The sequence below is a fragment of the Lacerta agilis genome, chromosome 17, assembly GCF_009819535.1.
Source record: "Lacerta agilis isolate rLacAgi1 chromosome 17, rLacAgi1.pri, whole genome shotgun sequence".
NCBI classification, from domain to species: Eukaryota; Metazoa; Chordata; class Lepidosauria; order Squamata; family Lacertidae; genus Lacerta; species Lacerta agilis.
Window position 1 is genome coordinate 4315107 of NC_046328.1, and position 142029 is coordinate 4457135.

General features: G+C 45.5%; 4 protein-coding genes across 8 annotated transcripts in view; 2 read left to right on the forward strand and 2 right to left on the reverse strand.

Moving 5' to 3' along the window:
* The first annotated feature begins 214 nt into the window (after window positions 1–214).
* TMEM120B (transmembrane protein 120B) lies at window positions 215–33510 on the forward strand. Of its 2 annotated transcripts, XM_033174127.1 has the most exons (12): window positions 216–350; window positions 15286–15404; window positions 16747–16863; window positions 18332–18391; window positions 21214–21309; window positions 23892–23981; window positions 25952–26017; window positions 26997–27058; window positions 28516–28608; window positions 29273–29337; window positions 31259–31327; window positions 33030–33510. In XM_033174127.1, exons 1-12 carry the CDS (start codon window positions 282–284, stop codon window positions 33135–33137), a joined length of 1014 nt encoding a protein of 337 aa, XP_033030018.1. In that variant the 5' UTR covers window positions 216–281; the 3' UTR covers window positions 33138–33510. The 2 variants fall into 2 exon arrangements, with proteins under 2 accessions (XP_033030019.1, XP_033030018.1); XM_033174128.1 differs by lacking the exon at window positions 31259–31327 and having other exon boundaries at window positions 215–350.
* A 4690-nt stretch (window positions 33511–38200) lies between these two features.
* On the reverse strand, window positions 38201–67048 carry RHOF (ras homolog family member F, filopodia associated). 3 transcript variants are annotated; one of them, XM_033174186.1, is made up of 7 exons: window positions 66322–67048; window positions 65725–65771; window positions 63965–64071; window positions 42997–43084; window positions 39943–40052; window positions 38740–38874; window positions 38201–38458 (listed from the first exon to the last, which is right to left on the reverse strand). In XM_033174186.1, exons 3-7 carry the CDS (start codon window positions 64052–64054, stop codon window positions 38294–38296), a joined length of 588 nt encoding a protein of 195 aa, XP_033030077.1. In that variant the 5' UTR covers window positions 64055–64071; window positions 65725–65771; window positions 66322–67048; the 3' UTR covers window positions 38201–38293. The 3 variants fall into 3 exon arrangements, with proteins under 3 accessions (XP_033030077.1, XP_033030076.1, XP_033030075.1); XM_033174185.1 differs by lacking the exons at window positions 63965–64071; window positions 65725–65771; window positions 66322–67048 and adding an exon at window positions 47135–47333; XM_033174184.1 differs by lacking the exons at window positions 63965–64071; window positions 65725–65771; window positions 66322–67048 and adding an exon at window positions 45112–45339.
* A 387-nt stretch (window positions 67049–67435) lies between these two features.
* SETD1B (SET domain containing 1B, histone lysine methyltransferase) lies at window positions 67436–113686 on the forward strand. 2 transcript variants are annotated; one of them, XM_033174188.1, is made up of 18 exons: window positions 67438–67993; window positions 68264–68418; window positions 68830–68928; window positions 69301–69571; window positions 74021–74133; window positions 77391–78566; window positions 91808–92575; window positions 93604–93777; window positions 94534–94621; window positions 96276–96493; window positions 98794–98911; window positions 99985–100467; window positions 103094–104656; window positions 107847–108013; window positions 109020–109158; window positions 110523–110641; window positions 111702–111839; window positions 113081–113686. In XM_033174188.1, exons 1-18 carry the CDS (start codon window positions 67921–67923, stop codon window positions 113252–113254), a joined length of 6036 nt encoding a protein of 2011 aa, XP_033030079.1. In that variant the 5' UTR covers window positions 67438–67920; the 3' UTR covers window positions 113255–113686. The 2 variants fall into 2 exon arrangements, with proteins under 2 accessions (XP_033030078.1, XP_033030079.1); XM_033174187.1 differs by lacking the exons at window positions 110523–110641; window positions 111702–111839; window positions 113081–113686 and having other exon boundaries at window positions 67436–67993; window positions 99982–100467; window positions 109020–109288.
* Window positions 113687–120680: 6994 nt separating this feature from the next.
* The window catches only part of HPD (4-hydroxyphenylpyruvate dioxygenase), a 22291-nt gene continuing 942 nt past the window's right edge, over window positions 120681–142029 (reverse strand). Inside the window, exons 3-14 of the mRNA XM_033174983.1 lie at window positions 140759–140821; window positions 137987–138091; window positions 136061–136103; window positions 133779–133861; window positions 133588–133677; window positions 131816–131919; window positions 130896–130973; window positions 128366–128528; window positions 125981–126052; window positions 125764–125886; window positions 121973–122089; window positions 120681–121016 (exon numbers count right to left, since the gene is read on the reverse strand). Coding sequence (XP_033030874.1) covers window positions 120906–121016; window positions 121973–122089; window positions 125764–125886; window positions 125981–126052; window positions 128366–128528; window positions 130896–130973; window positions 131816–131919; window positions 133588–133677; window positions 133779–133861; window positions 136061–136103; window positions 137987–138091; window positions 140759–140821 — 1152 coding nt within the window. The 3' untranslated portion in view covers window positions 120681–120905. The remainder of the gene's footprint in view (window positions 121017–121972; window positions 122090–125763; window positions 125887–125980; window positions 126053–128365; window positions 128529–130895; window positions 130974–131815; window positions 131920–133587; window positions 133678–133778; window positions 133862–136060; window positions 136104–137986; window positions 138092–140758; window positions 140822–142029) is intronic.

Below are 142029 nucleotides of genomic sequence, written 5' to 3' on the forward strand. Positions count from 1 at the left end.
GCCAGGTCGGGTCTCCGCCCGAGGCGCCTTCGCCGCCGTAGCTGCAGGCTTTCCTGCGGATGCCGCCTGCGAGGCGCCGCGCCGCCGAAGCTCCCCGGGAGAAAGCGCGCGGGGGCTGAAGCCGGAGGCAGCGGAGGGCGGATTCCGGCCCCGGTGACGTCAGGCGCGCACGTGGGACCGGGACCCGCGGGCGGGGGGGGGCGGATCTCGCTCGGCTTCGTCGCTCTCCCGGGCAGCAGCAGCGGCGGCAGCGGGAGGAGTGCGCGCTCGGCCCTGGCGCCATGGCGCAGCCGCTGCAAAAGTGCCGGGCGGAATGGCAAGCCCTGGAGGAGGAATTCCAGCAGCTCCAGGTAAGGCAGGCAGGCACTGGCTCCGCTGCCGGGACGGGAGAGCTTTTGCTCCGGGCGAAGCCGCCACGGGGGCTGCCTCTGTTTCGGGGGGGGGGGTGGCGGCTCTTGGCGGATGCTGCTGTTCCTCCTGCTGCTCTCCTTACGGCGATCAACGGCGCTGCTGCGTAATCCGAACGGGGAGGGGGCGGAATCCCCGGGAAAGCCTCGCCGAGGAGCTTGGAGCCCCTCCTCCAGTGCGGTGGGAGAAGGGGCGCCGTCTCCGCCCCTGCGTAACTGGGCGCCATCAGGGCCGGGCGAGGGCTTCCCGGAGGGCCGCGCCCCGCCGCCGTCCCCCGGTGCAACGCAAAGACTAGCGAATGCTGGACGGCGGAAGGGAGCCGGATTCGGCGAAATGACCCCCCAGGCGCGCATGCTGTGCTGACATTAAAATAGGCTCCTTCTGCGTTGTCTGGTTGCAGAGTTCTTTTGAAAAGAAACCGCTCCGTCGTCGGATTTTCTTGCTGCTCGAGGGATGCGCTTCTTCCGCCTGCTAGGGGTTCCGGGATTCCCCATGGGAAGGGCGCCCTTTGCAATGCCGGCCCCCCTATCGGCGCTGCCTGCAGCTGACAGTCCCGGGGGTTCTCGGGCCGGGGCCAGATCGGCGGGGAGGGCGCGCTGGTGGCTGCGGCCGGGGGAAGCGAGCGGTGCTGTTGTTTGTTTCGGGTTGCGCGCTTAAGCAAAGCAAACTGGCGGGGGCGGAGGAGCAATAGGTTACGGGGCCAGCCGCCGCGCGCTGCGGTCGGAAAGGGGCCTTCGCGCCCCAGAATCCTTTGCAATGTCGTAGCTTTGCGGGGAATCCTAGGGTGGTCGCCCCAGCACCTTCGGGGACCTTGCAAAGGAATGGGAGGGAGGGGGGGTGACTCAGCCTGCCCACCTCCCCACCTCTCCTGATGCATCTCAGGGCTCCTTTACTAAACTGCAATCCTTCCTTTCTGGCGGCACCTCCTTGCTCTTCTGCGGTGCTTGTTTTGTTTTGTTTTGTTTTGTTTTTTTACCTCCGGGAGCTGCAAGAGAAAGAGTGTGGCATTTTTGCCCGGGGGAGAGGAGGAAGCTTTTCCATTGCCACTCCCTCCCCCCCCCCGGAGATTTTATGCATCATTGATACAGCCACCACTTCCAAGTCTGGGGAAGAAGTAATTTCCCCCCCTTGGAAAATGGCCCATAGTGATAGACCATCTTCCCTGCTTGCAGAAGGCCCCGATTTCAGCCCATGGCATACCCTGGTATTGTTGGGAATGTCCTCTGCCCGAGCCCCTGGAGAGCTGCTGCCAGTCAGTGTTGGTGCGACTGAAGGCAACTTCAGATGTACTTGGGTTCTTGTTGCCATTTAGGGGCAGGCAAACTGGAGCAGGTTCAGAGGAGAGCAGGAAAGATGGTCATTGACCTGGAAAGCAGCTGCTGTGAGGGCAGGTAGAAGCAGCCAAAGGTGTTCAGCCCAGAGAAGAGATGACTGAAGGGCAGAGGAGGGGCCATCAGATCCACAGAGAAGAAGGCAAAGTCTCGTTCTCTGTTGCCCCAGAGAACAGGATTGGCTCTAATAGGCAGGAGTTACAACAGGAGGGTAGATTTTGGTTGAACATTGTGAGAAACATATTGAGAGTGAGAGCAGTTCATCAAGGACATGGGTAGGCAAACTAAGGCCCGGGGGCTGGATCTGGCCTAATCGCCTTCTAAATCCTTTTATTTAAAATGCATCTCTGGGTTATTTGTGGGGCATAGGAATTCATTCATTCCCCCCCTCAAAATATAGTCCGGCCCCCCACAAGGTCTGAGGGACAGTGGGCCGGCCCCCTGCTGAAAAAGTTTGCTGACCCCTGATCAAGGAAGCTTGTTCCTTTGGGGGAGGGGCTCCATGGGGCTGAAGGGTCTTCAAGCAGAGGCTGGCCAGGCCCCAGTTGGAGACACTTCAGCTCCAGATTGCCTGCATTGGGCAGGAGGTGGACTTAGAGGGGTCACAGCGGTTATGCTCTTGAGCAGCAACAGAGACAGATTTAAACAGCCATTACTCATGGCGACTGGAACTGTCAGTGGTATGTGATGCTTCACCATCTAATTTTATTCTACACAATTGCTTTAAAGTTGCAGGTTCAATTTTACATTATTATTTTTAAATTTTACATTATTTTTTAAAATTGCTTTAACTTCTTTTAAATGTTTGCATGTCACTCTCTCTTTAAATGAACATTTTCTCTTTTTTTCTTTGCAAATCGCTTAGAGGACTTAAATCAAGTATGGTATATAGTATTTGTTGGGTAGATAAATAAAGTACCAAGAAGGGGCTGCCCCAAGGTTTTTGCAGTCTAAAATTCAAGTGCAGGGAGCAGAGGCCGAAGAGTAAATGGGGGAAAGATTCTTTATTTCAGAGGTCTGTATTTATGCTTAGTTTCAAGAAGGGACAGAGGCTCTTTCCCCGCGTCCACCTATCTCTCCAAGGAGGTGGAGATGGGGCAGATCCATCCTAAGGACAAGGAACTGGCTTGTATCTGAGGGAGAAAGAAGACCCACCCCATAGCCTTCTCCCGTGTCCTTTCTGCAAGGCTTCCTTTAGGTCATTGGACTTCAACTCCCATGCTTTGGTCGGTGAGAGAGGGAGGTGCTTGGCAATAAGGGCAGGAGGAGAGGCTGGTTTGCTACGAGGCTGCAGTTGCCAGTGCCAACAGCAGATTATGCACCTGCTCTCCTATGTGGGTGGTGGTGAAACAGCCCACAATTGCTCTCCCTCTTTTCTTTCTCTGCAGTCTGAGTCTATCTCATAGCATAGAAAAGATTCATTTGGTCTACATATGTCTTAACCTAAAGCTTTTCTATTAATATAGAAAGCCCTTTCAGGGCCCATGACTGGGTTGCTTCCTGATCTCTGGGGCGTCTCGCCAATCCCATCAGTGTACACCAAAGGGGCTTTAAAAATTTAGAAATAATAATAATAATAATAATAATAATAATAATAATAAATTTTTATTTATACCCCGCCCTTCCCAGCCAAAAACCGGGCTCAGGGCGGCTAACACTAATTAAAATCACAGCAAAACATAAAAACAATCAATTTAAAGTACAGATTAAAATACAAATTTAAAAATTCAAAATTAAAACTGCAGTCTCATTTTCAAATAGCCCACCAATAAAAGAATGAAGCATAACTTCATTTAACTTGGGTTAAACCAGGATCTGAAATAGTGGTCAAACGACTCCCAGCGGGTATATTCCAGGGCCGTGTAACTATCTGGCGACAGAAGCCACAAAATAGCAAGGGCCAAAACTGTTCCCCAAGGCAGCTTCCAACGAAAGAATAAAAGCAGTGAACCCTGCACTGCACATTGCACAAGGACATGCAGGAAAACGAAAGACAGTAAAACCCAGCTGGTGGCTTGATTCAGCAGGTGCTGAGAAACTGCCTTGAAAGCCACATAAAACCTGAACCTGAAACATCTGGGAGAAGGAAAAGACCTGGCATCGACAGCGAAGCCGAGTGGGTGCCAGGCAGGTCCCCTGGGAAGGGAGCAGGTGCCACCGCTGAAAAGGCTTATTGCAATTGCCTGCTTTGCTCCACTTGGCAGGGATGCCCTAAGAGTGGGGGGAGCGCCTGCCTTACAACAGCTCTGTCTCGCTCAACATTCCTCTTTACCAGGTTTGGAGAATATTGTTGTTGTTGTTCAGTCGTGTCCGACTCTTCGTGACCCCATGGACCAGAGCACGCCAGGCACGCCAATCTTTCACGGCCTCTCGCAGTTTGGCCAAACTCATGCTAGTCACTTCGAGAACACTGTCCAACCATCTCATCCTCTGTCGTCCCCTTCTCCTTGTGCCCTCCATCTTTCCCAACATCAGGGTCTTTTCTAGGGAGTCTTCTCTTCTCAAGAGGTGGCCAAAGTACTGGAGCCTCAGCTTCAGGAGAATATTACTTATTGCAATAGCCCCAACAAGCCCCAAACTCACATTCCTTCTTGGGCAGCCTTGGGCCAGAGGCAAGCGTGAGTGGAACAACGAATGTAAATGTTAGCTTTATATATACAACCTCTGCTACCTTGTAGGATGCCTTTGGGGGACGCCAAGGCTAAGGACTAAACCCTACACAAATCTGGAGTGGATGGATGGCGCTTTGTATGCCTCCTTCCAGCAACTTCTGCATCCCAAGTGCTGCCAAACGTATTGCTCTGCTTTTCTTTGGACCGCATCAGGGAGGCTGAGGAAGGGGCCTTGTTGTCTGAACAGCCCCCTGCCCAGGCTTGTGCCCCGGAGAAGTCACTTTGCAGCAGTTCGGCTTCATCCCTGGAGGTGCACTTCATTGCCTCTCGAGACAGACGAGATGACAACAACAACAACAACATCATAGATTTATCAGAGATTCCAGTCAGGCAAGAGCATTTGAGGAGGCTGGGAAGAAGGGCTGTACCTTGCAGAGAGTCCCACAGGCAAGGGAGAGGAACCTGGAGGACCTGACGGATGTGTTGAAGGTGGCCCAGTTGGCACCGGGTGAGGTGACCCAGTAACAGATTTCCTTACTTATTAACATTTGCAAGATAACCATTTGCAGAATGTTGGAAGTGTAGGCCAAGACCCCCGAGAATGGAGCTGTTGGTGGAACCTGTTTGACAAAGCTAACAGCCTATCAGATACCTGGGAAGTTTGGGAAACCTGTGTTGGTTGGCACACCAATCACTGCTATGACATCTCTGTCCAGATTTTGAATACTTTGGTTTGATGAAAGCCAATTGTGGTCCTTCAGTTGCTGGACTATCAGTTTCCCTTTTTCCTGAGACTTCCGGCGGCGACGCAATGGCGGAGCGGTCGTGGGTTGCCTCGGCTGCGAGGCGACCCAGCCCGTCCCGGGGGTTGGAGCCCCGCTACCGCTAAGCGGGGCTCCGATAGGGTGCGGGAAGAGCGTCCCGCACCCTGGGCTCCCCGGCTATGCCCACTATGGCTCCGTCCCCTTCCCTCGCTCCCCCTGTAAAGGGGGAGTGGGGGTGAAGGGAAAACGGAGCCGGGCTTCAGGGGACAAGCCCCAACCGGGACGCGAAGCGGCGGTTGCCCCCGCGATGTGCGTTAACGTTCTACCTGTCAAAGTTGGAGTTTAAGAATCCCGGTGTCGTGAGTATTGGATTGGACCTGTTTTTGTGCCTTGTTGACGACCTGGGGGACATTTGGAAAGGGAGCCTCCCTTTTTCCCTTCGGGAGATAGAAAATAACCAGCTTAAGAGACTGCTGTTACAGCGATGGCAACAAAGTATTTAAAATTTGATAAGTGAGACCTATGGTTTTCCCCTTTGGGGACTAAACTGGTGGACAGTATCTCTTTTTAAAATTTTTGGTTCTTGCACCCTGGATTCGGGGAAAATGGCCGTGAAAGACTTTGACTGAATGGAAAGTTACTGGCAAGATGGAGAAGTCTGAGAACCGAAACTGTAATTTGACACCTATGCCCGCTTCTGCCATGCTCGGCTTTGTTTTTGACTTGGTTATGAACTGTGAAATGACCCATGAAGAAAGGACTATTTTATTGAGACTGGAACTGCTCAACCGAAAATTGGAGATATTGAACTGTCATATGTCAAAAAAGTTATATCCCACAGAGGAGACTGTACAGGAAATGGCTGCATTGGAGGAGAGCCTTGGCACAGAACTGAAGGGACTGATTGAACAACAGGATGAAAAGGTATGGCTACTCCGGAGTAATGGATCGTCCCTTGGGGGTGGCAGACCCAGGACGGAGAAAATTGTTATAACTAACTCCCGAGGTGAGAGCTTGGGAGCGAAGGTGAGAACTTTATGTTTATATCTACAAATAAAAGAAGAATGTGATGATGAACCGGAGAGGCTGGGGGAAAAGGTGCGCACCCTGATGTTCTATGCAAGGACTACTTTGGACTTAGTCTGGATCTGTGGTTATGTAAAGAAAAAGGATACTTCAAGGAGCAGCTCTGGAGCAAGACGACCAAAGAAAATGGACAGAAGGGGGATAGGGTGAATGATATTAAGGTATAAAGGAAAAGAATGCATTATGGTAACCTGAAACCGGTGTGTCAAGATTTTAAGTTTTTAGAGAAAGAAAAGAGGTATTCTAAATTTTTGTTACTAACAGCAGTTATAGTGAATGAAGATATTTGTTATGATCTACTTTGAAAATAAGGGGATAAGAACCAGAATCTTGTATGGAATTAATATTAAGTTATAACATGATCTGATCTATGTTAAGTTAAGAATGGGAAAATATTGTTTATTATGAAACAAGATTTGTTAAAAAGAAGCTTTTGATTTTAATTTTTAGATATATGGATTTTTTAAGATCAAGATGGTATAAGATGTTATTAAAGTAATATTTGGGATTGGAACCGAAGGTGAAAAGGCAGGGGAAGTCTGTACCAAGATTCGACCAAGAAATTTTTTTTTTTACAGCATAAGAAGAAGAATTATTGGTATTTGTGTATCTGTTTATTTCTAGTTGGGGGTGGGTTAATGTGGGTGTTATATTTGTATGTTGTTTGTTGTAAAACCAATAAATTCTTATAAAAAAAAAAATATCAGTTTCCCTTTTTCCTGACCTGCAGTTTCAAACCAGCATCAGCGTTACTCCAGATTCGCAAGGCTGTCATAGGGGCTGCAGGGCAGGGGTAGCCAAGGTGGTGCCCTCCGTATGCTTTTGATCTATCATCTCCCACCAGCGCACAGTCAATAGACAGGGCCCAGGGGTGATGGAGTTCCAGCAACCTCCAGAAGGCTACAAGCCCCCATTCTTGGCTTGTGTGGTTTAAAGCACATAATCATAAGGACTAGGAACACAAGAAGAGCTTGCTGGGTCAGGCCAGTGACTCATTCCTTGCCTCACAGTGGCCAACCAAAGGCCTGTGGGAAACCAGCAAGGAGGACCAGAGTGGAACAGCAGCTCTGTCCCTGCTTGTGATCCAGCAGTTGGTGCTGAGAGGCTGTACTGCCTGTGATGGTGTAGCTGGAACATAGCCATTGCGGCAGGTACCTGTTGATAGGCCTACGGTACCTCTATAAATCGGTCTAGTCTGCTTTTAAAGCCCATCCCTGCCTCTTGTGGGAGCGAATTCCATCATTTAACTAAGCACCCACATTACAAGGTACTTTCTTTCGTCTCTCCCTGCATCTTGGATATCCCAGATAAGAACTGGCCGGATTCTATGGCTTTACATCCTTCTGCAAAATCGCAGCACATGCACTCGTGTGTTGGTGCGTTGCCCATTATGGTTCCAAGCAGGGTGGATTTGATTTAAATCAAACTGATTTAAATCACGATTTAAATCACTAGTCAGTCAGGCTCAGGGTGGATTTAAATAGAAAAAAAAAATCTGATTTTTTAAAATTTAAATCGGATTTTTTAAAATTTAAATGCACCCTGAGCCTTACTGACTACTGATTTAAATCGTGAGTTAAATCAGTTTGATTTAAATCAAATCCACCCTGGTTCCAAGCAGGGCACATGATGTATCCCATGACTCTTAGCTGCACCGGAGCTGTTTTGCCTCTGTCTGCGTCGGAACATGCTTGTTTTTCAAAACAGCTTCGAAACCCAGGAGAGCAGAGCCACACAGTTGGGCACCATAAACATTAGCGTGCTCCTGGCAAAGCTGCTCAGCTGTGTTGCCCTTTGCCTTTGCCAGTTATTTCTCTTGTGGGTGGACCTCGGCCGCGTGCCCCACCTCTATCTGACAGGGAACTCGTTCCCTCTGCCTTCCCTGCCAAGGTTTTGTGCTTGTGAAGTGAAACCCACTCAGGTGATTTTGTGTGTGAGTCACAGGGCGCCCCTCATTGCGAGTGTGTGTGTGTGTTGTTGCTGAGCTCTGCGCCCCTCACCCTGCAGTCAGCAGAAGTAACATAAATTGTTGAAAAAGCAAAGCAAATGCATGCCATTGTGTTTTATGCAAGTTGTAACATCCTTGTGATAGTGGGCTTGAGTTATGCTGACGCAGGATTCTTACTTGCACCTTGTAAGTAGAATGTATTTATAACCCTGCCCTTGAAACAGAACTTAACCAGGGTAGCTTATATAGCAGACTAAAGGGGAGAGATACAGTCAGAAGGTGTATGAGGCTGCTGCCTTGCTGAAGCTAATCAGGTCTGGATCTGGTCAGTTCCTGGATGGGGGACCGTCTGAGAAGCACATGGATCCACTGGGTTCCGTGCAGGAAGAAAGGATTGAAAAGTAGGAAAGTAAACAAATAAAAGTACTACATATACAAAGCAGCAGATCAAAATATCAGGATAAAACATGATTGGACTGAAATTTGCAATCAAGACTCTGAGAAAATGAAAAGGGCTTTGCTGCTAGGTGTCTAAAGAATATCAGTGTAAGCCTCCCTGGAGGGCAGTGTTTCATAAACAGGGGGGCCACCACTGAGCAGGACGTGTTTCCAGTTGCCTCCCAACTCACTTTGAGTGACCTTGGTGGCTATGTTGAAACCAACAAAGGCTTGGTTTCTTTTCTGGCTTCTCTTGCTCTGTGCCTCTGTCGTTGGCGAGCATCTAAATTGCGGGTGGACAAGGAAACCATGGCAAAGCACGGCGGTTGGGTTCTGCCGCAATGCCAAACCATAGTTAAGGCAAGCTGTGGTTTGTAAGCCATCAGCCAACCATGGTTTCACGCAATGGTTTGTTGGCAGAAATCAAGCCATGGCTAGTTCGCTGGCCTGGGTGTACCTGTTTGAACAAACCATATTGAGGCTAAACAAACCATGGCTTTGCATTTGGTGTGGACAGGCTCCTGCAGAGACAGGTGGCCCTACTCTTGCCAAGGGTTTTAAAGATAGCTGCTTTGGACTTAACTTGTGTAAACAGTCCCTTGCCTGGTGGACAATAGGAGAACAAGCTTTGTTCTTTAGGGCTGGTGAACAGAGCCCCATGATTTCCCCTCTTTCCTCTTGAAGGAGCCCAGGGTGATTATGTACGGTGTGTCAGGTGGTGGGTGTGGGCAGATGGCACCTATGAGTGCCTAGTAGGTGTGACAGAAACTGATTGGAACTCTTTTGACGCTCACTGATGTGGGCGTCAAAAATGCCTAATTACAGTACTTTCAGATACAAACGTGACAACCTTTGTCCCCCACGTCTCCCTTCTTTCCTGGCTCTTGAATCCATTTTATCTACCTCCTTGCCTTCCTGTCTATCTGATTGAAAACGGGATTTTCAGTCATTTCCCAGAGTTCCAAAACCATTAACAACATGGATTTAATTTAGTTAAAGATCCTAACCCAGGAAGATTCTTCCTGTTAGCCCTGTAGTACCGAAAAGAATGAGACACACTATTTTTGAAAACGTCGTGTTTTTGTTTTGATTTCAATGTTTCCTTTCATTTCTGTTTTTTAAAAAGAATATTTATGGACTCTTTCAGTGAAAAAATATGCATATGGCTACATATAGTTCTATTTTTATTGCTATAGATAGTGAAGTATTTTAAATTACTAATATGGGGAGGGATGGTACTTCTGGCCTGCTAATGTCCTGGCTTCCAAATAATGTATATTATTATTATTATTATTATTATTATTATTATCATCATTATCATTAAAGCAGCACTTAGAAGAGAAATTTGAGCTGCTGTATAGAGTCTTTCTCTGGGTATTTAAGAACATATGTTGGAGGTCACAAACCCTTTTCAACCAATTGGCCCATCTCAAATTTTGAGAAAGTGCTGTGGGCGCCAGTCACAACATGGCTTCCATGGGAGGGCGTGACATAAAACAGATATCCCATTTGGGAAATTTTCTAGAATTTCAATTCTAGGGAAGACTTTCCCTATTTTTGTTTGTATTTTATTATCACAGCTTTTAGCAAACCTATGTAACAACAAATAAACATAAACTGCAAACCAAGACAAAACCAGCTGATAGTTCCTTCCTTCTGTCACGAGAATCGCAATAGATCGCCTGGTATCTGCATAGACCTGTGAAAGACAGACAATGATAATTTGAGTCCTTAATCCAGTAGATCTCTCCACAAGTTTCTATGCGTTTGAGCTGGCTGTTTCATTTGGTCTTTGTGGCACATTAGGGAAATAAATGGTAGCCATACTGCATAAAAATACATGTTTGATTTGCCTCTGGCTGTGACAAATTAACTTTTAAGCCAGGGCAACAGACCAGAATTGTGCATATTAAGAGTCCAGCAATAGTCCTATAGCACGGGGCCAGTATTCGGCAGTTTCTATCCAAGGTATTTCCGCATCACAGGGCTGAAAACTAGTACAATGAGACAGAATTCTAGGAGGGAGTTGACCCCGGGCAGACAGGAGTATAACCAGAGCTTGGCAACCTAAAGCCCATGGGCCGGAAGCGGCTGATATGGGTCGCTTAACCAGCCCATGAGCCACCACCGAGCCGCCTGCTTGGCGAGTCCCTGCGCGCTGCGCTAAAGCAGCGCAGCACGGCGCGGGGACTCTCTTCTGCAGCTTCGGAAATGCTTCTGCGCATGCCCAGATGCCGGAAATCGCTTCTCTGCGGGAGTGATCTGGCCCATGCCCGGTAAACCTTGCTAACTCTCCTGAGTATCACTCTCAACGCAATACATGCCACAAATGCTGGCCTTCTCTTGTCACTCACTCAGCTTTACTCGGGAGCAGGGCTGGCACCGGCAGCTGCAAACACCCTCAGTGGGTGCCAGGCAATGAGTCCCCCCCCCCCACAGCGTGTGCTCAGCTGTGCGCACGACCCACCATTTTGAAATGTCCCTCCGTGTGCCAGAGCCCGACTTAGCACTGCTGGAATTTTAAGATGGTGGGCAGGGCCCCCCGTAATATTGGCAAGGCCCCCCAAAGCCCTGGTCCTGGCAGTGCCTTCTCCTGTGCCTCCAAATCTGCTGCGTAAGCAAGGGCTCCCGTCTTTGCCATGCAGAGTTACAGCGTCTGCAGGAGATTCCACGTTGCCTTGCAGCTAAACCCTTGGAATGAGCCTGCCCTTTGGAAGATGACGCCTTCCCTCAGCGGTCGGCCCGAGTCATTTATCCACCTCAGTGAGAACAGTCGCTCTCTCGAGTGCTTGACCTTTCAATAACACGTAAATAAAACTTTGCAGTCAAACCTTCGTTTTGTTTCGTTTCGAGGGGTGCCGGTGTGGATTTGATCTGTTAACTGATCCACTTTGCGTGGTGAAGGAGTCTTGGTTGAGCAGCTAAACTGGATCTGTGTGCAGCTTACTTGAAATGGTCTCTCCCTCCCCCCCTTTTTTAATCAGCAAGTTGGTTTTATTGCAATTGCAAGCATCAAAAGTGCTGTCTGCAAAAGTAAAAGGAGAAATGCTTTTAGTTAATGTTTAATAAGCCTTTTATTAAGTAACTGACTTGCGCCTTCTAAATATAATTTCCTGTTCTGTTCAACTGAATGGGTGCTGGGCAAGGGGGTGGCATGCTGTTCTTTATTAGGCCCGTCTGGTTGTTTTCAGTGGAATTCTGCGCAGAGGTAGGGCCCGTTTTGAGCAAATGAGAGTCAGGCTCATCCTTGGCCCATCTAGCCCAGTGTTGCGTGCACTGACTGGCAGCAGTGGCACTCTAACAGGATATTCCCAACCCCACCAGGAGTTTCTGGCGATTGAACCTGAGACCTTCTGCATGCACCCCTGACCACCTTTCCCCAGGGAGTCATAAGAGGGAGACCTGCAGAGTTTCCGATTGTCTTTCATGGGGAAGGGTCGGAGTTCATTCGGAAGGCTCCACGTTCAGTTCTCTGCTTCTCCAGGTAGGGCTCCCCAGTGGGAAATTCTGGGGAGCTGCTGCCAGTCTGTGTAGGCGGCACTGAGCTAGATGAGCAAATGATCTGACTCTGTATAACAAGGCGGCTTTCTACATTCCTCTCCATCTAGCTCAGTGTTTCCCAAGCTTGGGACTCCAGCTGTTTTTGGACTCCAGTGGTGCCCCGCTAGACGAAAATAATTCATACGAATTATTTTCGTCTAGCGGTTTTTTCGTCTAGCGAAGCGGCAATGACAGCCGCGCTCCGCTAAACGGAAAAAAAAGACGAAAATTTTTCGTCTTGCGAAGCAGCCCCATTGACTTTTTCGTCTTGCGGGGCAGCTTCCGCTAGACGAATGCCGTTCGTCTAGCGAGTTTTTCGTCTAGCGAGGCATTCATCTAGCGGGGCACCACTGTACAAGCGAAGAAAGCAGATGGAGTCCTGCAAACTGAGCCTGTCAGGCTCCATCACAGGGCACCCCAATCTTGGGGAGTCGGAGGGCTTGCTTAGCTGGGGGGGGGGGCAGGAGCCTTCCCAACCCCCAGCTGAGCAGCGGGCCGGGGCCAACTGACCCGACACCTCGCAGGCTGGGGCCAATGCAACTTGTTTCAACATCGCGGTATATCGCCAAAACACAATGTTGGACTGGTGATACACCTCAATGTTGAAAGCCTAACATCGTCCAGCCCTATTCACGGCCGAGTGGGGATTCAAATCCTGGTCTCCCACGTCCTGGTCCAGCCCTCTAACTGCCACACTGCCTCCTTGCATGAGGTGTATTGAGGATGCTGGTGTAACGGGATGGCACAATTCCTTTTACTTGCACACCCCCTTCTGAAAGATCTAAGGTACCTTTAAAGCAGAGGTGGGGAGCCCTCTGGATATTGCTGGACTCCAGCTCCCAGTAGGATCACCGTGGCTGAGGCTGATGGGAGTTGGGAATCCAAGAACATCTGGGCAGCCACATGTTCGCCACCCCTGCTTCATGTGGAGAAGCTTTTTCAATGAGCATTGAATAGGGGGCTTAAAAAAAGTCTCCTAAAGTTATTGGACTTGCTATTCATTTAGCTATTTATTTATTCATTTATTCAGTGGACGTGGCCTTTCTTGGAGCAAAGTTGTCCTGGAGGGGCTGTTTCACCAGCTGCTCCAAAGGAACAGATGGTGGGTGCCGTGTGGGATTAGGGCTAAGTTGGAATGGGGTCAGAGGTGCTGGCCCAGCAAAGGGGGAAAGCAGCTTAGAGTGGATCCACGGGGGCTTTCTGGGGATTTTTGAGGGACGGGCGGGTGAGGAGGACATTTGTGTCCTATTTGGCGTTTTGGGAAAGCGTGGCCGTCTTCCATAATCCAAATTCATCTACAGTAGCCGCTCAAAATCCACTTTGATGGAGGAACGGGCTCAAGGCTTGCACTGGCCTTGTGTTGGCCATTGCCATCTAACTACAGCTGCAGCTACAAACAATTACGAAGGTCAGCGTCTGTGGGGGTAGTTGGCGCATGAACGTAGCTGATTATGCTGAATTATTTTTAATTAAATTTGTAGGGCATCCTCCATCCGAAGATCACAGGGCAGTTCACAACGTCCCCCAATATCGGAAAGGCTTTCTTTCAGTCCCACTCAGGTCTTCAGATCGATGGGAGGGGACCCTTTTGGTTGCTCCACCTCTCTCTGAATCGGGGGCAGGCAGGATAGGGCCTTTTCCGTGGCGGCCCCTAAGCTGTGGCTCTCCCCACAGAGCTGCACCTCACATTTTCATTATAGAGCTTTTAGTGAGGGCTGGACACACCTCTTTACTGTGGCTTTTGTCACCTGGCTTTTCCAGTACCCACCTTCTGTGATTGCAAAACTGCTTTTGACATTGCATTTTAACTGGGACCTGTGTAGGCTGGGTAATTAATAATAATTATAGCTGTCAAGTTTTGTGAGTGATACGTGGCCTGCCCAGTGTCATCCAGACGCTGCCCTCCATCACAGAGATGACATGGGCCCACGCTTTCCAATGGAGCAGCGGTCTGGGCAGCAGCTGTCAGGTGAGGCAGCCCAGATCCAGCTCCTCCATTAGGCGAGTTCTGCCTCATCCTATGAGCTCCTCTGGGGAGCTTTCCAGCTGCACAAAAATAGAGACAGAGTTCCTCTTCATGCAAGGCTTTCCCCAGGTTGGCTGACCTGGATGACATTTCGACCTTCTTATTTTCCCAGGTGCTTTAAATGTGAAATTTTAATCTTCAACTTTGTGCTTCTGCCCTGCCACGGCTGCTGCTTTTTAATCTGCTGCTTTTGGATTTGATTGTGCTGCTGCATTGTTTGTAAGTTGTCCTGGGACAACTTTTTGGGTACAGGAGAGGGAGAAGGCAGGATGTAAACACTTTAAATGAAATCTACAGTGCCCCTCCCCTCCGCCATTAAGCTGCTTTAGGGTTCTTTGCGGCTGGCCCTGTTTCTAAATTTATTGCTTTTTTAAAAAGTGGGATGCACTGCTTTGTCTTTGTCCCTACTGCTTTAACACTTTGATTCATAATCATAGCCCTTCTTATGGATGCTTGGTCCTAAAAGGCAGGTTAATGTTAAATAAATAAGATGCATTAAGTGATGTGACCCACCGAAGTACGCATGTGGTCAGCTCTGTAGTTAGCTCTGTGTTGTGTTGCATGCCTGGGAGGGTCATCATTCAGAGGTAAAGCACTGCTTTGTAAGCAGAAAGTCACAGGTTCAGTGTCCTCCTCGATTGAAACCTTGGAGACAGTAATATCAGTGTGGAGACGATACACTCAGTGGTCTGTCTTAGTGCATGGCACCTTCCAGTGTGGTGTAGTGGTTGAGAGCAGTAGACTCGTAATCTGGGGAACCGGGTTCGCGTCTCCGCTCCTCCACATGCAGCTGCTGGGTGACCTTGGGCTAGTCACCCTTCTCTGAAGTCTCTCAGCCCCACTCACCTCACAGAGTGTTTGTTGTGGGGGAGGAAGGGAAAGGAGAATGTCAGCCGCTTTGAGACTCCTTCGGGTAGTGATAAAGCAGGATATCAAATCCAAACTCTTCCTCTTCTTCTTCTTCCGAGGCCTTTCCAGGTGATTTAATGTGGAACTTTCCCCTTCCTGTGGAAGAGACCACATAACCTGCACTTTCAGGTGCACGTGGGTGTTGTGTTTGCGTATTGTCCCATGTTTTAATTTCCTGCCACTCGATGACACTTAACGCATCCTTTTTGCTTATCTGTTGTAGGAAACTCACAAAGTCTACAAACAGAAGCTAGAGGAACTGAACAACCTGCAGGCTGCCTGCAGCAGCTCCATACAGAAGCAGAAGCGGGGACTGAAAGACTTGCAGAATAGCTTCCAAAGGTAATGGCAAAACACAGCAATTGGTCACCCGTACGATTCTCTGCTTGAACTGGGAGCTGCCTGACCTCCCTGCTCTCCCCTCTAACCAAAGTGGGATGAGATTGCTGGAAGGCGTAAGATGTCACCAAACTGCAGTCGCTCATAGCCGAGCGACAGAGCAGCTGCTTGGCATGTAGAAGGTTCCAGTTGGAAAGTTCAGGTAGCAAGTGATGGGAAATATCACTTTGCCTCAGACCAGGGTGGTGAGTTGACTTTGCCAGGTGGACGCAAGAATCCACCCGTCCCTCGGCCAGTGTTACTGTGATGTCAGGCAACTGACCGGTGGGCTGTTGTTGCTGTTTTACTTTATTAGCTCCCCTTATTCCCCCCCCCCCAATGGTTGCCAGGTTGCAACCATTTTTAGTACAACATGAAAAACAGTTCAAAATCAATTACAGGTAGGTAGCCGTGTTGGTCTGCCGTAGTCAAAACAAAATAAAAAATAAAAAAATCCTTCCAGTGGCTCCTTAGAGACCAGCTAAGTTTGTTCTTGGTATGAGCTTTCGTGGGCATGCACACTTCCTCTCATACCAAGAACAAACTTTTTTATTTTTTTATTTTGTTTTAAAATCAATTACAATCTCAACAGTAGGATGGGGCCCTAAAATTTTTCATCCCAGATGTCCAGTGCCACTGGTGTAATGTTTAGAGCACACTTTTTCAATGTTGCATCCTGAGATGTTGTCAAACTACAACACCCATCATCTCTCTAGCTAGCAGGGCCTGGTGCTCAGGGACGATGGGAGCTGTAGTCCCACAACACTCAGGGACCCAAGGTTGAGAAAGGCTGGGTTAGAGTGCTGGACTAGGGCCTGGGAGACACGAGTTCCAGTTCCCGCTCGGACACGAAGCCCCCAGGGTAACCTTGGGCCAGTCACCAACCCTCAACCTAACCTACCTCACAGGTTTGTTGTGGGGCTCGATTGAGGTGGGGGGGGAGCTGTGTACGCTGCCTTGAGCTCCTTGGAGGAAAGGTGGAATATAAATGCATTTAAAAAATGAATGACCAGGGTAAAGGGGAGCATTTTCAGCATCCTACGAAACCCGCATAGTGAGGGTTCCTGGGGCTGCTGGGGGGTATCGCTCCACAACGTAGGGGCTGCCACAGAGGATGCCATCCGGTGTGTGCCTCCCCCCGAGGGCAGTCGGGCTACCGGGAGGCCCCCTCTGCTGCTCTTCACACCCAAGAGGGGAAGGGGGGGGCAGTCTTTCAGCTATTTGGCTCCTGGGCCATCTCTTTTCAACTATCTGCATTTGTGTTCCTCTCCTCTGTCCCTGCCTCCCGCTCCCTGCAACTTTGCAGATGCAAGCGTGACTGCAGCCTGGAAGAAGCGGAGCTCATACAACAAATCGGTAGCCAGATCAAAGAGCGGCAAAATGTTTTCTTCGACATGGAAGCCTATTTGCCAAAGAAGAACGGGTAGGTGCTTCTGTGAAACCGACATGCCCTCTTGCGCGAAGCCTGGTCCCTTAAGGACACGAAGAGACATGCTTTTCTTGATGGAAGCATGTGACTCTTGTTGTTGGAATCCGCTCTGCGCACTCTCAGGGGCCGACCTGCTGGCCTTTTGGCACAGAGTGAAACATTTGCCTGGGAATGCCTGGCTCAGAAGCTGAATGCAGGCCGCTGGTCACACTCACGCGCATAGTTTCCAGCGTTAATCTTGGTGAGGTGACACCCCTGGAGAACAATCTAGGGAATCTATTATTAGCAGAGCCCAGGGAGGAGGAGAAAGGTCCAGTCACAGAGAGGAGGGGGAGTCTTTTCTTCCCCCCACCCTGAGCAGTTCTTGACGAGAAATTTAAATCTGGGCGAGGACTGCAGAGATTGGTTTGTTTTAGTTATTAAATTTATATACTGCCTTTTGCCAAAAGGACCACAGGGCCACTCACAGCATACAAAACAAATGTCACTGCGTAACATGATATCTGTGCAACACGAATTGCAATCCGGCCACATCTGAATGGCTACAGGTTAGCCACCTCTAAGAAAGATAAAACAAAATTCAACAGCAATGAAATCATAAGGCCAGCACATCAGCCCCAGCAGAAGCAGCAGTATAACAGACTTAATTGAGGTCAAGAGCTAAGGTAAAGGTAAAGGGACCCCTGACCATCAGGTCCAGTCGTGTCCGACTCTGGGGTTGCGGCGCTCATCTCGCTCTATAGGCTGAGGGAACCGGTGTACAGCTTCTGGGTCATGTGGCCAGCATGACTAAGCCGCTTCTGGCGAACCAGAGCAGTGCATGGAAACGCCGTTTACCTTCCCACCAGAGCAGTACCTATTTATCTACTTGCACTTTGACATGCTTTCGAACTGCTAGGTGGGCAGGAGCAGGGACCGAGCAACGGGAGCTCACCCCGTGGCAGGGATTCGAACCATCGACCTTCTGATCAGGAAGCCCTAGACTCTGTGGTTTAACCCACAGCGCCACCTGGGTCCCTGAGGTCAAGAGCTACTTACCTGTTAATTTGCACAAAGGACCCCCAGAAGTGACAGAATTTTGAATCAGGATTGCAATGCTAAGTGTGTTAGGCTAACCGATGGACAGTGACGTTTATAAACGTCTACTTGGAAGTAAGCCGCATTGAGTTCAGTGGGGCTTACATCCAGGTAAGCGTATAGTATTGCTGCTGAGCTTGTGCTGACTACAATTTGAGACGGTCGCACAAAGAGGGATTTGTGACCTCTGCACATTGTGGCAAAAGCAGAGGGAGCTGTCATCTGAACATCTGGCAATAAGATTCCGGTGGAGTCTCTTTCGGTCAGCTCATGCCTTGCTACAAATGCAGCTGAAATGGGTGATCTGGGGCAGAAACGACAACCAACAAATGGAAAAAGAGTTACCCCTGTGAAGGCCTGATGTGTTGTGCCCCTTTCCTTGCAGATTGTACTTAAATCTCGTGCTGGGGAATGTGAATGTCACCCTTCTAAGCAATCAGGCCAAGTAAGTTGTTTCTCTTCTACGACTTTCTGAGCTGCTTTGCGTGACACGGTGAGCCAAATTATGGGCTCCTCCAGACTGGGTTTTTGTTTAGTTTTGCCAGTTTATTCTGCCACATGTTACACCACACCACACAGTGATTCTGCAGTCTTTCCCCAGGGCTCCTGCATTATTGCTGTCTTGCTGGGGTGGGGTGGGGTGGGGTGGGGGCTCTTGTGCTATAGTGCAACAACACCAAAAATCCTCAGAACATTTGTGGTGTAAAAAGTTACAGGATTTCAACAGGAAACGACAGGACATGCGCTGAGTGGAAATGAAGCAGTAAATCTGCCTCAAAGCTTTTGCAGGTGCAAAGAGTATTGAACGCATAACTGGCCCAATGCCATCAGGAGCATCGCAAGTGCATAACAGAAGGGATGTTGCCCTATGGCTCAGCAAGACCCTGTAAATGTGTTTGGGCTCCCAGATAGGAGCTCACAACTGCTTTGCTCCTCCTGGTCAGGAGCTCGGGCCTGCAGGCCTGAAAACACCAATCATCCATTCGGGGCAAGCAAGAATGGGAGGTTAGGCTTTGGGGAATGGGAGAAAAGGTCATTACCATTGCTAAAGGGATGCAGGAAATATTATAACAAAGCTGAATTACATGAGAAGAAGATTTGTACCAGTAATAACCCGAGACATCCATGTTTTCAAGTTACCTAATAAAGTTAAATGTGCTTAAACGTTCGTTGACTCTGGCAGTGTATCAGTACCTTAGGAGGTGTGACTAAGAGGAGAGAACAAAGCTTTCCTGTGGAAGAGGAAACTGTTTGCTTATTCTCCTGTCATACAGAGGGCTGGACAGTGAAGCCAAGTGTGCCACTTATTTGCCTAAAGGGAAGGCAAACGGCAGTAGTTGGGAAACCTGGGAGGGAGATCCCATAGGTGGCAAGAGGTTTTCAAACGTAGAGCCCTGAGGTACCCCAGAGACAACTCCCATATGAACACTGAAGGATTCATCCTAGTTGTCAGTGAAACCTAGGGAGAGTCACTGTTGGGGAAGTATTGGGGTGGGGGGAATAGGATCCCTCACATTTATTTTTATTTTATATATATTTCCTGTATCTGATGTTGTGTGGTGTTGCTTGTGGAAAATTTCAAGTTGCAGCTTCTAAGGAAGAACCAGGAGCATGCTCTCGATTCTTCCTTTGCAGCCAAAATTCAGCACACACTGAATCTAGCCCCTGCCTAGTGACAGAAAATGGTGCCCCCCTCCACAGATTCAAGCCCTGGTTTGGTTTGTTTAAGCCCTAGTTTGGCGAAGCCACAAGTTGTCCCATAGTTGATCAAACAAACCATGGTTTGTTTCTCCAAACTTTGGTTTCCCCTCAGCTGCTGTTGCCTCTTGCCTTTGTAAATTGGTGAGAATCTGGTGTCAGGTAGGCAAATAAACGCAACCATGGTTAAGAAGGGGAGATGAGTTCTCATGCAGTGTTCAGCCCTATTTAAAGCAAACCAAGATTTGTAAGCCAACAACAAACTATAGCACTAAAATTAGGGTAGAGTTTGAATATAATGTTAAGCCGTGCTTTAAGAAAACATCACTTCATAATCCACGGTTTAGCATTATGTGTGAAGCAGATCAATGGCCTTGGCCCAGTGTTATGTATTGGGTTTAACACATGTTATGATTCTAACCAATCGTAGAAGCGTAGGTGGACAAAAGTTCTAATGGCAAGCACTGTCAACTGTCCACTGCCAACTGGCACTTCTTGTTGTTGGGGCTTTCAGAGTGTGTTCTTAGTTGGCTGAGGCGTGTGGTGTCTTGTCATATAGCCTGTTTCAGCTCATCGAAAGTGCAGGCCTCCTATGTCCCTGGGTGCCACCAGACCTTCCAGTAGAGTGATGGCGGAACTTCCCAGCACCGTCAATAGCACATCCACCTTGTCTGCCTCCCTAGTGAAGCCTTGTAATCGGACGTAGCTCCTTATTCAGCGGAGCCACTGTGGCCATTCTGCAGGATGGCTCATATCGAAGTCCGGTGGCGGCCGACTATGACTGGTGGCCATCCTCAGACCTGAAGTAGTCGCTTGTGCGATTATGGGTGGTTGCGAAGACGCGGCAGGCGCGGTCTCGTTTCCGGGGATTCTTGCTGAGTCCAGCGTGGCGGTGCTGTTGCGAGGCGGCAGGCGGCTGTGCTAAGTTGCAGTCTCAGGCCTCTGGTAGCCAGCGGGAGCTCATGTATCCCTTCCTCGTCGCCAGTATTAAATATTCAGGAAAAGTCAGAAGCCCAATGCAACTTTGTTTATTCAACAGCTCACTTCCATATTAAAACAAGAACACACTCTGAAAGCCCCAGCAAGAAGTGACAGTTGGCAGTTGACAGTTGACAGAGCTTGCCATTAGAACTTTCGTCCACCTACGCTTCTACAATTGGTTAGAATCATAACATGTGTTAAACCCAATACATAACACCCAGTATACATGAAGGAGCGTCTTCACCCCCTTTGTTCAACCCAGACACTGAGGTCCAGCTCTGAGGGCCTTCTGGCGTTTTCCTCACTGTGAGAAGTGAAGTCACAGGGAACCGGGCAGAGGGCCTTCTCGACAGTGGCACCCGCCCGGTGGAATGCCTTCAGGTGTCCAGGAGATAGTAACTATACAACTTTTAGAAGACGTCTGAAGGCAGTCCTGTATTAGGAATTTTTTAATGTTTGATGTTTTATTATGTTTTTATATGTGTTGGAAGCCACCCAGAATGGCTGGGGCAAGCAGGCCAGATAGTTGAGGTATAAATAATAAAATTATTACAATTATTATTCCCTGATTTAATCCTTTTGTTCCAGGTTTGCCTACAAAGACGAGTATGAAAAATTCAAACTGTACTTGACAATAATCTTACTGCTTGGAGCAGTAGCTTGCCGATTCGTTCTTCATTACCGGTAAGACTTCATCTTGGTTTGCTGAGCAACTTTATCCATTTTTACCATGGAGTGGATTTGAAGTGGCTCCGCTTGCAAGCAAATCTGGACTCCACTTAATGTGAAGAAAAAGCATCATTTGTTGACTGCTGCTTCTGCAAGTTAATCCAGTCTTGGTGCAGATTTGCTCCCTGTCTACATACACAAAAGTTCTCTGTCGCTGGAGAGACGTTTTCCCTATAATACATTGCAAATGTTCTAGGTGCACACTGGGTTCGTATGTGACACTGGTGGGGCTTCTGAGATCTAGGAGCTGCCCACTCCTCGTAAGGGGAATGGCCATAGCTCCGTGGTAGAGCCTGTGGAAGGTCACAGGTTCAATCCCCGACAGCCTCTCCAGTTAAAAGGATCAGTGTTTGCCTGGGAGCTTAGAGAACTGTTTCCCAGCAAGAGTAGATACATACCAGTGAAACGTTGCGCTGAGACCTGCAACAGAATGTCGCAGTGTGGAGTACTTCTGTGGAGAGCTTGTAAGGCTACAGTTCTGCACCCTTTTAACCTGAGTATAAGCCCCATTAAACTCGCTGGGACTTAAGTTCTGAGCAGACATGCCTAGAATTGCCCAGTCAGCCTGCTGTGTCCTCCAGGACTCTCCCTTTCCCATCCTGTCTGGTTTCCCACTGTTTCCCGCTCCCCTTGTTGTTCAGCATGTTGCAGCTGCTGACCATGCTTGGCTCTCGTTGGGTTGTCTTCGTGGTTTCTACCTTAGAATTGTTTTTCCTCTTCTTCTAAAGCGTTTCTGTAGCTGTTCTTACCTTGGGGTTCCCCTGAGTCTACAGATAACTCCCTCTTGTGCACAGGAGGTGCTGTTTTGATGTCACTCTCAGGGGGAATGAGTGGGCTGAGATAGTTCTTTAAACTTAGCTGCCAAGTGGAGAAATGGATGTGTTCTCAAGCATCTTCCTCCTTTAACTACAAGATTGGTGGTGTCAAAATGCCTTTTCCTGAAAAGCTGCTTTGCCCACCCGTTCTACCAGAAATCCTGGCAAAAATGTTGAGGGTCCCCATATTCCCAGAAAGCAATTTGAAATTCACTGCCCCACAGTGAGGTTGTCAAAAGTTCGTAGTTGCCTGTCTCGCCGTACACACTTGGCCATTGTTGTGATGCTTTCCGCACCGCCACCAGTATGGCTTTTCCAGTTGATTGGATTTATCGAGATCTAATGGAATCCTTTCGCTGAATTAGTCCTGAGGCGCCTCTGCAAATTGGATCATGTGCATCTCCTCTGGCACAAAGGCCTTTCCCTCGGATGGAATTAGCGCTGCGTTTGCAAACTTGTCTGCCTGCGTGGGAGCTTTGTGTCAGTGAGTGTGCCTCACACTCCCGGGAAGACCCTTAACACAGCGACTGTGGGATAATTTTAGAGAGCAGGTTTGGTTCAGCCATATTGGAAAACAGCACTGTGACGTTTATTTGCTTGGGTATTGTTCACAGTGGGGATTCCCTTCGTTTGTGAAATTGGGCCCTTTCTGCTCTGCAATTTTAAAGCAGCACCCTGCACTTTAAACAGGCATGGCTTCGTCTGGGAATCCTGGGAGTTGCAGTTTGTTTAGGATGTTGAGTTGTTAGGAGACCCCATTCCCCTTACAGAGCTCCAGTTCTGAGTGGTTTAACAGGCCAGCTCTCTTCCTGGGGAACACTGGGAATTGTAGCTCTGTGAGGAGAACAGGGGTCTCATAACAACTCTCAGCACCATTAGCAAACTATGGTTCCCAGGATTCTTGGACGGAAACCATAATTGCTTAAAGTGGTATGATACTGCTTTAAATATATAGTGCAGGAGCCATGACAAAACCAGTTTCTCTATATAAAGCTTTTCAGATTAACCACAATGCCTTAGTCTGGGCTTCTTGTAGACTGAAAATTGGAGTTGACGAGAGTTCGTGTGCACCTTTCCTGGTATCTCTCCACATAAGCTTAGAAAGCAGATGATTATTTACAAGATCAGAAACTCAGTATTAGTTACCTGTAAGGTTCTCAGTTAGTTGCTCATGAGTAAGAAGCCAGGACTCTGCTGTTTCCTTTAAAGATTTTATTGTGCAAACTATGTACAGTGCAGAGCTAAAAAGTTCATGTCTGTATCAAGCGGTGTCAGAATCCCAGAATGGCCCCTTCCGGTTCTGACCCCAACAAAAGAGTTTCGGTATACGCAAACCCCACCTTCCATCCCCTCTTTTCACCCCACGATGTATTTGGTGCGACGGAAATTGCGTTCCCCCTGTATCGCCCTCGGGACTGGGGGAGTGCTGGGTCTCTCTTGCATCCCCAGAGCCTCTACTCCCTTTCCCCTGCGAACTCTCCCCCTCCTCACTGGATGTCTCGCCGCTCCTTTCGCTACCAGAGGAGGAGCTGCTGGCAAGGCGGGACTGGGGCTCTCTGTAGCATCCGGAGAGCCCTTCCACCACTTTGTGCTGCATTGGGGACAGTTCCCTGACATTACCTAAAATGACTCTTTACTTTTGCCTTAGGCAAGGAGTTTGGAACTGTGTGGACTTGATAAATGAAGTTGGAAACACTTGCCGTTTTTTTATTATTTTTGCAGGGTGACGGATGAAGTCTTCAACTTCCTCTTAGTTTGGTATTACTGCACACTGACGATAAGGGAGAGCATCCTCATCAGCAATGGCTCAAGGTAGGCCGTGGGGATATATCCATCAATTGCCTGGGCAGACCGCGACGACAGCTTCACTCAGGGGTATATCGCAGGTGAAACTGCCGCCTCCTGAGTCCCTCTGCTACAAGCGCCCAGCGTGCCGAAGGAAAAAAAAGCTTCAGCCATTGCTGGAGGCAGAGGGGCTCAGGAACAGCGGCAGCTTCGCCAGCGATATACCGCTGGGTGAAACCACCATCTCTGCCTGCCGCTCATACCGGCAGAGGGAGAAACAGGTGCTGATATGGCTTGTTCCTCCCTCTGCTTCTTTAAACTGCCCAGTTGAGTACGCCACTGCCCTTGCCTCAGCCAAGCAGTTTTATGGAGCCCCCACCTGCTCACATAATAATAATAATAATAATAATAATAATAATAATAATAATAATAATAATAATATTTGTACCCCGCCCATCTGGCTGGGTTTCCCCAGCCACTCTTGGCGGCTCCCAAATGAATGTTAAAACAATACAGCGTTAGATATTAAAAACGTCCCTAAACAGGGCTGCCTTCAGATGTCTCTTAAAAATAGGATAGCTGCTTATTTCCTTGACATCTGATGGAAGGGCGTTCCACAGGGTGGGCGCCACTACCGAAAAGGCCCTCTGTCTGGTTCCCTGTAACCTCACCTCTCGCAATGAGGGAACCACCAGAAGGCCCTCGGCGCTGGATCTCAGTGTCCGGGCTGAACGATGGGGGTGGAGACGCTCCTTCAGGTATACGGGACCGAGGCCGTTTAGGGCTTTAAAGGTCAGCACCAACACTTTGAATTGTGCTCGGAAACGTACTGGGAGCCAATGTAGATCTCTCAGGACTGGTGTTATGTGGTCCCGGCGGCAACTCCCAGTCACCAGTCTAGCTGCCGCATTCTGGATTAGTTGTAGTTTCCGGGTCACCTTCAAAGGTAGCCCCACGTAGAGCGCATTGCAATGCAGTAATCCAAGCGGGAGATAACCAGAGTGTGCACCACTCTGGCGAGACAGTCCGCGGGCAGGTAGGGTCTCAGCCTGCGTACCAGATGGAGCTGGTAGACATCCGCCCTGGACACATGTGCCAGCGGAGGGGTGGTGTCTCTGTGAAACTGCTCCGATGAGGGGTGCACGGTTGCCGCTCCCCTCAGCCGAGCAGTTAACAGAGCCCCATTTATCAGTACAAAATGGTAGGGTAGACAGCCTGAATCGATAGCTTAATTACATTTGTGCTCTCTTAATTATGTCCACTGGTTACAAACTTCCTATGTTTGTTTTCCGAGATAAGGTACATCAGAAAAAGGAAAGAACAGAGAGGAGGAGTTAACTGCATATAGACTCCAAACTGTGCTACAAACTGTGTAATTAATGAAACCATACCAAACAGCATGAACAATGTCAGAGAACAGATATTTTGTGTATGTTATGCATTAGATTTAGGTGTCCACAAAATGTCTTGCATTACCCCTGACTTTGACCCTCCTCAGGCGTTCCAACTTCGTGCTAAAACTTAACATGCCAGGGGAGGGGACTGGGATCAAGCTCCCTGGCTGGGCTATGCAAACCCCTCTGGCTTCTGTTTCAATTTTCCTCCGCCAGTTGGAGGGCGAGTGTCTGACACAGGGAGACTTCTGTGCCCAAAGGGGCTTCCTGCGTGATTTAGAACCTTGCTTTTCCAGGGTTCTGCACTCTGCAGGGAACTTCAGTGGCTGCAGGAGAGTCTCCAGTTCCTGGAAGGCGGTCAGAATGGGGACGGGGGTGTGGCGCTAGCTCTCATTCCTACATTTCCCCATTGTGAGTGAAGTTGATGCTAAGCTAGTACACCTCAAGAGGGCTTATAGGTTCATACGCAACACATTTGTTTGCTAGCCTGTGTCCCAAACGGGCATCCGTGGGAAGCTGTGATCTGGCAGCCATTCCCTTCTGGCTTTGCCTTGGTTTAATGTGTGAAAGTGCACACATTAAAGGTGTTCCTTTTCTTCTCAGGATTAAGGGCTGGTGGGTATCTCATCATTACGTTTCTACGTTTCTATCTGGTGTGATGCTAACGTGGTAAGTTTCTCCATTTCTCCATAACCTAAATGTTTGAAATCAGCAGAGTGCTAGAGTTTGAATATAGTTAGATACACAATATATAATAGAGTTGTAGGATAAATGAGTCCCCGTATTAAAAACGTGCATGTAGACTTCAGAGGTTGCAAGGAGGGATCATGTTTGATCCTCCCTGTCAGATCCTTATGGTGGTTACTCACGAGTAACGAGGCAGACTTCCTACCTGTCTTTTATCAGGTTTTATTGTGCAAACCATTTACAGTGCAGAGCAACAAAGTTCATGTCCATCTCAGTCACTCGCAGAATCCGGGAGTGGCCCCTTCCGGCTACGTCCCCAACATAAGAATTTCGGAACCCCGAGTCTCCTCCTCCCCTCCTTGCGTTTCACCCCTCTGTACAATTGGGGCACCGGAAATGTCATACCTCCCTCCTGGTCAGCCAGACGAGATGAGGCGCCGGGGTTCTCCGCAGCATCTCCAAACCCTTTCCCCACCAGGCTGCCCATTTCCCTCTCCTCCCCACTAGAGGCGTACTGATGTCCAGGTGGCGTCGGGGCTCTCTGTATTGTGACAGAGCCTCAGCCCCCGTCCCACTGCCCAATGGCAGTTCCCTGACGCTCCCATTTGAAGTAACTCTCTGCAATGTGTAAGTTAATGAGCCAGGATGTTGGGGTGGGTTAGCTTTCTTCTGCTAACTTTCCATGTATTCTGTCCCTATCCCTATCCCCCCAGCACTTATTGGGGTGCATTCAGAGGCAACCTCTTAAAACCTGCAGCCTGCTTCAGTCCAGTCCAGGGTAGACTGTGCTATAGGATACCATCTGCCTTTGTGGAAATGAATGGAGGAAACGCTTGGATGCGTTTGTTTAATTTCCTATATTGGGGTACAGAAGGGCAGTGTGTGTGTGTGTGTGTGTGTGTGTGTGTTGAAAACATCACTTCTGTTTTCTTTTGTCTTCTTCCCCTCCCTACTCACACAGGCCAGATGGTCTCATGTACCGAATGTTCCGCAATCAGTTTTTAGCATTTTCAATTTTTCAGAGTAAGTATGCTTTCAATATCTGTATTAAAACACAGTGTTTTCTTGTCTCCATCCTATCTGGAGTAATGCTTTGAATACTGCAGCAGATCTGAGTGCAGGGAGAGCAGTGCACATTTTACTGTAACCGGGAAGGCTCACAAACTGGCCACCTTAGGCAAGTTCCCACCAGGAAGCACTGACAGTGTCCCTGGAAAGAGAAGTTACATTTTAGGAATTTTTTTGGCATTGTAAGCCAGCAGATGGCTCGGATAGACTCTTTAGGACAGGGGTCCCCAAACTTAACCCGCTTCGGGCCGGTTCCTCCGGCGCCAATTGCGCGGCGGGCTGCACCCGCTCTTTCCAGCGCAGCTGCCCATCTCTGGGATGGCGCGGCACCGGAAATAGCTTGTGCACATGCGCAAGCGTCATTTCTGGCGTGCGACAACCCGGAAGTGCGCTGGAAATAGTCGCTTGCGCATGTGCACAAGCAATTTTCGGTGCTGCGCCATCCCGGAGATGGGTAGTCGCGCTGGTTGTCGTGGGCCGGAAAATTGGCTTGCTCAGGCTGGATCCGGTCCGTGGGGCTTAGTCTAGGGACGTCTGCTTTAGGACATGGGTATGGGCAAACTAAGGCCCACAGGCCAGATCAGGCCCAATTGCCTTCTGGATCTGGCCCGTGGATGGTCCAGGAATCACCGCATGGATCACCAGCGCATGCATCCTTTCCCTCTCCCTCACATGGTGGCAGCAGCGGCGCCTCCCTCCTCCTGGCTCGCCCCTGCCCTGCCTAGAGGAGGAAGCGGACTGGGCTTGGTTGGTGCCAGCAGCAGCTGCGCCCGAGTGGCTGCCATTTTAAGCAGCCCCTCTCCGGAGCCCTTTTGCGCACCGCTCATCGTCCCTCCGCCACCACCAGCCCCTGCCGCTCGCAAGACACAGGTAGGCAGCCACCGGGGCTCGTCCGGTGCTGTGGAGAAGGGAGGGGAGAGTTGGGGAAGGAATGGCTTATAGTCTGAGGGACAGTGGACCGGCCCCTTGCTGAAAAAGTTTGCTGACCCCTGCTTTAGGACAAGCTCAAATTTAAATGCAAAGTAAAGAAGGTGATTAACTCAAAAGACATTCCTGAACAAAGGATGGCTGGAGCAATGTGGTTTTCTTAGGGGGTGTACAAATTGTAGAGTGGCAAATCTGGAACATGCAGGAGGAGAGCATTTAAAGGGGGAGGGCTGTCACTCAGGGGTAGAGCACCTGCTCTGCATGCAGACAGTCCCAGGTTCAATCCCTGGCATCTCCAACTAGATCTGGGAGGGACCCCTGTCCGAAACCCTGGGGAGCTGCTGCCAGTCAGAGAAGACAGTACTGAGCTGGATGGAACAAGGATGTGAGATGGAATAAGGCAGGTCCCTGTGTTCCAGAGCATGCCACACTTTACAGGTACCTGCAACCCTGCCAAGTAAAGCAACTCCTTTTATTTCTTCCAGGTTGCGTCCAGTTTCTACAATACTACTATCAAAGTGGTTGCCTTTATAGACTCCGTACATTAGGGGAAAGAAACCACTTAGATCTCACAGTGGGTGAGTCGTGTCTCTTGTTCTTCACATCAGTTTATTTGAAGGTGCAGTGTGTTGCTAGAATATTTGAGCCTATGTTAGCCTGTCCCCTCCCCACCTGCCAGCAACTAGAGGATTTAACTGCAATTGCTGATGGAACACAGAGGATGCCTTTTTGAATGGCTTGACACAAGGATGGACCCAATGTTGCTCTTTATGCCTTGATAGTGATTTTGGATTCACTTTCACTGAGGAAATAAGCAAAAAGGCTTTAAGCTTGGAAATAAGGTTTTCAAAGTGGATTTATTTCTCTCTCTGCTGAAAAGATCGAAGAGGGAGATTCCCCCTTAAATAATCTGTCTTCTGAAAAATCTATACTATATGTTTGCAGTTCCAGAGTCATGCTAGCCTTTCGTTTTCATGAACGGAAGCAGCAATTTCAGCTTCCTTAGGTCAGGCTACCTCTTCAAAGTACTTAAGAAACTTTATATTAAAATTGGCCTTCACCAACCCCCCAAGATGGTTTGGCCCCCAGCAGCATCACAGCCATGTTGTATTCCAAACAGCTGGAAAACATCAGGATGGTGACAGCTGAATTAAACACCAATATTCATAGTGTTTATGCGAGAGACATTGGTGTGTAATGTCTCCGCTGCGTAACTTGACTGTGCTTTTTTCTTCTTCCCAGAGGGATTTCAGTCTTGGATGTGGCGAGGGCTGACCTTTCTGCTCCCCTTCTTGTTCTTTGGGCATGTAAGTTGGGCATCAGAGCTTTGTTCACCAATGCATTGTCAGAAGATAAGGAGAAACCAAAGAGAGTGGTAGCTTGCTGTTCAGTGTAACACGTGTAGGCAAGGTTGTCTGTTCAGCTTCATTCATTCTACGAAGCTGCATTCCCCATATGCCCACTTGACCACTTTGATCTGCTGAAATGGCTCCGCTGCAACTGCTTGTGCAATACCTGTTCTGCATTTGTTAAAAAAAAGAAAGAAAGATATTTAGTGTAGCAACAGCCACAGTTTGGAACTCCCTGCCTATTTACACCAGGCAAGCACTTTCACTGCACAGCACATGTGGTGTGCTGACAGGTGTTTTTATCTGGCTTTTAGCTCATCGTTGATTTTAAGTAGGTTTTAATGTTTAAAATAGTTGTTTTAAATAGTTTTTATTGATGATTTCATTTTTTAAATTATTTTTGTAATGGGTTAATTTTTTTTACAATCAAGCAGTATATAAATTTTATAAAATAAAAATAACATAAAACATAAGTAATAATATATAATAATTTATTTATTTATTTATTTATTTATACATACATACATACATACATACATACATACATACATACATACCCTGCCCATCTGGTTGGATTTACCCAGCCACTCTGGGCAGCTTCCAACAGAACGTTAAAATACAACAATCTATTAAACATTAAAAGCTTCCCTAAACAGGGCTGCTTTCAGATGTACAGGCAGCGACCCAAAAACACGTCACTAAAAGGATGTAACAGGGGCGGGGTGCGTGTGCGCTTATACACACTCTGCCAACATGCACGGGGCCCCCCAGGAACAGAATCCCACGCAAAGTGGTTGTTGACAGTCCTCCGCTGCAAGTACCTCCCCCTTGTACTGGGCCTATCCAATCAGACGTCTATCTACTCTGATTGACAGTCACACCAGAGTCTCGTGCACAGAAGGCCTTTGCCACCAGCTGAGCTGATCCTTGTCCCTCAGTAGAAACAACAACAGACAGTCACGGTATCTGTACCCCAGAAAAAATACAAAACCGTGTATATCACTGGAAGAATTGCATAAATATGAAACTAAACTGACAATATCATAATGCAAAGGGCATTTATAAATATTTCATCAGAGGCAAACCTATATATGCTTTAAGTCATCAAAGTGCTAGTACAAAGTGCAATTTACAAAGTGCAAAAATACAAAGTGCCATGTAATGTTCAATATAATGATGAAGATGGTATAGCAAATGTCTGTCAGACGCGTAGGTCCATCCTCACAATGTTGGGGAAGGTTATTCAGAATCCCTCCAACATGTGGGTGTGTTCTCCCGACGGGTGGCTAGCTTCAAATTTCCCGTTTCACCAATGGTTTCTTCAAGGTCTGGACTTTTCATCAAATCAGAACAAAGAAAGAAAACATAACTCAGCTATTCACAGTGCCTCAGACTCCCATCCTTTGCATTATGATATTGTCAGTTCAGTTTCATATTTATGCAATTCTTCCAGTGATATACACGGTTTTGTATTTTTTTCTGAGATCCTTGTCCCTCAGCCTTTGCCAACCTCCAGACATTTTGCACTTCAACCACCAGCCCCAGCCAGAAATCTCTCTGGAGGGCACCTGGTTGGCAAAGGCTGTTCTAAGTGGAGATGCCACAGATTGAGTCCAGAAGCACTTGCTCTGCCACAGAGCTCTCCGTGGTTCTTCATTATGACCAGTGTAAGAGGAAACTATTGCGAACATGATCCTCTGGCCCTTTATTTGCTTCGGTGTCCTCTAGTGCTCATTTTAAGCAGATGCCAATTTAGGCATCTATGATGTCTAAAATTAGTGCTTCTGGATCTTCACTAAGAATAACCGCTTAGCTTTCTGTAAGGTTAGCAACTTCTTTCTTAAGTCTTCCTTTCTTCTTTCCCCTCCCTTTCCTTAAGTTTTGGCAGCTCTACAATGCTATCACACTTTTTGAACTGTCAAGACATAACAAATGTAAAGAATGGCAAGTAAGTGGTTTTTCCTCTCAAGTACCAATCAAAATCTCAGCAAACGGGGAGGGGGGCATTGATTGAATCCCGTTATATCAGCTGGGGGAAAGGTAGCAGATGGAGAAGATGAGAAAATAGCCATCCACATTTTATTACCCATGGATATCTTGTGTTACCGTGAAAGTTGCAAAGCCAACAGCCACCATGGCTCTGCTCTGCCTTGGCAGGTGGAGGCAGGAAGTGGTTATTCTGAATACAAGTTGCTGGAAGCCACGGGGGCAGGGGGGTGCTGTGTTGCTCGGGTCTTGCGTGAGGGTTTCCCACAGGAATCTGGCTAGCCACTGTGAGAATAGGATACTGGACTAGATGGGCCATTGGCCTGATCCAGCAGGTTCTTCTTAAGTTCTTATGTACTCATACAAGTGATCTTACAGTAGAGAAAGGAAGCTGTATGTGCCATTCTAGTAATGAACGTATTTTTCGCTCCATAGGGCGCACCTCATTTTTAGAGGAGGAAACAAGATAAAAAAATATTTTTTCTGGTTTTCCTCCTCTAAAAGCCCTGTTTTTTTGAGGATCAGCTAAAAGTTTTGCAGCTTTTTTTGCAAAGGGAAAAGCCCTATTTTTTTGAGGATCAGCTAAAAGTTTTGCAGCTTTTTTGCAATGGGAAAAGCCCTGGTTTTTTGAGGATCAGCTAAAAGTTTTGCAGCTTTTTTGCAATGGGAAAAGCCCTGGTTTTTTGAGGATCAGCTAAAAGTTTTGCAGCTTTTTTGGAAAGGGAAAAGCCCTGGTTTTTTGAGAATCAGCTAAAAGTTTTGCAGCTTTTTTGCAATGGGAAAAGCCCTGGTTTTTTTGAGGATCAGCTAAAAGTTTTGCAGCTTTTTTGGAAAGGGAAAAGCCCTGGTTTTTTGAGGATCAGCTAAAGGTTTTGCAGCTTTTTTGGCAAAGGAGGAAAATCAAAGCTCCTTTTGCAAAGGGGGAAAAGCAAAGAGGAAAAGCCCCGTTTTTATGGGGTTCAACTCACATTTCTACAGCTTCTAAAGGAAAGGGAGCCTTTTCTACAGTTTCCAGACAGATAATCTAATCAGCCAGTCACATGTCGCTGGGGAAACAAACAACCTCCCTCTGCAGCACATTCAACAATGGAGGCCTGGGCAAGGGGGTGGGGCTGAAAGGGAGCCGGGGACTCTTATCTCTCTCCTGATCTCTTGCTGATCAGCTGCTGAGTGGGGTCCTTTCAACGCCCCCTTTTCTCTTTGTAAATAAAAAGCATGATCCTCTTTTGGCCCCTGGGAAATTCAGCTCCAGGGACCACCATTTGCTCCATAAGACGCACAGATATTTCCCCTTAATTTTCAGGAGGAAAAAAGTGCGTCTTATGGAGCGAAAAATACGGTATCAATACACTTAACTGCTTTAGCTGGCAGCTAACTCTTAATAGGGTTAACCTGGTGCCCTCTGGGTATTTTGGACTACAACTCCCATCATACCCAGCTAGCATGGCCCAGTGGTCAGGGATGATGGGAGTTTTAGTCCACAACCTCTGGAAGGCACCAGGTTGGCTACCCCTGGCCTATTTCATCACATCCTTCTTGAGACAGCCTTAAAGCTTTTCCAGTGGGCTGCTTTTGTCTCTAGTTAAAAAATGTCCTCATATAACGTCTGCCAAGTGCATAGGTTTGAGTTTGATTTTTTTTATATTTCTCCTGATCCCATCTAGGTTTTTGTGCTTGCACTCACATTTCTGGTGCTCTTCCTTGGAAACTTCCTCACGACCCTGAAAGTTGTGCACACTAAATTTCAGAAGAACAAAATGAAGAAATTGTGAAGACAGAAAGTCGTGCATGCAGGATGCTAGAACTTGAGGTCTGGTTTCATTTTTTCCTCTGCTGTGATTAGACTCGTGTTCCAGACGGTCCTCCTGCTTCGCCAGTGGCCCTACAATAAGTGACCCATGGAGGAAATTCCACCTGCGTTATACTGTGAATGTCTTCCTCAACAGGCCTGCGAGTGCTTGCGCTCTCCAGCTGGTAACCTGACTATTTATATTTAATTTAATCCAAAGCCCCTCTGGCCTTTGCTGGGATATAGCCATGAGGTTGATCCATTCTCGGAAGAAGATGGATTCTCAGGAGAGAACAAAAAGGAGACAAACTATTCTGGAATAAAGCAAACTTTGATTAAATACTCTCTTTAAAGTTCCTGGTATTGGATCCTGAAGCAATCCCTAAGGTTGTCTCTCATGGGGACAAGTGCTGAGTACTGCTTTTTTTTCAGAGCCCATCTTGGAAGCTGATCAGGCAGCCTGGTACCCCCCCCCCCAAAAAAAAACCCCACATGTTTTGGACCACACTTCCCACTATCCCTGCCCTTTGGTCAGTCTGGCTGTGGTTGATGGGAGTTGTAGTCCAACAACAGCTAGAGGGCATCAGAAAATAAAAAATAAAAAAATTCCTTCCAGTAGCACCTTAGAGACCAACTAAGTTTGTTCTTGGTATGAGCTTTCATGTGCATGCACACTTCTTCAGATACACTGAAGAACAAACTTAGCAAGAACAAACTTAGTTGGTCTCTAAGGTGCTACTGGAAGGAATTTTTTATTTTGTTTTGACTATGGCAGACCAACACAGCTACCTGCCTGTAACTAGAGGGCATCAGGTTGGTGAAGGCTGTAGGGCAGGAGGAGCCAATCTGTTGTTGGATCCCCCACTCTCACCTGCCCCACACATTGTACCCAGTGGTCAGGGGTGATGGGACAGGATGTCCACATACATCTGGAGGGCCATAAGTTTCTCTCCTCCCCCCGCCCCCCCCGGGGAGAAGTGCTTCTTGTGTGGAAGCTCCAGTTCCCGTTCTTCACTTGCAAGCAACTGAAAATGTTTTCAGTGGGCGCATCTGTTTTGGGGGCGTGTGTGTGTGGGGGTACTCTTCACTGTAACCTATTCCAGCTAGACTAGACACAGGAAGAAAACTTGATGGAAATCCAGTGGATGATACCATAATTTGTCATTAGCGTTGTTGGCATGAAGGTTGAATGAATGTTTCATTTCCAGCATTCAGATCTGTTGAGAAAGGGGAGGAAGAAGAAAAGGTGGCAAATAAAGAGCAGCGGCCTCAATTCTTTCCCCTCACCGTCTCAGTTTGTGATAAGTCATCAAGCTATATACATGCAGTGCTGGCTCTGCCATGAGGCAGAGGGACAACCAAAGCAACACAATGACCAATTATAATATGATAGCACTCCAACTCTTTATAAATTCTGTACATAACAAATATATACACTTATAAGGTTCTCTTGTAAACCTAGAACCAAATGAACAAGTCTCTGAAAATCTTTGGAAGCAATATAAGTCTCTGGATGAAGCAATATATCAGATGCTTATCTGGTGAGCCAAGCTGCCGAAAGTGATTCCGGATATACCAACTGTTTCGCAGAAATCTTCTTCAGCACAGCAGAGGATACAAAAATGCTTCATAAACTACAAGAGAATTATGGAAACAGTGACCTGCATATACATGGAGCATGGTTTATGAATCACTTTCGGCAGCGTTGGACGTCATAACAAAGCTTTACAGCTTGGCTCACCAGATAAGCATCTGATATATTGCTTCATCCAGAGACTTATATTGCTTCCAAAGATTTTCAGAGACTTATAGACTTTGGTCCATTTGGTTCTAGGTTTACAAGAGTACCTTATAAGTGTATATATTTGTTCATATTGTACTATGTTATGTATAGAGTTTATAAAGAGTTGGAGTGCTTTTGAATTATGGTGCTGGAGGAGACTCTTGAGGGTCCCATGGACTGCAAGAAGATCAAACCTATCAATTCTTAAGGAAATCAGCCCTGGGTGCTCATTGGAAGGACAGATCCTGAAGTTGAGGCTCCAGTACTTTGGCCACCTCATGAGAAGAGAAGACTCCCTGGAAAAGACCCTGATGTTGGGAAAGATGGAGGGCACAAGGAGAAGGGGATGACAGAGGATGAGATGGTTGGACAGTGTTCTCACAGCTACCAACATGAGTCTGACCAAACTGCGGGAGGCAGTGAAAGATAGGCGTGCCTGGCATGCTGTGGTCCATGGGGTCACAAAGAGTCGGACGTGACTGAACGACAACAACAGTGCTATCATATTATAATTGGTCATTGTGTTGCTTAGGTTATCATTATTTCAGTTTGTAACACAAGGGTTAATTGTTTGGTGACGTGAGTCAGCTGGCTCAGGTGGCCAATGCTGGGGTCCATTTGGCTTCTATATGTGGGATGGGGAAGGGGGCACCTTCTTATCATCGAGCAGCAAGGGCTGGCTCTGTATACTGTATATCCTTAGTTTAAAATGCATTTTATTGCTGGCTGTGGGGGTGGTGAAAGGGTTGCAAGGTGAACACTGACAGCTTGGTGCTTCCATGGCTCCTTGTTCATTTTGCTAAATTGCCAAACCATAGAGAACAGACAACTTGGAAGGTCGTCTGATTAAGAAAGCAAGTCGCAAGGGAGGGGGAAAGTCCAAAGGAGCTGCTGGCGTGCAATTAGGGGCTTGTGGATAGGTTGGTAGGGGCAAAGTTGTACCCTCAGTGGACAGGATGAGAAGCCACTGGTTAAATAATAGGCAGGTAGATTGAGGTGGGGGAAAGGAAGCAGGTCAGTAGCAGAGCTGAAGGCTTCCTCCTTCATGACATTTTCTCAGGAAATAGAATCTGCAGTGTATCAGATTCTTTTTTTCAGCGCTGCTGTTGTTGGCATCCAGTTTTTAATGGGAGACATCTTTTGAACAGTGAGCCAGCAACATTTGCTTGGTTCAGTCCCACACAGGCAGGGGCACTGATCAGGTTTGTTACCGGTAACTCTCTCCGTGGGTTTACAGAGGCCTTTGCACCCAATCTACTCTCTCCCATATGGCTGTTTCATGGCTCCCATTATGGGAGTGGCTGTTCAAAGGCAGGACTGGCAAAGCTATGACCCTCTCTGCCTATTACTGCTTCCATCAGACCTGACCACTGATCATGCTGGCTGGGGCTTATGGGAGCTGGAGTCCACAACTTCTGGAGGCCCAGAGGATGGTGCCCCCTCCACATCCAAAGGGAATCAACTCTACCAAAGAGCCACTCCTTTTCCACGTGGGTGGGTTAAGGAGCCCGTTGCCTGTGTCTGGTGTGTAGTACAGTAGTTGGAGAGGGGAGAATATTGACAGAACGATCTGATAGGAAATGTTTAGGGGCTTGAGTGGTTCCGCACATGTAGGGAACTTGGCCTAATTTCAGCAGCTCATGGCAAGTGGTCAGTTTACGTACTCCGCATATAGGCCCACCTACTCCGCTAGGTCAACCCCTTGCATCTCCACATAGGGATGGGGGGGAAACCTGGCTGCTGCCAGTCAGTGTCTACAATACTGATCTCAGATGGCTCCAGGGCCTGCCTTGGTTGAAGGCAGCTTCCAATGTTCCTGCCCCTTCCCATTCTTTTGGTTTTCAAGGAGCTCTGTATTAATGGTCACACGTGGAGTGGGAGATCTGCCATGGCCACAGGAGTGTCTGAGGGTACCGTGAAAGCAAAATAGGATGCAGTTACAAAAATATTTCACTTAGGGGTTGGCATTCTGGAAACGACAGGTGAAAGCAGCATCAGAGACAAGATCCTGGAAACTCCTTCAACCGACAGGCTGGTTCAGGAAAATATTTTGCTATGCCTTTTGCTGAGAAGCTTCTGATAATTACTTACTCCGAAAGCAACATTGTCCATTGCAAGAAGCCTAAATGCTCCCTGTTCTTTCATGCCTGCTGGATATAATTAGTTGAGTTCTGCTGACTGAAATCTTTTTCCCTGCACACGGTATAAACTGAGGCCGACTTTTGCCCTCTGGCACAATAATCTTATCCAGGATATCAAGTGATGTATCTGCTGCAGCTCTACTCATTTCTTCTCCCTACCACCACCAGCCTTTCAGATTAATACAACTATTTGTTGGTACATTGTATAAAACCCCATTTCATATTCCAGTTAAAAGTTTTTGAAAAAGAAGGAAACCAAGAGAGAGTGAAGAATCTGAATTGGCTTTCAACTTCAGGTAGCACTGTATTTTTAGAAGGGCAATTTTTGAGGTAGATAGTCAGTACAAAGTGAAATAAACAAAAGCAATTTCAAAAATCTGTATTTATGGTTTACAGATGGATTGCAAGAGTATCCTATGTGGATCCACAGCTGCTTAGCAGACCAGTAGCCTTCTAGATGTTGCTGGCATGCAACTTCCAGCATCCAGCATCCCTCACCTGGGGGGGAATCTAATGACACCTGGGATGAGCCACGGGATCCCCATGCCTGTCCTAGACCATTCATTGGACCTGAGTAATCTGTTACTTAGCCATATAGGTTCTTTGATAGCTGGAATCTTGCTACAGCTTCTTCTGAAGGGTTTCCAGTATGCCACATGGTAAGGTTGTGGCTGCTGAAAAAAACAACAGTTCTTTTAATGTTGCCACCACAGCAGAGACTGAGTTGCAGCCAATGTTAGTCCTGCTCAGAGTAGCTCTATTGAAGTTAATTCACATGACTAACTTGGGTCCATTAGTTTCAGTATGTCTGTATGTCTGTGCAGAGTAGAACTTTTATGGCTACAACCCATTAGTTCTAGTTTGTTTTTGTTTGGTTGCTTTTTGTTTTAAGCAAGCAAGAACTTGTGTATTTAAAAATGGCAAAAAGTTGGACCTGCATACCTTACCTTAATTGTTCCTCAACAAGTACATTTGAAACACCCTGGAAATTTCTTCTAGAATCTATATACAGAACAGCCCGTTGCACAGTTAGCTAAAAGCTCAACCTTCAGAAGAGAAGGTGTAACATGAAGAAGAAGAAGAACTTACAGCATGAAAACAAGTTGATTTTCTCATTAAAGAGACAGGAGCAGTCAATTTAAAAGGTGAGGGGGAAGGGTTTAAAATACTGAAGAAACAGTCTTGTTTTCTGTAGTCTGAAAATACCAGATAACATCATAATATGGCACATGGCCTCGATTTTGTCTGACGCTTTGCCTTTTTGATAGCGTTCAGTGCAATGTTAGCTGTTTCTCTAAAAACATCCTCAACATTTTCACGAAACTTGGCAGAGCACTCGAGGTAAATGTCTGCGTTCATCCGGCGACAAGCTTCTTCACCCTGAAAGGTAATAGTAACAGAAGGATTTCAGGAAGGAGTCAGGCCGAAGGTAAGCAACCAGAATAAGAAATAGGCATTATTTTAACTGAGTTTTATGTTAATAACAAACAAGGAGCTTGTGTGTCTGCTTATTGCATATATGCCTAGTTGTAGAACTGTTTGTTTGGTGCTTGCTAGCTGCAAATGTTACGATTTCTACTGCTGTAAACACGTAAAACACACACACACACACACACACACAGCCTGCAGGTTTGGAATCTAGTTTACAGAGCTGTATTTACCTGAATATAAGTGATTGGCTCCTGCTGAGCTGAGCGGAGTTTCCGTAGATGTTCTTTGTCCTTCCGAAGGTCTGTTTTGCAGCCCACAAGTACTATGGGGATTCCACGGCAGAAATGGTTCACCTCATGGGACCACTGGCAGAGAGAGATCAAAGTGTTTAAACCGCTAGATGTGACAAACGAAACTGTAAATAGAGATGGAAACATTTTTGATGCTGAGCCATGAGAGACAGAGAAGGCAAATGTTCAAGGAGAATTTGTAAGGAACAAATATGTAACCTGAAAAAGTCATTAAAATAATAGTAAAATAAGACAGCAGATTTTTTGTTCGCATTCATATGTCTCAAGAGACAATGGAGTGTGCGTCTGGGGGTGAAGTCAAACCACTGTGCTAGCAGCACTGAAGTGACCTCCAGGTTGCAAGCCTGGGCAGTGTGTATGGAGGTCCTGGGCTGCCCAGATATCAAGACTCCCCTCTTGGCCTTACTGATGTGTTCCAAAGGAAAGTAGAGCAATATATTTGGCACCAGCTTGGCTGCAGAAGTTGCTGGAAAGAGTCGTACAAGATGTCATCCAACTGCCTTAGGGACTCCAGATTTGTGTAGGGGTTTTTTTCCTTAGCCTTTTCTTCTCCTGAAGATGTCCCACAAGGCAGCAGAGGATCAGACTTTTGCTTCTAGATGAGCTACCTTCCCAGGTTGAGGAGCCCCATCTGCCCAAACCAATGGCTTCAAGTTACAAGCAAGGAGATTCTGACTGAACACCAGCATGAACCTTCTGATGATAAGAGCTGTTTGACAGTGAAATGTGCTTCCTCATAAAGGTGGTGTGCTAAATCCACCCCACTCACACACACAAACAAATTCACTACAGCCAACCAAAGACAGCCACCTTAGGCCACCCTCACCTCTCTCACCACCAAGGAAATATAACAAGCAAATAGAAAAAGAACCCACACAAATGACACTGACACAAAACTCCACACATACACTAAGTAGAGGAATAGAAGCCTTGCCACCTGACCCCACCCCTCATTAATGTGTCTAAACAAATGAAACCGATCTGTAGAAAACGCAACTGGAAAAAAGAGACATTGCACATACTTTTGTAAACTAAGAAATCTTTTAATTAAAAATATATTTCTTTAAAAAGCAAGTAGCAAAATGTCTATCTGCAGAACCATCTACAACAAAGGTCTCTTACCTTAATTAATACATTATCAAAGCTAGTAGGGTTCATGACATCGTAGCATATTAAGACCACATTGGTACTCTGGTATGAAAGTGGTCGTAGGCGATCATAATCCTCCTGCCCTGAAAGAGAGAGGAAGTAAATAGCTCTTTTTGAACTTTCTCTAAGGGATAGTAAGAAATATCATAAAGCAGGAAGCAGCATCTATAATTAATCCCTGTGGCTTTTGCCACTGATCTTCACCTACTGAACTGGCACCACCTATTTTTATTTTATTTTATTCCAGCAGGCATTTTAATTGTAGTTTGATTATATAGTTTTAACCAATTTTTGTTTATGTATTGTACCTTTGCAAACCATTTGGAGACTACTGTAGTTAAGCTGTATAAAAAACTCTTTAAATAAAATAAATAAACCTAAAAATGAGCAATTGGGGCTTTACAAGCTTAAGGTGATAGAAATGCATGGCAGGTAAGGCAATCAATATCTGCTAGTCACAGTGGTTGTGTACTACCTCTAGTACTGGAGGTGGTTGGAGAGCCCTGTTCTTGTGTCCCATTTGCAGGCTTCCCCAGGCATCAGGTTGGCCACTGTGGTAGCAGGATGCTGGACTAGATGGGCCATTGGCCTGACCCAGCAGGGCTTCTCTTGTGTTGCTAAACCAGATTAACTGACTCAAGTATAACCTGGGAATATCATTTGTAGGGAATGGATGGAATGTTAACCGAGCTGTAAGACAATGTAATCTAGTTCCCTGAGTTCCCTAGGGGTAACAATGACTATTTCAGCTGACTTCAGGTGGATGTAGCCTACACAAAACTTGAATGAGTAAAAGGAAACTCTTCTTTTTTGAATGGAGTCAAAATACAAATAAATTGTATTCTTTACTAAGCTCCCCCTTATGGTAGCCTAAAAATGCTGCCCAAAGTGCCCTGAGATCGTCGGGGAAACTAGGAGGTAACTGCCTCATGTAGTTATTCCTCAGCTGCCCTAAATGTTTTAACATGTGATATCACTGTGATGTCAAACACAGAAGACAACTTCTGTTGGCCAACCACAGTGGCAGATTACTGTAGAAATTGAAGCTGTATGTGTTGTATGTATGTGTTCCAGACAGTGAAATCTTAATCAAAGCAATTAAAGGAGGGGAGGGGAAAACCTTCACCAGGTATGTTACTTCCTTTGTGTTCCTGTGAAGATCTGAAAGTTGCAAATCCAAAGGGGGGGGCGGGTTGCGTCCACTGCTAAGTCTTTCCGCGGAACAACAGTATGCACAAAATACAGGCAAAATTGCATCAGTGCCCATGTGCACTTGTGTTAGTCATTTGGGGATTTAAGGTGAGGGATGGGGATGCTGCAGCCTTCAAGATGAGATGAGACTACAAGTCCCATCACCCCCAATGATAAGAAATGGTGGAAGCTGGAGTACAGCAACCCCTGAAAGGCCACATGTTCCACATCCTCTGCTTAGAACCAGCTTTTCTGAAGTTCCCTTTGCCTGGTTGCCTGAAGGTAGTTCTCACCCTCCGAAGGTGAGCAGGTGAGTAGCTGTCACCACAAGACCCACAAATTGCCCTGCAGACAAGCCAATTCTACGGAGAGCATAGATGGGTCCCTCGTGCCTCTTCTCTTTTCTTGTCCTCCCCATTCCAGACCTTTGCATAATAATTGAGGTGGGGATGGGGAAATCCAGCAACATAAATCAAGCAAAGCAAAGCAAAGCACTTTCTCGCTTGCTCTCCCCCACTCCTGTGACTAATGCTTTCCCTTCCTTGATTTTCAGATATGCACATACCACAGAGCTTTTATTTCCACCTTGATTAAGCCACAAGTCATGTCTGCCATGCCATGCTGTATTAGCTTAGTCAGCAGGAAAGCAAAGGTCAGACAATATAAACATGTAATCTGTGAAAATTGCACAACTCTAAATTATCACTATGTTATAGTAGGAGGAAAATAGCATAGCACAGCCTTTCCCAACCTGGCGTTTTGGTCTACAAGCCCAATCCGCCACAGCCAGAGGACACCAAGTGGGAGAAGGCTCACATTTCAGGAGAAAGGAGATTGGTCAGGACCATCCTCCTTCCAGCTATTGGCAAACACTGCGAAAGCTGCCTTAAGGGTGTCAATTTGTTAGGTGTTACTAAAAATGCTTCTGTCCACCTTTCTATGCATGCAGTCTGCAGCAGTAGTTCCTTTTGTGGAGCTCATTAGGTGGCCTTTGGGAAGCCACTGCCTCTCTGCCTCAGTTCTCTCATTTGCAAGTATGAAAATACTTCGCAGGGCTGTTGAAAGGATTACTGAGAAAAAGCAAAACTCTTTGAACACTCAGAACAGAGCTGTACAAAATGCCAATGTTAGCAGTGAGAAGCTGAGAGCTCATGGGGTTTTTCCTTGATGGGGTCTGTGTGATTGTCTGCCCGCTTTTAGAGGCTATGCATGGGCATCCTAGGCTGCACCAAGCCCCAGGTAATCTGCCCAGCAGACCAGGGTATAAATTGAGTAGAAGCAGATTCTGCATGCAGCAGCAACTCCCACTCCACCACTTTAGATCATTGGCCTCACAGCAGCAAGAGGTGCAAAGATGATGGTGAGGAGAGAGAAAGCTTGACACATAGGACAGAGATCTTGGTAAGCCTGGCGCAGAATTGTTTGTGACAGTCCTAGATTATTAGCGCACATATGCCCTGCTCATTCATTCGCCCTTTCCATGGGGTCTGGGTAAAAGCTGGAGCCAGAAAAATTAAAACAGAGCCTTGTGGAGTTGCATTATATTACACAGGGTCTCCCCAGAAGCCATAAAATTCAAGTTTGTACACTGCACAGTAAAAATTGCAGATCCTGTGCATGCCAGCACCACACAAAGATTAAGATGTGGAGCTTCATGATTTTTACATAGGATGACCACTGGAACGTGGGCAGCCTCAGAAGCTTTGCACCAAGGAAATTCTCAGTGGTGCCACTGTGACTGTGAGAACCCTGTTGGTTTCCCCAGCCATTCATCATCTCCCACCAGCCCTCTCTTGATCTCTTTGATACATGCTTTGGGGGATGGGGTGAGATTACCTGCAGTGTCGTATAAGTGTAGGATCACTTCTTTTTTGCCCAGAGTGATGCTGGTGGTGTATTTCTCAAATACTGAAGGAGCGTATTGCTGTCAATGAAAGGGAAGCACAGTGCTGTTGGTAAATATTGTGATGTTCCGCACAAACCTGTCCCTGCTTAGCTTAATGAGGAAGGTACTTTAAATTTCATATTTTACTTCTTTTTTGCAAAAGTAACTATTATTAATAATAATTTTTATTTATACCCAGGCCAAAAACGGGCTCAGAGTGGCTAACATCAAATGTGTAACACATTAACATAAAATCAGGCAATCAGTAAAAATACATCTTAAAATCAGATCAGGATCAGAATAAAATCCAATCAGATGGCAACCTGCAGATTAGGGTTGGGGACCTTAAATACTCAGCAGGCCCAACTGTTTGTGCTAAACTTATATGGGCCTGTGAGGAAAAAAAATCTCATCCAGATTTTTAAACCATGGTAACTGAGTTTCTGAAAATAATATAATGCATGTGTCTGTTTTTTCTCAACAGATCCTCAACGTCACTCTTGAAGATATAACCTGCGTGTTTAGGTTTAGGAATCTCACGCCCATGGCACTGAAATGGAGCAGATTTCTAGACCAAAGTACCCCTCCTGCCAAGATAAACAGAAGCTTTTTCTCCGGTTGGCCTGCAGGGGAAACGGAGGTGGCTGCTTCCTATGGACTAAAATAGACCCACATATGCACAGGGGCTAAGCGAGTCTGCATCCCGCATGGCATTCCTCTTTATTTGGCATAAGCCTTGGCTACAGGCTACATGGTACACTGCTTCTGCCTTTACATACCTTATTGATCACTGTTCTGCAGATACCGCGTTATCAAGAGGTCACTTCCACACAATGCAGGAATTGAGCCTTTAGTGTTGTGGCGCCTGCCCTTTGGAATTCCCTCCCCTTGAATATCAGACACACACTGTCCCAGTTGTTTCAGCACCACCTGAAGCATTTCCTGTTTCAATGAGACTTTAAAGTTGAGATCTTTCTCAGTCTGCCTCTGCACTGGAATTGTTTTTAATGTTTTTGACCTATCGCTTGTTGTTTGCTGCTCTGGGCTCCTTTGGAAGGAAAGTTGGGGTATACATATAATAAATAAATAAGCTGGGAATTAAGCACAACCTCCTTCACACACTTTATGGCCTCCAGGATCTTTATCCTCATTCACCTATTGTTCCCATCGGGTCTTTTTACCACTCTGACATTTGCCAAAATATCTGGAGGGGATTGGGTTGGAAAAGGTTGCTAAGCAGATTTACTTGTGACAAAATCTCATTGGATTCAATAGGCCTGAGAAGTTTTTCTATTGGGTTGCAGCCTTCATTGCATTTTGTGAAAGATGCATAGCAAGACTTTATGGGTATTTGCTGATGAAGTGAATTTTGAACTTGAAATTACTATTCTAAGCCAGCTGTACCAACGGGAGTGGGTATCACTACCTCCTTCAACCCACCAAATTGTGCAATAGTGACATATTTATTGCAAAAACATTTATTTATGTATGCAAACTGGCACAATATGTCCTCAGGATGGGGCAGCAGTTCTGGGAAGGGTTTTGTGACATCTGAAAATTACTGCAACGCCTGTACGCAACTCTAACCTTCAAATGTGCTAACAGCTAAAGCTATGACAGGAAGGACGTCATCTGCACATCCTGCCACTATGTGGTTTAGATATGAGTGGAATAGCTTCTTGAGACCAATTCTAGCGGAAAACCCCCAACTTATACTGAAAGCTTCAATTCTGGCTGCCATCATATGCAATAGCCTTTGCCAGCCTGGTACTCTCCAGCTGTTTTTCATGGGGCAGATAACACTTGTAGTCCAAAGCAGCTGCAGAAGAACAGGCTGGCAAAGGCTGATCTACTAGACTAACTGCCCTAACACAAGCTATTTAACTGCTGTTTAAGGGATTTCCCCATCTGAAACAAGCCTTCAAAAGCCAACTCAACAAATATGGGTGATGGAAAGGTTACATTTGGGGCTTGTGGTTTTTTAAAATGAATGTTATGAACATTCTGTTTTATATACGTTATAAAATGAGATAAAAATATATTTACAAAAAAAAGACTAAGAGCACCTCAGAGATTGAAGCAGAGTGTAAGATGAAGGTAGGTAACGCAGCCACAAAGCCATAAAGATGGGAAGGCAACCAGTTGATCAAAACCCAGGACAGGGAGAAAACAAAACTTGAGAAAGTGACCTTGTGGAAGCAACATCTTCTCCAGGAAACATTAGAAGCAGTTGCTGCACATGTGTGCAGAAGTAACAAAAGAGAACCCAGAAAAGCCATCTAGTCATTTAAGAATCCATCTGCAGTAAAAGGCCCACTCTTTCAGAGTGAATGCACAGGATGGGGAAAAGTTTTTAACATTAGAAGGAATTGCCCAGCTAAAGAAACTGGGATGTGTTTTTTAAAACGCAGGATGTGTGTTTTTTTTTAAATAGAGCATTTTACTATCACGTGGGAGATTCTTTTCGATATTTGCTATTTGCAATTGCCAGTGCTGTTGAGGTTGTTCAAAGAAAGGCGACACGTCTCAGAGATGTAAAAGGTTTCTTCGTCGTAAATGGATGACATCCATGGCACTTTATGCAGTAGAAGACCATGACAAAACACTGGCCGCCATCTTTCAGACTCAAGCTAAAAAAGTATAAAAATAATCCACCATGTCCTTATTTGGGGGACCAGAACAAGAAAGGTCATTATTTCCTGTGGCCCAATCTCAAGAGTATAATGATGCTGACAAACCAACAATGGTTGGTGCTGATGTATCGATAGCCATGAACAAGGTGTAGTGCAATGACTACGTGGTTCAGAATGGATGTCTGATGAATTGTGCAACTTAATTTTTCCTTAATAGAAGAGACCTTCCCATGAAGCTCCACAATGGCCATTGACACTTGCGAGTGAAAAGGACGTAAAGATGTACTCACTCGCATTCCTGCTGTGCAGACTTCTCTGCCAACAGCTGAAAATATGCTGTGACCTCAACTCTTGCTTAAGTTAGAAAATATCAGGATGTCCTAAAAAACCTCTGAAATACTTAAGAGATGATTAGAAAACACTTTGCGGACTATGGAGTTCTGTGTCGTGCCACAATCTATAAAGGCATCAGGGTCTAACCAGATGCCACAAGCAAGCCAAGCTGACAAGTATGGTGGGCTGGCACTGGAAAGGACATAAAGAACTCTAATCCTGTGGGCATGATGGATCTACTTCTATGCTTGTTCCAGTCTACCTGAATTGTGTTGGAATGGAGGGTCTAGGGAAGAGGGAGTTTATTTGTCGCTAACCCTGAAGAATGATTTCCATAGAAAACTGACTTTGGGCAGATGTCTAAGATGCGAGATTTTAGGTCGAGGGGTACATCTTGGTGCTACACAGCTTTTGTGGGGAAGGGGCCCACTTCCTCTTTTTCCACAGGTGTTTGGGCTGGCGAATTGTGGATATTCTCAACTTTTAATCAGTCTCCTAATCTCTTTTATTTTCTCCCCCTACCCCCCTTCTTTTGGTGGCGTGGGTTTTTTCATTTTTTTTTTGGTAACCCTCTTTGAGGGTGAAATATATTACTGTAATTGCAATATAAATATTGGATATACGTGTTTACCTTTTTTTATTAAACTCTCAAGATTTTTGATTGGTGAAGTGGGGGTGGGGTGGAGAAGAGATGTGTGTGGAACTTAATGCTTCCCTGTTCTTATAACATTTTGTCATACATTCTGCTCTTTGTCACCCACTTCTCAGGGCAGCTTTTTCACTTTGTTAAATGACAAAAGCTGGGTTTTGTTTTTTTGTTTTTAAACTTTTTTCTAATACATGCCCCCTCTCCCTTGCCCGCCCGCCCAACGGTGAACTTGCAGCCCATCCATCTTGGCCTTTGGGCAGCTGGGTAAGGTAGCCCCCCCCCTCGCAAGACCCTAATGGAAGGTTCCATCTCTCACTTTTCCTGCTATTGGCCCCGTGGGCGAGACCTGCCTGGTCCAAAAAGTTCTCTCGCGGGGGGGAGGGGAGTTCTGGCGGAAAGTTCCGGAACCCGAGAGGGAGAAAAGGCGGGAAGGGCGAGCGGGCTGCGATTGGCTGAGGGAGACACCCTACTCACCTCAGGGAAGGCGCCTTCGGCGAAGACCAGGAGCAGGGATGTTTTCCCGCAGCCCCCGTCACCCACCACCACCACCTTCAGCTCTTTCTTCTTATTCTTCTTCTTCCTCCCACCCTCTGCAGGCGGGCGCTCGCCTTCCTCCGAGTCGCCGCCTGGCACGGAGCCGTTACCTTCGGCCATGGGGCCCCGGCTTCTCACGCCGCACCCCTTAGAACCCCGGGAGGGAGGAAGGGGATCCTCTCTGAGGGAAAGGCAGCCCGGCGGAGCCCTTCCGTCCGTCCCTCGCTCCCTCCCTCAGCCCGGCAATGACAGAAGCCGGCTCTGCCGTCCTTCCTGCCGGTTAAGAAGACTAGAGGAAGAGGCGAAGGATGCGGTCGGGCGCCCTCGGCGCTTCTGCGGGGTTGGCCTCTCCCTCAGCGCAGCTCTTGCCTCAACCACTGAAAACACACACAATTAGCAGAAACCCCAAACAAACACACACACACACACGGAAAAAGTTTTATTGTCGGTGGTGTGACATTGCGGCCCCAAATGCGCACAGGAAAAAACGCCAGCAAGGCAAAAGTCTCCGCTCCCGAGGAGCTTCCAGTGTAAATGCGACTTTGGAGAGATGGAGGTGAGCGGTAAGCGGCATTTCACTTCAGAATGTATGCCCACATACCTGGAAGCCCATTAAATGTGTGGAATTTGTTTTTAGCTAGCGGCAGCACTTTTAACATGCTCAGAGTAACTAACTTGTGGAGTTTTTTTTAAATTAAAATTTCCAAAAATAAAATAAAATTACTGCAGTCAAACATTTTCCAATATACGTTTCCTTAGTAATCGACTTATTTTCCATGGTTTCCTCAAAATAATCTACTGTTGCATATTTTAATTAAGCTATACCTCCCCCCCCCAATTTATTCTCAGAATAACAATAACTGCTGAGCTTAAACCAAACCTAGAGTTTTAACATCTTTACAGTATTTTTAATAGCCCACAAACATTTCCCAATCCTCCTTGAAGGGCTGTCTCATCTTGTTCTCTGATTTTACTAGTTAAGTTTACTAATTCAGCATATTTCATAAATTTCAGCTGCCATCCCTCTTTTATAGGTGCTGCATCCTCCCACCATTTGGGGGCATATCTCACTGCAGTAGTCGCATATTGTACAGAAATAAATTCCTTTGATTCTTTGGTACATCTGGTCCAATTATCCCTAGAAGAAAAGCTTCTGGTGGTTTTTTTTTGGGGGGGGGGGTCATCTTAAATATTTTTTTTCATCTCATTATGTATCAGCTCCCCAAATCCCTTAGCTATTCTACAAGTCCACTGCATATGATAAAATGTACCTTTTGTTTCTTTACATTTCCAACATGTACCAGGTACCTGATTCTGACTACTGTATACATATTTGCTAGTTTACTTGGTGTAAACTACCATCTATAAATCATTTTAATTTGTGGAACTGTTTGACCACAGTATGTAATGATGACAACCAGCACAGTCAGCTTTCAATAAGGATTAAGATAAATTTCATTAAGGTCTTATCTATGGCTGCTAGAGAGACGTTTATCTAAATTAAGGTAACTGGCGACCCCACCTTGCTTGATCTGATCCTGGGGTCTGCATGAGAGACCACTTGAAAACCCCATGTGTGCCACCTTCAGCTCCATAGAAAGGTGGGCTATAAATGTATGAACTCAAGTAAATTCATTGTTTAGTGTGGCAAGATAGTGGATCTGGGATTAAAACAGGATGGGCCTCTCTTTGTGCTTATTTGTGAGAACCACTCATCAGGCTTGCTCTGCTTTGAAAACAGGTTCATAGTTGGGGAGGTGATAAAAAAGGGACTTGGTATCCCCATGTGTTTCTCTGTAAAATTACCGGTAACTTTACCCCTTTTGAAGTCTTCCTCACAAATCCAAATATTCTGAATCTCTTAACTGTTCAAGACAATAATATAAATAGATTGTTCAAGACAATAACAATATAAAGTTGTTAACACTGAAATATTATGTAATGGGTACAGGAAATATAGACTCTAATTCTGAAAACACAAATTGACTATTTCAGAAACATTGGTTGGCAGCTACCTTTGGAAGCTGTCCAGGCTTGTACTCTTGAAATAATAGGCAGGCGGGGAGGGAGGAATAGGAATCACACTTCTTATGAAGCTGCCCCACCCAACAGAGTGTAAATATAATTGTGCACATTTGCATTCTCCATGTGTGTTAACCACTTTTTGTTCACACCATTAAAATACCAATGTGTCAATATATTTTTTATTTCTTCAGCAACAGAAGGTAACATAACTGACAAAGCGCTAACCATACTGTAGTTACTTAAACTTCCACAGGGGGTCACTTAGGAACCTATTCAGCTATGTGGTGGGTAGTTGGGATCATAAACAATAGTGATCCAAACCAGCACTACTGAAAACCCAAATGTATGTTGTCGCATTTCTCAGTATAGGAATTTCTAACATGCTGTTTCTGCAATATATGCAGTGTTTGAGGCAATTGAATTTTATTAAACCACCTAATAATTGGTAAGTTCCAGGATGCAGTTGGTCAGAATGCATGGGGTTTTTCTTACCCAAGAAGGCTAGTACCCAGTCTGAAGGCATTCAAAACTCACCTGTTCCAGCAGGCTTTAGACCCAATTGGAACTCATTTAAATGTGTACATTCCCTTGCTTTCTTGAAATTTTTGTTATTGCTTGCATTTTAGTATTTAAATGTTGAATTTAATGTTAACTTTCTTTGATGCAGAAAGCTAGGATATAAATATTTTAATAATATAAAATATAATATAAAAATAATTAAGGTTTTGAATTAGAGGATCACTCACTAGGCAGAATTGGAGCTGCAACCTTTTAATCAATTTTAAAACTGCTTAATTTATTAAAAAGGCACCCTATGGTGAATTGGGGAACTTTAAAAGTCTCTGTTTCTCATAGGACTATTTATGAAAACTTGAAAGTCAACTGCTGAGAACGCATTTACCGGTAATCACTTGGCTAAAGAAAGCTTGGTTGATAGGGTTGCACCATAGAAACATGCCCTCCCTTCAAGTCTCACACCAGGGAAGGGCTCTTCTGGGATGGCATCTATCAAATAAGTCTTAAACAGATGAATTAAGTGAATTCTGAGCTGCAAAGATTCAATTCAGCAACCCAGTTTGCTGTGCTGGAGGCAGTCTGGATGGGGCAGAGGTATCCCTTCACCCAGCCCTGCCTGGCTTCATATACATGTATTGTACTTGATTTACTCAACATCACTGGCAGCTCTATGTATGAACAGACCCCACTGATAGATACTGCATTTTATGGGGACAGCAGATTGACATTTTGATCACTGGTGTTGAAAGTGCTGAATTAATCCTGTTATTAACTTGATGCTGTAGTCACAATCTGATGAAGATATACAGTATTATGAATAAGCAAATATGTGTTCTCTGAATCACAACAATTTAACAGCAAAGGTTGTAAATGCAAGCAGCAAGGTATTCTGCCCACAATCTAGTCTTATGTGTTGCTTATACAGTTGCAAGTGACATTTTTCAACCCCAATTGCAAATCTGGTTTATTATCAAAATTTAAGGACTTTCAGCTGTTTGCAATGAGCAATTCAAACAAAAGCAATTGAAATAGCTCAACACAACGGATGCTTCAAGTGGTTTCCCCAAATTCACCTGAAAATGCAACTTATAGTGGCTTCTCCACTCCCACTATTATTCAACCCCCTGAATAGAATCCCTCACAACAGCACAAATATAACAGTTGTTAGTTGCACCAGGTGTGTGTGAGCTGGAACACATGAAATACCCGAGCTGGCTAGAGGTTTGCAGAGTGTCAAACTTGGCTGCCTGCTAGAAATATGGCTAGGTAAAGAGAATGGTCCAAGGTAAGAGAAGAGATCATCGCCCTTCACAAACAAGAAGCAGGATACAAAAAGATAGTGAAGGCACTCAATGTTCCTATAGTATAGACACTGTTGGAAGCATAGTTCACAAGTTCAAAGTTAAAGGAACCATGGTTACACTACCTGAACGGGGCAAAAAAAGGAAGCTATCTGCGGCAGCCACCAGATTTCTGAGAAGGCAGGCTGGGAAAAATCCTCGAGTGATTGCAAAAGAGCTGTAGCAAGAGTTGGTTGCAGCAGGCACTGAAGTTTCAGTGAGCACAGGAAGGTGCATACTAAATGCAGCAGGTTTCCATGCCAGAACTCCAAGACGTTCACCACTGCTGACCCAAAAGGACAAGAAAAGTTGGCTCCAGTATGCTCAAAATCATAAATAAGCCACACAAGTTTTGAAGCTCTGTTCTGTGAAGCGATGAAACAAAATTGGGATTTTTCGGGCCCCATGGATCAGCCCTATGTCTGGAGGAAGAATGAAGCATTTGTTGAAAAGAACATTGCCTACAGTAAAGCATGGTGGTGACTCGGTGATGCTCTAGGGCTGCTTTGCATCCTCTGGCACTGAAAACTTGCAGTGTGTGGAAGGCAGGATAGATTCATTGTAGTTTCAGGAAATCCTAGGAGGAAACGTCATGCTGTCTGTGAAAAAGCTGAAGCTTGGGCATCAGTGGACCTTCCAACAGGACAATGATCCCAAGTATACCTCAAATTCCACCAAGGCTTGGTTACAGAAGTCCTGGAAGGTTCTACAGTGGCCATTACAGTCGCCTGACTTGAACCCCATAGTAAATGTCTGGTGAGATTTGAAGAAGGCAGCTGCAGCACACAACCCCAAGAATATTACTGAACTGGAGGCCAATGGGCTCAGATTCCTCATGAACGCTGCTGGAAGCTGATGTCTGGCTATCCATCTCGTTTGCAGTAGGTCATAGTAGCAAAAGGCTGCTCTACTAAGTACCAAAGATGCTTGCCATGAAGGGGCTGAATAATAGTGAGACTGGAGAAATCTGTGTAAAGTTGCAATTTCAGCTTAATTTGGGGAAACCATCTGAAGCGTTCATTGTGTTGAGCTATTTCAATTGCTTTTGTTTGATTTGCTCCAGGGTGGATTTGATTTAAATCAAACTGATTTAAATCATGATTTAAATCACTAGTCAGTAAGGCTTGATTTAAATCATAGTTTTCTACATAAGACTAATTTAATCATTCATATTTGGTTAATCATTCATATTTGGACAACTTTTCTGTTGTACTTAGGAAGGAGAAAAATAATCATTACCTTAATAATAATTTAAATAGATTTATTAGATCCATTCCACTCTAAACAATCAGAAAAATGTTGTTTCTATTCTGTTCACTGAACTTCTTGAAACTTAGCACTGAAGGGGTTGATTCTGTATTCATAGGTTTGTAGAATAGGATTAAGGTATTTTTCTCAACTCTGTTCATGTTATGACATTTTTGCTATGATGAAGAGGCATGTGATCTCTGCTGAGTCAAATTCAGTTTTGAAAACTGCAAAAGTAAACCAAGCATCTGTGATAATACCTTGTAGGCAGAGAAACTGCCCAATAATCTTACAAAAACCTCTGGGAGAGCATAAATGATATTGTGAATGGATTAATGGAATTTATTTACCAAAAAATTAAACCTATACAGCCTTATTCTACATAATTAAAAAACTAATCTTTATTTCATGATTGAATAACCTTTGGATGGTAATATATTTTCCTCAAAAAGCATTTTATTTAAAAAAAAATCTGATTTAAAGAAAAAAAAATCTGATTTTTTGGTGTGTTTTTTTAAACCATTGATTTTTATCCACCGATTTGCTCATTGCAGACAGCTGAAAGTCAGTAAAATTTGATAATAAACCAAATTTGCAATGGGATTGAATAATTTCGATTGCAGCTGTATGAATATCAGGTCATATACCTACACACACATTCAAAAAGATTTGTTACTTACTCCAGTGCTATTTTTTCTAGAAAAAGAGGTGCCAGAACTCACCGTGAACACCTCCCTTGTTCTCTTACAATGGCAATGGTGCCCACCTGAGAGGTGCCGGAACTGAGTTCGAGTTTTGGCTGAAAAAGAAGCCTGCCCTATTACTAATAAAATGCTGCCTAATATGAAATAACTCAGCACTTCTTTCCTTAACAGATAAAACAGTAGGGGTTTACATGTTCCGCTTCTACATGCAATCTGCCATTCTTTAAAACCCTGAAATTTTACCTCTGATTTTAAAAGTTCACTTGCATGGTTTTCTAGTATATAATTTATACTTCTCTCTGCTTGATTGCACCACTAGATGGCATTCTAGATCTGAACAAAAACACCCAAACTCATATACAGGTAGCTGTAGTCTATTTTGACAGGTAAATCAATGCAAAAAGAATTGTACCTGGGCAAAGGAGCATGTTAATTGTCCAGAAAGAGCAAAGGGCCAGAATCCAAAGTACTATGTACTTTTCCAACGGGGCTTCAAACCTGTTTTTCTTGAACAACTGCTCCACAAGCAGCATGCAAATCAGTTGATTTTTTTTTTTTTTGCTGGGGTGCAGGGGGTTCCAAAACTAGCTTATAGTATTTGTCACACATAAGTATGCCATTTGGATTCCAGTAATAGCAAAGAGATAGAAAGTAAAATGAATTTTTTTGCCTCACCAATTGGAGAGAAATATGTAGAACTGGCATAAGCATTTTTTTCTAGTACAGTATTAATATCATGTATCATTCATTTCTTATAAATTAAAGGGGGTCACCTGCTATAGTGGTGGTGGGCTGGAATTTGCTGAGGACACAAGATAAGTAAAGGGCCCATTGTCCTACCAGAACCACCATTCACTTTGCAGACAGCATTGAGTGTTCAACTAGGACTAGGAGACCCAAGTTCAAATCTCAATGCATCTGTGAAGCTCAGTATGTAACCTTTGCCAAGTCACTCTCAGTCTAAGCTTCCATACCAGGTTATGAAGGATAAAAGAGGTGGTAGGCTCTGTGTCACACTTTTAAGACCCTGGGAGAAAAAGTGTAAGACAGAGCCTACCACCCCTTTGATCCTCATAACCCTGTATGGAAGCTTAGGCAGAGTGTGACTGGGTTTGAACTCAGGTCCCCCAGTCCTAAACACTTTGATCCGCATCACATGTTACATGCAAAGTGTTGTGGTGCTAGTAGGGCAATGGGCCATTTACTCGTGGGAACCTCAGCAAATACAGCCCACTACCATTATAGCAGCTGACCTCATTTTATTTATATATAAAGTGATTTGCAAACTTGAGCTGTTGAATCTGCTGCACTTTTTATTCAATATTGATAATATGGAGACCAAATTCATGATATTCACTTACCCTTATTTCTGAGAAGCATTTTTTAAAGGACTGATACAGTATTTTAAAATACTCAAGAGGTTACAGTCATATGTACACTTAAGTGTGAACTCAGTGGCATCACTTCCAGAACAAACACAGACATCAGCCTGCACAGATGCAACCTTCAGAAATATTTTTTGTACTTAGATATGAAATAAATAAATGCAAGATTCCTAATATCTGCCTTAAAATATTAGTTCATTGTTTTTTTCAACCCCTAAAGCATGAAGTGTTGGATTTTTGAAACAGAACAAGTTCTTAGAATTGGAATTTAGAGCCCCCAAATCTATTTTTATTGATAGGCTTTTAGTTACAAAACCTAAAGCGCTCCAATTTTGAGTTCTGCATAGGAGCTAGAATCCTACAGGTACTTTCTATGTACAGTAGTATGTAGTAGTTGGTTTCAGAGGAAAATACCTGTCTTCAAAACCGGCAAAATGTAAATTTTAAATGTTTTATTTGCTCTTCATAATAAATAAAACCCATCAGTATAATCCAGATCTCATTCAAAATAGAGGAGGGACTTCCCTTAGTGTCAATCTAGAATTTATGAATTATGATATTGCACATATAATCATAAGAACCAATAGAAACCTAGCCTTCGATAACAATATATTTATAACCCTCATCCCTCCTTTACTCTTACAGTACTCTCGAAACAGGACATTTTGGCACAAGTCAACTTACAGGCAGCGTAAGTACATAAGGCTTTCTGATTTGTAAAAAAACAAAACAAAAACCCCAAAGCCAAACTCTTAAAACTCCAGTTAATTCAACTTGCATTGCTCCACTGTTGTGTTACATGTAACCAAAATATATTGGAGGTTTATTACCTGTATACTGTACATGTATGAAGGAGATAACTGTGACACAGCCAGCATGTCTATTCTAAATAATACTTCACGAGAAACTAGTTTTTATATGATTTTCTTCCATCCTGTTCTTCTAACTTTGCAGCTTTAGGGCAGTCGTGAGTCCACTGCTGAATGTCTAGTCCTTTTCATCATCTCCATAGGGTTAGTGGAAAGGCATCAAAGTTAATACCACTTGAGACTAACCAGAGTCAACTTTAACAAAGTCTGTGAGGCAATTCAAGGGTAAAATATTTTTATTAGAAAAATGGGGGAAGAATACAAGAAGCTGTAGAAATCCCATTTGGTTATGTTGCTACAGCTATTTTCATTCAGAGTCAGTACAGGCAGCACCCGGCTTACACAGAGGTTATGTTCCAAGGCACCACACGTATCAGTGAAATCACACATAATTGAAACCCATTGAAAAAGCCTTCAAACACCTGTCTTTATGACATTTCTGGATCACTTCTAGGTTCGGTGTGATGCGTGTATACATGGTAGGGCTGGGTGATACCTGGTCTTCAACACTGCAATATATCACTAGCTGAACATCACAATATATATCACAATCCCTGAAATAAGGTTGGAGCTATGAAGAGGCATTGGCTGGCTTCACTGTTTTCTATGCATCATGATTTTTGCAGGTGCCTGCTCTTGTGATTCACTGCCCCTTCATGAGGCAGGGGAGAACTGAGCTGGCAAGAGTTGAAAGGGGCTGCAGGAATCAAGAGAAGCACTGGCTGGCTTCACAGTTTTTCCCACATTGTGATTTTTGTAAAAGGGAAAAAAAAGCAAACCCTAATGATTTGCAATATATTGCCAGGTCAAAAATTATGAAACAGATATCATATGGACTTCAAACCGGTTTTGGACAATATAGATATATATCACTCAACCCTAATACACGGTTGCACACATACTGCATGTGTGTAAATGGTGGCTGTCTGTATCATGTGACATTGGCTTTCATTCAGTTAAAGTAACACCATTCAATCATTAACCCATATTAGGAAAATTCAAATGTTGCACAAATCATACGAATAGCACAAGTAGTATGATTTTTCTTCCATACTAGCTGGTTCCTTCAACTGAATTTCCCACTTATTTTCTATTGGATACACAAAGTTGGGTCACTATTAGAATCAGCTTCCAATGATTCCAATAGTTGAAGAAATGGTCCTAACAATTAAGATCTTCAGTCAGGCTCTAAAATCAGTTTTAATAAATACATGTATTACAATATGCTACTTCCAATGATAACTAAACATGAGATACATTTGTTCCAGGGTAGTGCTAATAGAGCACACAGGAAATGAGCTGTGGCCTCTATCATAAAGCATGTAAGAGCAGGGCCCCAAGTTTCCTGTATTACATTAAGCAATCTGGATCACACTACTTCCTCATTTACTGCTTACATGTCACAAGATGATATTGTTCTAAAGCAGGCATTCTCAAGCATGTGTGATTTTACCACTCAGTATTTTCAATCTTACACAGGTTTTTCCAACCTACAAATACACAGATATTTATGCAAATAAGTTTCCTAACACTGATTTTAAAAGGGAAGGGAGGACTTGCTCACAAACAGCAAGTAATTATCCAAGGGTAGGGTGGCCCAAATGGTGACTGTATTCTCCACTTATTTCAGAAAAACTCAAAAGATGATTGAAAGCAGACACACAGTCAAAATCTAAACATTTACATAATTTTTGAGCGGAATGATGTAAAATTCAGCTTCCCCTCCCCCAAGTTTTTGTTGTTAAGCTACTGTGCTGCAGTGATAAAAGCCGTACTGGTAAGAGTTCCCTTGTTCACTAGGCCAGGGGTAGGCAACCTATGGCCCATTGGCCACAAGCGGTCCACAGAGGTAATTTAATCAGCCCAGGATCCGCCCCCAACTGAGCCGCCTGCTTGGCGTGTCCCCACGCGCTGCGCTAAATCGATGCAGCACGGCGACTCGCTTTCGTGGTGCCGAAAGCCGTGCTTGCAGACGCAGATCTGGAAATCACATCTGTGCATATGCCAGAAATTGCGGGCACTCGTGCTCACGCACAATCCAGCCCAGGCAAGGTAAACCTTGCCGACCCCTGCACTAGACCCTCCTCACAGTGTAATCTCAGTCCTATTTGCAACTCATAAGAACAGGTGGTCTTCTGTACCAGAATAAGATCTACCTCCTCACAGTGGCTAACCAGATGCATGAAGGAAGCCTAGGAAAGGCTTGAAGGCAATGTTTTTCTTCCTAGCATCATGATCACTGGCTTCCAATCAATCTTGTTTGCATTTACTGACTAACAGATTTAGTGTTACTTACACTATGCCTGGTATGGTGATTGTACAGGCAGTTGTGTATGGTCCCAGGAAGGACTAGAATATATTAAGGCTGCCCAATGTGGCTGGTGCAACCCAGTCAGATGGGTGGGCTATTATTATTTGTTATTCCTCTTTAGGATCTGCTATGCAGCTAGATGTTGGATGCGGGTGGCACTGTGGGTTATACCAGAGCCTTGGGCTTGGTGATCAGAATGTAGGCAGTTCGAATCCCCGGGGTGAGCTCCCGTTGCTCGGTCCCTGCTCCTGCCAACCTAGCAGTTCAAAAGCATGAAGTGCAAGTAGATAAATAGGTACCGCTCTGGTGGGAAGGTAAACGGCGTTTCTGTGTGCTGCTCTGGTTCGCCAGAAGTGGCTTAGTCATGCTGGCCACATGATCCGGAAGCGGTCTGCAGACAAACACTGGCTCCCTCAGCCTATAGAGTGAGGGAGCGCCGCAACCCCAGTCGTCCGCAACTGGACCTAACGGTCAGGGATCCCTTTACCTTTATGCAGCTAGATGCATGCCAACCATCCTAGTCTGGTGTTGGTGTTACCATATGCCAGGTGTGTACAGTGTAAGCCAGCAACTATCCATGATTTGATTGTGGATAAGCAAGTCAACCTGGAATCATTATTGAGTCCTAGGCAGTCAAACGGGGATCCAGTACAGTGGTACCTCGGGTTGCAGATACGATCCGTTCCGGGGTGCCATTCGCACCCTGAAAAGTCCGCAACCTGAGCAGCGATATCGCGCTTCTGCGCATGCACAGACCACGCGGAGCGCTTCTGTGCGTGCGGCGAAACCAGGAAGTAAACACTTCCAGGGTTACCGCGTTCATAACCCGCGCCATTCACAACCCTCATTGAACGCAACACGAGGTACAACTGTATTCACATAGCTTTGTCCCTTCAAGTACTTGTTGCAGCACCTGTCCACTCCCCTCTCCCCTGGAACAGCTTTGGGAATCAGGAGCGCTGTGCTGCAGTATTCTTCTCCCAAGAGAGTAGCTACAAGAGACTGTTCTTTAGTGCCTTGGAAGTTAAGCCTGTGAGGTCCCTCAGGGGTCAATTTTGTCTTTCAAGCTTGTTAACATTGAAATGAAGCTGTTGGAAGATGTCATCAGTGGATCTGGAGAAAGGTGTCATCTAATTCCCTTGGTTGAAGAGGGAAAGCCCTACATACCAAGGAAAAGCACTCAAACCCCTTTGACTTGAAGCTGTGAAATATTCCAACCACAGCATATTGATGACACCCAGCTTTATATTTTCATACCATCTGAATTAGCAACTGTTCACATGCTTAACCACTGGGAGGAGCTGGTAATGGGCTGCAGTTTCTCAAATCCAGGAAATATGGAAACAGCGTGTTCTGGATAGGTTGCACTCCACTTGAAGGGACAGATACGTAGCTTAGGAGTACTCCTTAATCCATTTATGGCACTTTTAGGACTACCTACTTCCAGCTCTTGCCCTTCCTGTACAGAGATAGCTTGGCCACAGTGATCTATGCTTTGGTGACTTTCAAGCTGAACTATTGCAATACATTTTTTCAGGAGGGGGGCGGTCTACTGTCCCTCAGACCTTGTGGGGGGCCGGACTATATTTTGGAGGAAAAATGAATGAATTCCTATGCCCTACAAATAACCCAGAGATGCATTTTAAATAAAAGCACACATTCTACTCATGTCAAAACATCAGGCAGACCCCACAAATAACCCAGGGATGCATTTTAAATAAAAGGACACATTCTACTCATGTCAAAACACACTGATTCCTGGACCATCCGCGGGCCGGATTTAGAAGGCGGCCCCTGGGCCTTAGTTTTCCTTTTCATGCTACAGGGTAGGACTGAAGGACTGTTCAGAAGCTGCAACTAGTTCAGAACACAGCAATGAGACTGCCAGTGGACATTTCTGGCCAGCCACACATCATACCAGCCAGTCTTCTGCAGTGGTTGCCAATTTACTGTTGAGCCCAATTTAAGTTGCTGACATCAACACACAATGATTTGGGCCCCCATTATATGATGGAAAGCCTTCTCCCATATTTTATTTAAGATTTCTTACCTGCCCTTCACAATAAGATCCCAGGGTGGATTACAGTAATAGAAATGCACAATGATAAAAAAAACAGCTAAACCGTTACAATGATAAAGCGTAAAACCATTCCAAATGGAACAGAACTGTATAAATTGAACAAAAGAGGTGAGTCCCACAAAACTAAATACCTTAATTTTCAAAGGCTAGGGTATGTCTTAGCATATGGCAAAAACTGCAACTACCACTGTGGAGAGAGCCACAATTTAGGGGCTACCACAGAGAAAGCCCTCTCCTGGACCACCACTTCTGGAGGTGCTAGAACTACCAGGAGAGCCCACTCTGCAGATCTTAACACCAAAGAACATCAGTAGGAATGGAGACAGTCTTTCAGATATTTGGGGCTCAAATGTTTTAGAGCTTTAGACACCAACTGCATACCTCAAATTGGGCCAAGATAGGAGTATGCAAGTTCTGAAGTCTGGGTTGTGGGGAGACAGCCTGTTTTGGATGGAGTTGCACTCCCAAGAAGGAGCAGATTCCTATATTGGGGACGTTCCTTGACCCAACTGTCATTGAGGCACTGTCATTTCCAGCTATGACTGGTTTGCCAGCTGAAATTATTTGGACCCTGTATTCCACTCTAGTAAATTCCAGATGGAATTACTTTAGTGATTTGGAAACTTCAACTGGTCCAAAATGCAGCATGAAGAGAGCACTATCATGCAGCCATGGTTGCTGCATTTTGGATCATTTGAAATTTCAAAATCATATTCAAGGGCAGCCTTATGAAGAAAACATTACAATAGTCCTATCCTTATCAGCTCCAAGTTTCTGTAACTATCTTGTATCCTGGGTCCTTTTCCCAATTCTCAGCCATCTCCCATATAAGAAAACCACCCCAGCTGAACTGACAGCTTTCCCTTTCCTCACAGAAGCTCATTTGCAAATCACTTGGTCTTCTGAAATACTGACCATTAAGCTGTTCAGTATAGACACAAAGCACTAAACCAGGGGTCAGCAACCTTTTTCAGCTGTTTGCTGGTCCACCGTCCCTCAGACCATGTGGTGGGCCGGACTATATTTTTTGGGGGGGTGGGGGTGGGAAATGAATGAATTCCTATGTCCTACAAATAACCCAGAGATGCATTTTAAATAAAAGCACACGTTCTACTCATGTCAAAACACCAGGCAGGCCCCACAAATAACCCAGAGATGCATTTTAAATAAAAGGACACATTCTACTCATGTAAAAACACCCGGATTCCTGGACCGTCCGCAGGCTGGATTGAGAATGTGATTGGGCCGCATCCAGCCCCCGGGCCTTAGGTTGCCTACCCCTGCACTAAACAATATTTTGTGAGCTGAATACAGGCAATCAAATCCCACATGAATTTATAGCAGCCTTAGTCTCAGTTCCCCTTCTTGCATGTTTTCTACAAGGGCAAAAAACCCCAGCATTTTTACACAATGGTGGTCATTATTTAAAAGTAATTTAGAAAAGAGGCCCTTTTCACATATAGAACAAATACAAGGAGTGTATTTCAGTCCTTCTCACTGGAAAATTAGCAGTGTGGTGATGGGTATGCTCACAGAAAAATATCATAAGAGGAAAAATTGTGATCTCCTTTACCTTCAGAAATTCATGATCTCGAGAGCAAATAATTCTTGAAACTTTAATCTAGACCCAGCTTGTAATATTTTAATGACTCAGAAAATGCAAAGATTTAAGAAAACAATGTATTTTTAAAGTCCTCAGGTTAACAAATGTAGGAGTGAGAAGAGAGGACTCCCAAAACTATTGTTAACCCACAGCATTCAAGTATTATTTTAACACATTTCTATACCAGCCTTTAATTCAAAATTGCAATTACCGTAGTCAAGGTCCAGACTGAATTTGATAAGCTCAGGAGTTTTTACCTGCAGCTTAAAGTATTTTGTTTTTCAGAGCAAGCATGATTTCAGTTCATAAAAAGGAAACTACTGCATGTTTTCAACCCAGGAAGAGAAGGCAAGAATGGGGAAGAAGTCCGTTATCTTAGGTTAGATGGATAGTACTAGATGTTCTACACATATAGACTGACCCACAAAATGTTTAATTTTAAGCAGTGGGGAAGAATGGGTGGCTTTTGTTTACAATTTTTGCATAACAGAAAGCTGAATATAAAATTTGAACCAAGTGAAACACACTTGATATTTTGAACTATCTGCTACAGGCAAATAGCCAGCCACATTGAAGGGTTAAATTACTGTAATCCAGGGACAAGAGGAGCACTAATACTTTTTAAGATTCTGTCAAATCAGCAAGTTTCCTCCTGAAAATTCCCGCCAAAAGCTGCAAGATATTCAAAGCAATTCAAGCATTCCATTCAGTTATACATTGTTTCTTTAAAATATGTGTTATGGGCCACTGCCAAGAAACAAACTATCAGGCTAAATATAGGGAGGTAACCCCAAAAGTCCATGTTCATAAGCTGAGGATCATTTGCCACAGTGAGAATATACCAAGAGACAAAACAAATAGCTTCTTCCACCTGAAGCTATGACAAAACAAAAGATTTTTAGCAGTTCAGTGGTTCCCATTTGAAGCAAATCTATAGGGAAGTCCAAACACAGTGGGTTGCAGCCAAAGATTGTCCTACACATAGTAGACCTATTGAAATTAATGGACCTAAGTCATGTCTATTAACTTCAATGGGTCTACTTTTGAGCAAAACAGGATACAAGCCTGTAGCACAAGTCAGTGTAGCACAGTGGTTCACTGCAATCTACAGTTCATATCTTAGCTCAGTCACTGAGTAGCTGTATACAATCCACTATCTCTCAACCTAGGCCCCAAGATCTACAATATGGGTATAATACTAGCCTACCTGTATAGGGCTGTAATAACGATTACCGAGCATGTACCGGTACATTAAGTGATAGAAAATTTCAAAAGTACAGTAGATAATGTTCCGTATCCTTCAAAAGGGGTGCAAATCCAGCAAGTAAAGAAAAAAGATTCTCCTGGCCAGAAACACAAGGAGAATATGCATGGTGACCTACATTATATTGCCTGTAATGGTAATGCAGAAAGGAGGCAGGATGTGCACACAGGATTTGGCTTTGGGAAGGATGTCGAGAGCAAGCCTGATCTCTCTAGCAACCGCTTGTGCCTCCTTTGTACTCATTTGAAAGGCATTTAAGAAGCCAACCGCTTCAATTGTAGAACACAATTGCAGCAGGAATCTCAGGGATACAGGCACCCACAATTGGCAGACTTAACCTTATTCCTGTTGCCACACCAGCTATTTATCAAGGTATATATAAGGACATTTTTCACTAGGTCACTTACTGAGAGGAAAAGGTAAGTAGCCAGGGAGTTTAAGATTTCTTAGGAAGTACACATATTCACCAAGTCTGTATTCCAATACTTATTTGTAATCAACTAACTTGCAATTCAACAGAGTTGACTTATTTAGTTCAGAACACACACACAAAAAGCCATTTCCCAACATCACCTTAAAAGAACAAACAACATATATGCAAGTGTGTTTACTCTGACAAATCAGGAGTCAGTAGCATTTACTTCCTAGGAGGGATACTTAGGATTGTTTCCCTAGTCTACCAGCAACTGGCAAGGCACTTCACTTAGGCAATCACTTTATGCTCTTTCCTCCCACAAAGACCAGAAGCATGACATTGTTCAGTGTTTAACAGGCAGACCGCTCCTCCAATTTGTTCCTGAAAAACAGGTTTTACTGTTGGAGCAGATCTTGGTACATGGTGGTGGAATGGAATGTCTTCACTCTGCACAGACTGAAAAGACAACACCCGCCTCCTGCTGCTGAATATTTTACAATAAGCCAGCAAACAGGAGACTCATAATAAGACAAATATTTTAACCACCTATTATGGGTTATTGCTATGGTGGGGAAGAGGAATGTCACAAATCGGGATTTCACCTTTATGTTTCCACCAAAAGTAGGAAGACATCCATCCCTTAAATCAAGGCATCCAGTTAATACATCTTTTAAAAAGAGGTATAATTTTTTGGTTAGCTTTTTAAATAATGCTGCACTAAAGTTTCCAAGAAAGGAACTCACGGCTTTGCCAGATTGTTTTCTGAAAATTTCGAGTAACAATGCAGCAAGGAAACTACTAGCAACCTAACGTCTTGTCTTCAGTATCTCCTGTCAGGGCTGTCAGCTCATTTCTTCAAGGAAAGGAGAGCCTCCAAATCTGGCTGTCTGAAATAAGCAACACCCAACCCCACTCTGTTTGGAGGGGTGCTGCTGCTGCAGTGTTAAGGAAAATCCTTTAAGCAAAGCAAAGCCATTTAAACGGAAATATGCCTGGCAAACCCTACCTACTGTAAACAAGCAGATAGATGCCACCAGAAAGCCCACTCTCGTCTGACAACAGACCACGCATTCCCTTGTCAGCTCCTCCTCCTCGATCATCGTCGAGCTCACCCTTTCTAGGGTTCATGGGGGGGGCGAGGAAAAGAAGAAAAGATTAGCAATGCCGGGAGACCTGTTTTGAGACACGTGGTAAGGAGTTAGAGACCTGTTCAAGAGATCAGTCCCAGGACGGCTTCTCCAGCCACTAAGCCAGCCAGCAACGCCATGCCTGAGAAAACAGTCTCACTGCACTGCAGAAAGCCGCTCTTTGCATTTACCAACTGATTTAGAGCCTTTATCGAGCTGCTTGGATTGTGCAGCAGCTGCCTGCCCACCATAGTCTTCATTATTCGCATGCAAAAGAGGAGGGGAAAGCCCGTTTTCAGGTTTCTAGACACAAAGGACCAAGGCCGCCTTTGTCTTCTGCTAAACCACAGGAGCGCCCTGTTTCTTTAAGAGCCGGGCTGCTCGCCTGCCCCTGGCCTCCCCTCCCCCCCGCCGTCTTCCCCCCTCCCTCCCCCACCCCCGGGAGTGCCGAGTAGAGCAGCAGGCAGGAGCTGGAGCCGCGCCAGGATCTCCTCTTACACGCTGCCTCGCGCTCGCTCCTACGTTTCTTCTCGCTGCTGCAAAAGCACTTGCACGAAATGGCAACCGTTCTCTCTTCTCTTGCCCACCCCCACCAGTATTAAAAATGGGGGGGGGGAAAGCAGACAGAAGAAAACTGACCCTCTCCTGCTTTACTTTTTACAAACCTCACACACGTTTTTAAAAAGTGGGGGGCGGGAGAGAGGAGAGAGAAAGGGCTCTGTCCTGCATTGCCCGATAAAAACAGCCTTGACGAAATCAAGCGTTGGTGCTGCCCCAAAAGCAACAGCCGCAGCACAGAGAAGACAGCCGCCATTACGAAACCCGGCTTGCTCGCCCTCATATGGAGCAGGAACTGCGAAGGCTGCCTTGAAAACGAGCCTCTTTTCACGACACCCAAAGCCAGGGGGTGACTGGGTGCAAGAGGCAGTGGCTATTTCTGCAAATTAAGTCTCTCTCAAAGCCAGCTGGAAGTTTTGTTGTAGCTGTAGCTCTGGAAAAATCTGCTGTGAAATAGCAAGCGCGTCACAAGCTTTCCCAACAAAAACAGTACAAGGCTGCCAAGCGACTCTTCTTGTGCAGGGGAAAGGAAACCTCCATTTTGGATTTTATTTTTCGCATCAGGAGCCTCTCAAGATAAAAGAAAACTCGTTTACAGTACATATTAGCAAACCAGGGTCTCCCTTTACTGCTCAAATTGCTGTTGTCCCCGAAACGCCTCTGTTGTAAAATGAAAAGGAGAAAAAAAAGCCTGCAGTAACTAGAGGGAGAAAGAATTCAAACTAGTTCTCTACCACTTGGCGTTTATTTGTTGGTTTGCCTTTAAAAAAATCCCACCTCTGTCTGCAGATTGACTTTAGGGGAACAGTTTAGCATATCTATAATGCCATTATGGATTTGCAGAGAGAAACTCTTGAAATCAACAAAGATGCAGCCAAGCAAAGCACTTTGTTACAGGAGGCTAAAGAAAGGAAGTAGCTTTTGGAAATAGATATAAAAAAATAGATTCTGAATATGTACTTTCAAACAAGAACGTTAGCTACCTTTCCCCCCCTCAGAAAGTAACTCGGATATCCGCCTTGGACTAAAACATTTGCTGCATAGGCCTGTTCTGTTTCACTGCAAGGGCAAAAGGCTTTACTTACCCGCACACCATAGTTGAATGCAGTTCTGAAGGTGAAGTTGTGGGAGTCTATGGTTGGGATTTTTTGGGGGGAGGGGGGATAAATAAATTTCTAAATACTGTATACGTTAAGTCCTGTATCATCACTTCTATTTTATAACCTTGCAAGTTATTAGATCTCGTTCAGATTTCTGTATGAGTTTTGATTAAAAATAAGTTTATACATTTACTTATTTTGACTAATAACATCCAGTTAACTTTTTAAAAAGACTCCGGACTTCAATCGGTAAATTCCTCTGACAGATTTACTCTGCACATAGGAGGCTGCATGTCTTTCCTTCCCCTCCCACTCACATTTTTAACATAATCTCAAACATAAATCGCTACATGTTAGTGTGAATACACCTGGTTAATAGTTACTGTATGTAAACATTTTAAGCATCTCTAGCTAAATATTTTTTATTCTTAAAAAGTATCTCAGAAGCAATTGGTTTAGATAAACAAGACAAAAAATGACATGCAGATGAAGGCTGGAAAAATAAATTAAAGGAGAACTCCAGTAACATTTAACATGAAAAACTACACTTAGTAAGAAGGACAGAATGGATTGGGTACTTACAATGTAAAAGGAAAAAAACTTTTCCTAATGATTTTTTTTGCAAGAATTCACGTTTCCTACATCTATATTTAAAACATTACCTTGTTAGCACGAAAGGATTTAACTTAAAAGATGGCCAGGTATTTAGTGTTTAATACAGGAAGCTACATCTAGAGATGTTTTTGCTCAGGCAAAGAAAAGCTTTCAAAAACAAACACCAAAAATACATATGTATTTACTTTTTTGGTAACTCAAAATTGTTACTGCTGACATAAGGGCGTGCCATGACCTAGTTATATACAAGACAAAGATGGGTTCCAAATCAAAGGGAAAAATCCAGATCTTTTTATAAAATCTTCCTTCTTCCTTTTAGTCCTCTAAATGTTGTCAGACATTAACACAGACACTGAGAAGTCCTGAAATGGATGGTTGTGGATTCATTCAAATCAAGTATCCCCTTTTGGAACAAAGGAAAACCCAGTTGGCCATTTAATTCCATTGCAGAAAAATGGCTGCCTGATCTGTTGGCCTCTCCTTAGCTGTCTGCTGAAGGATGTTTTTAGATCAGCGTCTAATAACTCAAGCCCAATGGAAGCTGCGCGCTGATTGGCTGCGCCCGCCTGGTGCCTTTAACCAGCCAATTACCTAAGCACGGCCAAATTACAAACCAAAAGCACAAGTCGAGCTAAAACAACACGAAGCCCCAACAAGGCGACCCCGGGAGGAAAAGAAGGCGAAAGAGGGAGAAGGGAAGGGAAAGGAAGCGGGGGGAGGGGGAAAGAGATCCAAGAGAGCCTCTAGCTGAAACAAAATGGAAGGTCCGACCTGATTGGCTGCGCAGGACCTTTAATAAGCAAAGCTGCTACTCTCCTTCCTTCCTCCCTCCGAAATTGACAAATTGTAACAAAACGGGGGCGCCCCCCGCTTCTCCCCATTCATCGGCGGTGGAAACATTGCCGCGGCTTCTTGCAAAAGTATCCCTGCCAAGCTCGCTGCCCCGGTTAGCTCCCTGGGATGTAACTTGCAAAAGAAAAAGGGGGAAAGAAAGAAAGGGGGGGGGAGAGCTAGAGGCTTTTGGAGCGCCGGGTGTCTTGTGGGGAGGGGGTTTCTTTTTATTTCCCTCCCCATCCCCGTCCAAAAAAGAAAAAAAAAGGCGGGGGGGGCCTTGTCCCACCTATGTCCATCTTGTTTAGGAACAGTTTGGCGCTTAGGTAAATGTAGCCAGCAGATTCCAAGGGGATTTGGCCCCGCCGCTAACTCGGGGGAAAAGCCACGGCGGGGCCGCATCCTGCTGGGAAAAATGCATGGCCCTTTATTTGGGGCGGGGAGGCGCGGCCGGGCGGCCGGGCTGGGGGCTTTGCAGCGCGATGCAGCTGCTGTGAATGTGCATTCGGTTGAGGGCGGTTAGCCATTAGCCGAGCTCCATAGCGGTGAATTGTGGGATGCCTGAGAAGCAAGCAGAAAGCACACACACAATATGTGTTGGCTCGCAAAAAAAAAAAGAAAGAGCGAGCGAGCGAGGAGGCAGGAGGCTTTCAAAACCCATGTAATGTAGCCAGCCCAATGTGAGAAGAGGAGCTCGCCTTTCGCGGCCAGGAGACTGTCGGGCACCGAACAGCGATGTCTTTCAAAGAGATCAAGGCAGGAGAAAAAGCCAAGCACCCCGAAGACCATGGCAAAAAGCAGAGTTCAAGTGAGATGGGTATTTTCTCTCTCTCTCCTCCTCTTCCTCCTCCTTTCTCGCTCTCTTTCTGGTCTCGCTGCTTGCACACGGGAGGGGGGGACACGGGGGGACACCCCGGCTTGGCGTCTGGGTGTGCGGTCTTTTTCCTTCCCTTCCCCCCACCCAGCTTGACGGTATTGCGAGGGGGGGGAGGAAGCAGTTCTGAAACGGGAATCTTTCATACATGTATTTTTTTTTTAATTTTAACTTCGTTGGTTGCCCTCGCTGCTTTCTCCTCAGGTTGGATCAACGGAATGGAGAGCAGCTCCCAAGCAAGCACCTCTGCCGAGAAAAAAAACCACCATTGGAAAAGTTACAAGTTGATTATTGACCCAGCTCTGAAAAAAGGACAGCACAAACTCTATCGTTACGATGGGCAGCATTTTAGCATTCCTGTAAGCGGTCATTATTTTTACAAATGAAATGTTTTGCAATATTCTCTTCCCCCAACCCTGGTTTGTTTTATTCTAGTACCTAGCCACCCTTCTAAAGGGTCGGTGGGAAGGAGGAATTCTTAACGACCTGAAAAATGAAGATTACTACAAAATGTTCAGGAATCATATTAAAGTTACACCCCCTGACAATGTAGCCTGTCAGAATCGGAAGATAAAACCTGCATCTTTCTTTTCCTGTGATTCCTTGCAGAATTGCTATTTGACATGTGTGTGTCTGCCCTGCCTGGAGAACATTCTCCTCGGTTTTAAAGGCTGTAAACTTCCAAATTTCATAGGTTTTTGTTGTTGTTGCATCGGTGGGTCGTATCTTTTTTTCAAGCTTCAGTCAATTTACTCCCCTCTCCTCCTCAGAACCCGGGTCTTGCCCCAGTGGATTGTGTCAGAGATCCAAGGATAGGGCGAATATGGACCAAAACGAAAGAGCTGGAACTCTCTGTCCCTAAATTTAAGGTACATGCATTGAGAACTGTGGTGTCCTTGATATAAATCTGATTGCATCTTTATTCATACTGTTGAATAATTAGTTCATCGATGTTATAAAGTTGCAAAATACAATTGAGCTTTCTGCTTGTCAAAAGTGTGTTTATTAATAACTCAATGGATTTATTTAAAACAATTTTTTAAAAGTTATTGCTGAGGCAAAAGTTCAGTATTTGTCTATAAATTGCAGTGGAAGGGAAATACCTTGAAAGTTCAGTAGTTGCTTCTTAACCCTCTCTGCTCCAAGAGATGTGATTGCTTACAGTCCTTAACGTTGCTCTCTCCCTCTCCTTCCCTGGCTTTTAATTTCCTACTACACTGTGTGCAAAAACAAACCTACAGATCGATGAGTTTTACGTGGGGCCGGTTCCTCCCAAACAAGTCACTTTTGCCAAGTTGAATGACAACATCCGTGAAAACTTCCTGGCCGACATGTGCAAAAAATACGGTGAAGTGGAAGAAGTGGAGATCCTCTACAACCCTAAAAACAAGAAGCACCTGGGAATTGCCAAAGTGATCTTTGCCACAGTCAAAGGAGCCCGGGATGCAGTGCAGCATCTACACAACACATCGGTCATGGGCAACATCATCCACGTGGAGCTGGATACGAAAGGTGGGGAGCTGGTTCTGCGCATCATCTTCCTTCTGCTTGCTCCTCTTCCCCGCCTCTCTCCTGTCCCGTAGTGAGATGCATTTGCAGATTGGATGGGGAGGGCTAGTAATTAATTTAAGGGTGGTGGTGGAAGCTATTAAATGACTGTCACTGCATTTCCCCCTCAATCTCTCTGCTTTTCTCTGGGCCTTTGCTAGTCACGTGGAGCTGAATGTGTTGTCTGTTGCTAGGAGACAGTCCTGTAATTTACAAAATGCTGCCATCCTCTCCATTTCACTCAGTCACTCATGCTGACACTTGGCTTGCCAAATGGTCCCCCTTTGCCCCTTTGCCAAAAGTACCTTTTGCACTTAGCTGATAACAAACCCACCCACACCTATAGATATAGAGAATTGAGGCTAAAAATCATTTTAGAAAATGCCTGAAATTTATCCTAAAATAATATTCTAAATTAGATTCCAGCAATGTTCTTCCTTTTATTTAATCATCCCATTACAGGAATTTACATATGTGCAAGAGGCTCTGTAAAAGTGTATTTTTTTTTCTTCCATTGTCTCTTAAAGGGACAGTAACGCTCCAGATATTGAAAGTAACTGGTCTGTAGTGCTAATACCTTCAGACAGAAGCAATGTACTGTAGCTATGAATTCAGGTTTTATTTGTAAGTTCCTCAAACCATACTGAGGCTGCAGTCCTAACCCCAGTTACCTGGGAGTAAGTCCCACTGAATTCAGCACAACTGACTTCTAAGAAGGCATGGTTAGGTTTGCACTTAATTTTTTTTTTAAAAAAATGGTCTTTTTTGTTTTGCTGTATTTTTATTTTTTGCTAAAGCAGTGAAGCATGTATGACCAGCATGTTACTTTTAGTAGATAAGTGCTAATTTGTCCCCCACCTTTGCCAAGAGACTTCAGTTTTGCAGCTTAATTATAAAAAAACCCTAAAACTATTTTAACCCTTTAAAGGAACATTTTTGGAAAGCGTGAATAATTAACATGTTATGCACAGTTTCTAGTCCCTTATCTTTAAAAGTGCTTATGCTAAAATTTTAAAACTGCAAGTGTTCTGAACTCCAAAACATTTTACTACATCTTGTTTTTTTAGTTAGTGCACTGCTGAATCTCCAGCTGCAGTTAAATTTTCCTCTGCATGGTTTCTCATGTTGTGAAATGAGGATTCATCTATGCATGTTAGATAAAGTTATTAATAAAATGATAAAATTGTTAGAACAGGTCAGTTATCATCCAGTCTTTTATCAACATTTATTGAGTTACCACCACATCAGGACATGAGAACCACAGTTTAAATATCTGTAAAGTGGTATAATCCTAAATTTTATTGGAAATATATTTGACTGAACTCAGTCAGGCTTACAGCCAAGTTGAGAATCAGGAAAATTTAACATAACTGTTGAGCTGCAGCTGTGTTAAAACCTGTGTTGATTTTTAAATGTATTTTAACAAGTTTTCTGTAAGCTTCCAGTGCTAGCCTTTGAAATCCATGTGATCACATCTTTCTCGATTTCTGACATTTCCAGTATTTGTGACCTAACTAGTTACCAGACTATCATTGTTTACATGTAATACTAGATATTAAAAAGCAGAGGTATAGATGAACAACTGTTTGGCCCACTCTAGCCAACTCTTTTATAAAGTTCCTTTTTTAAAAAGAGAAATCTGATGTTAAAGGGAGTGCATGGTATCTATTTTAACTGTGATTTGATGAACTCAGAAGACTAAATCCTAGAGAACATCAATTCTGTTCACAGGCCTTAGAATAAAGCTCTGTAGCTTTAAGTGAGTCATGTGAGGTGAAATGTAGACCTTGGTCTAAGAGCTTTGCTGCTGCTGCTGCTTTTTGTGTGAGATAAGGACTCTCTTGTGTTGTACCTTAGTTTTTGTAACTGTGGTAGTAATTACCATTTACAACTAAAACACAGAATCAAATAATTGAGCTGTGTTAGGAGCTAGTGTAAGCAACAAACAAGGAAATCACTTAAATAAATTCAATCATGCAGACACCTCCCCCACCCTCTCTCCAAGCCTCAGTCCTTGTAGCTGCAAGATGGGGATAAGAACGCTGGCCAAAGGATAACTAAGATAATGCATGTGAAGCCCATGGGGCACTTACATGCAATATAAATAAGTTTATTTACTGCACATCTGTACCAACCAATAAATGAAGTTCTCTGGCTGATTTGCAGTAAAGGCTAAAAGAATACAACAAAACAATACCCAAAATATAAAACAGAGGTTACTAACAGGTTATTATACCGCAAACCACTGGGTGCCTGCAGGGGGCTGCTTTACTACTAGTTTGTTCAGCACTTGCACCCTGGGGCACTGGATGCTCCTGTTTTATTACTGCAACAATGCACCAGTGGATGCATACAAACCGCCCTGGTAACTCACATCTGAGGCCCCCTAGTCCCACTGTGTCCAGCCAGGTGCCTTTGAGGCTCCCAGGCAGAGCATGGTGGCAGTAGCCTTCTTGCACTGTTGTTCCTGAGTGGCTGGGATTCAGAGGTACAGAATGTTGATTCTGACCCGGGAGGTAAGATGTAGCCATCATGACATGGACAGCCTTATCCTCCATGAATTTGTCTGATTCATTTTTAAAGCTGTCTTAAGTTGATGGACATCACCACATTTTGTGGAAGTGAATTCCACAGTTCAGTTACACATTTTGGGAAGAAGTATGACTCTCCCACCATTCAGTTTCATTAGATGATCCCATTGGGTTCTAGAAGTATGAGAGAGGGAGAAAAACTTAACTCCCTTATAAATCTTTATCGTGTCCTACTTTACACACCTTTTTTTCCTAAACTAAGAAGCCTCAACTCTTGTAATCTTTCCTCATAGTGAAGGTGCTCTGTCCTCTTGATCATTTTTGTAAGCCGCTTTGAAGTTTTATTACAGTCAAGTGGTAGATAAGTATTGTGAAATAAATAAGTAATAAATAATTGTCGCTGCCCTTTCCTGCCCCTTTCCCCAGCTCTACAAGTATCCTTTTTGAGAAGTGGCAGAGAGAACTGTCCACAATACTCCTGAGTGTGGCTACACCATAAATTTGAATAAATGCAGTTCAATATTGACAGTTTTATTTCTTGCTGACTTGAATAGAACTCGACTTAGTGATGGCGTGTGTACCCTCATCCCCAGCACAGCTCTGCTGCCTTAATGGCATTGTTCCGGTTGTACTGGGTTGAGTTATTGTCTGTATACAGACACCATAACTTTGAAGGAGGAACTGGTTCCTGCTCTGTTTTCTCTTTGCACAGCAGACCCTGGGATTGTGCTTCTAGTGTCTTGGAGCCTAAAATTCTGGCAATAGTTTGCTGGCTGCACAACAAGGCTAGCTGTTTAGCTGTGCAGACTGACTTTATTCATGTTCTTTATGCAGAAGTAAGTCATACTGATTTCAGCAGGGCTTGTTCCCAAGTTAGCGTGCATAGGATTGCAGGCTTCATTTTAATAAATACATAAAGATATATCTTTTGTCAACACTGCTGCAAGGGAAGAGGACAACCTAAAATAATCAACTCAAATTATAGATGAACAGCAAAACCATCAGTAAGCTCATCAAAATACATACATATGTACATAGTTGGCACTGTCAGGGGAAGCAGGTGACTTTTTTTAAAAAAAGACAAATATTATTACATTTTTACAGATCACATACAATGTGCCTTTTACAGAAAAACTGATTTGATGTCCAATTTCTAACGAGCTGGGCTTGTGGAGTTAGAAGATTTATCACATTTTACTATTGAATGCAGACACATTTTTGCTATAAAATAGTCTTATCCCTACAGCTGTTAAACTGTTTCTCCTCCCTTGAGAACATGTTGAGCAGAGGGAGGCCAGTTCTGTGAAGAAGCAGTCCTGAGTTGAAGAGACATACTCTCCTTGATAAAATGCACCAACATTGGCAATAAAAGAGGGAACAACTTTGTCTTGTCTAACCTTTTTCCTCTACTACTTTGTGTTCTGTTACCCCTCTCCACTCCTCTTGAAGCAGGCTATCTGGAATTGGGTCATCTGCCTTTGGAAGTAGGGAGCCAGAGTGGTGCCATGATTAGAGACTTAAGGCTAGGACTGGGGAGACCCAGGTTCAAATTCACGCTCAGCCATGAAATTCACTGGATCACCTTGGGCTATTCACTCTACCTGGCAGGGTTGTTGTGAGGATAGAACAAGAAAAGGACTTTGCTCCAAGTCTGTTGCTGAAGGCCAAGATAAAAATCAATTAATGAAGCACTCTTGTGCTTGTGTGTACCACAAAGAGGCATTTTTTGCTTCACTTGGCCTAACAAGCTGATACTGAATATTTCAACAGAGTCAGAACTGGCGCCTGTTCAGGCTTGGTTTGCAGAGAGACTTGGTAAAATGTGAATTCTAGATGGAATTGTCGTGTGTTCTTTTTAATAAAGTTGTTGCTGTTTGTCCAGGTGAAAAGCGCATGCATTTCTATCAACTTCTTGTGAATGGACTCTACACTCCTCAGACTCTACCTGTGGAGAATGAGCCGGATGTATCGCCCACCGTGAATGAAACTGCGCAGGTACCTTTTCACTTACTTGTGATTTAATGGCACACACTGTGTCTGTTGGGGAATTCTGAGATGATATTCATTTACAACAAATGGTGGTTTGCCTGCTGTTTTCTGTCTCCTCAAGAAATGCATTCTTGACATTCTTGTTCAGACATCTGTCATCTCCAGCCTTCCTTTTCAGGGGGCTCTTGAATGGCGGGCAAGTCCTTGTGAAGTTCCAGATACTGCTAGACCTTCTACTAGATCTATGGAACTGTTCCAAGCTGTATTCTAATTCTGGACATGGCAATTGTGTGTAGGTGCTATGTATGCAGATCAGCAGGCCAAATTTTTTCTTGTTCGTCCTTGTTAGGACTTCATGTTTTAATGTGTTCAGCAGGTAGATTAGTCAACTAATGCTACATCTGATTAATTGATAGGGCTGTGAATTAAGGTCACATGCTTGTATTCTGTTTCTTAAAAAATATTTTGAGTCAGATGAGTTAATGTAACAGGAGATGAAAAATAAAATATTAACAATGACCCTTTTTGTTCTAACAAGTAATAATAATTTTGATTATCAAATTTGTAAGCTTTACATTTAACCTTCATAGAACTGTAGCGTTGGAGGGGACCCCAAGGGTCATCTAGTCCAAACCCCTGCAATGCAGGAATCATGTCCATCCAACCTCTGCTTAAAATCCTCCAAGGAAGGAGAGTCCACAACCTTCCCCTGTGGGAAGGAAGCAGCGAGGGTGGGAGGCACGCCGAGACAATATCGAGGCCTGCTCCAGTTGGACTGTGTTTTAGTAGTTTAAAATTGTAAACCACCTTAGGTGCATTGGTAGAAAGGTGCTATATAAAATTTAAGAAATAAATAATAAAACTAAAGATCCTGTTCTGACTTTTCTGTTGTTTGCCCATAAGACTTGAAATAGGTGTGTAGGAACCAGCTGTAAAGGCTGCCTCCTTCCCAATGTCCTATTTTGCTCCCTTAAGATCAAGTTGTTTGTGTGGAGGAGGGGGGGAATTTCTCAATTATATTTAAGTTTTGGCACAGAATGCCTACAAAGACAGAATGCATAAAATGCTAAAACTTATTGTTGAGTAATTTCTGCCATGTTAAAAAAAAATTCCACTAATGGAACAAACAGAATATGATTTTGTGACATGGGGAGTTCTAGCTGCAAAAGTGGCTGCGTTTGAATCTAATCCATGTGGCTGCTTGTCTAGCCTGCTTGCGTAGACTATTTTGCGGGACCGGAAAGCCCCATTCAGTGCAGCCAAGAAGCTGATGCAGGTGTAAATTCAAGTAAGTTTTGTGGGATGTGCTCCCTCGTAAATGTTTGTAGCACTGCACCCTTTATAAGTGTTTAAACATTTTCTGTTGAGGCATTGATGAGTACCTTGAAATATCCATTAATTTCTAGTTACTTTTATTTAGGAGCCTACTTGCTAGTTCAGTAAAGTGTATTTTGCCCAAAATTGTGAGTGCTGACATTTTCTGTCATTTGCTCAGTCTGTTTATTCTGAATACTTAAATTTCATAACCTTTATTTTCATCAGGCAAATGTAAAATAAAAGAAATCTGCTTGCTTTTGGTTTCTTCATTTTCATTATAACTTTTGTTTCCCTTAACATTTCTTTTGGATGTTTGAATAAGAAAACATAACAGATCTACAGCTCGTGGACCTGAGTCCCCTCTGTTGAGCAAGGTTCTTGCCTTTCCTTGAAATCCATGAACTTAGGGAATGTTCACGTTTATTTGTTTCTTGACATGCGGATGGCATTTCTTCTACAGTCCTGAGTAACGTCACAAATTAAAGGCTGCATTCAGACAATCCTCTGATCAATGCTCCTTTCCCTCTTTCTCTTGTGTAGGGATCATAATTCATTACTTTGTCCATTGTTCACCATTACATCCAAACCCACAAACTGTGGTTTAAGGGAGCCCTCCAAACCACAGGATTGTTAACAGTGGTTTAATACTGGTTGTTTTTGGTTTGGACATAATGACAAATCCTGGCGTTATTAAATCAAGTGGTACCAAAATTAAGCCCTGCCTGTGAGGGTACAGGAGGAGTGTGTTGGGCACAGTGCTCATTCCTGATCCTACATATTATGACTTAGAAAGATTTTCTGAATGGGCTGCTAGGGGTTGGGACACCCTTCTTGACCCTGGCACCACTGCCTGCTTGCAATCTTTGAGCCCTGTCTACCCAGCAGGAAGGGGAAGGCAGCTGGAGGCTGCGCTGTGAGCCTTGGCAGGTGCCCTGTGATGCCGATCAGCCAGCCATGTGCCAGCCTGTCGCTGTTTATATTGTGGGCAGCTGATCCTTCAGCCATGCCGCACTCCCTCACTTTGTGTTCTTCCCTTATCATTCACTAGTGTTCATTTCTCTTTACTCCCCCTCAGATTTATCTGCATCAGCCACCACACACTGGGTTTATTTACACAGGGATTGCAGGGAGTTCTCGCCATCCACCGCTTGCAAAAACCACTTAAGCAGATGGCCTAATAATAGGCATTTGTTTCTTCATCTGAGAATAACAGTGGGCTAACAATGTCAAGTCCTTTCTGCTGAGTCCCACGGTTACTTGATGTCCTGATTTCTTTTTAGTGTTTGATCTTATTGGCTATGGATTTGCTGTTGCCATGTTAGCTTCAAGATCAATTCCATGGCCATTCATGAAAGATGGGGATAGAGTCATTTATTTTTTACAGATACTGCCTGGTCGAATATGTATTAGGTTTACTGTCATCATAGTTCTCAAACCTTTCATTTTATTTTTCTCTGAACTTCAGAACTTGGAAATGGTCTATTTACAATGGCTGAAGAGGACTTCAAAGTAACTATTAATTGACAGTGATCAGTTGGTTGTGCATGTGGTTCTTAAAAAATCAATAGCTGGAAAAATTCCAGCTGCCCGGGTGTGTTCAAAGATCCCGGGTTTTTGTTTTGTTTTTTGTTTTGTTTTGCAATTCAGCCAAATTTCATTTCATTAACCCCACCCTACCTTACACAAACATGCACTAGAGGTTAGAAAACAACAACTGGTAGATTAGATGAAAGGATGGTTTCAGGAACCTTTGTCCAGTGTAGGGCTAGTACTGAGGCCTGCCACTCTTGATCTTCTTGCGGCAGCAGTGTTTATATGTATGCATGTCAAGTGGCTCCTTAAGCGTTCCTTCGATGTGCGCATTGCTAGGCCCACTGCTCAAGTCCTCATGTTTCCAACGGAACTTCAGAAATGTATGCATATTTTTCTGTTTTCCTTTTTTGCAGCTGGCTGAAACTCTGAAACAATTAAAAGACAACAGTGCTTCTTCTGTGGGATCATCAGCTACCCCAAACAGTGGTACCCCATTTTCCCATGATACCGCCTTTTCCAGTTGTCGGCAAGATACCCCAAACTCTTACAGCCAATTCACTCCTCAGTCCCAAGGAACCCCTCTTACCCCACGGCTGGGGACTCCATTTTCCCAAGATTCTGCGTACTCTAGTCGTCAGACAACACCTGCATACCACTTTAGTCAGGACTCTGGGTATAAACCCAGAAGACACGAAACAAAATTTACAGATGCTTATAACAGACGCCCAGGCCACCATTATGTTCATAATTCAGCTGGTGTTTTCCGAGGGTCAGAACATCAGTTCAGTGCATTCAAATCCCACCCTCAAGAGGCGCTGCAATTTTCCCACACTCCTCCTTTGAGCCACACAGGTTCTTCAACTTTCAAGTCCGCTTTCTCCCCATACCAGGCACCCACAACGTTTCCCCAGCCTGAAGAGCCGCAGTATCCCCAAACGTCCAGAGATGCTGAGTACCGTCGGCCGCCACCAACGCCAACGGAGATGGCAGTTGAAAGCAGCGCCACTGCCACTGTTGACTTTGTTCCTGTGAAGGACAAACCTGAGGAGCCCCCAGCTCCACCTGAGCCCAACAGTCTCAATGAACCACCTGTGGTACCCTTCACACAGACTCCAGAAAGGAGCGAGACCCCAGGCACCCCAACCACAGAATCTGAAATTCAGCACAACAGTTTGGACTCAAGAATTGAGATGCTCTTAAAAGAGCAGAGAACAAAGCTATATTTTCTCAATGAGCATGACTCGGACAATGAGATTAGAATGGAAGGTAGCCCCATCTCCTCCTCCTCCTCCCAGCTTTCTCCAATTGCAACATTTGGTTCCAACTCTCAGCCCAACTACAGAGCACAAACCCCTTCCTCACGTCCTTCCAGCACAGGCTTGGAGGACATTAGTCCAACACCATTGCCGGATTCTGACGACGATGAGCCAATTCTTGGAGTAACTTCTCTCTCTCAGAATTCGAAAGGAATGCCTGATGCTAGCCTGACTCCCCTTGACCAGCTGAGTAGGACTTCCAAAACGGAGTCCTCTGAACCTAAAGAAATGTTGCCTGATAACGATAGTCCAATTCCAGAAAAAATGGAAGAGGTAAGTGGTTCAGATAAGCTTTACATATGTGTAAGCAGTGTGGAGAGCTTTGCATTTGAGAATTGCATTGCTGATTTTAAACAGGTGCAACCTCCAATTCTCAGCCCAATAATTGTGTGTAATATGTGTACAGGCTCTGACCCACTTGTGCACGATCGGCACACGTGTGCCGTTTTCTGCACTGCGCAGGGTCTGGGCAGACTTATGCGTGTCCTGTTGAAATGCACAGTGACCAGGAACACAACCCCTGTGTGAGTGGGGAGTTGCCTGTATGCATCTGTGGTGAACACCCACATGCTATAAAGTGTTTAACTTAAAAACAAGATGTGCTTAATTTGTAAGATGGGAGACTTAACCCTACATGGATGTGATTCCTTTGCATTGGAATTGGTTAGGAGTATGCCAGAGAAGGTGTGGTGCATGATCCTTGTGTTGAAAATTCCCTCTCCACATCAGCTGGGTTGACTCCTGGGACAAGAAGGGACCTGCTGCTGTCTCTTTTCCTTGCTGCTGTTAAACCTCCCACGGGAAACAATTTTTAGCCAGGTTGTGCTATTGTCACTTGGAAGCCACCACCTTATTTCAACAAGCATTTGGTCTGTCAACTTGTAAATGTTTTTAGGCTCCCTGGAGTTGTAATATTGTCTGTTATCTGCTAACCTTGTGATATATTAAAGTACTGTAGTTTACTTCCAAGCTGTCATGCATAGGATTCAGTTGTGCATCTGCTTCAGGGTTGGATCTCATGAAATGCACTCTTTCTCACTGCAGTATCTTTTCAAACATGTTGCTGTTTGTGCCTTCTCATTGAGTTGCTCAGTCATTCTACAGGGGCTTATTACCTTTCCTGCTCCATAATTAAATATAAAAAATTGGTCTTTTTAAAAATTCATTTTAAAATGTGTGTAAAACTGAGAACAATTATAACAGATAAAAATTAAAATATGACAAACAAAACTATAAAATAAGCACATAGAACGAGTACAGTTGCACATGAGTTAAAGAACGCTGATAGTGTTTACTTGAACTTAGTTATCAGATTTTCAAGTATAGTTCCAAATTTGCCAGCTTGTATGCAGGTTGTCTTGAAAATGATGCTGTCTATGTAACACAAGAATGCAAAATAATATAAAAAGTGAAATAAAAACAATTAGTGAGCTCTCCCTTTTTAAGTGACTTCGGATTCCAGCTTAATAGTTTGCTGTTTGTTGTTGTCATCTCCCCTCCCCTTTCTGGTGGGACTGAATCTGAAATACTGATATATTACTCCTGTAGAAATGTGAGCTGTTGCTTTTCCAGCTTGCAAATGAGATGGAGAGGAGTGCCAGGCTTTAGCCTATGAAGAGGCTGGGAAAGCAGAGGCTCATGTTTCAGCCTATTGTGAGGCTGTTGTTCATAGCCGGGCTTTCAGAGAATTCCTCAGCAAGAGGAGAGAAGCAGGGATAGAGGATGTCTTGGCAGGAAAGAGAGTAGGCACTTTCAGTGTCTCCACCTTTCCATCCAAAAGGAGATTCCACAATCTGCATTGTCTTCTTCATAATTCATAATTCACATAAAAGAGGAAATGTATGCTGCAGTTTATCCGTGGATAGCAGTTTCCTGTAGCTGTGAGTGTGACAGGTGTGACGTCTAGGATATGTTATTATAAAATGAAGTAACAGCATTGGGGTGCAATTTTTATTGTCTTGTTGAAGTTATATCCCCACCCTTCATTGCATAGCAACCCCAGGGTGGGGTACTGTAATTCTCTTTCCTATGTATGACCCATCCCATGCCTTTTCAGAGCTTTGGTTCTGAACAGGAACATTGCCACAAGAAGCATCTGCAGCCGGATTGGGCCAATGGCCCTTCTAGTCCTGCATCCCAGTTCAGTGGCCAGCCAGACAGGAACTATTCTGCTCATGTTCCCCCAACAACTGGCATTCATAGGCATATTCTGAATGGGGAGGGGCTGCAGCCCAATGGCCAGGCATTTGCTGTGCACACAGAGAGGGTGTCATTCTTCGGACCACTCAATGAGATTTGCTGCCAATAGGTGATCAGAATATATGCTTCCCATATCTAGGGCCAATGGCCTATTCCACACCAATCACACACACACACACACACACACACACACACACTCTTTCCATAAGCTATGTATTGTTTCCAGGGCCGGCCCACACATGAGGCAAGGTGAGGTGACAGCCTCAGGCAGCAGAATCCACAGGGTCAGCATATCCCAATGCAGATATTTATTTCCCTCCTTCATCTTGATGTAGATTTTCACTCACCCCTTCTTCCCTGGTGGGGAGCGGGGTACCATATTGTGGTTTGCTTCAGGTGTCAAAATGCCCTGGGTTGGCCCTGATTGTTACAGCAGTTAAGCAGACTGTTGTGCTCGAAGTCAAGGGGCTTTTCCACAACTGACCACCTGGTTTATTTTTTTAAGAGTTGGATTCTAACCTGACTCCCAAAAAGGCACAGAGGCTCTACATTCAGCTCTGGAAGTAGACAATGTAGTGGACTTTCTTTATGATCCTTTCTTTGGATGCATCTCAAAATTCCTGTTATTGATCCCTGAAATAGCGTCACTGGAAGCTACAGTCCAGTACATACTTACCTGGCAGTAAGTCCAATCAAACTCATTGAGACTTGCCTCTGAATAAACATGCACTGGATCAGGCCACAAGTGTCTTTTGGTCAAATGGATGCTGTGGTAACTAAGGTTAAGAGAGGGAGCATCTGTATTTAAGGAAGCACAGAGATTCAGTATGTAGGAAAATGAACCAACGACAAAGGAAGGAAAAGTGGGAATACATGAAAGTGGGAACATGTTTAATTGTGTGCTAGTAAATCCAGTCACAATGGGAAATATGTTAAAATTGTCACTTGTGGAGTCCATTGTAACTGTCTTTTAATGTAGAGCTATGTGTTCACATATTGGGATAGAACTAAGCTGTGTTAAGCCATCTTCAATATGCACATTAGGAGAAATAACCATTCTGAAAGGAATGATTAAATAAATAACCCTAAAATGCTAGGCTGGGCAATAAATGATCCATTCTGCACTATTACAGCTTACTGATTCTGTTTAAAATGGTGACCATTACATAGGAGGTTATTCTAGCCTCCCTTATGGCAGGGTTCAATATCCCCAGGTTTCCCCATGTGCTGTCCTGGATGACCTGCTCCAACACAGTTTGGTTTGCTCAAAGAATTGCCCAGTTCTTGTTGCCTCCAGGAAGGAAGCTGGCTAAATCTGTTGAACATCTGTTGAATCATGAAAAGTCATAATTCCATCAGAGGTGACTCCTTCTGTGTTTATGTTTTTACATGGTAGTGCTTGGTACTAGTTGCTCTGTGAACTGCATGAGATCTGTACCTCAAACTCCCTGGAATATTACCTTGCTTTGAATTTTGGCAGTGATGGTTATTTTTACAAGGAATTGGGAAATTAATATGGTAAGATATGGGTGGCCAGCCCTTATGCTGGACTGGTGTGGTCCTATCTCGCTGGTTCAGTAGACCAGAGACAAATGCCCCAAAGTGTGGGAGCCCTTTTGGTCTAAACCAAGTGGCAGGCATCATAGTGAATGGCCTGCCCATTCACCAAGTGGTGAGAGTTCAGTACACCACCTCCCTTTGAGCTCCTGTTGGTTTATTTAGTTGTGAACTGCCAGAGTTTTCCCACCCATGGATGCTACTTGCTAGCTCCATAGCCCCACCTCTTGTCTGCAGGAGCCAATGTGCTTTTTATTGGAGTTGCTTATAATTGATTTTAATTATTTAATTAATTTTAATTATTATTTAATTTTAATTATTATTTGAATGTTTCAGATAGCTGTTTTTAACTGTTTGTGCTGTTTTTTAGTGTTTTATTCTTTTTTAAATGATTTTTTAAACAATCAAGGAATATATAATTGTATGAAATACCTGTAAATAGTTTTGGAAAAACAAAGTTCAGATGAATAAAAATAATGCAAAATGATTGGTATTATAACGATTGTTATAAAGAATAGCAGGCCTTTGTTGTATGCAGTAATGCCCTCTACATATTCAGACTGTGGGTGCCGCTACTTATGTAGCCAAAATAGCACTAGTCACACACAAGAATGAGGAATCGGCAAATACGGGGGATCACAAGGTGTGCAGAAATACAACAGATTTTTTTGGGGGGGGACCCTAAAAGTTAGGGCTGAGCCTGCTCAGTGGCCTCAGAACAGTCTGTTCTGGCAAGAAAACAGGGGAAATGGAATGGCATATCGTGTTGGAGGGCATGGCTGGCTTAGTGGAGCAGGAACACATGGCACTGCAACATTTTGTTGCAATGTCCACTTTTTTCTGTCAGCATCATAACTGTTGCACACATTCAGTACAGGTGCCCTCCTGCCTTACTGGTTAAATACAGTTCCTGGTTATGTAGCAGTTAACAAATCAGGTTGAATTCCATATCACCATTTTTATTCCTGCTCTTCCTTTCAAACATTATACTAATTCAATTTGCAGGTTCAATTCATCCACTTACATCTCTCACTTTGTTTAAAATTATGATTGCCATATATTTGTGTTGATGGACATTGCCACAGTCTATGGGGAAAGTCTGCCACATAGCCAGTGAACTTGCTTCACACATTTTGATGTACTTGGAAGTGCTCCCCATTAAGTTGCATCTATTACTGGAAGGAATTTGTGTAGCTATATTGGATGAAGCTCCCTCTGTGTTCTGCCTCCCTGTTATCCCTTTTCAGTTCCAAATGCATGTGATATTCTCTCTTTGCCTCCTGTTGTTTAGTGTTGTGTCATTACATGCTGTTTAACAGCTGCTGCAATTCTGCTCTGAAATCGGTTGTTTCAGTTCTTTGGTAATATATTCCTCTTTCTGCATAGACTAACATCTTTATCTATTAAAGCTTCATGTGTGCTTTTTGAAGTGCCCTTCTCATACAAACTTAATTTCCACAGTGGGATTCTGGCCCACCCCTCCCCCAGTGAAAATTTTACAGGGTTGGGTTCAGGCAGTGGGTTGTCTTATGTCCATTCTATTAGCAAGAAGAAGCAAGGGAAGAACTTATGAGAATTTGGTGATGACCTTTATTAGGAGAGAGATGGGGAGTGTGACCCTGTTCTCCTTGATCTCTTGACTCCTTTCGATATCAGGATGTCCTTCTGGAGTGATGGAGAGATCATTGTAGGGTTTTGCAGGGGTTCACTTTGATACTCCGCAGTGTTTAACATCAGCATAAATCTGGTTGGGATCATCTATAGATTCGGAGTCATCAATATGCCAATAAACTTAATCCAGATAAGACTTGAGGCTCTATTAGTGGATGCTTCCCTGTCCTGGATGGGATTGCACTTCTCATGAAGGAACAGGTGTGCACATTTGGGGTACTTTTGGATTCATGACAGTTCCTGGAGGCACAAGTGGCCACTGTGGCTCAGAGTGCCTTTCATCAGCTTTGGCTGTGGTTCAATCTGAAGGGGGATTGTCTAGCTTCTGTTGTCTATGCTCTGGTAACCTCTAGGTTGAGACTGTTCAGAAACTGCAACTGGTGCAGAATTCAGTAGCCTGTTTGCTCACTTGGGCAAGACAGCTTGAGCCTATAACACTAATGCTGACTAGACTGGATTGGTTACCATTGGGCTTCCAGGCTTCGTTCCAAGTTTGAGCTTTATGCAGCTTCGGGCTCCAATACCTTAAGGACCAGGTTTCCCCATATGAATGCACCCAGACCGTACAGTTACCTTTATTAGTTCTGTGTTCCCTCTGACTATTGCTTAGAACAATCTGTGGTCCTCCTTCAGCCCCATGCAGCATGGCCAGTGGCTGTAATCCAGCAACATCAATGGTGAGGTCAAAGATTCCTCTCCCCTGCTTAAAATGTAGCAGCCTGTAACACCTTATGATCCTGTTAGGAGGTATTGTCATAAAATCAAATGGTTCAGCTGCTATTTTGCAATAAATGGACCATTACCCTACAGGTTCTGGCTGTACCCACGTCTGGATCTCACCCTGGACACTGCTTGCCCACAGTCCCTGGTGGATTACTCTCAGGCAGCAAGTAATTCATCAGTGTGTTCAGGTAAAGATGGCCAAAATAACTGCTAGGTCAGCCAGAATGGTCATGACCTAACCCACAGGCTTTCTTTCAAGCTGGGGGCCACTCTGAGCCCTGAAATGGATCCCTCGTGTGATGTGTGCCTCTGTCCTGTTGACTTGGCCAAGGACGTCCAATTAATGTGTGAAGATAGATTTGAACCCTGGTCTTCCAAGGCTACATCTGCCGCAATAGTAATTGCAACACGCTGATCCTTCACTACTCTGCTACAATTTAGAGTCATGTATGTTTGTCTTTTCATGTTCAGTGGATCTCCCATTGGACAGATTAGAGCTGCTCACCCATTGAGAGGCCATGTGAGACTGAGAGATTTGCATAGCCAAATGCCTTTCCTCTTTCATCTAATTTCTTATGCACTTTCCTAAATTTGACAAATTGCATGCCACACTGATAAAAATCCATGCGAGACATTATGAGTTTTTGGCTATTAAATGATAGATCTCTACCTGGGACTTAGAATCAGGTGCAAAATCCTAGACATGTCTACTCAGAAGTAAGACCAATTGAATGCAGTGGAATTTACTCCCATCTTAACTGTGTATGGGATTATAGTCTGCAACTACCTGAAAACAGTCTGCCTGTAGGTTTGATCATGCAGTGCTTGTTCATTGTTGCTACAGGATTAGAAAGTGGGAAGAACTTGCTCAGCAATGAAGCTGACAGGAGAATGGCTCTCTTCTATCATATTAATTGTAGAAAGTATAGAAAACCAGTTGTGGTTGTAGGCAAGAGTACCTCTTTCGCTCTCAGGTGCCAGATTAGACTCTGAGGCTTTCAAAGTTTGCATATTACACAAAGTCTTCTTACTGTACCTTCTTAGAAAGCAGCAGTGTTGGCTACACATCATTTCGGCCTTTTCTAAGAAATTTTATGTTGGAAAGCTTGAGGGCAGTGATCCCTAGAATTGTTCTTGCTGTGATTTTTTTGTTCATTTGGTTAAATTAGTTGTTTTGGATGTATGTATTCATTTTATAAATAATAGTAAGCATATGTTGAGAAATGTAATTTGTCACAAACACATTGACCATGCTATTCATCTACTTTCAGCCCAGATTATTATGAATCCTGATAGCAGAGCTTTTGAATGTGATCTCAAGGTCACCCCTGGAGTACAAGTTCCACTGAAATCAATAAAACTTGCTTCCATGTAGATGTGTCAAGGAATCTTATTTTGCTGGGTGTGGGGGCTCAGTTTCTAACAAGAGAAGGTCTGACACCACCAAGGCTCACACCTCATTGGAAACTGCATCCTCTGACCTTGACATCCTCATATCTGCTGCATGATGGGCTGCAATGTGGTTTCTCAGTAGTGAGAGAACCACACTCTGTACATGTTTAGAAGCATACTTGTTTTTATTATGACATCATGTACTGTATTCTGAGTCTGCGCCTTGTAACGCAGAATAGGTTCCAAACCTAAAGTCTGTTTGGATGTTTTGCAAACCTAGTAAGAGGAAACTGGTTTTATGGCTAAGTGGAGTGTTCTTTTATATGATCTGCAGAGAAACCAGAGTATGCCAAGCAGAGTGTTCTTTTCACTTGAGCACCCATGGCTTAAAATGTAGAAACAATGAAGGAATAGTTGTTGTTGTTACAGTGGTACCTCGGGTTACATACGCTTCAGGTTCAAGACTCCGCTAACCCAGAAATAGTACCTCGGGTTAAGAACTTTCTTTCAGGATGAGAACAGAAATTGCATAGCTGTCAACTTTTCCTTTTTTTGCGGGAAATTCCCTTATTGCAGCACCATTCCCCATTGCAAAAAAGGGGGAAGTTGACAGCTATGGCCATTTCCCAATGCAAAAAAAAGGAAGGTTGACAGCTCTGAAATTGTGCGGCGGCGGGAGGCCCCATTAGTTAAGTGGTACCTCAGGTTAAGAACAGACCTCGAGTACGAATTAAGTTCTTAACCCGAGGTACCACTGTATTGTGGTGGGTATTTTTTTAGTGGGGGCAAATATTACCAAGGCTCCACTCCTCCAGCATCTGAATATGGTATTAAAGTTGCAGGCTTCCTCTGTTCCATTCACCCGGTTCCAAATTAGGAAAACATGGGGTGGCAGGAGACCAAATGCTAAATATTGCCTTGCCCCATCCTGTGTTAATGGCATGGCAGTTTTTTGCCGAGAAGTGCAGCTATTGCCCAGCTCTCATGGCTCAATAGAGCAGCAATGCTGAGAGGATATTGTGGTTGAGAATTTGAGATACTTCTTCGTCTGAAGGGGGTTCATCCTAAGTGTCTTGTTATCGTGGTGTTGCAGACTTCACAATCTGAGTCGCAAATCATCTTGCAAATGGAAAGCCTTCATTGCTGGTCTTCTTGCTATCCTTTTCCAGAACTAAATGAAATGCTGTCTGCTTTTCCTGACACACACAAAGTTGCTGAGCTTTTTCAAGGAAACCACCAGAATTGTTTGTTGCCATACACCCAGGTTTTCCATGACATTTTGCCACATTCCCCTGACAACATTTTTACACCTGAAAACCAGGACGTGTCGCGAATTTTCCTGACGTATGGCAAGCCTATGTCTGGTGGAAGTTGTTCTGCTCATTTCTAAATTCTGCCCTTTTGACTTGGAGCCTGTTGGATCCCTTTCAGAAGCAATGGGAGGGTCTGTATATGCTTTGTCTCAGTTTCTTAAAAAGAAATGTGGCAACCCCTAGAAAGTTTTTAAAAATCAAAAACAGATTTGAGGAAGAGCAAAATCCAACAGAGGTGCTGAGTACCTCTGAAGGCCAGTTACTGAGAGACAAGCAGCTGGGGGGGGGGTTGCCCTCCTTCCCCGGAGGGTGGGGGGGAGGAATGTGACAGAGCCACCTTTGTTAAACAAGGTCTGTCCCAGCAAGGCAATTCTGGTGCTTTTGCATTTCCTTTGGTTAGCTGCTCTGAATGCCCCATTCGTGCTCTGTGGTCTTTATGTGCAGTCCCTGGGTATCCACGTAGCATTGTCAAGGTGCCAGTTAATTCTGTTACATTAGAGCAGAGGAGGATGGCCCTTGGCCAAAATTAGAGCACCTCCCTCTTCTTTATCCCTCAAGAAGGGCTTTGTCATCCCCAGGAGTGTGGAGATCTCCTCTCCAGAACAACAGGTGTAAGAAGGGCATGGACCATAAGTCAGAGTCTTAAAAGTCTGTCTCTTGCTCGAGCCTCTGGTGCAAAACAAAGTTGTTATTTACGAACAAGGGGCATTTTGCATCCCTTGGAAATTCCCTCTTTTGAGAGAGGTGAGTGGCTTTGCTCTCTCTGCAAGTTCCCTGCTGTGATCAACTGATTCTCTCCCTGCTCCCTGCCCCACCGGCCCCATTTTCTCACTTGCCCCTTTTACCAATTTCTCTTGGTAAGAGGCGATAACTAATTAGGAAGCTGCACCTGAGCCTGCCACATTGTGTGCCACAAACACCAGCACGGTGGCATTTCTTTACAAGCCAGTAGTCTTGGGAGTGAGTTGCAGTTTTCAGGGGAATATGTCCCTCCACCCCTCTGCGTCTGGAAAGCTCAGTTTAAATTTCCTCTCGTGAGAGTTTAATAAAGCACTGTAAACGAGGCCTTTTGTTGTTCAGTTTTCTTTCCTTCCAGCAAGGTTTAGTATTGTCTTTTAACAAGCATTTGGATTGGGGTGCAGCAGCATAGTGCCCAGCCCTGTAGGTAGATAGCAGGTGGCAGTTGCAAACCATGTGCTTTGGCTCAAGAGGGCTGGTGTGCTTCAGAGCACTGGTGAAAACAACCCTAGATGGAAGGGACACACTGTCTGGCTGCTTCTTGGAGAATAAACAGCAGATATGCATTGCAACATCTACTCTGGAAGGAGCTGCTGATCTTTGTTTTCTTGCTGCATGGTTCCAATTGGTGCCTGTTGTTGTTTAGTTGTGACCAACTCTTTGTGATCCCATGGACCAGAGCACGCCAGGCACTCCTGTCTTCCACTGCCTCCCACAGTTCAGTCAGACTCATGTTGGTAGCTTCGAGAACACTGTCCAACCATCTCATCCTCTGTCATCCCCTTCTCCTTGTGCCCTCAATCTTTCCCAACACCGGGGTCTTTCCCAGGGAGTCTTCTCTTCTCATGAGGTGGTCAAAGTACTGGAGCCTCAGCTTCAGGATCTGTCCTTCCAGTGAGCACTCAGGGCTGATTTCCTTCAGAATGGATAGGTTTGATCTTCTTGCAGTCCATGGGACTCTCAGTAGTCTCCTCCAGCACCATAATTCACCAATTGGTACTGTGCCAAAATAGATTTGATATCTGGATAATGTCTGATACCTGACACCCTCCACATATTTTGGACTACAACTCTCATGAGGCTCTGGCAGCATAGCCCAGTGGGCAGGGATGGTGTAACTGGAAGGCATCAGTTTGGGGAAGCTGCAGAGAGACTTGTTAGACTTTGAGGGAGGCCTGCATTCTGGCCTCCCACCTTGCCCTGAAGCTCACTGGATGGCTGTGGGCCAGGATTGATGGATTGCATTTATAGCCCACCTTTCCCCCAAGGAGCTCAATGTGGTGCACATGGTTCTCCCCCTCCTCATTTAATCCCCACAACAATCCTGTGGGGTACCGGTAAGTTAGGCTGAGAGGCAGGGACTGGACAGAGGCCACCCAGTGAGTTATGGCTGAGTGGGGATTTGAACCCTGGTCTCCCAGGTCCTAGTCCAACACTCTGTTATGCTCTACTACAGGGCCCTTTCTGCAGGGGCAAAACTAGGCACGTACACTGTGTAAAATAATGAAAGTTTACTATCCCCCCCTTCTCTCTTCCCCGCACTATCCCCCCACCTCTCTTCTCCCCCTAACCTCATACTGTCATTAACATTAGTGTCTCACATTGAATGTAACATAAAAAGGACTTGATGAACTGAAAGTTTAATATTCAATTAAAACAATTTTAAAAAGCTAAGCCATAGCATTTTACGTCTACATTTGCTCTCTGCCTAGACCCTGTTTTTCTTCCTCCCTGGCTACACCCTGCTGTCTGCATTTGCTCTTTCTTACTCTCCATGATTTCTCTTGTCTTGAACAAGCTTTTTATCCTTCTGAATTTTATTTTAATTGAACTCTGCTTAATTGACAGCCTCCTCCTTCCAGCTGGTTTTCTTTTGATTTTTGGTATATTTCCCCACTCCTGTTTCCTCTCCCATTTCCCCATCATATTTCTAATGTATTGCTTAAAATAAATTTTGGATTGCCAAACTTGTCCCCTCTATGCATGCAGGTCAGTTGCCAGGCATGAGGCTTTTGCAACATTGCCTCCCCATAAAGTGTTACACTGGGCTTCACCTGGTACATTATGATCTTGCCAAAAAACACAGAACCTTTTGAGAGAGAGAGGCAAAGAAGAACCAATCTAGAGTATGGCATAAGTAAAATAAGTCAGCAAGGTGTGCCTTTTGCCTGTTTATTGACCCACACTGTGCATCAGAGCATGTTATCCAGGCTTTTTCTTTTCCTATATTCAAGTTATCCTCGTTTCACTTTCCAGCAGAGATGGACAGAGCCTTTCTTTCCACCCAGGGTCATCCCTGGAGGGGGCAAATAGGGATGATTCCTCCAGGCCCTATATTCAGAGAATCATAGAGTTGTAGAGTTGGAAGGGATGCTGACAGTCATTTAGCCCAACGCGCCAGAATTCAGGAATCTCTGCTGAAGCATCTATGACAGGTGGCCATCCAAGCTCTGCTTTAAAACCTCCAAGGAAGGAGAGTCCACCACCTCCCGAGGGAGTCTGTTCCTGTCCATGAGCTCTTCCTATCTAAAGTTCTTCCTGGTGTTGAGTTGGGATCTCCTTTCCTGTAACTTGAAGCCGTTGGTTTGGTTCCTACCATCCCACTCTCTCCTGGCACTGAGAGCCATGACTGGTGTCCCTGCCTTTTTCTGTTCACCCAAGAGACTTTTCACCTCCTCTCTTGCTAGAGCGATGGTGGAAGTAGAGGAACTCACTGGTTTAAATGTGTGAGAGAGACTGTTGCTGCTAAATTGGTGGCAGAAAGTAAGTCGAGGAGGGGGTGGCACTACTACCATTGCCATGAAAAGGAAGAGAGGCAGCGGGGCTCTGTGCGCCGTGTGCTTGCTCCAGGGACAGGCCCATTCTAGTAGTGTTTGCAGCATGTTCACTAAAGGGCTTGTTGAACTGAGCAACAAACATGAGCAACCCACCTTTTTTGCAAATGAGCCTTTTCTCCTCTCTTACTGCTATTTTATCATTTTAATCTTCAAGCTGATATGCCAACTTCATTGCACTTTGCTCTGACATGATAGACCAGGCATGGCCAAACTTGGCCCTCCAGATGTTTTGGGACTACAATTCCCATCATCCCTGACCACTGGTCCTGTTAGCTAGGGAGGATGGGAGTTGTAGTCCCAAAACAGCTGGAGGGCCAAGTTTGGCTATGCCTGTGATAGACTGTTGCTGCAAGAAACAGCAAAGGGTGGTTTCTCAATTTTTGCGGGGGACAAACTGAAGTTGAGTGAGATCATCTCTGAATGTGAACTTGTTAGGTAGCCTTGGGCAAAACTTGGGACTTCTCCATCCAAGATGAAACTTCCATTGACAGCTCTGTGTGGCTTCTTTTCATATTCAGTTTTATATTCTCCCACCTTCCTATGACTCCTGAGTTGTTCCTAAGCAGAATCAAGAATAGGTAAGGGTTACAGGAGAGTTTCTTGTCCTTTGCTGATTTAAATCCATGTTCTTTTTCATTTACCCGCAGGCTGGTAAAGAGCACATTTCTTTCTGTAAACTTTGCTTTTTTGGAAGCAACTGCCCTCTGGTGGTAGTAAATTGATCAGCGGATACTTGATGAAAACCAGATTACTGTAGATTTCTGGATTGCTTTTAGTGTTACATTTCGAACTGGGGATGCTCATAGTTAGGGGGAAGGGTCCAAATAGTTAGTATTAAGATGGTCTTGTGGTAAAGTTCTTCAGGTTTTTAATATACAAATAGCCCTGACAGTTTGAGCACCTCATAGGATGTGATTTTACATGTTTTGTTGAACTGAATGTCTCCCAAGAAAATACTAAGTCTTCTTGGATGCACATGACTTGAGGAGACGAGGTTACTCCCCTCCCCGGTTTTTATTTATTTTTCTTGCTAATGGGACTGTAATCCTAGACTAAGCAGAATATGTTTCTCTCTTCCTCACAGTGTCATCAGTCTTCAGGGGAAGACATGGAGATCTCCGATGATGAAATGAACCAATCTCCAAGCACAGAATGTGCCAAAAACATTGTGGTGAATACCTCTGTTGGCAACTCAGCTGTGATGACTCCCTCAATTCCTATGCCTCCCCATGGTTTTCCTCCCCTGCCTCCCCCACCCCCACCCCAGCCGGTCTTCCCAATGCCCCCTCCTCCGCCTCTCCCTCCCCCGCCTCCCCCAACTCACCCCGCAGTTACTGTCCCACCTCCTCCCCTCCCAGCGCCTCCTGGGGTCCCACCCCCTCATATCTTGCCTCCACTTCCTCCATTCCATCCTGGGATGTTTCCCCTCATGCAAGTAGATATGATCAGTGTCTTGGGCAACCAATGGGGAGGCATGTCAATGTCTTTTCAAATGCAAACCCAAATGCTGAGCCGCTTGATGCAAGGGCAGAACACTTACCAGTACCCCCCATTCATGGGGAACCGGATGCAGTTTGTGAACCTTCCTCCCTACCGGCACTTTTCCATGGGAGCAGCTATCAACCGTGGGCAGCAGTGGCCCCCGTTGCCCAAGTTTGACCCCTCGGTTCCTCCTCCGGGTTACCAGCCCAAGAAGGAAGATCCTCATAAGGCCACTGTCGATGGTGTCCTCTTGGTGATTGTGAAGGAACTTAAAGCAATAATGAAGAGGGATTTAAACCGGAAGATGGTGGAGGTGGTGGCCTTCAGGGCATTTGATGACTGGTGGGACAAGAAAGAGCGTCTGGCAAAGGTAACCATCAAATCTCACACCTCTTTTCCAAGGGCTTTGCAATGACAAGACGGTTTGCACCACCTGCCTCTTTGCATCTTTCTGTGTTTCCCCCAGTTCAGGCTTGGAAATGGATAAGACAAGTAACATGACGGGTGTATGGCAAGGCATACACTTGTCATAATAAAGCTTAGTGCGTGCATGCATGCATGTATAAGAGCACAGGTCTGATTCCTTATAACTCAAGGTTGTTGTTGTTTTAAAGGGATCTCCAGTGTAGGGGGGGTGAAAGTCTTTTATCTGAAACCCTAGACTAGAGAGTCACCTGTGTTTGGAGTAGGCAGTATGGAGCTAGATGCATGACTCCATTTGAGGCAGCTCTCCGTATATGTTTGTGTGTGACTTCTGTGTGACTTCAGACACGGCACAGAGCAGGCATAGGCAAACTCGGCCCTCCAGATGTTTTGAGACTACAGTTCCCATCATCCCTGACCGCTGGTCCTGTTAGCTAGGGCTGATGGGAGTTGTAGTCCCAAAACATCTGGAGGGCCAAGTTTACCTATGCCTGGCTTAGAGTATGTCCATGTCTTTACAAATGGCAAAAGTGTACTTGGTACTGTCTGACCTTCGCAAATTCCTAAAACCCATAGTGGATATTGGGCTGCAGCCTACATTAGAAAACCTGTGTGGTTTTTGCACCACAAAAGGATCATGCCAAACTAAAGTTGTTTTCTGCTAGGCAAGGTGGAGAGTTTGCAGTTTAATTGATGGACACTCTGCAATAGGGGAAGTAGGCGCATCCTTCTGATGTTTTTGACGTTTGCCTCCTCCCTAGAATTTGTTCAGGCTGAACTTCTCCAATGGAAGTTAAGCAGGGATGTTCCATAAGTGCTATTGATGGATTTGAACACCTTTTGCTGGCAATAAAAGTCTGCACTTGTTCAGGGAAATTAGAGCTTTCATGCTGCTGCTTTGTTCAAGCACCCAATTTTTAGCATCTGCACCAGTGTGTTAGTGTCCTCTTTTTTAATCCTGCTTGTCTTGCATAGGCATCACTTACTCCAGTAAAATCTGGAGAACATAAAGATGAGGAGAAGCCAAAACCAAAGGACCGCATCACATCTTGTCTTCTGGAGAACTGGAACAAAGGAGAAGGTCTGGGCTACGAGGGGATCGGCTTGGGCATTGGGTTACGCGGGGCCATCCGGTTGCCATCTTTCAAGGTAAGAGCAGCCTTCAATATCTAGTTATTCATAATATGAACCCTGCTTTCCTAGAGTACTCTAAATAATGTTAGAACTGAGCCACAGTTTTAATGTCTCAGCTGTTGCACACTTTTTGCCCAGTAAACTGCCTGTACTTTTAGCTCTCTAACCTTACAGAAATGATTAATTAACCCAGTATTGGCTCTTCACACCACCACCAATGCTATTACTGGCTGATTTATGATGGTGCAGAAGGATTAACAGTTGCCTCTATCCCCATGTGAGTTATAGAGAACACACTGGAAGACTTGAAGGATGGGGAAAAGTTAGGGGGGAGGGTGTTGTTTAGAGAAAGTATGCAAACATGGAAAGTTTTGGGAGATCTGTAAGGAAGAACATCACCTTTATTTTATCATACATCAGAAATCCTTTAACAGATTTAATAAAAGAGGTGATAAGACTTTAAGGTTTCCGTCTTATTCCAACTTTCCTAATTCACATGTTTGCACTTCTGTGTATTTAGATGTTTGAACTGGCTTCAATGGCAGTGCCTATTGATGTTCACACTGGTCTAATTGTTCTGTTGCCTTTTAAATTACAAACTGAAGTAAAAATGTGTTCATAAACATAAAAAGGAAAGCAAACGTTGGCACTCCCATGTAGTCATTAGTCATTTTTGGGGAGTAAGGTTCTTGTATGCTATGAAGTGGGAGCACTTGTAAATCTAAAAACAAATATATCTCCCAAAATTGGTTATTTCTGTCCTTTCTACAGGTGAAGAGAAAGGAGCCACCTGAAGCTGCCTCAGCTGGAGACCAGAAGAGAATCCGTCCCTCTACTTCGGTAGATGATGAAGATGAAGGTTTGTGAAGCCATATTTTCCTCCAAAACACAGTGAGGGTTTCACACTGCTGAATCCGCTAATCTTCACGCTAGTGATTTGTCTCTCAATCTGGACACACTATGCAAAACTAAGAGTTCCAAATTCTCTTTGTCCTAATTTTTGCAATTTAATGACATATTTGGGACCAATCTGAAACACAGATAAGACTCAATGTTCAGTGTTGCAGTTAAGATGGGCACTGTTCCATTAAGTAATGTCTAAAGCCACAGTAAAAATATTTTTGTATCATGGAAAGAACAAGCTGTTCAGTGTTATAACTGGTTTAATGCTATTTCAGTATGAAATGAAAGAAACACACCCCACAGTTCTTGTTAATTGTCATTAAATGTTTTGCCCTCCCAGAGCTCCTTGGAGAAGGTTAATAATAATTAATTAATTAATTAATTAATTAGTAGTAGTAGTCATCTTGACATAGTGCACTTCATTAATCTGAGCACCCACAGTTGTTCAGTATTCAAGCACCAATTTCTTACCAGCTTTAGAAGGACATAGCCTCACTGGAGCTCAGTAACCTAACTAGGAAGAGCCTTCCTTCTTTTGCTGTGCATTTAAGCCCAATTGACCGGGATAAAATTTTGGTGTACTTAACTCTTCCTGGATTGAATACCATCTTCTTGAAAGATTTAAGGAAGCCAGATTGCAGCCAACAAGCAAGGCCCACTCTTAGCCTCTTTTTCCTAAACCCATAGGGTGCAACCCAGCCAAGTTAAGCTTTGCAGTTCCGTGGACCTTGGTGGCAACAATAAGCACAGGCTAACTTGCCCCTAAATGTAATCAGTGGTTAATTTTTAGCACTTTTCGCATGGACTGGATCTTGCCACTAATGCACTGAAAATATTTCATCATATTGAATGTATTGGATTAAAAGCTCTGAGGTTCCCAAACATTCAGCTACTGAAGGATGGATATTTCTTCCCCTATTTCTCAATGTGTCAGAAATGGTGTCTTGAAAAATAAATCCTTGCATAGGGTGCATGTCCAGAGATGCAGATCCCATGTGCACAGAACCAAATCTTTCCGTCCACCATAGGCATCCTCTTCCTTCAGATCCATCCCTCAAAAACCACCTTTTCTGTGAAGCCTTTGGAGTGAGTCCCTTTATCCTCCTATAACTAACCTTCACAAGATTTAACCGGACCCTAAGACTCCTAAGGAAAAGCCAAAATGCTAGACCCGAGGACACTGCTGCAAAGCCTCCTTCCATGGGTGCCTTCTTTCCTCTAGAGAGAGAACTTGGATGTGGGGTACAATGGGGCATTCAGAGGACCCTGCCATAATCCGCAGCTCCTCCTTTGCCACATAAACCCAGGTCCCGTCATAATGACCCCCCACTTCTCTGGTGTATTATATACATGGGAGATAATGCCAAGTATGTAGGTGCTCCTAACACATAACATCTTTTCAAGGTGACACAAGTATCGAGCATATTTCCTTAGTTGTATTTTCTTTCTTTTTAAAAAACTATTTATTTAACTAATGAGCGAGCGAAAGAAAACACTTTTTAAAAAACCACCTGCTTTCAGTTTTCCAAGACAGGAATCCGTTTTTGTCACTTTGGGAATGTTATGGCTGGCGGCTGCTTCAGCTTTTTCATGCATTTTCACACTCCCAGAATCAGAACGAGATCGAGACCTGCCGGATGCAGCCTCAGACCTCTCCAAGAAAGATGGCGAAGTGGTCGGCCTCAGGAGGAGACCCGGAAGGCCGCTGGAACTAGACAGTGAAGGAGAGGAGGAGGATTCAGGCAAGGAGGAGGAATCCTCTTCCGAAAAGGAGGCCGAGCAGGAGGAAGAGGAAGGGGAAGGGGTGATAAAATCTGTTTCTGACAAGGTAGGTCCCCACAACCAAGCTGGGCTTTTTTTTCCTCTGGGCTGTGTATGTGTGAGTAAAAGCCAGCACCTTTTGATGCTGGAGGGCTCATGAAGAATACTTGCCTACCCCCCACCCTGACCATTTCACATAACGCTTTTATTATGCTCAATGTATTTTACGTGGTTGCAACCCACCCTGGGTTGAAGGTCGGGAAAGAAATAATAATGGCAGTTAAAAAAACCCTCAGAAGGCAGCTCTATATATGCCATATATCCAAAAAATAAAACATGAAAACAAAACTGGTCAATGAAGGATTAGAACAGTAGCAATTGAAACACGAAGCCAAATGAAGTCACCAATAAAAAGCAGAATGGACTATTAAAAGGTTATTTAAAATCTACTTAAGTGTCACCACTGAGGGGTTCATATGGAGCACCTGGCAGCCCCCCCCCTGAAAATAGTAATAGTATTCCCGAAAATAGTAAATCCCTATTCACTTCTATATTTATTTGAAATAATCCAGAAATTACCTTTGTAATCTTTGCCAATATTCCTTAACCAGACTGCATTCCCACCACATGTGGGAATATAATCCTTTTTCCTGACCACAATGCCAACATTTGGGGCGAGAGCCAAGCCAATATTCTTCAGCTTTGAGAAGTAACATTTAAAATGGACATCCTCGTGCATCACAAGATACCAGCAGAAGGTGACAAGATGTGATCAGATATATTTAAAATGAGGCACGAAATTTCTTGGTGTTTCCTGGCCTGCATTTTCACACCTTGGCTCTTTGATGTTCAAAGGAATATAATTTGTACCCCAGTTGATATTTATAACACAGCTAGACAGCCAGCCAGGGACGTGAGTGGAACTGTGGTCATAACCACAGAGCCTAGGGCTTACCGATCAGAAGGCTGGCGGTTTGAATCCCCGCAACAGGGTGAGCTCCCGTTGCTCGGTCCCTGCTCCTGCCAACCTAGCAGTTAGAAAGCACGTCAAAGTGCAAGTAGATAAATAGGTATCACTCCAGCAGGATCCATGTTCCGTTGCGCCCGAAGCAGCTTAGTCATGCTGGCCACATGACCCAGAAAAACTCTGCGGACAAACGTCGGCTCCCTTGGGCACTAAAGCGAGATGAGCGCCACAACCCCAGAGTCATTTGCGACTGGACTTAATTGTCAGGGGTCCCTTTACCCTTTACCACTTTAGGGAGGCGTAGCTGATGATCTGCCTGCCAGGGTTTGCTGCACTACCACTTCCATCATGTCTGACCCATGGCCTTGCTAGCTGGGGCTGATGTGAGCTGGCTTCCCATGCCATAGTGGCTTCATGCCGTTTTCAGTGTGTAATACGCTTATCAATTGCCAGTCCTTTTGTGAATTCAGGGTGCCCCATTATCTGCCCCTTGTAGTTGCTAAGTCAAAGGGAAGGATGAGTTTTGTGGCAGGCTGTCCCCCCCGGCCACAAAGTTTTCTTTCTTCCTTGCTTACATTCTAGATATTGCTTAGGTCAAGACCTTTAGAGGCCCTAAGCACTTAAAAGAACCTGGTGCCCCCATACATATCTACTTCAAAATATAAACAATAATAAATGGTAAAATAAATTTTTATTTTTCAAAATGGAACAAAACCCGCATTAAGATGGGAAATGTTTGTTTTTGTATACTTTCACTTTATATTTGAAACATTTTCTCCTGCTTTTTCTAATGTCAAAGTCTTTGATCAGATCCTAAAAACTAATCTTACGTAACACATCTGCTTCTATACTTAGTAAAGATAAGGCATCCAGCCTGCCTTGTTGCATAGTTGTTCTGTTGGGATTTTTAATACACTTCAGTTGAGAAGACAGGTGCTCAGCAGAGCAATTTGTGACCATTAATGTTAAAAATCTGGCAATGGAAAATTTCTGTGGTGCCCCCGTTCCCTTGATGCCCTAAGCATGTGCTTATTTTGCTTAATGGTTAATCCAGCCCTGTTTGGGATATCCCTTTATGGACACATGGGACATCTGTAGCTACAGTTGGTTAGCTATGTTCATATGTGTTGCTTTTCTGAGTTTTGAAATATTTCTGTAGCTTATTTCCCACCTTAAAAAAACATTAAATGTGTCTTCCATTCTATAAAGAAGTGTCATATTGCATGTCCTGAGTCTACCAGCCTATCTTTTTATCTAGACATTATACCAGATGTGCCACGATGGCACTGGATCTATTTCTTATGTAATAATATAAGCCCTCAGGCAACATGCTCCCCCACCTGCAAAAAAAATAATAATACAAGTGTTTGTTGCACTTTCAAAATGCCTTCTCTCTCAAGGAACAGGAGGAAGACCTCAATGAAGAGGAAGGAGAGGAAGAGGATGAAGACGATGATGATGATGAAGAGGTTGAAGCAGAAACAAGTGGAAAGGAAGAGGAACAAGATTCTGAAGAAGGTATGATGTCTTGTTAGCTCTAAGTAAATGAGATCTTGAGGTTTTGACTAGCTGGCTAGATGAGGCATTGTCCAGATCTCCAGGTAATATTTAACTGGCGCTCATTAGAACAGAAGCTCAACAGGACCTCCTGCAATATGTGAGGCAAGCTCAATTTCATGAGCTATCCTGAAAGGGGTTAAAGATAAAGCAGCAAGTATTGTCATATAATAGTATAATGTAACAGGCACTCAAGTTTAGAATGCCATATGCAGTTCTAGGTATCCCACCTAAAAGTAAGAATGAAATGCAGAACATGAAATATTCACTTAAAGCAGCAGAAATTTAAAGTGGGGTGGTCAACATTTTCTTTCGAAGAGAAGTGCAAGAAGTTAGGGCTGTTAATATCAAATAAAAAATTACTAAGGGCAGGTAAAATTCTGTATAGTGAGAAGACAGCTTCTCTTCTTTTACTCCTACATTAAAAAAAACCTTGGACCTTCTGTTGTCCAGGTAAACTACAGTACATTCAGGATAAAAAGTGCATTGCTTTGGGACATTTTAATGGGACCCAGGTGGCGCTGAGGGTTAAACCACAGAGCCTAGGGCTTGCCGATCAGAAGGTCGGCGGTTCGAATCCCTGCGACGGGATGAGCTCCCGTTGTTCGGTCCCAGCTCCTGCCCACCTAGCAGTTCGAAAGCATGTCAAAGTGCAAATAGATAAATAGGTACCACTCCAGCGGGAAGGTAAATGGCGTTTCCGTGAGCTGCTCTGGTTCGCCAGAAGCGGCTTAGTCATGCTGGCCACATGACGCAGAAGCTGTCTGCGGACAAACGCCGGCTCCCTTGGCCTATAGAGCGAGATGAGTGCCGCAACCCCAGAGTCGGACACGACTGGACCTAATGGTCAGGGGTCCCTTTACCTTTACTTTAATGGCTACCAGAACAGATGGCTTTATAAAGATTGAGGGAGCTCTCTATAGCATGGATATGTGACAGGGAGGGAGAGAAAAAACAAGCAAATGGAAATCTTATGCTTCTAATTAATTTCTCTTGCCTGTCCTGATCAAAATGTGTTTTTTGTGTTCCAGCAGAAGATGTAGGAAGTCCTGCCTCCTCTGGAGCAGAGATTGAGTCATCTGATGAAAGTGAGGAATCCTCAGAATTTGGGACAAGCTCTGATTCTGATGAAGAAGAGGAGGAGGAGGAGGAGGAGGAGGAAGGGGAAGAGGAAGAGGACTATGAGGAGCAGGTGGAAGATGAAGAAAGAGTGTCTCTACAGCAAGAAACAGAAGCCCTGCCTACCCAGCTGGCTCCTGAGTCTCTCACTCAAGAGGTTGAAGACGATGATCAGAAGGAGACCATCCTGGAACTGTTTCCAGTGGATGATTACATTGAAGGGACTCCTCTAGTTCTTCCGGAGCCTTTGATGCCAGGAGGAGAGGAGCAGAAGGAAGAAGTCGAGCATGCAGAGGAGGAAAGTGGGGAACTCCTCCAGCAATCTGTGGCTGAAGTGCTGGTGGTGATTGAGAGACCCCATGAGGAGAAGCTGCAGGTGTCACCAGTGCGCATGCCAGGTGAGGGGCAATTTTGACCGTTTTGCAAACTCTCTCCTCCCAATATCTGGTGAGTAAGGGCTCTGAAAGCCTGTCTCTGCTGCTGCTTTTCCTCCTGGAGTAGGAAGAAAGTACCTTTGAAGGGGAAAGCTGATAAAATATTTGGAGGTAGGCCTTGCGTGAGTGCAGAACCTGTCATGAAAAAACGCCCCTGGCTCCAGAAAGACCTGTGAATCGCAGAGCAGCTGAACGTGTAGCTCATTCTGAAATAAAGTTTGGGCACACGTGCTGATGTGGGAGTGGCTTGTTATATTTAAGGCTGAACAGGATCACATCAGAAGCAGTCTTAATGTGTCTTGTTCTGGTTTCAAATTCTGTCTATTTCAACAGCATCTTGATTTAAAGGCCTCTGTTAGCCCTATTCTTAGGGTTTCTTGTTCAAGTTCCTGATCTGAATACAAGTGGCTGCCGTTCAACCTCCACATTTAGTTTTAAGCAGGGCTGGGCAATATCTGGTTTTCAGCATCGTGATGTACAGGTGAAACTCGAAAAATTAGAATATCGTGGGAAAGTCCATTTATGTAAGCAATTGTTTTAATTAGCTACTGGAGTGAGATAGACTCATGACATGCAAAGTGAGATATGTCAAGCCTTTGTTTGTTATAATTGTGATGATTATGGCATACAGCTGATGAAAACCCCAAAGTTGAAATTGTTAATTTGGGGTTCTCATAGCTTTACTCCATAATCATCACAATTATAACAAATAAAGGCTTGACATATCTCACTTTGCATGTCATGAGTCTATCTCATATATTAGTTTCACCTTTTAATTTTTCGAGTTTCACCTGTATCAGCAACTAAATACTGTGATATGCTGATATCATGATGTCTGACTGGAATGTATCTCGGCTACTTCTTCCTACCCACCTTACAGAGAGGTAGAAGCAGCTGAGATACATTGCCCAGCCCTACCAAGCCCTGATGCTGCTCTGGTTTGCATGATCTGGGGGGAGCAGGAAGCCTCCCGCCCCTCAGCTGAGTGAGCCCTGATGCTGCTCTGACTTGTGTGAGCTGGAGGGGCTTCCACAAAGGCACGCGCAGGCAGGCAGAGTCCCAAAAAGTGCTTGCCCAGAACCTTCTCAGGCTCCGCCTGTCTCCCTGCACCTTTGCTGTCTGCAGGCAATTTGAGCTGGTGCAATGTATTGCCTGCTCAAATTGTTTGGAAGTGGTATTTTGATCTGAACACCATACCAGTTTCAGACAATTTATCAATACATCACCCAGCTCTAGTTGTAAGACCAAACAAAGTAATAGATAGCCCTGTGATGTTCCAGTGACATGGCAATTAATTCATAATAGTTGTTTCAGCTTCTTTTTTAAACGTGAACTCAGTTCAGATGTAGCAATGTGGCTTGGCATTTATGCAAATGAGTTTCAGGCTTGTTTCTGCTTTATAGAACCATGGTTTCCAATTATGTGGTTTGCACATAAACAATGGTTTGCTCAGTTCAAATGTAATGGTAACTCACAATTTGTTGTGAAAGAGGAAGGGAATAAACACATGGGTAGGAGAGGGGAGAGGACACACAAGTCCGATCATATGGTGGCTCATTTACCAGAAGTAATGTGTTTAGCATTAACTCTGTAAGTGTATCACTCTAATCTGACCAAACTAAGCGTTCATAGCTGTTAGAGAACAGCAACCATAGCTGTTAGAGAGCTGTAAAAATTTGTGTCCTGGGCTTTTAAGACTCATCTACCCATGTATTATCTGAAACCCAAGGGGCGCATTAGTTGTCAGATGTGAAATATATTGGCATTACAGTGGTGCCCCGCTAGACGAAAAACTCGCTAGACGAAGGCATTCGTCTAGCGGAAGGCTGCCCCGCTAGACGAAAAAGTCTTTGGGGCTGCCTCGCAAGACAAAAAAATTTCGTCTTTTTTTTTTCGTTTTGCGGAGCGCGGCTGCCATTGCCGCTCCGCAAGATGAAAAACCCGCTAGACGAAAATTTTCGCAGAATGAATTATTTTCGTCTAGTGGGGCACCACTGTATTTTCAGCTCTCCTACCCCACTACATGCCTTGTGAGGTTTCATCCTCAAAGCACCCTCTCAAACGCCCCTGTTCACAAGTCCTCCAGTCAGCTAAATGGAACTGCTGCTGGCTGCTAACTCCTCCTCCAAATCACTTCCTCGTTCAGCCTGGCTTCTCTGTCCACTGGGTTTGTTACTATGTGGTGGCAAAGATGATGTAGAAAAACTGCTGAAAATTGGGATTGTGTGCACTTTGTGCTGTCTGCCCAAGTAGATACCAGTGGGTATCTGCATGAAATTTGCTTTTTTAATGGCACAATTCTAGCCCTTGTGATTGTAGACAGGAATTTGAAAATGTGTTAGCTGCATCCTTGAAGACTTAGTGGAGCTTTGCAGGGGGTTGCAAGTGGGTTCTTACCTCGGTGCTCCATGAACATCCTTCAGTCTGCCGCCTCTCTGCCACTACTGCCTGTATAGATCCTGTTTCCATTCCCAGCCCCAGATGTTTGGGGTAAATGCCCTCTGCATCCCTTGCAGTCTTCAGGCAGTTTGGTAACCACAGTGTGTTTCCTTAAGGTGTGTCATTTGCTCCTCTCTGTTTTTCTTTCTAGAGGAGGAGTCTGAACCTGATGTTGAGCTGGAGCCGGAGGCGCTAGTCAGCCCACAGCCAGAGAGTCAGGATGAAGAACACCTCTGTCCACCAATGCCGGTGGGGATTTTTGGAGACATTTTGGCCAGCAGTACCTCCTTTTTCACCAAGCCGGACAATAACGTTTCTGAAGCCCCAGCAAAAAGCCGACAGTCCCGCTCAGCCGAGGAAGAGGACCGTCTCCCTTGGACTCCCGGGGGGGAGCGACAGGCTCACTTGGAGTCTCCTGGGCTTCCGCTCAGTGCGGTGCCACCCTCTTCGCTTCCCCTCCCCTCGGTCACATCTGGTAAAGAGGAGCCGTTCCTCCTTCCAGAGCAGTTCCCAGATCAGTTAAGCATGACCAAACCAGCCCTGGAAGAAGAGCTCCCTCGGACTCCTGGACGGGACATTGCAGCCAAGTGCTCTCACACTTTCTCCAAGTCCCAGAGCACTGACACGGTCCCAGCCACCCCTGGCAATGACGCTCCTCTCACAGGAAGCAGCTTGACCTTAAGTTCCCCGCAGGTCCCAGGAAGCCCCTTTTCCTACCCATCCCAGTCCCCCGGGATCAACAGTGGCGGCATTCCTCGGACTCCTGGGAGGGATTTCACTTTCACCCCGACTTTCCCAGAGCCTGGTGCTACCCTTCCTTGCCTGTCGTCAGGCAGGAAGCCCTCTGAAGATGAACCTGATGAGAAAGTCTTTAAAGAACCTCTTGGTGCTTCCTTACTGGCTGGCATGAACAGTGTTCCCTCCCCCATTCCCTTTGCCAGTCCACCTGTCCCAGCTTTCCTTGCACATCTCGACTTGCCCCCTAGCCAGCCAGTCCCTCTTGCTGCTCTCCCTAGCTTTTCTGTGGACTCAAAGGTGCCTCTAGAGGAGTACACCACAGAGGCACGGCCCCTTTTGCCCTACCCAGAAGTCTCTGTGGCTTCCCCTCCTCTCCTGCCTACGCCTCCCTCTTCTGTCTTGCCCATCAAAAGGAAACCAGGGCGGCCGAAACGATCCTCTCCTTTAGGCCCTATGTTGGATGCCTATTCTGGCAAGCCCATTGAGCCTCCTCTTCTTCCAATCCCAGTTGTCTTGACTGAAAGTGCTGTGAGCAAAGATTTGTTGAGTAGCCACCCAGAGGCTTTCTACGCCCTGAAAGATCCGGAAGCAGTGACCCTGGATTTCCGGAATGAAGGCTTCCATGACAAGCTCACCCCAGATGTTCTAGCTGAGAAGCTTCCCTTTAAGGAGCTGGAGAACCAGTGGAACGAGGACTTGAAAGAGGAAGAGGCCTACCTGAAATCCAAAAGGCAGTGGAGGAGACAGAAAAAGAGGCCAGAGGACTTTCCAACAATTCCTTCCCCTGAGTATTCCCCTCACCAGTATCACTTCAGGCCCCGCTCTGAGTTTGAGGAGATGACCATTTTATATGACATTTGGAATGGGGGTATTGACGAAGAGGATATCCATTTCCTGTGTGTTACATACGATCACTTGCTGCAGCAAGACAATGGCATGGACTGGCTCAATGATACCCTTTGGGTATACCATCCTCATATCCTTTTTTCCCTTTTTCTTTTTTTGCTGAATTACCAGATACGTATTGTTTCTGAGGAGCTGGTTTTATTGGGCATTGCTGTACTTGGTTGGTAATTTTGTTGTAAGCAATAAGCCTTAACAATATTTCAGGGGGGGAAATATGAAATTATATACACTGCATATGGTAATAACAGGTCAGTTCCAGAAACTGTTTAAAAAGTGGAATAAGAAACAGAACTTAGTCTAATGCACTGTTGTCCACAAAGTCCTTTCTAAGTTTAGTTGCTAAAACAGCAAACTTGACTACTTTTTAATATTTCCTATTTATTAATGTCATACAGAAAATATGGCTCTTTAGCAATGACTGGACCACCATCCTGGCCAAAAAAGGACCCAGCTGTTCCTCTCTAGCTTGGGACATGGGTGGTGCTGTGGGTTAAACCACAGAGCCTAGGGCTTGCTGATCAGAAGGTCAGCGGTTCGAATCTCCGCGACAGAGTGAGCTCTCGTTGCTCGGTCCCAGCTCCTGCCCACCTAGCAGTTCGAAAGCACATCAAAAGTGCAAGTAGATAAATAGGTACCGCTCCGGCGGGAAGGTAAACGGCGTTTCCGTGAGCTGCTCTGGTTCGCCAGAAGTGGCTTAGTCATGCTGGCCACATGACCCAGAAGCTGTACTCCGGCTCCCTTGGCCAGTAACGTGGGATGAGCGCCACAACCCCTGAGTCGGACGCAACTGGACCTAATGGTCAGGGGTCCCTTTACCTTTACCTTTATTCCTCTCTAGGAGCTGTGTAAGAGGAGCAGAAACAGTAACTCATGAGCCGGCTGCTCAGCAGTCCCTCAACCCCCTTGACTGGGCAAAGCCCTGTTTCTAAAGGTGTATGGCTGGACTCCCTGAATGTAACTGACAGTGGCATAGGTACAGTCAAAGACAATAGCAGGAAACCACAGGAGGTCCTGCTTGCAGGTTTCCTACAGAAATTTGGTTCCCCACTGTGTGGGCAGGATGCTGGACTAGACGGGCAATTGGTTGGCTTCATCCAGCAGGCTCTTCTTACATGCTTATAAAGGGCCTTTTACGTAAAGAGAGTTGGGCATTGCTGTAATGATTATTTGCAGTCAACAGATACAAATGTATTTTTTTGGCCCTGAAATATTGGACTATATTTTATGTGACGTATCTTCTACAAGCGCATGAAAACCTGTTTTTGTTCTTACTACACACGGCTGTAGAATTTCAAGGTTCTTCTGTGCAACCGGCTGGGGGGCTCAAAAAGCGGCTGAGCCGGAGCCCATGGAGGTGGAGGAGGGTGAGCTGCTGGTGGTGCAGGCCAGGCCGTCCAAACTTCCTAATATATCCCATTTGTTGATCTCATCCTGTTAAGTTACAGGTAGGTAGCCGTATTGGTCTGCCATAGTCAAAACAAAACAAAATAAAATAAAATTCATTCCAGTAGCACCTTAGAGACCAACTAAGCTTGTTCTTGGTATGAGCTTTCTTGTGCATGCACACATCTTCAGACTTCTGTTTCAGTGCATCTGAAGAAGTGTGCATGCACACGAAATCTCATACCAAGAACAAACTTAGTTGGTCTCTAAGGTGCTACTGGAAGGAATTTTTATTTTATTTTGTTCATCCTGTGTTAAGGTTAGTCTTCCCTTGTCCCATGGAGTGTGCTGAACTCCTGTTCCACACCACAGCAAAACCTCTTGCTCTACTTAACAATTCTGCCAATTGAGTTGACTGTTTCATACTAAAGAGGGAGTTTTTAGAGAGGCCTGCTGTGGCAAAGATTTAAAACCCTTATTTAAAGTGCTGGCCTCCTTGGGAGCACTGAAACTGGACCAGACGTTCAGACCTTTTCCTAGTCTGCAGACTTAGAAATGGAATGGTGCTGATGATGATGACATCTAAATCATTTTTGCTAAGGCATTGTTATAGCAACCGAAACAGTGATGAATAATATAACTGATTCAAAATACAGGTGAAGATTAGTAGTATGCGAGTGCGGCATCTTTTATTTTGAAAGTACTACTAATATTTAAACATTGTAGATAGTTATTCTGGTATATTATTATTATTATTATTATTATTATTATTATTATTATTTAATCTATATACCACTAACATACCAAAATGGCTTCCAAGCTGTTTACAAGTTTAAAATCAATTATAAAATCCATACATAATTAAAACACCCACAAATTGAACAAAAACAATAATAATGAAAAATTTATTTGGTCTGCCCTAGAGCTCCCTCTTCCCACGCAAAACCCCAGAAAAATAATAATGAAAAAATAAAGGCAGAACGCTAAGTTAAAACTGTTTTCTTAAAACCATCTATTGGGATCATTTTGTTTAGTAAAAATGGTATGCAACCCTCTGCGTTTCACAGAACTTTTTGTCAGGCAAAATTCAGTTCTCCTTGATGAGTTTGCAAACTTGACAGGCTTGCATGTTCCTCTGCCAATGGTTCAATGGAAGATTACTTTTTACATGCTTTGTGTCTGGCAGTTGTTACATAGTGATCTGCCTAACAGAGAAAACGGGAAATTCCACTCCCTTGCCAAATACATATTGGAGAGGTTCTCTATCTAATGCCTGAAAAACCACCTTCCCCTCCACTGCTAGGTAAGAGCATTAAGATCTGCAAATGATACCCAGCTAGCTTTGACATGGCTGGATGATGCTTGGCTTGCGGTAGCACAAAGGTGGGCTTTTCCTCCGGTGGCTCCAGTGTTGTGGAATGCCCTCTCTGCTGAAGAACAAGAGGCCCCATCGGGACTGGCATTCCACCAGGTATTGAAGACACACCTAGGCAGGCAATCATTTTACCTCTTGTGATTTTTAACTTGCTTGCTTGTTATGTTTGTATCATGAATTCTTTTTAATGCTTACCTAGATGGAGAGGGGTGTGTGTGTGTGTGTGAGAGAGAGAGAGAGAGAGAAACTCACGACTTTTTTTGTGGCTGGAATGTAGCAGACTCTGCAAAGGTGAAAGCCACATCTATTTCTCCACCTACTTTTCCCTCTGGCCCTGCCCACCACTGGTATTCAGCCCCAGAAAGTGGCACAGGTGGCAAGGAGCCCTTGGGCTGGAAAATGTTGCCCATCCTTGGCTTAGGGCCCAGCAAGCTTTGCTGGCATAATTGTAGGGCTTTGCAGCCCACATCGTTCCTGGGTTTTTCCTTAACGTGGAGTCCACCAACCAGCTTTTCTACTCCAAAGAAGAAAAAACGGGATGATGGAATGCGGGAGCACATCACAGGCTGTGCCCGCAGTGAAGGCTACTACAAGATCGACAAGAAGGACAAACTGAAATACCTCAATAACAGCCGTGCATTTGCAGAGGAGCCTCCTACAGACACGCAGGTAAAAGACGGGGGCCCTCTTCTTGTTGTCCTGTTCTGTGTGTCTGGCTGGGAGTGCTGCAGGCACCTCCCTCCCTCCTCTCTGAAGCCCACTTGAACCCTGTTAGTTTTGGGGCAGAAAAGACATGTCATTTGAATTGCACCCTTGAGTTGCTGAATTAATTGTAACCGTCTGGAGAAAGTGACAGGCAGGGATATGAGGTGTTAGGGAGCATAAATGGGACAATGTGGCAGGCAAGTCAGCTGGGGTGTGTTCTCCCTTGCCGGAAGAGTAGAGCAGAAAAAGAGCTAGGGAAGGCAGCAGGACAAACCTGTGGGTGGGTGGGAAGCATTTAGTTTGGGGGTTAATTTTTAATAGGACTAATATATTTTATTAGCTCAGTTAAAAAATTAGAATGTTCTCTATATAGAATAGCATCATAGAATTGTAGAGTTGGAAGGGACCATGAGGATCATCTGGTCCAACTGCCTGCCTTTGCCTAGTAAGTAACTGCTTTATGATCAAGTCAGCAAAAAACAGTAATACATGAATTTACGTTACACCACTTTTTGCCAGTTGGGCGTCCTGCAGTTGTTTTGGACCACTTGATAGCTGTGTTGGCTTGGGATGATGGGAGTTCTAGGCCAAAACATCTGGAGGGCACCAGGTTGGGGTGTGTGTGGCTGCCTTGTACTGTGTCAGGCCATTGTTCCACCTCTCCCACTACTGGCTCATCTGACTGGCAATGGGCATCCAGCCCTGGTCTTCCTCGCCACCTTCCCTCTTCCTTCAGGCTCCAGGGATTGAGCCTGGTACCCTCTGCAGGATAAGCCTGGGCTGCACAGCCCCTTGGCTATGGGCCAGTCTGCCATTTTTGAGCAGCTCTCTGGGATCTTGAGCAAAAATATTTCTCAGCGTGCAGATGCTGCGTCACTGAGCTCACCTCAGCCTTGAGGCTAAACCTGCCCGGGACCAGTTCTGCTCACCTGCTTGCTAACTGTTATGCTGTCCTGTTTTTGGTCCTCAGGGAATGAGCATCCCTGCCCAGGTGCATGTTTCCACCCGGGCTGGCTCCGAGAGGAGGTCCGAGCAACGCAGGCTTCTGTCCTCCCTACCCGGCAGTTGCGACAGTGACTTGCTCAAATTCAACCAGCTCAAGGTAAGTTGTGCAGCTTCCCCCTTGGAAGCCTCCATTTACTGTAACCCCTGCTGGTCAGTGAACTTGTCTGCCTCCCAAGTGACAAGTATTTGATAGAGGAATGGCAGGAAAGGGTTAAAATCATGTTGCTGTCATCTTGGGGCAAGCTTTGCAGAAGGAATCTGCAAGTCCCTTTGAGAGAAGGCCTGAAGGGTGGCAGGAATTCTGGGATGTGATGTTTCATGAAATGCCAGGAATTGAGAAAAGTAGCTGGACAACAAATGGTTAAAACCCCTCAGTTGGCACCTTTACATTTAGTTATGGAAGAAAACTTGGAATTGCATAATAAAACTTAATTGGAGATACATTTGTGGCAAGTAGTGATGGTTGCCAAAATTTGGAGAGATTTAAAGAGGTTCCACAGTTCAACTTATTTGTATACTGAAGTGTGACAGGGGCCCTAAATGAAAAACTCACCCAAAATAATAGAACTGTGGAATTGTGGAGTTGGAAGGAATCCCAATGGTCATCTGCAATGCAATAACTGCAGCTGAAGCATCCATGACAATGGCCAGCCAACCCCTGTTTAAAAACCTCCAAGGAAGGAGAGTCCTACCAAGGGAGTCCTTTCCACTGTCGAACAGCTCATACTGTCTGAAAGTTCTTCCTGTTTAGTCAGAATTTCTTTGTTGTCACTTGAAGCCATTGGTTCGACTCCTTCCCTCCAGAGCTGAAGGAAACAAGCTTGCTCCCTCTTCCATATGATAGCCCTTGAGATATTTGAAGATGGCTATCCTATCTCCTCTCAGTCTCCTCTTTTCCAGGTTAAACGTACTCAGTTCCTTCAAACACTTCTCATAAGGCCTGGTTTCCAGACCTTGATCATCTTGGTTGCAAATTTTGAAAGGACAAAATGTTTGAAGCAGCAGTTTTATTATTCACACAAGCAGGGAATAAAATAGCAATAAAATAATCTAGATGACTTTGGAAAACTCATGACTGTAGTTCTGTTCCGAATTACCATGTTGGCTTTAAAGCAGTTCCTCACACCCTGGAGATGGCCTGTGAAGAACAAGTTAAATCAGACAAGATTGTCTGTTCTCTTCAAGTAACTCCCTGTCAGATTTTACAGACTGTGCCATTGTTTTATATTCCATGTGTCTTTCTGTTACTCTGATAAAGTAGCATTAAAATGGGAAGTGTGGCAGGAAGGGGCACCAGCCACCATGACCCAAGCTAAGCAGCCTCTAAAACGTGGCTTTGGCTTATTTGGAAATGGATCTGCTGGGTTGTAAGCCCCGCTGTGCTCAGTCTGCTCCAGCATTGTGCCGGTTTTCCGAACGAATGGCTTACAGGCGCCCTTTTTCCTTGTCTCTCTTCCCCATCACACAGTCCGGAAGAAAAAGCTAAAATTCTGCAAGAGTCACATTCACGACTGGGGACTCTTTGCAATGGAGCCCATTGCTGCTGACGAGATGGTGATTGAGTACGTGGGGCAGAATATCCGGCAGGTAAGAGGAGAGGAGCCACACGGCTCTTGGCATGGGGCCAGCTCCTTGAACCCTCGGACTTCCAACCCATAGAGCAGCTTGTAAGGAGTGGCGTGAGCCCCGTGTGGCCTTTGAGCCCCCTTGCACATGCAACAGAGCGAGGGGGCAGAATGTGTTGCCCCATGTCAGTTTGCAGGTAGGCAGTACTGTTCCCCTTCTATCCCATTTAGTCCTGTTACAGCACACTGTTTCTGTTTGCCCCTCTGGCAATAAACAGACCGCACTCTGTTCAGTAAGTTGAAAATGCTTTATTTACAGATTGAAGGTCTGATACATGGTTGTTCTGTACAGCAGCAATGACAACCCCAGAACTGCCCCCTTTGGCCATCCTTACTTTTCCAAGTGGGCCTTGCCTCCCTTGCAAAGTAGAGATCTTTTAAGCTTTCTGCCTTGTTTACCAGCATGGGTGGCCCATCCCACTTTGACATCTGAGGTGAAACAGGAAGGTGCTGGCCCCCAGCCGGCTGCCACTGCCTCCCACTGAAATCTTACCAGATCATGCAGAACTCTCACATGAGATCTCACAAGCTCTGTGAGAAGTTGTGAGAGTTCTGCGAGGTCTAATCAGAAGCTGCCACTGCGCAACCCTGAGCTGGGTGGGTGGGGTGCCGCCCTACAAGATTTTGCAGCCCAAGGCTGCTGCTTCAGTCCTGCTCACTGGACTCTGGGAAGGTATTGCATGGGATTGGTATGGAAAGAGCTTTTATGCTGTCTGCCTTGCTGTGTTTAATTTGTGTGGTTGAGTTCTGGCCAGCTTCCAAGCACATACAACTGCAACCACACTAGTCAAATGCACACAACTTGTGGCTCAGCTTTATTGCCCTCTCCTGTGCCAGTATCCCTGTGAAAATGCTGCTCTCTGTGTTTACCTTTTGAAATCTTTCTACTTTCAGCCACGGAGGGTCTTTTTTAAATGGTGAGCAGCAAAATTCTGACAGGTGTCACCTCTTGGGTTTAGTCCCTCTTCTCTCCCTTTCTTAATGTGGAAGGTAGCTCTTGTGACCTTTGGATTGTTCTGCAGGTAATTGCTGACATGCGAGAGAAGCGGTATGAGGACGAAGGCATTGGCAGCAGTTACATGTTCAGGGTTGACCACGACACGATTATAGATGCAACCAAGTGTGGAAACTTCGCCAGGTTTATTAACCACAGTTGCAACGTAAGTGTTCCTTGGCCTTGCAAGCTCCACCACTCACTTGGTGGCATCAGACTTTACTCCTGTACTAAATGTGAAAGGGTGTGTAGGTACACACACACACGGAAGTGCTTTTGCGCTCTGCTTGCTCCCCTTGCTAGCCCTGCCTGGTCTGGTTGTGGTGTGGCAGCAGGACTGCATCTGGGCTTCCTCCATTGCTGCCCAAGCAGTAGGAGCCACTATTGTGACTGATCTCACTGCAGCTGCTGCTGCTGTCCAAACTAGGGCTGTTGTTAGCTGGGGCAGGCGGGGGGTGTCATCAAAGCAAAGCTTCCAAGACACAGCACTGCCACCTCCAACACCATCTCTTCCTCTGCTCTCCGTTACCAGTTGCTGAGAGCTGCCCTGGTCCTGGTTTTTTCCTCATTGCAGTTGCTGCTGCCAAGGCCTCATCCCCATGTGCAGAGGGATGGAAGGCAACCCACCACTTTGCCACAGGCTAACCCTGTGTCCTGGCTTTATCTTAACTGCAGGCAGGGCCAGGTGGGTGGCCCTGAGAGATCCATTCAAAATTGGGCGCTTCTCCCTGGCGTCACCTGGGTCGTGGCAGCGTCTCCCCTTTCCAGGCCCCTGTCACCTCCCGCCCCCCACCCCCCAATTCATATTTGGTGGCTCCAACTGTCATCACAGTGGGGCAACAAACTTGTAGGGGTAGAGCAGCCTTTCTCAACCTTGGGTCCCCAATGTTTCTGGCCTACAACTCCATCAACCCTAGCTAGCAAGACTAGTGGTCAGGGATGATGGGAGTTGTAGGCCAGAAACATCTGGGGACCCAAGGTTGAGAACCACTGGGGTAGAGAGTCCATGTGGGTGGTTGGGGTGAGTGAGTGACCTTCCCGCTCCAGTGGCCTCTCTGTTTCCCACAGTCCTCAGGCTCATGCTGTCTTATGCAAGGTGGTGACTGTTGGCTCTTCAGTTTTGATTTCCCTCCCCTGCTCCTCATATCTGTTTATCAGTGATCTTTGCAACTTCTTTAAGATTTCTCTGTGCCTCATGCTGTGCTTGTCACATGTGCTTCTCAAGTATATTAAAAGGTGGCTGGAAAGTATTTTTTTGTTTTCTTTCTTCAGCCTCCCTTCCCAGAAACACAGAACACACACACACACACACACACACGTATTAAGACAGTGATGGGTCCAAAATCTAAACAAGCGAATCAACATCTTTAAGCCATAGCTTTTAATTAACTGCTTCTTTTGTTTTAGCCAAACTGCTACGCTAAAGTCATCACAGTGGAATCTCAAAAGAAGATTGTCATCTACTCGAAGCAGTACATCAATGTGAATGAGGAAATTACATACGACTACAAATTTCCCATTGAGGATGTAAAGATCCCCTGTTTGTGTGGCTCGGAGAACTGCAGAGGGACCCTGAATTAAAGCCCAAGGTTTTTGCCGCATGGTGGCTGTGTCCAAACTGTGGTAGCCGAGGGTGGTTGCACTTTTGCCAAAAAAAGAAAAGAAAAAAAGTAAGAAAAAAGAGAGATGAGGTGGAAGAAGGAAAATGAGGAAGAGACAGGGGAACCTATATGGCACTTTCTATCCTTCTGTCAGGAGAAGTGCAAATTGAAGACACGCACACTAGGACTCTTCAAGCTGCAGGTGCTTTTCATCTTCAGATTCACAACCCCCCCTCTCTCCGCCCCTTGTGATAGTTCCCATTACTCAGTGGCACCATAATCAAAACACTCTCTCTCTTCTCCCCACCTCCTGCCCTGCTCGCTCCTTTATGGTGTCGCTCTCATGGTAGAGCAAGGTACCCTTATTCTCCTTTAACACGTTCCTCTCTCCATAAAATGCTGCTACCTTTTACTCATTAGTTTTGTCTTGTGGAGGGTCAGGAGAAAGACATTCAACATTTTAAAAATGTGAAGCAGAGACTAAAGACAAGAGGCCATGAGTTGAATGGAAGCTGGCTGGGATCGCCTGTAGCGAGCGCTGGGAGACCGACGTCAAGTGGAGGCTTTCTCAAGCAGGCGGGGAATTCTGTCTGGGTCTGCGATGCACAAAAGGACATACCTCCTCCCTTCTGTGGATCGGAGTTGTGGTTGGTGTTGTCACCTTGGTGCCCACCTGGGCTTTCTGCACACTGCTGATCCTTGTGGGGGAGGGAGGGGGAACTATAGCTTTAGGAACCGAATAATGAACTCACTTCCCTTTTCTTTTTAAAAGCAAAGCTGGATTTCCCACCCACCCACCCATTTCCCTCTCTATTGTAGCACTTGCTATGCTGTAGAAACTGTTGGTTTGGCAGCACCCTGAGTGTGCTCCACCAAGCCCTGTTTCCATACGTCCTCCACACACTTGAGGCTTGCACAGGAAACCAGGGCAAACACCTCCCTCCCCTCCAAATGCATAGAGGCTGTGCAGATGCCAAGTGGGGGGTGAGCTGGGACAAGATCTGTCCTACCCAAGTGAGCGGCTGCTTTTATCTCCTTGGTTGTTCACCCTCATCATCCCTTACCCTTTGGCAGAATGCTCTTGTCCTTAAATGACAATCTTTTAGGTTTCTTCCTTCCCAGGTATTGAAGAGACTTCTGACGAAAGAACCAAGTCCTGTCTCCCTGGCCCAAGTGGAGCCTAGTCCTCATTTAGCTCAATTTGGTTGAGTAAAGCAGGGAGGGTCCCTATGGGGTGTGGGTGTTTTGTGTGTGTGGAGAGAGCAACTGTTTTATGGCCTGAGAAAGCAGCACTTTTTTGTGGTCAAAGCTTATTTTCAGTAGCAAGCAGATTTCTTGGTTTGACTACATCCTCATTCTCAAATGCCTGTCCTATAATTATGTAGTACTTGTTTGCAAACAATAGAGAGATTAGTGGGGGTTTTCTTTTTGATTAAAACCCAAGCAAACATTGTAGCAAGAAAGTGTGTGGGGTGTGCCTTAAAAAAAGAGAAAAATTAGTCTCAAAACTGTTAAAAGAGTGTTGAGTCGGGCGAATATTGAATACATGCTCACCTTCAGTACTCCTCAGTCTTTTGCTCCTGGATCAATTTACAGGACTTTAAACGGCTGTGCTAGAATTAATTTCCCAGAGAGAAAAAATAGTAACTAGAAGATACACAGATATTCTGTCAGCGCTTTCCCCCCTTCCTACAGCACCCACACCTTATTACTCTGGCATTTTGTGTGTGGTCTTGATGGCTTCCATAGTAAGGCAGTAGAATTTTGCTTGCAAGCCTCTTCTAGTTATATCCTACTGAATATAACATTTACAAGTTGGCACGCTTCCTGCCCTTTGAGGTCCAGAAGCCGAAAGGAAGAAGCAAGCCTGTTGTGTCTTTCTGGGCAAAGCAGCTCTGCTGGCCTTGTGAGTTGAGGAGCTTGAACAACTCTGGCCATTGAGTGCGGAGGGCTATATGTGCAGTTGTTAGATTATCCCAGCCTTCCCCAACCTGGGGCCTTCTGTTATTTTGGACTACAACTCCCATTGTGGTCCAGAACTGGAGGGCAGAAGGTTAGCAGTGACCTTGTTCTTTTGCCAGTCCCCCTGCTTTCTTACAGGTTCTGCTTGGCATGTCTTTCGTGTGGCTTTTTAATGCTTCCAACCTTTGAGAAAGCCACACCCATTTCATGTAACACAGAACATAGTAAGCAAGCTACCTTATCTACAGGCCCCTACCCTTTCCCATACTCTCTCTCATACCAGGAGTATAATCTCACATCTCCTGCGGAAACACCAGCTGGAAATGTAGGTGAGGGCCTGTGCAGGGAAGATGCCTCATGCAGCCTCTCTGTATTATTAACCCTGCATATTTTTGTGTGTGTTAATCAAATTGTTTTCTTAAGGAAGTACAGCAATACTAAAGCTGCTCGTATCAGCGTGGTTCTGCTGGATAGCCTTAGCTTGGAACTTGAAGCACTTCCTGGCATAGAAGTTGTGACTCCACACACACACACACACACACTTTCAAAAGTGTTTTTTTTTCATATACACAAGCGTGGTCGGAATATTAAACTATGACTGCTCCAGATCTGGTTATTCTCTTGTTCCTTGAAAGGCTCTGCATTGAAGGGAAATAATTTTTGGGCAAAGGTGACATAGCTTCTCTGTCCCTGCTCCAAACAGGGGGAGGGGGGGGGTTATGTTCCTTAAAACAAGAGAGGCAGTTCTCTGGAAGGAATAACGGCTTCAATCTAAGTCTACAGATACAATCCTGATCCTACAAGTCTTCCCTCTAACCCCAGCACCCAAGAGCAGTGCCAAAGTCTCGTCGGCCCACCACAACCTAGACTCTTCCACTCCAAATGGAGGGCAGGGCAAGGTGGGTGTGGGATTCAACTTGACTTTCATTGAGTTTTCACACTGGTATTATCTAGCAAGTAGAAATGAACTTTCCTGTGCTCTCAGTCCCAGCCTGCTTGGTTTCATACAATCATTCCCCTGACTCTAGTTTCAAGTTTCAGATTAAATCTTGGAAGGAGCCAGTGATGTTTCACTCTGACAGATATTTATATTGTCAAAGCAGCTATTAATACAATGGGGGAGAAAATAATTTGTAAACTCTGATGGAGAGCTGTTTCAGTTTTGTCGTTTGTGACCTATTTTCAGGGATCATTTCAGTGCATTTCTGTATAAAAAAGTTTTTAAAGGGCGGGGGAGATGAAATTTTTGACATTTAAAATGGACACATCATCTGTGCATAGCAGCCCGTTCAAACTCTTCTCTTCAAACACTGTTTCTTGTAGAAACATGTTGATTTTTTTGTTTTGTATGTTTTTGGCTGTTTTCTTTGTACTTCAGAAGCATGTAAATAATTTGTTAAAAGTGACTATTGTAGTTTGGAGTTGTTTTTTAAAAGATTGTCAGCCCAAGACCTCAATAAGAGTAAAAGATTGGGGTGGGGGAGGAGAGCTGGCGCCATTTACAGCTTGTGTCAAGCTATGTATAATGTAAATTCTGTACAAAATATCTTTTTTTTTGTCAAATACGTAGATCAAACTAGAAGCATTAAGAAGCTGAAGATTTAAAAGAAAAACCCTGCCAAGTTAAGGCTTTTTAAAATTTGCCTTTCTGATACCTTAATGTGCAAAATCTATTTATTTCAGACAAGAAAATGTGTATAGTCTATTAATGACAACCTAAAATGTATTTAAGCAAATCTATAACTTTGACCCTCCCCTGGCAATTTTGTTTTATTTTATAACGTTCCTTCTCAATTACCAACGTAGTATTTGTAGAGGTTAAAAAGAAAATTGCATTAGCCACGGTCTGGAGCTCCAAGGCGCTCCAGTGCTTCTCTGTTGCTCCACGTGAACAGGGTCTTCGCCAACCAGCAAAGGAAAGTCCTGCTAACCCGAAGCTTCTTCTGTTCTCATGAAGCTCTCACCTCACTGGAGCTTCTGGGACAAGGCAGTGGTGGGGAACAAAGGATACTATGAATTTGGGAGTTAGTTCTTAAAATGAAACACTGTGGAGGGGAAAACCTTAGTCCTTGTACCTGAATTCTGTAAAAAATACTGATTTTTAATTCGCAGTGTGAAAAAATAAAGAGCTCCTTTAAAAGGGGCAAGGAAAATGGTTTGCAATAAATGGCATCTATTTTATATGTTCCTTAAAACAAAACAAAAGAAGACAAAATTAAATCTCTGCTTTTGAGATTTGGGATTTTTTTTTAAACCTATTGTTCCCTTTTGTTTTGAACAGCTGTATAAGTTTGGGACTGTTCTGTGCTCCGTCTTCAGTATACCTTGTTTAGAAGAACGTGTTTTTTTGTTGTTGTGGGCATGTCATGCTGTAAATATTTGTTCATAATTTTTTTGTGAATTGAATACTATGTACCATTGTATTATAGTAACTTTTATAAAGCAAACCATAAATATACTGACTTTTCTTACAGAAGAGCTGTGTGTTTGGTTTATTAGGCTCCAGGAATTGTTATTGAGGACTGTTTGGAAGCACATAGAAAGAGAAAACTGGTGTTTGAAAATCCCTAAATATCCACGAAGATGTGATGTGTGAACATGCATCTTTCTCAAAGAGAAGATTCACATATGGCAGAGCTTCTGGAAATGACTTGGAGGTTGCATGGGCTTCTGAGATACTTGCATTACATTAGCAGAAGCAAGGCTGTGTTGTGTTGTGTTTTTACTATTTTTCGCTGGGAGCCGCTCGAGTAGCTGGGGCAACCCAGTTAGATAGGTGGCATATAAATAATAAACTATTATGAGGCAGAGTGAGGCAGCCAGGTACAGTGGTGCAAGCTGGGATGACGCAGAGCAGTAGCAAGATACTGGAAAGTAGAGCCATGCCTGCCCTGTGGCTTAACCCCTGCCCCCTCAGCCTGTGTGCTGCCCTGGAGGACATTGGCCGCCAGGCGCCAGCAACTGCTGAAGTGCAGAGATTGGGGCTGCAGCAAGGTGCCATCTTGTCCGTTGCGTCATTCAGAATATCCTGGGCCAGCCATGCACAGGAGAGGACCATGCCCCTCACGCTCTGCTTGCGAACTTCCTGGAAGCGTCTGGCTGTGAGGAAAACAGGTGGACCTTTTCACCAGATCCAATATGTTCTCTCATTGTTGCCTGCGACAAAATGTGGTGTGGAGTTCTCCGTTTTGGGGTGCCAGCCAGCCACGCGTTCTTCCAGAGCACCCGGCTTCAGACAGACTCCCCACTGCTTTCCACCCTAACATTCTGGGGGCCACTGGGTTTGTTCAGTCCTCACCAAACTGCTTTGGGTTTCTCCCCATTTTGGTCTTGTTTCCTCAATATTTTTTTATTCCTACAAAGCTGGGGGTTCTCCTGAGACTGCTGCTGCTGCTACCTCTGTCTTGTACATAGATTGTGCTATTCAGGCTACTGAACTGATGGCAGCTGGAGATGAGTTGCTACCGGCCTGAAAGGTGTCCTAATCTTTATGCAGAGAACATTTACAGACCTAACATAACCATTGCCCTTAATATATAGAAAGGAAAATGTGTTCAATGGCTTACATCCTAAACAAGCGTATTTTCACTGCCCCCCATAAGGACTAGGAACTTGCTTTTTTAAAAGTTCTATCCTTGCAGGGTACACCTGTGGAGTATATACAAGAGGTAGGACAGCACAGGATAAGTGTGATGGGATGGTGCAGGTCTTGGTGGACAGGTGAGCACCTCAGCTAACCTCTCAAACCTTAAGCAATGTACCAAGACAGGGACAGGAGTCTGTGGTTCTCACAACTGTTGTTGGACTCCAGCTCCCAATAGCCCCCAGCCAGCATGGCCAATGGTCAGTGATGAACAATATCTGAGGAGCCACAGTTTGCTACTCCAGTCCTAGATAAGGGACCGGGAGGGGGGAGAGTGCATTGAAATAAAATATGCAATAAGGCCAATAAAGCTTTGCAGAGATCTGTGCGGCTTGGTTCAAATAGGAAGCATAGTATTGGAGGCCAGTGAGTTGGGTGTGTGCTGCTGGCCCTTCTGAAACTAGTTATGTCTGTTCTGGGGAAGAGAAGCACCCTGCCCCCTAGAAGAGGCAGGATCGTGTTTGTATTTTGAAATGCATTTTTACTTGAAACGTACATTTGATATTTTATTTTTTAGCCAATAACTTTGGCAAGCAGAAAAGCCTGTGGATAACTAAGATTCCCATCCTTGTAGAAGTACAGATTGGGTCACTTTGTACTGAAATATGAAAAAAACATAATTCCTCAACCACTGAGGGAGCTGTAAATAGAGAAATTAATCTTCCTCTCTCATAATACCATGTTGATTTGCCAGGACATACAGGTGACACTCGAAAAGTTAGAATATGGAAAAGTCCATTTATGTAAGCAATTGTTTTCATTAGCTACTGGAGTATAATATGAGAGATAGACTCATGACATGCAAAGCAAGATATGTCAAGCCTTTGTTTGTTATAATTGTGATGATTATGGCGTAAGGCTGATGAAAACCCCAAAGTTGAAATTGTTAATTTGGGGTTCTCATCAGCTGTACGCCATAATCATCACAACTATAACAAACAAAGGCTTGACATATCTCGCTTTGCATGTCATGAGTCTTATCTCATATATTAGTTTCACCTTTTAAGTTGAATTACTGAAAGAAGTGAACCTTTACACGATGTTCTAATTTTTCGAGTTCCACCTGTACTTACCATTGTGTTGATTCATCTAACATAAAGTTGTACAATGACTGCTTGTGTTTTAAGATTATTTATTACCTACTTTATTATCTGATCCTGACTTGTAGCTGGTTTTGTTTGCTTATTGGTACACCTGGTCCTGAAACCTTTGGACAGAGGCTGGGTTAACAGTACTTTAATAAATGATGTGAAGATAGCCACTAAGTTTGAAGGGCTTTGACCAAATCTCAAGGAAGCCAAGTTCATCTACAGAGGAGGTGGTGGAACCTGCAGCCCTCCATCTGTTGTAGGGCAGGCTGCAATGCCCATCACCCCATACCATTTGCCATACTGGATGGGGCTGATGGGAGTTTGGCGTCCAGCAATATCTGGAGGGTACCAGGCTCCCCATCCCTGCTTTGCAGACACGGCAGATAAAAAGAGCCTCACTGGACAAGGGCAAAAACCATAATGGGAAAGGCTACTTAGCACTGGCTTGTGAGCATCTGGATTTTGCAGCTGGGTGCTGCTGCTGCTGCTGCTGCTGCTGGAAGCAGACTGCTGCACTCGGTGGCATATAGGTGGCACAAGGAAGGGTTCCTGCATCGCCTGGGGCTTAGACTTGATGACCTTTTGAGTTCTCTTGTGACTGTGATTCCATGACTCAAAAGTTGCAGTTTTTTACATTGCCTAAAAACTGTGTAGCTGTTACAGTCCCTTTTCAAGTGCCATGCCAAATGCTGGGATCAGGAACAGACAAATACATGTTTGTTTGTTTATTTCAGCCAACCTGAGGGATCTCTCCAAAGCGGACATGGAGGAAGGCTCCCATGGTATTAATTTAAAAAAAAAAAAGCCAAAGAAGGAAAAAAGGAAGACTTCAGAACCGCCTTTAGGAAAGCCTGAACTGGGAGGAATTATTCCAACCCTTTCTTGCATAGTGCACCCCACTTTCAGTATATATTCACACCGTTTCCTCCTGAGCATTACACAAAGTTTGATTCTCCAGTGGGGGTCAGGACAGTGAGGTTTCCGCGGGCATCTTGGTCCACCTCAATAGCTTCAAACAAAGATTTGAAGTTTCCAGCACCGAATCCCTAAAGCCACAGGAAAGAGAGAAATGTGTAAATAGTGCAAGCACTTTCTTCCCAATACCCCAGCTGGAGCTCTCTTCTGTGGCAGGTAGGATTTCCACTCCAGCTCAGATGGAATGGTAGATACGGCACAGGAGCCAATGATCAGTCACAATGTGCCTCATATGAACACAGAAGCATGGCAATGATGATGATGATGATGCTGAATTCCCATCAGCTCAGATTTAATAGTCACATTAGCAACATTGTTGTTATTATTCCATCTGTCTTTTGAATAAGGGTTGTCAGGGTCAGGCCAGCAGACAGCCACTTGGAACTTGGAAGGCGCAGAGTTAAGTCCCTAGTTCAGAGTAGGCTAATGCCAAATTCCAGAGCAGTAAACTCAGAAATCGGGAAGGCCAGAGGCAGGTAGCTAGCCAAAGTGAGGCAGGTAGTCTGTTTTCAAGGGGCAGGAGGTGAGGTTAGTACCAATGAACTGATCGGACAGAGGAGACAATAATTATTCGCAGGGTCAGCCAAGCCTCTACTGGTTGCTCAGATCATCTGGCCTGCAAGCTGCATTTACCCTCTGACCAGGCAACCTTTGGCCCTCCAGATGTTTTTGACTACAATTCCCACCATCCCTGACCACTGGTCCTGTTAGCTAGGGATCATGGGAGTTGCAGGCCAAAACATCTGGAGGGCCGAAGATTGCCCATGCCTGCCCTCTGACCATTAGCTGCAGCATAGTAAAATCTGGCCAACAGCTCATTCTAGTGGTTGCAATACAGCATCTGGATTATCCAAGTTGAGTCCCTTTTGTGCCTTAAAAAGGTGGTCATTTCCCAACTTTTATCATGCAAGTTTAAAAACATCAACAACAACTGAGCAGGGTAAAGCAGAAAGTCCCCTTCACACCAATCTGTGAAAGTTGATTTGGTTCCACTGAGCTTAGGGTGAGCCCCGGCTGCCCAACAAACCTGGTGATTGTGGCGCTGGATGACCTCAAGGAAGACGGTCGGTCTGTCCTGAACAGGCTTTGTGAAGATCTGAAGCAGGTATCCCTTCTCGTCAAAGTCAACTAGGATTCCGAGTTCCTTTAGAGAAGAAGCAAATGAAAGGGCAATGTTAGAAGTTGCCCAGGGAATGGGTGAGATGTTTAAGAAGAAGAAGAAGAAGAAGAAAGTGGCTTCCAATAAAATATTAAAAATAAAATAAAATATCAGACATTTAAAAACTTCCCTAAACAGGACTTCCTTCAGATGTCTTATAAAAGACAGGTAGTTGTTTAATTCCCTTGACATCTGATGGGAGGGTGTTCCACAGGGCGGGCGCCACAACCGAGAAGGCCCTCTGCCTGGTTCCCTGTAACTTCACTTCTTGCAGTGAGGGAACTGCCAGAAGGCCCTCGGAGGAGGACCTCAGTGAACGATGTGGGTGGAGACACTCCTTCAGGTATACAGGGCCAAAGCTGTTTAGGGCTTTAGAGGTCAGCACCAACACTTTGAAGTGTGCTCAGAAATGTACTGGGAGCCAATGTAAGTCTTTCAAGACCAGTGTTAGGTGGTCTTGGCAGCCACTCCCAGTCACCAGTCTAGCTGCTGCATTCTGGATTACTGTAGCTGCAGTTTCTGGGTCATCTTCAAAGGTAGCCCCACGTAGAGTGCATTGCAGTAGTCCAAGCGGGAGATAACTAGAGCATGCACCATTCTGATGAGACAGTCTGCGGGCAGAGAGGGTACCAGATGGAGCTGGTAGACAGCTGCCCTGGACACAGAATTGACCTGCGTCTCCATGGACAGTTGCGAGTCCAAAATGACTCCCAGGCTGCGCACCTGGTCCTTCAGGGGCACAGTTACCCCATTCAGGACCAGGATGAGCAAGCATCAAGGAGACAGGTGGTTGGTTTCACTCATCCAAGCAGCCTGTCCACATCTTCGAAGGTAACAGATAGGACCTGATCCCATGCAACTTGACTAGACAGGACTCTAGCACTCTCCCACCCCCCTGCTCCCATGGTGGAGTCTACCTCTTTCAGAATCTGAGCGACTTTATCTGCAAAAAAACTTTGCAAAATCACTGCAGGAGATCTTGGGATCCTCACCAGACCCTGATGGTAGAGGTGGTTCCGCTAGATTGCGAACCACCTGAAAGTCTCCTGCTGCTGTTTTCTGCAGATGCAATAGAGGCGCCACTTGGTAGGCTCAACGCTGAGCTCTAACCCATGTTCGGTCTGAGTTTTCCGCTATCAGCGCTCTAGTCATCTCAGCAATTGTTTCATTGCTCTCAGCTCTGGGGAAAACCAGGGGCTGTCCAGACTCCATACAATTGGAGAGGGTGCTTCGGAGCTGGACAGTTGATAGCCCTGGTTAACTTCCAGTGGGCCACCAGGGAATCAGCTGAAAGGCATCAACATGGGATAAAACATCCCCTACCACTCTCTGGAAACCATTTGGATCCATTAAGTGGCAGAGTCGGACCATCCAAATCAGTCCTACCTCCCTGCAGAGGGGAAGGGTGGTGGAGAAGTCCAGTTGCACCAGGAAGTGATGCCCTCAAAGCTGGGGTGAGGTTAACTTGTGGCCTTCCCAGTGGCGGAGTAAGGCTCCGCACTACCCGGGTGGCGAAAAAACACGCCCCAGGGGTGGGGCGTCATGACGTCACATTGTGACGTCACGATCGCTGGGCCGCCGCCGCTTCCGCAGCCCCCTTTTAAGCAGCAGAGGGGAAAGGCGGCTTGTGGGGCTGCTGAGCGCTATCGACGGCTCCCTGCCGATCGCACACGGCAGCCCCACTAGCCGCCTTTTCCCTCTGCGGCTCAAAAGGGAGCCGCGGAAGCGGCGGTCCGACGACGGAGTGCACCTGTGTGAAATGTCGCGCAGACGCACTCCGTCATCGGGCTGTGCGCTGCTGCTTCCGGGGTGATGGAGGGAATGGCAGCGCGTGGGAGTGGTGGGAGGGGCCGCCGCTTGTCACCCCCACGTGCCACCATTCGTTCCATCGCCCCGGGAGCAGCACCACACACACCGTGCGCTGCTGCTCCCGGGGCAACGGAGCGAGCAGCGGCGTGTGGGGGTGACAAGCGGCGGCCCCCCTGCCACTCCCCATGCACCGCCGGTCACCCTGGGAGCAGCAGTGCTGCAGGGACGGGGTGCTCGCTCGGCCGTGTGCTGCTGCTCCCAGGGTGACAGAGGGAGCGGCGGCGTGTGGGAGTGGCGAGAGGGGCTGCTGCTTGTCACCCCCACCCTCACCTGTCGCCCGGGGCGTACCGCCCCTAACGACGCCCCTGGGCCCTCCAGATGTTGCTGGACTCCACCTCACATCTCTCTCCAGCGTTGGGCCATGCTGGCTGGGGCTGGTGAGAGCTTGAAGTCCAAGGGCCTTGGGGGGGGGTGTCACAGGATAGCCAACCTCACCTTAAAGGTTGGTGGCTTTGCACATTACAGTGGAACTGCCACAACCCCCTTCCCGCTGTGAAACTCATCAACATGAGCAGCTGCTAAAGTAATTGCTTGCATTTCTATCCAAGGTCCTCCCAAGGGGAGTATCTGGTTCTTGACCTTTCTGTTCTGCTCCCACCACAACTTGGAGCTAGTGGTTATTTCAAGGTCACCCACCAAGCTTCACAGCTCAGTAGGGATTTGACCTCATGCCTCTCCAGTCTGTAAGAACATAAGAAAACCCTGTTTCATCAGGCCAATGGCACATCTACAGTATTTTTCGCTCCATAGGATGCACCGGACCATAGGGCGCACCTCATTTTTAGAGGAGGAAACAAGAAAAAAAATATTTTTTCTGGTTTTCCTCCTCCAAAAGCCCTATTTTTTGAGGATCAGCTAAAGGTTTTGCAGCTTTTTTGCAAAGGGAAAAGCCCTGGTTTTCTGAGGATCAGCTAAAAGTTTTGCAGCGTTTTTTGCAAAGGGAAAAGCCCTGGGTTTTTTTTTGAGGATCAGCTAAAAGTTTTGCAGCTTTTTTTGCAAAGGGAAAAGCCCTGGTTTTTTGTTTTTTTTGAGGATCAGCTAAAAGTTTTGCAGCTTTTTTTGCAAAGGGGGAAAAGCAAAGAGGAAAAGCCCCATTTTTATGGGGTTCAACTCACATTTCTGAAAAATCTTAAGGAAAGGGAGCAGTTTCTACTGTTTCCAGACAGATAATCTAATCAGCCAGTCACATGTCCTGGGGAAACAAACAACCTCCCTCTGCAGCACATTCAACAAAGGACGGGGCTGAAAGGGAGCCGGGGACTCTTATCTCTCTCCCGATCTCTTGCTGATCAGCTGCTGAGCGGGGTCCTTTCAACACCACCTTTTCTCTTTGTAAAATAAAAAGCATGATCCTCTTTTGGCCCCTGGGAAATTCAGCTCCAGGGACCACCATTCGCTCCATAAGACGCACAGGTATTTCCCCTCACTTTTTAGGAGGAAAAAAGTGCGTCTTATGGAGCGAAAAATACGGTAGTTCAGCCTCCTGTTCTCACAGTGGCCAACCTGTGGGAAACCAGCAAGCCGGATCTGAGCACAAGAACACTCTCCCCTCGTGTGGTTTCCAGCAACTGGCATTCAGAAACATTACTGCCTCTAACTGTAGAGGCAGAGCAGAGCCCCCAGGACTTGTAGCCACTGAATTTGTCCCAAGTTGATGGCCATCACTGCTTCCTGTGGCAGCAGGTTCCATAGTTGAACGATGCAGTGCATGACGAAGTCCCAGTCTAGACCAACCCTCTGTCCACTAAGCCAAACTGCGAGATGTAGGGCAGCCCTGGTAGCCAACTCACCTCCAGTTTATCGATGTTCTCCTTCACCTTGATCTTGGCTGATTTCAATTTCTCCCTAAGTTGTTGGTAGTAGGTGGGGGGCACCGTCAGGAATTCCAAGCCACGTTCTTTCAGGCTCGTGACCTGCAACCCAAAAATGTACACAGCAATGACGCAGGCCACATTCCCAAAGGTGGCCACTTATTGCTAGGCGGATCAGGGAATGCGCTTGTCTTACTGAAGCAATAATATCCGAGGTATTCAGAGCAATGTGTTGGACTCCAGGGCCCCCGTAATAGTCCACGTATTCCTGCAGAGCGGAAAAGCACACAGTGAGCGCAGGACGGCACCATGTGAGTGGCGAACAGCCAGAAACAACGTCACAAAAACACCTGGCCAAGACCAGGACCTGGGAGACCAGAGTTCAAATCCCAACTCAGCCATGAAGCTCGCTGTGCAACCTCAGCCTAGCCTGCCTCACAAGGCTGTTGTGGGGATCAAGTGAGAAGAGGGAGAACTATGTAGACTACCTTGAGCTTGAGGGGAGGAGAGAAAAACATGTCATTTTGGGTAGTGGTCTTTAACAGCCTTCATCTCCTGCCTTACCCTCTTGTAATCCTAGGCAGGGGCGTAGCCGCCCCACGTTCCACAGTGGAGAGGGTGACAAATTATCAAGGAACAATTACTGCCCTACTAGGGCGGTTCATAAAAAACTTTTTTTAAAAAAAAATGCCTGCTCCAAAGGTCTTATATTACTATACTAGGGATTATATAGCTATATATGAAATTTCATGCATATCGGTTAATATCTTGACCCTCCTCCACCAAAATAGCTGTTTACTTGGCTGTTTTCCTATATCATGAAGGCTGAAATTTCAGTTCAGTGGAGCACTTACTGTTCCCAACCCTAACCCTGTGGAAAGCCATCTCATTAGACTTTAATTTGATTCTGAGATGTTTTTAGGAGGTAATTTTATCATTGTTTGAATTTATACCAATGTTATGTATCTGGTGTTAGCCACCCTGAGCCCGACTTCAGCCGGGGAGGGTGGGATATAAATAAAAGTTCATTATTATTATTACTTGTTATTATTCCTTTGTAAGAAAATATGAAATATGAAATGACGTAAAACCATTTTTGCAGGGGGGGGGAAATCAATGCGGGGGCGGGGGTTGACAAGAAATTTTCCGCACCGGGTACCACCTGACCTTCCTATGCCCCTGATCCTAGGCGCACTTACTTGGGAGTATGCTCCATGGAACTCAGTGGGTCTTATTTCTGAGCAGAAGTGTGCTGGATTGGATTGTGATTAGCGCTTGTCTCATTGCGTCCAAACAAGGGAGGAATAGAAACAGGGTTTACCCTTGGGGGGGACGGGGGGGGGACTGTGTGCTCTTACTGCTGTTTTCATGCATCTCTACATGACCATCGCTAATGACAGCTGCTCCAGTAAGATTCTTTTGTATTTTGTATTGTGGAATTAAAAATAAAATAAAATAAAATCACACACACACACACACATCTTAAAATCACAGGGGCAGTTTACAGCATAAAAATACAAAATGAGAACACAAAATACCTAATAAAACAAAATCAAACCAATAACTCCCTCCCATAAACACATTTAAAAGGCTATAGATTAAAAAGAGAAGAATAGTTTGGATTTGATATCCCGCTTTATCACTACCCAAAGGAGTCTCAAAGCGGCTAACATTCTCCTTTCCCTTCCTCCCCCACAACAAACACTCTGTGCGGTGAGTGGGTCTGAGAGACTTCAGAGAAGTGTGACTAGCCCAAGGTCACCCAGCAGCTGCATGTGGAGGAGCGGGGAAGCGAACCAGGTTCACCAGATTACGAGTCCACCGCTCTTAACCACTACACCACTCTGGCTATAGAATGTCAATCAGCCAAAGACCTGCTTATCGAGAAATGTTTCCAACTTGCACCAGGGGAGAAGCATTCCACGAAGTCAACGCTCCTTGCTTAAAAGGAAACTCACACTGCAACACAGTCTCAACCTCCTTAGAGGAAGGATGCAATAGGCAAATGCATTGGGTTGGGCAGGGCTTGTACTGAAGGGGCCAAATAACTCAGGCGGTCACCAGCGTGGCACAACATGTGCCCACAGAGACCTTCGGGGTGTGTGTGTGTGTCAAAGGGTCCCCCTCCCCCAATGAAATGAGTCGAGGTATTCCACTGCAGCCAATATAATGGGCCTCTCTCTCTCTCTCTCTGCCCCCCTCTCTCTGTGTTGCACCCCAGAGTTTCGCCAGCATGCCAAGTGCCCAGAGCCCCCAAAGCAGTCGGCACCCCCTGAAACAACTCTATGCTACAAGCCACTGAAGTTAGAAACTGGCACCTTCTTCTCTGGGGAAAGCTGCCCCTGGTGGCAAGCAATTGGAATTGCAGGTGGTAATGCCTTCCCAGGCACCAAGCATCCTGAGGCTCTGAGATGGAACCATCCCCCCAGGTTGGCCACTGGAGGATGGTGAAAGGCTTCCTGTTTGGCCGGGGAATTTCCACAGTCCTGGTGTGTCTCTGCCTGTTCCTCTGCCCTGGCTCGAGGCTCAACTCTGGCCACTCAGCCCTGACACAAAGGACCCAGAGAGTCTCGGCTTTCACCTGGATCTGAGACTTCCTCTTCCCCATTGCAGGCTCATTGATGGGCATTTTAATGGTCTCTTCATAATTGGCCATCACAATGGACCGGAGGGCACTGTACTCTGTGTGCATTTGGCTGTCGTCCACAGACCAGAAACGGTGAAAGAGAAGGTTTCTCTGGTACCTGCAGATGTCCAAGAAGCACCACATGTCAGAATGAGTAGGCCGAGGGCTTTAGCCACGATTATATTCTTAGAGAACACCCTGGGTGGAGTCTAGATGCATCCACAAACCTTCTTTTGAAGAATTAACGACTGAAGAATTAAAAAGTTGCAACAAGGAGATGCAGCAAGGTAGCAAGAGTTACCTGAGCAGCTTCCTGCTCTGACATTCATCTGTTTTTTTGTGAAGAACCCATAGCTCAGGGGTAGAGCACCTGCTTTTGCACCCACCTTCAACCCCTGATATGTCCAGGCAGAGTCACTGCCAGTCAGGGTTGCACAGTACCAAGCCAGGTGGGTGGGCCAACTCGGTCTAACTCTATTTCTATCTAATTCAATCCTTTATTCAGAACCATGAGGACTAGAGGCCTCCTTTGTTTTTAGGGGGGGTACCACACACACTTTGCTTACAAAGACCCCAGGCTCAATCCCTAGTATCCTCAGATATGGCTGGGGTAGATTCCCGTCTAATCCCCCGGAGAGCTATGGCCGGCCACTGCACAGAGGGAGACTGGCCGATGGTCTACAGAGGCTGTTGATCTTCCTTCCAGAGTTGCAGCTCTGGGTCTATGGAACCGTGGCTGGAAACTCCTTGCTTGGAAACTCAAAGAAGGAAGGGAGAGGATATCTGCTCTGTGGATGTTTATAATTGCATTTACCTTGGAAATTCCATTTAAAAATCAGCTAATGGGAGGGGGAGCAGGGGAGGTGTGGATCTCCAGGCAGCTAAGTGAGATCACACCAAAAGTCCATCTAGTCCACTCTTCTCCAAACCTCCAGATGTTTTGGACTGCAACTCCCATCAAGCCCCAGGCAACACAGCTGTCCAACATAATGGTCCCACCAGCAGTTAACCAGATTATTCTGGGAAGTCCTCACACAGGACAGGAAGCCAACAGCTGCTTGTCACCAGTAGCTGGCATTCAGAGGAATACAGTCGTACCTCGTGTTACGAATGCTGCATGTTGCGTTCGTCACGGGTTATGAACCTGCCGAACCCGGAAGTACCGGAATGGGTTACTTCTGGGTTCGGCGGTTCGAGTATGCGCAGACACGCCGAATCACACGGCGAGCATGCGCAGATTCGGCGCTTCAGGATGCGGACCTTTCAGGTTATGAACGGGGCTCTGGAACGGATTCTGTTCGTAACCAGAGGTACCACTGTACAGTAGATGGACCTGGAGATCAATGTTGGCCATCATAGCTATTCCCCTTTGATATCCCCGCTGATAAAGCCACAGTCGAGGCCCAGCTGCCCGCATCCTCTGGGACACGTTCCCTTGAGCAGAGCCAAGCAGAGGGTCAGCCCCCCTTCCTTCCTCCCCACCCCCCACATGCTGAGCTGGTGGGTATGCAAAGCCCCAGGAGAGGATGGCCTATGAGCTGGGCCGAAATGAGGCTTTCTGTCACCTGGGTCGAAGACCCAGTTTGGGACCCCACCCCCTGGATGCGTGTTTGCATACCTATGTATCATGTTGTAAAAGCTGCTGAAATAAAAAAATTAAGGTCTTATATATAATAAATGTTCATAAATGTGCCAAGCAAACATGTACATAAATGTGTGAGCCACATGTCTGGGGCAGCACAGGACGATAGTCCTGGAGCCATTTTGACTCCTAGGCTGACCAGGTGTTTCTCTGCAAGGAGGGAGGGTGTGAGGGAACCTTCCCATTGTCTGAGGAATTAAGTGATTACCATCTCAAAAGGAATGGCCAGACTACCAGGAAAGGCAATCGGATAAGGCATTATCAGATAACCTGCCAGACAGGAGATAAACAACGCACTCATATTTCTGTTGTAGACCACCTCTTCTGTGATGTAGGTATGATGTATCTGGGGTGGTGGTGGTCTTGGGCTACACCCCTTCTGTGATGTATGTATGATGTTTCTGGAGGTGGTCTTGGACTCCAGGGCAGGCAATTTAAATGTCTATATACACCTTGGTTCTGGGTCCTCCTCCAATTTCCTGTGTGTGAGGGGAGCACCCTGTTGCAACAGCTTTAATAAAGATCAGCCTTACTAGCTGCTTCTCAATATTCTCTGGCTGGCCTCTGTTATTTTCCCCTACTGATGGAGAACCTACAGTGGACTCTATAAGGGCTCTTGTGTACCCATAAGGGAATAAGGGCAGATTTCTGTTTACAACACTGTCCATAATAAATGTCCTAAAATCAGTTCCTCTGACTGAATCAAGGATTTAGATTGATCAGGCCCACAACATCCAGGGTCCCCACGGCTGCTCTAAATGTCCTGTGTTGTCATCGAGGAAATTTCATGTTCTAGAAGGAAAGCAATGCTTCCCTTAAGATGGTTTCAAAAGCAATCTTTACCATTCTACCACGGAGAGCATCTCCTGGTCAGGCTGGTTCCCCACTATGTGGTCAATGAACTTCAGTTTCCCAGGTGGCCTGAGAAAGAAAAGGCAGGTGAGGTCAGGGGTTTTTATCTCCATGGTGTTTTTCATGGGATGGGTACTTCTCATGCAGACAAGTTGGTCTCAAATCCTCCCACCCCCATTAACTCTTTCCAGAGAAAAGCATATAGGCAAGAGAAGGCTGTTGCCAAAGGCCCAATTTAAGTATCTCAGCAACCCATTTGCAAATTACGCTCTTGTCTGCCTCCCGGGGATTAATCTCCCTTTACACAAAGGGTGCTGTGACCATGGGTTCCCCATAAACCAGGGTGGTGTCGTGCTAGAGTGTCAGCATAGAATCTGGGAGTCCAGCAACTTGGTCATGAAGTTCCCTGGGTGGTCTTGGGCCAGTCATTCCCCTCGGCCTAGCCCTACCTCACAGGGTGGTTGTGAGGATTAAATGAGCAGCAGAGAGAACAAGGGATGCCACCTTGAACTCCTTAGAGAGAGAGAAAGTGGGATGTGAATGAAATAAATAAGATCAGACATCAAACTCCCTCTGATGAAAGTCACCAAAGGTTCTTTGAACATGATTTTGGTTTCGATCCAGGTGTATGCTTAAGCTTGTCTGAAAGTGTGTGCCTAGATAGAAGGATAACAACTTCCAGTGGAGTCACTGTGCTAGTCTGTGTGCAGAAAAAGAAAAGAGAGAGAAAAGATCATTTTTATCTAAAAATGTAATGTGGGAATGACACTCAGAAATGGCCAGGACTAGCTCCTTGCTGGTTGAACAATCTCAGTGGGAAATCAAAGTGTGTGGAATGGCACCCAGTCTGAAATGAGACTCAGGTCTTTCACGCTAGAATTTAACCAGAGCAGTAAGGGCTGGGTACTTACAGTTTTTTCAACGCTGGGTCCCTGAAGATGGGTGACTCAAACCCAGGCAGGAAAAGCCCCTTGTAGCCCCTCTTTTCTATCAGGGTGTGTGTGGTGTCTCCATACTAGATGGAGGAGGAGGAGAGTGCAACGCTTTAATATCACTTTAATGAGCTGAAGGATCCCACTGGCTCCCTGCCCCCCCACCCCCGCCAAAACTTGTTTTATTGATTTTTGCCAAATCTCAACAACAGTTGATTTGAATGACTTTCTTTTGACACCAAGTGCTCAGGAAAATCTGTAAAAATCTTTCTAAAATTTCTACTTTTAGGTATTTTTATTTATTTACTTGATTTGGAGGGGGTCAGCTGCTTCCTATTTCTCCCCTTCCCCTGACATCCCTATACAGCATGTGCAGAAACCGCTTTCTTGACTGCTGCTCCTTTCACCAGAGCCTGTCTTCGCATGCAGGGGAAGAACTATTAGGAGACTGCGATTCCCCTCACAGGCCTACAATTCCCAGAAATCCATGGGAAGGGGGAGGGATTGTTTAATTGTAGAGCTGAGAATTGTAGTTCTGTGAGGGGAATAGGCACCTCCAAAACAGCTATTCAGCATCCTTAAACTACAGTTCCCAGGATGATTTTGTAAATGGGGGGGAGGAGCCATGACTGATTAAAATGCCATGATACTGTTTTAAATGTATACGGCAAACGGGGCCTCTGATTCTATACATTTATCACTACCTTTGGCTAAATACATAGCTTTTTCTTGAGGCTGAAGAAGCCTAGTAATGTCTCTCAGACTCCAGTTACAGGTAGGTAGCCGTGTTGGTCTGCCATAGTCAAAACAAAATAAAATAAAAAAATCCTTCCAGTAGCATCTCAGAGACCAACTAAGTTTGTTCTTGGTATGAGCTTTCGTGTGCATGCTCATATCTGAAGAAGTGTGCATGCACACGAAAGCTCATACCAAGAACAAACTTACCGGTAGTTGTTCTCTAAGGTGCTACTGGAAGGGATTTTTTATTTTCTCTCAGACTCCAGTTCAGCAACATGTGGCGAATAAGATAGGCTTGTTTTAAGGGTTTCTGATAAAATAAAAACAAAGTGCCTAGATAGAAAACATGTCATATAAATCCTATTTACCAGTATTTATTAATCACAGAGTCATATAGTCCAACCCCCTGCAATATTGTTATGAGACTTCCCGGGGGGGGGGCAAGTTGTTAGACTGACCCCCAGGCAGGAACGAAGCCTCTGTGCCTTCCTGGCTACTCGAGTCCAGGGGCACATCAGTAATATGTGATTGTTCCCTGCTTGCAAGAACAACACACACAAGCCACTGAAGGCTATAACTACTTTATTGCAGTTAGAATGCAGAATATGTATCTGCGTAGCCAGCTCATGAATTCAGAGCTGTCTGTAATTGCGTCCAGCATCTCTGAGCCAGAACAGAAAGTAAAAATACAACAGTACATTACAATAACATCACGTGTGTGCGAAGGCTGGTAGGGCTGGTGGCTTTCCCACAGGATGAAAACATGACTCATAGTCAGGTGACCTCGCTGCTGAGGCTTTTCGCAGCTCGGCTTGTAATAATATCACAACAAATATATCCATGACAGATGACCATTTCACCTCTGCTTAAGAAACCTCCGAGGAAGGAGAGTCTACCATCTTCCTAGGGAGTCTGTTCCACCATCTAACAACAACTGCCTATTAGTCTTATCGTTTCCTGAGTCACTAAGCTGTCCAAATGCAGTTTGTAGGTGAAAGCCCTCACTTTCTTACCGTCTGAACGACTGCAAATTTCACCTTCCCGTACTTGTCTTCCTCTGTCCAGGGTTCTTTCACAATCAGAGCTCCACGCTCTCTAGCTTTCTGAATGGGGAAAAATAAAAACAGCACTTACTCGATGAAGCAAGGTAAAAGGCTAGCAAGCCTCCCAAGTCACACAGAGACCCTCTTCAGCAGAGGTTCACCTGCACGATGAAATCGCAGTCCTCCACTTCAAAGGCAACATCCTTGACACCGTCCCCATGCTTCACTAAGTGCGCTCCCATTTCTGCACAATGAGAGAGAGAGAAAGAGGAAACACCAAGACAATTTAATGGAGGAGAAGTTTGTGAACCGCTATTGGCCACAAAAGATGAAACCTCCATAGTCAGAGGCAGTGTACCTCAGAACAATGAATGCCAGCTGGGCCTTAGTCAGGCACAACGAATTAACTGTGCTAGTGAATTAACTGCATTGTCCTTTAAGAACGAACGAGACTCCATCTCTCCCCTGAGACAAGGAGAAGCCTGCATTTGAAGTCCTGCCAAGGAGCTGCATATAACCCTAGTAAAAACTCCAGCTGAGGAACTGGCAGATGGGGTGACCCTGAATCCAGCCATCAAGGCCCATCAGAGAACCCAGAAAGAAAAAAGGAGGGAGAGGCCCACACCCACCATGGCAGGCTGCTTGAGGGCAGGGCTGTCTTTAGCAGATGCAACGCCGGGGTGCAAATATCCGCCCAGCACCCCCAAATTACCATGGATTGGGGGGGGGGCAAAGCTGTGCACTGCCAGTCATCGGGGGGGGGGGCACAACTCTCCCCCATGCCGCTGCAGGAGAGAGATCCCTGCGGAGGATTGGGAGGCAAGCTGCATGCCTGCCAGCCATATGGTTGGCGCAGCACAGCTGGTGGGCGTGCAGGGAAAGGGGAGGCCGCCGGCAAAGCCATGCAGCTCCCCCACTCGCTGGGGCGCCCCTGAGAGGCCGGCGCCCTGGCGCGACACACCACTAAGCCCTATGGGAAAGACGGCTCTGCCCGAGGGCTTCCCTAAGGCGTCTGGTTGGCCATGAAGAGAAACGGGGGGCTGGACAGGGAGCCGTGGGTGCTTCAGCTCCCACAACAATATATTTGGGGGACTGAGCCACTCCAAGGTCAATGGGCAAAGTCGAAGCCCTTCTCTGCGGGCACCCACAATCTTCGGTGCGAGAGGGCACCTACGGCACCGCTGATGGCTTGTGAAGAACATGGAAAGATGACAAGAGCTTAGCCACTGGATCAGGCCAATAACTCCTCTAGTCCAGCACCCTGTTCTCACAACGGCCAAGCAAGATGCCTACAAGAAGCCTGAAAGCAGGACGTGAGCACAGCAGACGATTCCCTGTTTGGGATTCCCAGCAAAGGTGTGCTGCCTTCAACAGTGGAGGGAGAACAAAGTCACTGTGGCTCAGAACCACAATGCAGTCCCCTTCCGTGGCTCCACAGAGCGAAAGGTGCCAACACTACAGGCTGGAACAGAGGTGCCAAGTTGTGCCCAACACTGCCGGGAGGGGGAGCATCGCGCATGTGTGACATCACACATACACCCCCCTACCCAGTCATGCCAACTCGGCCCGCCATCCCCCGCCCCCCACCCTACCTTTTTATGCAGTCTCTCCCTTGCCGAGGGGCTTTGGTGTCTTCTGGGAAGGGCCCCGGGCAATCGCCAGAGGGACAAGCCAGGGTGAAGGTGCTTTGCCTTGGCACATCCCTGGCAGGGTTTCAGTGTGCAGGGTCACTGAATTTTGAGGGGGCCCAACCCACCCCTTGAAAATTTGGGTGGAGCCCTTGGCCACCCAGCTCACCTAGATGGCGCACCTGCGCTGGGAACAATGAGATGAACTATGTAGCACTGGGATATAAACTAACTTGAAGCACAGTAAAATAAACCAGTGAATTGCATTGAAAGAGACCCTGGGAGGGCATTGAGCCTCCCCCCTCCCAATGCTCAGAGCAGAATCTGCAATGCAAGACACAACTGCTGCAGCACCCCCTTACAAATGGCTGCCCAGCCTCTGCTTAAATAGTGCTGCGGAGGGGAGTCTGCCATCTCCCCCTGTGGCAGGCATTCCCACTGTCTAGGGAGCAGTTGCTTTTAGGAACTTTCTCTGCATGTCTGGCCAAAATCTGCCCCTCCCTGCCATTCCTGGTCCTTGGTTCAAGTCCTGCCCTCTGGAGAAACAGAGAAAAAGTCTGCTCCACCTTTTATGCAAAAACCCTTCTGATATTTGAAGACCACTTTCACGTCTCTCCTTAAACTCCTCTCCTCCAGGCTAAAGCATAGCCAGCAATTTAATCCATTCCTTATGAGAGTCCAGACTCCTTCCACCCTGTTCACCCTACTCTCAAAATGTGGCACCCACAGCTGGACACAGAACTCCCAGGATTTCAAAAGGAACTCGTTCGGTAAGAAAAGTTACAACAGGACCAACTCTAATGACCTTGAATTACCTTGATTTCCAGGGTTGAGAGCCGAGGAGAAGATAAATATGATCTGTTGGTAATCAGAATCATAATCAGAATAACTACAAGCATTCATTTTCTTTATGACAAGGTTAAGTGATGAGTCAAAGGCTGAAATGCTGACATTGGGATTCATTTAAAATGTTTATATCCAAGATCATTGAGACAACCAACAGGAAGTTAAAAACAGGAGTATTCCATAACATCTGGAGGGCACTAGGTTGGCAAAAGGCTGGCTTAGAGAGTTGGTCTCTCTTTGCTAGACCCAAGACAGTTGTGGGTCCCCCTCCCCTATTCACAATACTGTTACACTCTAGCCCAGGCATAGGCAACCTTCGGCCCGCCAGATGTTTTGGCCTACAACTCCCATGATCTCTAGCTAACAGGACCAGTGGTCAGGGATGATGGGAGAATTGGAGTCCAAAACATCTGGAGGGCCAAAGGTTGCCTAATATGCCTGCTCTAGCCCAACTCTCCAAGGGGTTAGAGAGTCCAAGGGGTCCTTGGAGTGAGGATCTTTAGGATATATGGTTTATTTACACACATATATAACCTGAGCATAGGATGAAGGGGCTCACAACACCCAGGAGACCTTGCTTATCCTTTTAGTCACAGCCTGGATTTAGCGCAGAGCAAGCATGTCTCTGTCTGTCTCCAGCTTTTCAGCCTGCCCTCTGCCCAGCAACGTCTATTGTCCCCTTCCCCTGGCAGCTAGGGGGGAAGAGGGAGACCCACTCATTTGCCCAGAGGGCACCATCACTTAGTTGTAGCCCAGGCATGGTGTCCAAGTCCATCTTGGGGGCCTAATCTGGCCTGCCGGTAGGTTTCATCCTAAAAAAAAGCTCAACAACTCAGGGGCGTACCCAGGATCAATACTAGGGGGGGTGGGCAAGCCATGGTCGTACAGGTTGTGACATTTCAGCACAGAAAGGCGAATGAAACCAAAATTTTAGGGAAATTATATATAATATAGCAGTGTTTTATTACAGTAGTTATTACAATTATTTGCTTGAATTTTTATTGAATTTTTATTCTAGTTACATGTCTTGTACCAGGGGTGGCTAACTCCCAAGAGACTGTGATCTACTTTCAGCAGTGATCTACCCCCGTTTTTTGGAGTTCAGCTCAAAGTTGTTGACATTTTTGGGGGATGAGGAATGCCCTGCCCCGTTTTTTATGGGTTCAGTTCGTTTTTAGATTACTGACCATATTATGTAAACAGCAAACAAAAACAGCTTCAAAAAACAGAAAAACTTCCCCCCAAACAGAAAGCCCCCAAATGGCTGAAAAACTCAGTTTCCTAGGATCCTCAGCCATCGCAACTCACCATGCAAGGGAACTATTTCCAAAGCTCTTTGCAACGATCAGCCGGCGCAACACACACACACACACACACACGCAGTGGCCGGCTGCCGGTCAGCAGAGCTCAATTGTTATTTAGATTTTGGGAGGGGGAGAAAGACCGGTAGTTGAGCTTTTTAGGAGAGCTTTTTTTTTCCTTTTAGGCTGCCGATAACCATTTAATTATTATTATATTTGCTTCTAGAGGGGGGCAGCTGCCCCCTCCTGCCCCCCTTGGGTACGCCCATGCAACAACTTCAATCCTAAAAAAAAGTCAACAACTTTGGTTGGCCCTCAGGCATGTTCACTGCATCAAATCTGGCCCTCTTTGAAAAAGGTTTGGACACCCCGTTGTAGCCTTGCAGCTCAGCTTACCCTTTGGCATACGGGTCTTGGTGCTAGTTGTCAGCTACAACTGTTGCCTAGCCAAAGGGACTGGTTTTGCAAGCTTGCTCTCACACATTCTACCTCCACAGGGAATTTGTTTGTCTCCGGATTTTCACTTCTTGGAATATGGCAACCCTAGACCCCCCCCCCCAAGCCTACATCAATGCAGTTTTCTCTCTTCCTTACCTTGTCCTGTTTGATCACATGGGACACCACCTCTCTGCTTCCCGTCTCCAGACCTTTGTAGGCCAGTTCCTCAAACCCCATTTTGTTGCAATAAAATGAAGCAGCCTTTAAAACACAAAGGCGACAAAAAGCAAAATGGCTTTTTAAAAAAAGCATGTTATCAGTAAGTCACCAGACACATTAAGACTATGGGCCATAATCAGCTAAATTGTTGCAATGGTAGCTCTCCCCTCACCTCACACACATCTTACGCCATCCTCAAATCCACTCTGCAGGGAGGGGAAACCCCCAGATCAGGTGGGGGGCACAGAGGGGAGATTGTTCTGTTGCACAAGGAGAGATCCTTGCGCTGTGCAATGAACTGCTCAGTACAACACTGAGTACAGCGTTACCTGTTTATCCTACTGGTGTGATCTTTTAAATCTTGGCAAGAACCAATGCGACCTAATGGTCAGAATATTGGGTTTGGACTGAGGTTCAAATCCCCACTCTGCCCCTCAGCCTTGCCTAGGAGGCTAAAAGCCCTTAGGGAGCTGCCTCACCCCTTTCCCCTTTTTGCACCACATCATTCCAGACTGCAAGCCTGAGAACAGACCCTGACTTCTTCTTTTGGTACTGCTTAAATAAACCATTCTGGGGGCATCTCCCACTGAATTACAGCTTGCAAATGACATCATTCAGAAACAAAACGGGGGGGTGGGGGACATCACTTTCAGGAGGAAAGGTGAGGGAGATGGGGCTCATCAACCTGGGAAGGTAGCCCATCTAGGAGAAGCAAAACTCTGATCCTAAATCTCTGCTGCCTGGTGCCTGGATATCTTTGTGAGAAGAAAATGGTCACCCCTCCACAAATCTGGAGTGGAGTCCAGTGCTGTCAAGTATCCCGTTTCCCCCGGGATTCTCCCTTATTTTAAGCAGTTTCCCGCTGCTCTCCCTTGTTTTTTATTCCCTTAAATTTCCCGTTTTTAATGGAAGCAGCTCCTCCCCTGCTGGCCAGGGACTGGGTGGGAAGACCTCGCCTACTTGGAGAGAAAAGCCTCAGCCCTCAAAGCAAGTGGGAGCCGTTTCCCGTGCTTACAGGGGGTGTATTCCTCCCCTGCATCAGCCCCTATCCGTTGCCCCCGAGCCCCTCAGCCGGCCAATAGGGTTAGCTGGAGGGCGGAGCCTGGCTGCCTTTGAGCAGCTGCTGCTTCCTGTCCTGTTTTGATGGGATCAGACAAGAAGACGATGGGGCTCCATCGTGCGGAGCACATGGCTGCCATCCTCTTTGCTGGCTGCCCTCCTCTTTGCTCCACTCCGAGCCTGAGCCCGCTTGCTTTTCCCAGCTGCCGACACGTTCAATGCTGCTCCGCCCACTTTTGCTTCTGGCTCCGCCCACTGTCCCCAGGATGGGTGAGACTGCTGATCCCTTATTTTCAAATCCGAAACTTGACAGCTATGGTGGAGTCCCTAAGGTGGTTGGATGACATCTTGTATGACTCTTTCTGGCAACTCCTGCTGCCAAGCCGGCGCCAAACATATTGCTTTCCTTTCCTTTGGACCACATAAGCGAGGCTGATGTTGTATGGGCAGCCCAGGACCTCCAGACCCACTGCCCAGGCTTATGCCTGCCTCAGGGAAGTCACTTCGGTGCTGCTAGCACAGCAGTTTGACTGCATCCCAGGAGGTGCAGTCCATTGTCTCTCCAGACGGATGGATGCCAGCAACCACGTGTCGGGGTGAGGATTGGCTGCAGCAGCCCTGAGGTCGTTGTAGTGATATGCGGCAGCAGCAAACAAACCAGGGAGGTGTGGAAGCACAGGGGGCTACAGGTACACAATTCAGAATGGGGAAATGTGGGCATTCAGCCTTCTGTGCACAGTGTGTGTTTGACTCAGCACCTCCCTAACCCCGCCAACCAGCCTCCGAGCAAGGAATCTGCCTCCCCTCTCCCGTCTCTCGGTTGCATCAGGCTAGTCCAAAGACCACTCCAGCTCCACATTCCTCGGAGTGCAACGCCCCATCTGCAGAGCACATCCCCCATAGCCAACAAGGCACGAGCCATTAATTAATCGCAGCTTGCCCAGGAAATCTGCCCCACTCCCACCCGCCTTTCAGATGGGTCTCCACCCCGTCTCCAGCATCCAATAGCGCAACAGCCTGAAGCACACCCCCTCTACAGCCCTCCGTGTTGCAAACAAACGCAGGAAGAGGTTTGCAGCCGGATCAGGCCAAAGGGGGCCCATGCAGTCCAGCACACTGTTCTCGCAGAGGCCAACCAGATGCCCCAGTGAGGTGCCTGCCTGGGAACGGGACAAGGGTGCAACAGTAGCAAAGCCAACAACATTAAGAGGAAGGAATCTGTCAAGTCTGGCTCCCCCCCCTCTTTCTCCTTTTCCCAGCCTTTTGTTCCGTTTGCCACATATCACATGTGAGCTTCTCTTTTAAAGTCCTCATGGAAACCTGCCACATTTCAGGAGGCCCTTCTCCAGATGTAAACCCTTTTGCCAGCAATTTGACCCCATACAATGCATGTTCATACATGGTTCTCACGTAACACTTGCATTCTTATAACACATTCCCCAAACGTACACATTTTGTATACACCACAAAATTCAGAGAAGTGAACATTTCAAAGTTTTGCCGCATTGCAGTAAGCATCTTGTTTGGGGCACTGCGAATCAGGTAAGTCTGCTTTGAAATCTGAGCCAAACTGGTTTCTTCTCTCATCCTTTCTCGAGAGTCAACCCTGCGCGCCACCCCGGACCTTCCTGGTTTTATCAGCACACTCACCTGCTTTGCATTACCAACCCAAAACGTCAAGGAATGGAAGTGAAGGAACCGGCCTCTTTCGGGCTGAATGGGAGAAAAGGTAGCTGGTTATTATGTGACACACTCAGAGGCAGAGCAGCCCAGTATCCCCAACACAGGCAGGCAGTAGCATAGCATAGGGTGCCAGCACCCGGGGCCGTGCGGAGGTGGGGGTGGGAGAGAGTGAAATGGACGGAGTACGCATGCGGATTCAACTGCCTAATAGCACCAGCATGCCCCAGATCACAGCTGTAGAAAGAAGAAAATAAGAGTCGTTCCATTGTCCATAGAGGTAACTTCCTGATTTGCAAGGAGAAGCCATTTTCAACACAGCTCAGGTGTTGAAGTTTTGCACCCCTAACCATGTTGCACCTGGGGCAACCACCCCTGTGCCCCACCACATGCTGTGCCACTGCAGGCAGGATCATTCAAAGCCATCTCAACAGCGCCAGGTGAGGCAGGATCGGAACTTGGATGGTAGAGGCAAAGATCCTTTAATGTTTTTGCTGGGATACAAACTAACACAGCTACCCTCTTTGGGGGGAAGTGAGGTTTATTTGGAAGTAGGTCCTATTGGGTTCAATGGAACTACCTTCTAGTAGCTTAGGATCATAGCCTTGGGCAAATGGACCAGGCACACAAAGTAGGTAATTAGAGAATGTACCACTTTTTCTTAATCAACTGAGAACATAAGGCACCAACTAGCCAAATTTAACCACCCTCTCATTTTAATGGGGCTGAAAGTTGCTTAATGTTGGCCGAACTGTGCCCTCATGGTGTTTTTCTTTTTAACTGAGATGGGGGAGCTTAATAATAATAATAATAATAATAATAATAATAATATAATAATTTTTTATACCCTGCCCATCTGGCTGGGTTTCCCCAGCCACTCTGGGCGGCTTCCAACAGAATGTTAAAATACAATAATCTATTAAACATTAAAAGCTTCCCTAAACAGGGCTGCTTTCAGATGTCTCCTAAAAGTCTGGTAGTTGTTTTTCTCTTTGACATCTGGTGGGAGGGCGTTCCACAGGGCAGGCACCACTACCGAGAAGGCCCTGTGCCTGGTTCCCTGTAACTTGGCTTCTCATAGCGAGGGAACCGCCAGAAGGCCCTCGGCACTGGACCTCAATGTCCGAGCACGTTTCTTAATACACCGATTTTTGTCAACTGTCACAATATTATGAAATATCAAAAAATAATAGACAAGAAATTGGTGCATATTTAGTACGTGAACATCCCAAAAGTGTGAA

Excerpts from the sequence above, each read along its gene's own strand:
- TMEM120B (XM_033174127.1), top strand. The coding sequence starts at position 282 with ATGGCGCAGCCGCTGCAAAAGTGCCGGGCGGAATGGCAAGCCCTGGAG. Across the intron at positions 29,338-31,258 it reads CCTTCTTGTTCTTTGGGCAT|TTTTGGCAGCTCTACAATGC; the intron begins GTAAGTTGGGCA and ends CCTTTCCTTAAG. Across the intron at positions 31,328-33,029 it reads ACAAATGTAAAGAATGGCAA|GTTTTTGTGCTTGCACTCAC; the intron begins GTAAGTGGTTTT and ends GATCCCATCTAG.
- RHOF (XM_033174184.1), bottom strand. The coding sequence starts at position 45,324 with ATGGCTTTTCTGGGTTCTCTTTTGTTACTTCTGCACACATGTGCAGCA. Across the intron at positions 43,085-45,111 it reads ACTCTGCTTCAATCTCTGAG|CAATACGCTCCTTCAGTATT; the intron begins GTGCTCTTAGTC and ends TTTCATTGACAG. Across the intron at positions 40,053-42,996 it reads ACACTTATACGACACTGCAG|GGCAGGAGGATTATGATCGC; the intron begins GTAATCTCACCC and ends TCTCTCTTTCAG.
- SETD1B (XM_033174188.1), top strand. The coding sequence starts at position 67,921 with ATGTCTTTCAAAGAGATCAAGGCAGGAGAAAAAGCCAAGCACCCCGAA. Across the intron at positions 92,576-93,603 it reads AGAAAGAGCGTCTGGCAAAG|GCATCACTTACTCCAGTAAA; the intron begins GTAACCATCAAA and ends TGTCTTGCATAG. Across the intron at positions 94,622-96,275 it reads GGTAGATGATGAAGATGAAG|AATCAGAACGAGATCGAGAC; the intron begins GTTTGTGAAGCC and ends TCACACTCCCAG.